Genomic DNA, 144,179 nt, shown 5'->3' with positions numbered 1-144,179 from the left:
GAAATGAGTGTATCATTAATATCCTTAGACAGATAAGATATTGCATCCATGGTATAAGGCCAAAGTGTTATACAAAAAAGAGAGTTCTGAGAAATTAGAAACTTGATGGCAGAAGTGAAAAATAAAATGCATTGAAAGTACTGTTGAGGAAATCTCCAGAAAATAGTGCAAAAATACAGAGATATAAAATAGAAAAAAAGTCAGAAAATTAGAGGACAAATCAGGAGATCTAATATATAAATGACAGGAGTTCCAGAGGGAACAGAGAAAAAATAGACATTACAATAATACAATTCAAGAAAAAGTCTCTAAAATGAAGGACATGAGTTTCTAGATTGAAATGATCTGCTGAGTGCCCAGCAAAATGGTTGAAAATTTACCCACATCAAGGGGTATCACCATGAAATTTCAGAACAATGAAGACAAAGAGAAGATCCTCCATGTTTCTAGAAAGAAAGAACAGGTCCTATCCAAGAGGTCAGGAATAGAATGGCAGTAGAATTATCTGTGGCAGCAGTAGATGCCAAAAGACAATGGTGCAATGACTTTAAAATTCTGAAGAAAAATTATATCCAAATTAGAGTTCTTTATCCAGCTAGACCCTCACTTTAGTAGAGAATAAAATAAAGATACTTTTAAACCTGTAAAAACTTGGACATTTTATCTCCCATACACAATTTCTGAAAAAGCTCCTGGAGATATGCTCCACCAAATAAGTAAGGAAACCAAGAAAGAGAAGAATATGGACTCTACAAATCAGGGATTCAAGGCAAGAGAGAGGCATGATGGTGAAGGGAGATCCTTATACAACAGCTGTGCAACCACAGGTCTGGAGAGCGACCAGTGCAGACCGGGGCAGATCAGAAGTCTCTCTGGAAGGGACTTTTTCAAAAGGATGAAATTGATGGAATTCCTCATGTGTTTGAACATATTAAGAGATTTACACAAGGAGAGTTTAGGAATTAATTAGTGATAAGGACATTAAAAATCAAGCAAATTGGGGTTTCCCTGGTGGTGCAGTGGTTGAGAATCTGCCTGCTAATGCAGGGGACACGGGTTCGAGCCCTGGTCTGGGAAGATCCCACATGCCGCGGAGCAACTAGGCCCGTGAGCCACAACCACTGAGCCTGCGCGTCTGGAGCCTGTGCTCCACAACAAGAGAGGCCGCGATAGTGAGAGGCCCGCACACCACGATGAAGAGTGGCCCCCGCTTGCCACAACTAGAGAAAGCCCTTGCACAGAAAAGAAGACCCAACACAGCCAAAAATAAATAAATAAATTAAGAATATATATATATATATTTTAAAAAAAAAAGAAAAATGTTGAGTGGCCTTAGACTTGCCAAATATAAATTAAAAAAAAAAATCAAGCAAATTAAAGAGCAAGGCACCTAGAGAGTCTCATATTAAGTGAAGTCAGAAAGAGAAAGACAAATACCATATGATATCACTTGTATGTGGAATCTAAAAGAATGACACAAATGAACTTATTCACAAAACAGAAACAGACTCACAGAAAACAAACAAACTTTTGATTACCAAAGGGGATGGGGGGGAGATAAATTGGGAGTTTGGGATTAACAGATACACACTACTATATGTAAAACAGATAAACAACAAGGACCTACTGTGTAGCTATACTGTGTAACTATACTCAGTATCTTGCAATTATCTATAATGGAAAAGAATCTGAAAAAGAATATATATATATAACCGAATCACCTTGCTGTGCACCTGAAACTATCACAACATTGTAAATTAACTATACGTCAATAAAAAAAGGAAAAAGAAGCAAAAAAAAACAACGAAAAAAAGAGCAAGGCAACTATCAACTCCAGGTAATTAAAATGTTGTACAGAAAGAAAAAGTGACCCTAAGATATTGTGCAGTGGATAAACTCAGCTGCGACTAGAGTTTACATAGCCATAGTAAATGAAAACCCTCTAGGCAAAATTTCAATTTATCTACATTGGGAGTTTGAAGGTGCAGTTAAGTACATGTGAGGTGGGAAGCATGGAAGAGAGCTAAATCTTCACTCTCCCATAGCAGGAAATCAAGACATGATACCTGAAACTAAAAAATCTAAAGAGCAGCAAAATAAGCAGTTGGTTATGGTTGTAAACGCTAATTTATCAGCCAGAAGAGGTGAAAAGTGGAGTAAAATGGAGGTAAAATGGAGGCAGATGGGGTCCCCTGTATTTGGCTACAAACCTTGTAGAACCATTTAATTCTGCACGTTTAGCTTTCATAAAATTAACACCACAACATATTTTTAAATGACTGCGAAAACAGAACAAAAGCAACTTCTTGCTCCAAATAAAACTCTAGATTTTCCCATTTGCTATTCAAATTAAACTTTTCTGAGTTTGATTTCTTCATCTGTAAAATTTAGTTTTTATATGGATTCAAATAGATTGTGAATACAAAAGTGCTTGGACACTACAAGAGTTGTTTATTAATAATAACAACAACAACAACTTACAATCCAAAAGTTGGGAATCCTCAACATTGATTTATTTGATCATGTGTGTGTAGCAGGGAGCGGGACACGACAAGCAAAGCACTGCGTGAAACCAGAGACCTTTCCTTGAACTCACTGCCCAGTCCCTCCTCCCGCCCCTACTTGTTCCAGGTGGTGATTTATTCTTTAGCCTTTGGGGCCAAACTTTTCTGAATTCGGATTCCGGCTGTGCCACTTCTAGTTGTGTAACCTCAGACAATATCCTTAGCTTTTCTGAACCTCAGTTTCCCTACCAGGGAATAGTGAACCCTCTCTCGCCAAACTGGTGTCACAAACAAACGAGAGATTAATGGAAAGAAAGTCCTTTGCTTTGGTCGGTAAGTAATTGCAGCTCCCCAACTCCAGCGCCTTCCTGGGCGCGCGGGACACCTGCAGACTCCCGCTGGGAGCGGCTGGGGCGGGGGGAGGATCCACAGTCACCATGGCAACCGGAGACGCCTCGCGTTCCCCAGCCGCTTGCGGCGGAGCAGAGAAGGCCAGCCGGCCGCGCGCCGCGAAGAAGACCCCCGCGGCATGACGGGGGAGGAGGCGGTGACCGCGGTGGCGATGCCCGAGGCGGGCCGCGACGGCGAGCAGTCTCGGCCGCCCGCAGGCCTGGGGTGCGGGGCGCGCGGGGAGACCGGAGGCCGCGGCCCCCAAGAGTCCCGGAAGCAATGTGAGTTCCCTTTCAGCCTCGGACCCCGCGGGGGGACGTGGGCGAGGAGAAGCGGTGAAAGATGAACTGGGGGAAACCGGAGGGAGTAAGACTAGCTGAAGCCGCAAAGGTTTTTTGTTTTTTGTTTTTTTTTAACATCTTTATTGAAGTATAATTGCCTTACAATGGTGTGTTAGCTTCTGCTTTATAACAAAGTGAATCAGTTATACATATACAATATGTTCCCATATCGCTTCCCTCTTGCATCTCCCTCCCTCCCACCCTCCCCATCCCACCCCTCTAGGTGGTCACAAAGCACCGAGCTGATCTCCCTGTGCTATGCGGCTGCTTCCCACTAGCTATCTTTTTTACATTTGGTAGTGTATATATGTCCATGACACTCTCTCACCCTGTCACATCTCACCCCACCCCCTCGCCATATCCTCAAGTCCATTCTCTAGTAGGTCTGTGTCTTTACTGCCGCAAAGGTTTTGTAGGGAGGGGGCGAAGCTGCTGTTTTGGCAAAGGCAGGGGTGATGGTTTTGTGGCCGAAGGCATCTGGTCCATTTCCCCAAGTCTTCCTTCATAAAAGGCTACCTGAGTCCAGGTAGCCTCCAACTTAATTGGTCGTGGCATTGGCCTGGAAGGTATTGAAAAAAATTGTGTGTGTGTATATATACATACATATGATATTAAAAATATTAAATTATAAAATATATCTTAATTATAAAAATGTGTAAAATATAATATATAAGTTTTAAATATATTTAAAAATATGTTTAAATTATAAAAATGTGTAAAATGTAATATATAAATTTAAATTTTACACATAAGAAAACTATGAAATTTATTTTTTAAATACATAAATGATATACACACATGGAAATATGCAGATCATTTTTGTCAATTCCTTCATTTTACAGGCCAGGAAACTGAGGTCTACACTAGAGGAAAGGAAGTGACTTGCCTACCATCACTCAGTGCTGGAGAAATCCTTCAAACACTTAAACCCCCATCTCTTGGATTATCAGTTCATAAATTATGATTACCTGATCCTTTTAGAATCTCACAATCATGGGCCACATTTTAACACACTGCTGTTGTTTCCTCCCTGCCCTGCCGAACACACAAACAACATTCAAATAAGTAAAAGCAGTTCTGGTTCACAGTCACAGCCAACATGGTTGAGTCCGCGCTAGGTCGAAGTGCTCTTCCATACTGTTCCATAAATTTACAGATATTTCACAGCCCTTTGTGCCCCACAGGTCTTCAGTAGGTGGTAAGGAATGATGAAGATGAAAATAATAGGCCAAAGAGGAAGGCAAGCGTTCCCAGCCCTTTTGCAGCGCCTCCCTGATTGCCTCTCTAGAGCAGCGTGGCTCCCTTTGCACCAGGACAACAGAGGAGCGAGGGTTGGGCTGAAGCGGCTCAGCTTCCGCTCCTCGAGGGACCACGCACCCTCCTCTTGGGAGACGGAGACCCCCCGAGGAGCCACAGAACTGCTGCTGCCTGGTGAAGGGACCTCTTCCCTCAGCATCAGCCACAATGTGCCTGATTATGATACCTCATTCCTGTTACTGTCAACAGCAAGCAGAGACCTTATTTAGAGCAACTAAATTCAGTATATATAAGTATTCAGTACACTTAAGTAATTCCTTACTCCGACTTAAAATTCTATCTATCTGGGAATTTTCCTGTTAAAGATGCTATAATTTAAAAGTTCTGTATTCCCCGTGACTGCAGGAGTAAAAGGTGGAATTAACCATTCACTCATCAATTTGACAACTATTGAGTCCTTTCTGCATGCCAGGCATTGGGCTGGTTGCTGGGAAATGAGTAATGGATTAAGGCAGGTGTCCAGACTTTCAGGAGCTCACAAAGTCAGGGTGGGGGGCATATGAAGAGTTCCTGCCTCAGCCTTCCTGAGCTCCTGGCCTCAGCTGAAGTAGAGACAGAATATTTGCACCTGCACAAAGTACCCATTCATTTTTCAATTTTTTTTTTTGAAAGGTCTTCAATCTCTATTTTTTGGAAAGGTCCCCAGTCTCTGTACAGCTTCTACTCCCTAATCACACATCTGCTCCCAAATATACACAGATAAAATGTGGTGCTTTCCCACTGAAACATTTTTGAATTATATAGTGGTGGCTATTTGAGCACCCACCAAATCTTTCATAGACTCAGTGTTACCTTTCTTTCTTTCTTTTTTCAGTGTTACCTTTAAAATAATTTGTAGTGCTTTCACCACGCTGTCTGAACTATCCCAGTATTCTCCATTTTATTAAATCACTGAATCCAGTACAATCAGGTTAGTGTAGTGTGGTGGGGCTATAACCTCCCTTGCTCTGAAAATTATACTTCTATTAAGTGGATCTAAAATTACATGAGCTGTTTTGACAGACACATTATATTATTAACACACATAACAAACGCAGTCTATGACATCCTTAGTTTCTCTTTCCCCCCCTGTCCAATTGAAAACATTTGACCCAGGCCTTTTCTGTCCTATGCTTATGCAATTCCTTTGTTTGGTCCTAAATACAGGTCGTTATATGTATCCCCAACCATATCGTCCTATGAATTTTAGCACTTCATTCTAGGTGTAAAAGGCCCTTTGAGTCCTGAGTTTGCCATTCAGCACATAAACCGTTCACCAGGTTTGTGCCAGTCTCACATTTGGTGAGTTTGCTGAAAGTTCCTATATTCAAATTAACAAATTAAATGGTGACCCCAACAGTTCCAAGTAGAGTCTCTAGAAGCCCCTGATCTGTCAATCAGCATCTTTGGCGTGGACGCTCTCTGCCAAAGAGAAATGCACTTTATCAAATGCCTTGCTGAAATGCACATACTACACTGTGGCTACAGCATCTCCCTAGTCTATCTAGTTTAGTAACTTGATTTGAGAGAGTTAGGTAGGCATGACTTTTAATTTTTATGACTTCTGGAAGTTACTTTTTTGTCTATAAAATAGGAATAATTATACCTGCCCATAGGTTGTCAGGAAGAGAGATAATATATGTAAGATGCCTAGGGCACGGTAGCATTCAATAAATTGTAGCAATTGTTATTAGCCAGCTTGTTTGCTTTCTTTCTTTCTTTCTTTCTTTCTGTCTTTCTTGGAGCTGGGAATATTTGTCTATACTAGCTCTTTACTACTATCTCATTTTTCTTAGTTCCTCAAAACCTTTGGTGATTTCCTCTGTAAATTCTCATAACAGAAGGGCTGAAATTTGTCAAGAGACTTGAAATTAGAGCAAGTGATCTCTTCCTCTCTTCTGAACTATTACAGGCTTTTCTTCTTTCTTGGCCACATTTCTTATACTCTTTTTCTGCCTGAAGATCATGATTTAACCAAAAAATTTTAAACCAAAGTTAAGCTAGAGTAATTCTGACCTTCATTCATCTCTCATTCATATGACTCCTAATTTGGGGGAAACAAGATTTAGAAAGTATCTAACTCTGCCTTGTTCATGTCTGAGGGTGTGTTTGGGTCTCATGACCAGGAATGAACCAGATGCACAGCCATATGCAGCAGGTCTTTTGCCCTATGTGGGTCAGTCTGCACACAAGTCAAATTTATTTACTTGTCTTCCCTATCGGTTAGTCAGGAAAAGATGACACCTGCCATAGCTTTGTGTTGGTTAGTTAGATTTTCCATGGCTCCATGGGTTGAGCTTTTGGGCACTAAGACTAGAGCTACTGGTTCCCTGATGTTCACAAGGCTGCGTGCGCAGACATGCATATAGAAGAATCTTTCACTAATTGAACAATGCTTAGTTCCACTTGAACACACATTTGTTGAGCATCTATTATTATGTCAAACTCTGTTCTAGGACTCTAATGAACTGAACAGACAACATCCCTGCTCTTATGGTATTTATGGCCTGGTAAGGGAGACATATGGTAAACTAATAGTTACACAAATAATTGTATATACAGTAAATGAGGCTGCACACACATTGCAATAAATCAAATGAAAGAACAGAGGAGAGTACTATGAGAAAAAGTAACCAGGGGCATTTCAAGATTGTGGAGCCAAGGAAAGTTTCCTTAAAGAACTGACATTTCAGCATAGACCTGAAATTCAGGTAGAAGTTACCCAGGGAAAAAAAAAATTAGGAGAAAGGCAGTTCAGGCAGAGAAAATAGAATGTTCAAAGGCTTCCATGTGGGGATGGACAGAAGGGCCATGTGGCCGGAGCTCAGAGAGCAAGAGAGAGAAGCTGACAGGAGAGATTAGAGAGATGGAAGGGCTCAAATGACGCAGCCCTCCCTGGGGTGAGCAGAAGAAATGTAGCTAAAGTACTTAGAACAAATAACCCATCCTCAACTATAGCAGTGTTTTCTTGTGGGGGCAGGTTTAGAGGACAGGAAAAAGTCCTATGTCCATTAGTGGCTCACTACTACAATTCAGGTTTATTCTTTAAAAGATGATGAGGGACTTCCCTGGTGGCGCAGTGGTTGAGAGTCTGCCTGCCAATGCAGGGGACATGGGTTTGATCCTTGGTCCGGGAAGATCTCACATGCCATGGAACAACTAAGCCCGTGCGCCACAACTACTGAAGCCAGCGCGCCTAGAGCCTGTGCTCCGCAACAAGAGAAGCCACCGCAATGAGAAGCCTGTGCACAGCAACGAAGACCCAATATAAATAAATAAATAATAAATTTATTTTTTTAAAAAGATAATGAAATACTGCTAGACTCTTCTGTATTATGTATCTGGATTGTAGGCTCCAAGCATACATCTTTCTTATTCATTGCTGTGTCCTCTGCCCCAAATACCTGGCAGAGTATGTCTTTAATAAGAATTTGTTGAATAAATGAAAGTTTTCTTCAAGCTAATGAAGAAAACTTCATATATTACTTCATAATACCTAAAAGAGGTATCTGAAACTTAACCCCCAAATGTAAAGTTCCCCCCAAAACTAAAAGTTACAATGGAAGAGATCTTTCCAAAATAGAGTCTGCAGGGTGAATCGTCTGCTATTTGTATGGAAGGATTTGTCTCTTTAAAAAGTAGTTATTCATGTAGGTAGTGGCTAGAAGGTTGGGCAGGATTTATGATAAGTAACCAGTTTTGTTAATGTCTTTCTAGGGAAGAAATTTTTATATTGTGAGCCACATAAGAGAATTAAGGAAGTACTGGAAGAAGAACTTTATATTAAGAGAGATGAATGCCACCTTAAACATCCACCTGCAGGTAATCTCAGTAACAAATGAGGTATATTTGCAAAATGGATATAAAATTGTCTGTCTGATGGCAGAGCGATTATTTTATTTATTGCAAAACCATGACTATTAAAAGAAAAATGGGTCCCTGGGAAATTCTTGGCTAATTTTATAATTATTTTGCCTATTCCAAATAAACTGTTGTATTTAGAAAAAAAAAATGAGCTAGATATCAGAATCTACATTGCCGTCCCACATTTTTGGTGGAGTTATTTCTATTTAATGATAAGTAGAATTTTTTTCCAAGTGCCTGAAAAGCACAATAACATATTCTATCTTTGTCAATATAAGTATGATCAATAACAGTGGTTCTCAAAGTTTAGACTGCATCAGTATTACCTGGGAATTACCTGTTAAAAGCAAATAACTGGGCCTCATCCATCAGTTACTTCTGAGTAACTGGCTCAGAACGTCTTTGGTGGGACTTCCCTGGTGGCACAGTGGTTAAGAATCCGCCTGCCAATGCAGAGGATATGGGTTCGAGCTCTGGTCTGGGAAGATCCCACATGCCGCGGAGCAACTAAGCCCGTGCGCCACAACTACTGAGCCTGCGCTCTAGAGCCCATGAGCCACAACTACTGAGCCCTCGTGCCACAACTACTGAAGCCCATGCACCTCGAGCTCATGCTTCTTAACAAGAGAAGCCACCGCAATGAGAAGTCTGCGCACCACAATGAACAGTAGCCCCCACTCGCCACAACTAGAGAAAAGTCTGTGCACAGCAGCAAAGACCCAATGCAGCCAAAAATAAATAAATAAATAAATAAATTTTAAAAAAGAAAAAAAAAAAAGGTCTGGGGTGGGGTCCAAGAATTTGCATTTCTACCAGGTTTCCAGGTGACGTTGATGATGCTGGTCCAGGGACCCCACTTTGCAAGTCACTGACCCAGAAGAATCTAAGTCATTTAAATCGGTCAAAGCAGCCAAGGATTTTATCCCACATACACATGGTATATGAGTTACATGGCCTGGGCATTGAGAGCTTGCACTGATGCTTCATTTGAAAAAAGATATGCTCTCAAGAATCCCTCATAGATGTTATTTTGAAACTGCTGGATCCCCTCATTTTCATAGTTCCTTCTCAATGATTGCTAGGTGCATATTTCATGCTTTTCAAACCATAAGGTTTTTATTGCAACCCTGTTGGGTACCAGCAGTTGCTTGAAGATATAAAAGAGCTGTAAGGCACGACTCCTATACTCAGAGAAGTTGACATTTTCTGAGGAGGATTGTTGAACAACAGTCTGGTGGGACCCACATTCACTAAGGATTCCTAAGAGAAGATGCTGCAGGCCCAGAGGTACATCTTTTCAGACTCCATGGTGTATTTTCCCACCTTTTTTTTTTTTTTTCTTATTTGTTCACTCTTTATTTGGTCCTCTTGATCTATTTATTGATCTCAATACCAGTGCCACATTGTCTTTGTTACTATAGCTTTATAATGTCTTTTTTATTTCTTTTTTTTTAAACTGTTTTCCCACTTTATGTTTTAAAACCAGCATAGAAACACCTTTTAAGGCTTCTTGTGTTACCCATTCTTACGGAAAGAGAGATCAACAAAACGGCTCATTTTGTTCATGTAGTGTCTTGAAGGAAAGTTTAAAGTCTTAGAGTTTGAACTCTATGGATGGATGCAAAATGACCTACTAAATTACTTCTCTGAACCTCAATCTACATATACTACTTCCGTGGTGATTAAAAAAAAATAGTTAAGTCCATACTATTATATTTTGGGTCACCTTCATTGTTTTCAGTGATTACATAAAAGCTGATTTATACACTAGTTGGATGTTGTATTATTCTTAATGGATACATTTGATTATGAGACAGTCTAAATGATTAGGAAAAATCATTCGGTTTATAAAAAGTCATTTTTCTAGGCAGTGTTTTCAAATATTCTTCATATAAAATGGAAAATGCTTGGGCTGCATGGGGGGGGCTGCATTTTTAATAACATCCACCAGAGGTCGCACGAAGGTGCTATTTTAGCTTAGAAAAATCTTTCAAAGCTGAGGATTGATTCTGTAAGGTTAAGTCTTAAAGGGCTGTATTGATGAAAAACAAAAACCTACTATATCTTTTCTTTTCCTTTTCTTCTTCTTTTTTTTAATGGCTGGGAGCCTCACGTCCTTGGCCAGAATAGGAAACTAGCACCCAGGGAGAATGCCACACTCTTCCAGCCTAGCACAGAGGGCTGGCAGCTCAGGTCAGCCACTGGACCTTCTAGAAGGAGGTTTTCAGTGACACACTCTTTTAAATATCAGAAGAAAGCTATGGCTTCTCTTGCTAGAAAACACACCTTGTCACGTACACCCATGATTCTGCATAAAATTCTGAGGGGCTTGTATGACTTATATCGTAGCTATTCCCAGATGTTAGGAGTAAGTATGCTTGACCCATTCATTGTCTTCATTTCTTTACTTATCGTTTGCTCCTTCACCCATCCCAAATAGGCTTTTGCTTCCATGAGTGCAGGTAAATTGTTCTCTTCCAGATTGCAAATGACCTTTTTCTTGAAGGTCAAATTCAATCTCCTGGTTTCAATCGTACCATCTATTGAGGGGCATTTGTTCTGAAGTTAAGCAACTTAAAAGAGAGCATGTTTTACTTCTGATTGAGCTAATGATGGCAATAATGGAAGTACCCCAAATCAGTGGACTTAAGTTATTTCTGTCCTTTTTTCTTCTCCTTTGGTTGAATGAAATTGGTAAAAGATCAAAACTTTCTTCTCTTTGGGTTGCACAAAATCAACCAAAGGTCAAAAGATCCAGAAGTTAGGTTTTAAGGATGTTTAACAGAGTGAACATTACATTTATTTTAGAATATTGTTATTTGGGTAGCAAGAAGGGACTCAGGAAAAAGCCGTTCAGTGAGGGACCCTCAGGTGATTGAGCTATCCCACCTGTTCTTGTGGTCATGTATGACAACAGTTAATAAGAGCTGTGAAGACCTTGCAATGGCCAACATGTCCCAGGTGATTATTACTGTGCACCCCATACTTGGGTCTGGGGAATGGCATCAGTGACAACAAGAAAAATGGACTGCCAGGCCTCTAAGCCTTCCCTTCTCTGGGTTTTTGAGTCCTTCTAGGTTCCTGATGTAGAGCTATATGGGTTCAGTGAGAAGGGGAGGGGTAGGTGGGTGAAGGGAGTCTCTCTAATGATGATGATGATGATGATGGTGGTAATCATTCATAATTTTTTTAATTTATTTATTATATTGGCCATCATTCACAGTGTGTCTCCTGGACATGAAAGTTTTTACAAATTACCTCTCTTAATCTTTGCAACAACCCTATGCTCTTATTGAAACTGCAGAATGTGTTTTGGGACTTAGTAGAGCGTAGAGCTTGGTAGAGCTTCTGTCTCCATGCAGAAAGAATTCAGTGAGAGACAGAGTGACAGGTAAGCAAAGAGTTTTTTAGTATAGGACACTTGTGAGATTTACAAGTGGGTGGGCAAGAGGGTGGCACGCCAAGAACTTAGTGGGCTTCAGCTTTATAATCAAAGGAAAAGTGGGGAGGGTAGACATCAATCTTCCATCATCAGTTTCTCCTCCACATTGGGCAGGAGTATTCTTGTCCCTACATGGTCAAACTGGGACTATCACGGAGCAATGGAAATAAGTGAAAAGGCGGTTACATATACTAAAATATGGTAAATCATCTCAGGTTTCAGTTTAATTCACCTTTTCCTTGTATTTTTGTTTTTAGTGTGCGCAGAGAAGCATGTCCTAGGAATCATTAACTTACTGGCCTCACTGGACAGGATGTGGGTCTCATTCCACCATTGTTTTATTGTTTTGGGACATGTCTCATGCTTCTGGTGCATGGTTTTGTTGCTAAGCAAGCCCACTTGGTTTTGTTGTTAAGCAAGCCTGCTTTCTTGAGTGATCATTAACTTATAGGGGTCTCCCATACTTTTTCCTTTACTTATGATCCCATCATGGGATTAACTATTTAATCACCTACTTTGTCCCTGTACTCTGTCTCTATCATTATTATTCCCATTTTGCAGCTCTGGAAGCTGAGGCTTGGGGGAGGTACAATGACTTGCCTATTGTCACACAGTGGAATAACTGATACTTGAATGTAGGCTCATCAGAAGCTGATGTCTTTGCTCTTAGCCATTGGGATATACTTTAAAATATAAGATTATGTTTTCTTAGAGGAAAAAAGATTTGAAACTGTACTGGTAGCAAATAGTATTCTCTTCAGTAACAACAAAGTTGTCACAATCTTCTCCAGGTTTAAGTTCAAACTTGAGGTAGAAGAGGTTTCAGAGGCTTTACACATTCGTGCCCCAAGCACAGGGGCCTGGATCTACAGGGTCTCATCATCCTGAAATGATGAAAGGAAGAAATGCAATTTTCTGATCAGATCTGCTGTCAGGTGTAAATGGAATTTGGGCAACCTATGGAACCTTCTGGATAAGTAAGAATTTAACTAACATCACAATTCATATATTCTTAGTGGTTCCCTGAAGATTTCCCCCCCCTTACAACTTTTTTAAAAAGAAGAGGTAGGTTTATGAGACATGCATTATGGGACTATTGCATTCATTTTGCCATTTATTTTAAAGCTATTTCTACATTTTGAAAATTTTCTATAGAGGACCATGTGGAAATACATTAATGTACTACTTTAATGTTTTCAAATTGCAAGGGCTTTTGTATTTTTCTGGCTAAAACCTGCAGAGTTTATGGTAGTCATGAAAAATTTGATTAATGAAGCTCACTAGTGTTCTCTTATACATTTCCTTTCCCAATGAATTTCAAGAGTGTACTGTCAGATGCATTCATTTGTGTCTATATATGCCTGACTGCATGCAAACTTAACGTTGAGTCTGGTTTGTTTATTATGTTTAGTACAAATTTAAGAAATGTGAAATATTACCCAGCAAGTGTGGATATTTTTGCTATTCATTAATTCATTCAACAAAAATGTTTTTGTACCTATAATATACAAGTAACTTACTAGACACCAAAGGCATGTCAAGATAATTACAAAAAAAAATAATAATAATTAGGGAGCTTAGAAGTCACCAAATATAAATTTAAATTACTTAAAATTTTCTTCCTCTGAACATGTTTACATAAAGGAAGAATAGACAATATATTTCTCAACTGGCTTTTAAAGCTCCAGGGTTCCTTATTCACAGTCCTGAGACAGCTGGGGAAACAAAAATATTTTTAAAGGGCGACCTTCTGATAGACCAGGTCAGATCCCATTGGGATCTAAAATTTTACGCTAAAATTTTCAGCGTAAAGACTTGGTTTTGTAACTTTAAAATTCAGGATAAAAACACACCTAAAAAGGTTTTTGAGTAGAAGAGGTTTGGGGGCATGAGAAGAGGAGAGAGAAGAAGAATCTCTAAGATTCCGAACTTCAAGAAAGGATTTGATTCCTTTCTCTTAGCGTCTCTCTTATGCCTGCTGCCCTTTTCCTTTTCAGGTTAAGCTGCCAACATTGAGGTCTCTCTGGCCCCATTATTCTGCATAACCCCCCTTTGTCTTCCTTCTTCCTCCTGGAAAACATTTGCCCAGAGCTGAGAGAGTTGAATTTCCCTTTAAAGAAGCCGCTGCTTCAAAGGATATTCACACTTCTTTTTGGTCCTCTTTTCCTCCAGTTGAATATATCACTTTCCATAATGTCTTCATGCAAATATCCTATCAAATCAAAGTCATGCTATTTTTCCCAGCACCCTCTATCCCCAAGTACAGTAAACACTTAGGTATAACAACATTTTGCTTTGAGGGTTTTTTTCCCATGCATTTCTAGGCATATGCATTTACATTTCAGGTATTTTCTCTATTAAGCCATAAATGTGATTGCATCTGAAAGAGCCACCTAGATTAGACCAGTACAATTCTTCTATCTAATTTGATGTGGGTTTTCTACAGAGTTCTACCTCTGGATTTTTAACCGTTTTCCATTTACCAGACCTTCCCACAATGTGGAACAAATCTAAATCTATTTTCTTGGTTTCTCACAGGGTGTCACGGGGGTTATTGAATAAATGTTTGTGGACTCCTACGTCTGAGAGTTTGTTACCCTTTTGTATCTCTAGACGGGGCAGGAAAGGAAACTGGCTTGATGAGTAAGGGAAGATTTGGGTTAGGTATAAGGAACAGCTTGAACTTTGTAAGGTCTTGGCAGAAGGAGACTGTGGAGTCTTCCTTGAAGGTCTTTGAAGAAGAGGGAGGAAACGAATCTTGACAGATAGCTCCAGCCACTCCATTCAGGAGCCGGAAAGGAGGGGAAAGGACTGACATTCAGCCTGGTGGGTCAGCTCAGTGACTGTGCCTCTGGAAATAGAATCTGAGTCCATGCTTGTACAGGAAAATCATTGTCCCTGTTAAAAAAAAAAAAAAAAAAAAAAAGCTACTATTTATTGAGTACAAAGCACTTATGTCCATTTCATCCAAATACTATAATAATCCTTCAAGGTAGATATTATTGTCATCCCCATGAAGGAACTGAGACATCATAGATTAAATAACTTGCCCGAAGTCATAGAATTGGTAGGTGGTAGAGCAGAGATTGAAACCCAGATCTCCTCTGAACTCAAAGGCTGTGCCCCTACTCATTGCATGGTACAGACTCCTTTAGGGAGAGATCATGTCAGTGGGTATGCCAGTGGGCAGCCTTGGATCTGTGGAGAATATTGGGCATTGACATTTGCAGCTTCAGAAATGGGAAAAACAGCTTACGGCATTTACCTGAATTCACTTCTTTGTTTGACTTGGGTCACAGTTTTCTACACAGTAGATTGTCACTAAATGCTTGTTAACTGATTCCCAGAATCTAAACATGTGATTTTAGGATATGGAGAAAAGCCCAGTGCAAATCATTACTAAACCAATACTTATTGGTGGTATCAGGATTAAGGACTATAATTTGCCTTGCACAGTGCATAGACATCACATTACAAATATTCTGTTATGATGTTTTCCAGTGAGTTTACTGTTTCTTTCAAGGAGGAGATTAAACAACAACTAGTTTAGAAGATTGTTGGATCTATTGGATGAATTACTCTGGTAATTTTGGGTTATGTTATCTTTGGAAATACTTGTGCTTCTAGGAGTTAAAGCAGAATCAGATAAGATTGCCTGATGAAGCCCATATATTAATGATTATTTATTCCTGATTTCTCTGTGTCTTGCTATTTGTATTTCTTAATTGACTTCTCATCTATTTCTTTAGGGGCAGGTTAAATTCATAACACTGTAGAGGTTTAATTGCATAGGGAATAATTCAATGAATGAACTAGAATTACAGATTAAACAAAGGCTAAAGACCTTGGGTGGTTTGATAATCAAACCAAATAAACCTCCACCCAAATGGCTAAAGAAAATAATCACCAAGTAAATACTTTACGAACATTTTGTGCTGAAAAGAGAAGAAGCTAATAATCATTATCTTGCTTTTGAAAATATTGACAGTGGCCCTGGAAGGGATTTGGAGCATTAAAAGGAATCTCCCTGTGGGAGGCTTGAAGCCAGGACTGCGGAGCAGAAATAGTTTACTGCCACAAGCCAAGTACTATTCGAGGCACGGAGGGCTACAAAGTAAGACCTGGATACCCTTGACTTTCACCCCAAGTATGGAAGATACTGAGCTGTTTATAAACCAGTGGTGTATGCTTTATTTACAGCTCCCAGTCAAAATCCAATCTTCTTTTGACTTGCTTCTCTCAGGTTACTTGTAGTTTAGCTACATTGCCTTATTGTGGAACTTAAATAGTAATAGTTTAAGTAACCAATTTACCCCACGGATACAATAGAAGTTCACACTCTTGAGTTATACTCCTGACTCTTTCCTTTCCTTTTTATCCACGGAAGACCTTCCAGCACACAGGCTCAGTGGGGAGGAATCTTGCACTGTCCTTTCTTCTAGACAGAAGATCTGCGTTTACTAGTGGAAATGAGGAAAGGGAGAAGAGGGAATTCAGGAAGAATAAGGCAACTGCTTTGCTAGGTTCCATTAGTTTTACCCTATTTTAGGTAGGAGGCCACCAGGCTGGCCCCAGTAGACTCTTCCTCACAGACATTATGTTTGGGGAAAGAACTGTTACTCATTCCTCACTGCCCCAACCAGCGTCTGCCAGCGATATTTGTGGCAGGATGTGGAGAAGGCAGGGGTTCTGACATGGAAGCACAAGCAGTGTCCAGATAGTGTACGGACATACAATTGGGTCTATAAGTCCTGAAAACAGCTCTACAATTGGAAGGGAACCCTGGGCTGAGAGGAAAGAAGTGTGTAAGTGCCAAGCTTGGGTCCTCTTAACCAAGATATGAGTCATACTGGCAAATGCTATATAGCACTTCATATTCTAGATTCTTCATATATAATTATCTATTAAATCTTTACAACAATCACATGAAACAAGTACAGTTCATTTCACAGATGAGGAAACTGAGGCACAGAAAGGTTTGAATAATTTACCCAAGTCACTCAGCTAGTGAGTGGAAGTCACGAGGCACCACCAACTCTGTGAGCCAACGATGCACAGGAACTGGGCTGTCTGGTGAATCTGGAATGGGGTGAGGGCTCAGCCCAAGTGCCACAAAGGAGGGGCGTCCCCAGGGAGGAAGCCTCCAGAATATGGATTCAGTAGGAGGAAAATACAGCCACTAAAGACTGAGACACAAGGTGAAAAAATAAACAAACAAAAAACTTGTTACTTAAGGGGATTCATGTAGCAAAAAGGAACCAGTAATAGAGACCTGGGTTTAATAATAATAAATTAGTAGTAGCCACCATTTATCATGTGCCAGGCATGGCAGTCTTTTATAGTTATGTAATCCAAAGGGTCACGTGAGATGAGTGAGGGTTTCAATCTTCATTTTTCATGTGAGAAAACTGAGGCTTGGAGACATTACATTACCCAAGATACTATGTCTAGGGGGTAGTGAGGCCAGAACTACAAACCTGTTTCCATCTGACTCCAAGACTATGCTTCAACCTTTGGGCCATCATGGCAGAGAATTCGCTCATCAGAAAACAAGAGGTACAAATGCCAGGGCCATGGGAAAGCAGGGTTAGGAACCTGGAAGTCAACTACATGCAAAATCCACAGAGATGTAAGTGACCTGAAGTAATGGTTGTTGCACCCAAGTCTGGGACACTTGCCCAGTGGGGGCTATTTATTTCAGCTTTCCACCCAATTTGTCAGGTCCCAACTCTAGTGGGCAAATCCATCATTCCAAGAAAACTCACAAAGCAATTTATTTTAAGGATGATTTTCTAAATGCCATATTATAAGACTGGTTTGAAGAACAAATTACCTTCATTTGAAGACACAGAAGTGCAACAGATTACCCGATTTATCAATTGGAGGCATATAATAAAAAATATATGTTTGATTTTGACCATAATTACATTACTTTCATCCATACGGTTTAGGAGAAACTTATTCACAGCTCCCGCTCATTGATACTCATCCACACTACCTTCCTAGCGTCCCCCAGCCCTCTATCTCCAGCCTACATCAAGCCCTTACAGTGGTCATGTTATAGTATGTAACTGACATTGTTGTATGTTTTAGCTTCATCTCTGTAAGTTACCAGCTGCATTTTGCCATATAAACTGCTACTATCTGCTCTACAAATCACAACTGATGAATCCATAAGAATTAGCTGATAACTGATAACTGAGAATTAGATATTTCTCATTATCAATTAGAAAAGTTAGATGCAAGACAGAAATATCACAGATGAACAAAACCCACAGATAACTCTCAAAAATTGGTCAGTATTAATTCAAACACTGTCAGAAACCCAATGAAGGCGGGACCCATGTCTCTCTCACTCACCACTGTTTGTCTGGCACTTAGCACGGTACCTGGCACGGTAGGTGCTCAATCGCTATCGTCACAAGAATGACCGCGCAAATGATGAAACAGGAAATACATACGTGTTGAATGTCTCCTGTATGTTCGGAACCTTCTTGCTGCTACCCCACACGTCTCCCCCTCCACAAAAGTATATGGTTTTCCCTCTTTGAAGTACTAAATTAAACAATGTAAACAATAGAAGGAAAAGCAAGGGAACCCATTGACTTTAGTGTGTGCGTCATGAAAAGTTGTGCATATCTTATATACACACTGATGCTTTCAAAGAGAGGTTTTCCTTGGAATACAATATTTCCAGAAACCTCTCCTATAAAGTGTACTTTAGGTAGATAATCTGGGCAATCCTCACTGCCATCTTTTTCCTATTCACTTGTGCTTCTTTTCCTTTTTCTCAGGAACAACACGATCATTGTAGTTGTAACTCCTCCAACATTTAATACACGTCATTTAAAATTTAAATTTAGAATCATGATCATCTAATTGTAGTTCTAAATTCTAAAAGAGTTTTTGGTTAGAGACTATGAAGCATCTCCTGCTTTCATTATACTAACAAGATTGAGTCAATTACCTTGATCGTTTTCTTCTTATTCTGTGGCATGTAACAACAACAATAAAATAATAATATTAAAGTTGTCCAGCCCAGCACTTCTCAGGCTTTAATGTGCCTACAAATCACATAGGTATCTTATCAAAAAGCAGTTTCTGATACCGTCGATCTGGAGTGGGATGAGATTTTGCATTTCTAACCAGCTCCCTGGTGGTGCTGATGTTCAGACACTATACTCTGAGTAATGAGGGTCTAGAAGACCGAGGTTTCTCCAGTTACTTGAATCACATGGGTATGGCTTTTACATTCTGCTCTACCAAATGAAGCACTGTTAAGAAAATTAAATCAATTTTAGATTAAAACAGGGTTGGAATTAAAGAACATTTCCCCAAAGTAAAAACTTACTTATTTGTTCACTTATTGCTTTACTCTAGGATAAGATGAACAATTTTTCCATTGAGAAGAAACCTCTTTCTCCTGATGTCTGAAAAAACGGAAGAAACCCAGGCTTGTTTCACGGTTTAGATGTGTTTAAAAAAATGTATATTAGCCTGTAATTCCTATTATTGATATTAATTCCTATCTATAAATTAATCCAAAGCAATGAAAGACGATTGGTAAAGTTTTGCTAAGCACCTGAAAACAATGGAGGAAAATATATTTATTTTTAGTTATCACAGTTGGGATACACGGGCTTCTATTTCAGCTTATTTTATTAAGTATGTCAAATATGATAAAACAAAGGCATGTTTATTGAGTCTACTTCAAGGAAAACATTATAAATGTTAACCTTTCACTGTAATATAATTATGGTCATCCATTAAAAAAAAATTACAGGTATAGGTAAAGGTTAGTAAATGAATGGCAGAGATGAAAAGTCTCTGACTCAGAGACAACCATTTTAATGCTAGCCTTGGTAGAGCTCATCCTTTCTCTAGAATTTGTCACTAAATAGTAAGGAGCCAGGAAATTTATGGAGAGATTTTAAAAGGAGGGGGGCATTTTACAAATACTGTAATACTGCTGGGCTAAAAAGAGGTTAGTTAAAAAGGAGAAAAAAACCTTAACCTTCCTTTCCCCCCAGTTGTCAAAAGTAACATATGTACTGTGTAGAAAAATTGGAAAATAAAAAAAAATAAAGGAAAAAAACCCATCTGTAATTCAATTCCCAGAAAAAGCCACTGATAACATACTGATATATTTTTATTCTTTTTTCCTATGCATGTTTTACTTTATATGCATAGGAAATATTTGAAATCACATTGTATGGTATATATAACACAACATATAATTTCCCACTCATTAAAATATAAATGAATAATTATATTAAAAATCTTTATATGTTTGTACTATTTTTTTTTTGCATTTATTACTCTATGTTTTGGACCTTTGGATTTTTCAGATTTTTCATTTTATACATAACTGCTGTGATTTACTTACACCCCCTCACCCACTTAAAAAGTTCTTTTTCCTAGTATTCTGGTTATACACGTTTCATTCTCCTTCTTCACTTAAGCTCATCTTAAAACTTTCTCCAGTTCATGGTTCTCAAGTTTATTTCTCAGATTAATGAAATAAATCAAGTCAGCTCAACAAAGATTTGTTGACTGGGTATGTCTCTTCCCTACTTAAAAATATTTACACTGTGAAACAGTCAATAATCTCTTGAGTCAAAATCCAAACTTTTCCAGATTTAATACAGAAATTTCCATTTAGTTAATACACACTAAGAGATCCTACATGTAAGCCACTTCCAGCCATCACCATGTTAATGGAACTCTCTAATCATTGGCTACTTAAAAAACAGTGTTGTGAGCCAGTGGCTAAAATTGGAGAGATTACATCTTCAATTAGTCAAGAAATATAACACCCCAAACTACCTGAAAATGGGGTAAAGCATTTACTATGCTTACGAATCTAAACTCTTAACCTCCCCCAAATTCTTACCATCAACCTTTCTGCATGTATATTAGGATGCCACACAAAAGGAGCAGTGGCTGGGGAGTATTGACTTTTACTCACCATTAGAAATGATGCCCTGTTTGCACTTGGGCTTTCAGGGTTACTTTACAAACACGTGCTAAAGGATTTCCTCCCTCATTTCCACTCTACTTCTGCCCAATACACAAGCTCCCCCCAGTTTATTCTTAGCCTTGCCACTCGGGCTGGGGCCTCTGCGTCAGCCTCTCTATTCCTGGTCAACCGATAACACACACTGCACCCTCCCCACTGCAGGACGGACTTCATGGCACGGTTTCCTTGCTAGGGCTTCTCTCCTTTCTCCACTTTGGGGCCCTGGTCCTTTTGGGGTTAAGTTCTGTTCTTTATTGCCCCACTGCACATCTTCCAAACTGGCTTCATGTACAGGGTTTTTCATCCCAGGATTATTTATAATAATGAATAATGTAGAGGATGATTTTTTAAATTGCTACATAATAGGATGCATCTGTTTTGTTTCTTTTAATTTAAAAAGCATCTTTAAATGAAAACTTTTTGAAAGCCAGGGTCACAAGGACACTTCTTTAAAGTGATAAAAATCTAGAGCAATCTTAAACCAATGGCTATTTTCATTATTGATGAAATACGACAGAAGCATTCTTTCTGAGATCAGAAAAAAAATAAAAATGCTTTTTTTCTAAAGATGTTTGCAACTTGCTCACTTTCCTCCTTCATTTTATGTGCTCCTGGCTCTGGAATCTTTGAACTTCCTGGGTTCAGGCCAGGGACAGTTGCCATGGGTTGCTGGGTCACTTGTGTCATAGGGCTTGCACCCCACTTCCTAATTTGGCCAAATAGTCATGGCAAAAGTATCTGTGAGCCACACAGACTAAAAGATTAGAAGTAAAAAAAAAAAAGCCAAATTGATTGGGAACACTCTTTAGTTGCATGAGATGGTGAAACAGAGCAGGACCCTATGGTCCTTGAGCCCCATGTCCTCAGCCTGCCTTTTGTCTGTGGAAAAACTTTAGCCAAAGAATAAGTTTAATCTGAGAAGTGAGAAAATGCAGAAAAAAAAGGAAAACAGTCCAACAAGACTAAATAATAATAGTGTAGTCATTAAGCAAAGTCAAAGGAACATTTAGTTCCTTCGCAAGAGCTATAGATAATATTCTGAACCATAACTTTTGAGCTGTTTTATAGATACTGAAACCCTCACCAGGTGGAAGAAGTTAACTACCTGATGACCAGACTGGAGCCATGACATAAGCTGCCACAATTCCGAGAACTGGCCTCAAAGAAATGGTGACAAACCGACCCTGGAACTGAAGGTTAACTGTACTTAAAACAATCAAGATGACGATGATCAAACAAATGCATGACCAGTTTCAAGATGACTGTCAGAGCTGACTGTGCTGTTTCTGCATGTAGCTCTCTCCCCTCACCTATGAAAGCTCTTGCCCACTGATTGTCTGTGGGGGGGAGTTGGCCTTTGGACAGGAGTCTGCCCTTCCCCCCAGGCTGCTGGCCTCTGAAATACAGCAAACTTTCCTTTCCACCCATTTGCCTCTTTACTGGCTTTAGACCTGCGAGCAGCCAGACCTCCACTTTCAATGGGACAAAATTTTTTTGAAAAGACAATGTTTTAGTCTTACTTTTAAAGAAATGTATCCTCTGGTTTATCTTATTAAGATATCCTTTGTTTACAACCAAAATATTTATAGAGATAGAAATCATACAATGAGGATTTTTTTAAAATAAAAATACTATCATGTTACACCTATTTTATAGCCTGCATTTTTTTCACTTAGTCAGACATTATGACCATTTTCCTATATCATATATGTTTGTCTAAATCATGATTTTACAGTCCATATAGTATGTCCTGATATGACAGTACCACAATTTACTTACCTTCATGTTGCATCTGATTTTTCTAAACTTGGCATTTTAAGAAATATTTCTACCTCCTCCCACTGATACAACAAACAGGAAATGCTTTATATTTTCCTCATAGCCGAGATGACTCCCTAATCCTGATAGAAATCTGCACGTTTACACTCTAGGTGGAATAAGCTAGAAGGTGTTTGGATGAAATAGGGTGATCAAGTTGGGAGTCAACATTGTCCATTTCAAGAGCCCAAATCCCCTTAGTTCCCAGAATGTTTCAGCCAGAGTCACACTCCTGCCTACACAACACACACACGCGCACGTGCATGCACACACACACACACACACACACACTACAGGAGATTGGAAATTAACAGGGATGGACCTGGAGGACTTTATGCTAAGTGAAATCAGCCAGTCACAGAAGAATAAATACTGCATGATTCTACTTACACGAGGAATCTAAACTAGTCAAACTCACAGAAGCAAAGAATAGAATGGTGGCTGCCAGGGGCCAGGGTGAGAGAGAATGGGGGGTTTGCTAATCAACGGCTATAAAATTTCAATTGTAGAAAGTGAATAAATTCTAGAGATCTGCTATACATCACTGTGCCTCTAGATAACAAGACTGTATTGTACACTTAAAAATCTGTTCAGAGGATACTTCTCATGTAAAGTATTCTTACTACGGTAAAATTAAAAAAAAATTTTTTAAGTAAGTAAGGGACTAAATGCTGATTAAAACTGTGTGCATAGACAGGGCTTTTGACTCATGGTTTTCCCTTTACCTGGTGTGGTCCATCCAGCACCTGTACCATCAGTAACTACAGATCCTTTTTCTTGGTCATATGATAAAACTATTAAAGTCATGTTTTCAAAGTGCATTTAAAGACATGGGACAAAGCTGATGTTAAAGGAGGAAAGATGACTACAAATAGTATCACAATATATAAACTATATATATATAAACTATATTATACTGGATATTCGTTAAATACCCAAATACAAACAGTGGTTATCTGGGGATGGAGTTGGGGGAGGAGCAATATTTTCTTTATCTTCTTCTGTATATTTTCTATATTAAAAAAATTTTATATAGTAAATATGTGCTGTATATATGAGACAAACACAATAAATGCTATGAAATAATCTTCCCTGACCGCACCAAGGTAATTTTATATATTTTATTTCTTGCCATGTCTCAGTTACTTTTAGTCTTGTTTTCTTACTTTTTAGATGCTCTTTTGATGGTAAATGGTAATGATATCTCTTAAATACAAACCCATATTTTTTTATGGTGCCTGTACAATAGATGATGCCACCTAAAAGGACAGTAAAAAAATGTTTATGATGGCTTTATTCAAAATAGCCTAAAAATGGAAACAACCCAAATGTCTATCAACAGGAAGCTAGATAAATTGTAATATATTTATACAGTGGAAAGATACAAGAAAACAAAAAAGAATAAACCATATGAGACCAATGACTCTCACAGTCATTATGATGACAAAAAGAAGCCAGACACAAAGAGAACATACTGGAGGAATCCATGTATAGATTTTGAAAAACAGGTAAAACTAACCTAGAGAGACAGAAGTCAAAATAGTAGCTTCTGAAGAACCTGAAAAAGAATACATAAATGTATATATATATAAATATATATTAATATATATATATATACATATATATACACATATCTGTATAACTGAATCACTTTGCTATACAACTGAAACATTGTAAATCAACTATACTTCAATTTAAAAATAAATAAAATAAAACAATAAAAAGTAACAAGACAATATGGGCAGATTTTAAAGAAAATATTGGGGTGGAGAAGTATGATTTTCTAAGTATGATATGAAAGTCAGAAACAATAAAAATGATAAATTTAACTATGAAAAATAGTAGTTTCCTTTGGGAACTATTGACTAGAAACAAGCATGAAGGATCCTGTTGTGTTTTATATCTTTATCTGGGTAGTTGTTACACAAGTAAGAGTATGTGTGTGCTGCATGTAAAAAGCATTGAGCTGTGTGCTTAAGTTTTGTGTTCTTTACGTATATCTTCAAAACAAAACAAAGCAAAACATAACATAGGAAAATTATCTTGGGAAAGAAAGGACTGCTTCTCAGAATGCTAAAAAGCAAAGAGATTAGGATTTCCCCTGCAGCTGGGATTGTGTTGAAACTCTAATTAGGCTTTCTATATTCTGATTTAATAGTATTAACTATTTCCTAAGAAATAATATTACAATATGTAAAGAGAAAACGAAAAAGAAAAATATACCCAAACTAATTATCCAGGGACATGGGGGTAGGGTGCAGTGTCATTGGGCCTAAGATTTAGTTGTGTCCCAACAATGTAGATTTGGATTAGCTCCTAATCTCTCTCTTTCTCTGTCTCTGTCTCTGTCTCTGTTTCTCTCTCTCTTCTCCACCACTCTCTTGCTCCCTCTCATTTTCCTCCCTTCCTTCTCATCTTTCCTTCCTTCCTTTATTCTTTTCTTTCTGACTGCCTGTCTGCCTTACTTTCTTCCTTCCCCATCAACCCTTTATTTCTTTATACTCTGCGGAGTTTCAAAAAAGATTTACAGCTTCAGATTGTTTAACAATGAGATTTTTGGTCCTTCTATTGTAAGTGTGCCTAGATCATTAAGCTATGTCTTTTTCCCCTGATCCTGATCTTTAGTTCACTATATTCTTTCATTTAAATTCTAATTTAAAGTTTATCAAGTTTGATTCTGGTAGCCAATATTGAAAGGAAAACCTGGTAAGTTAAACAATTCATATTGTTCATAACATTTTAAAAAATTCCCCATGTTGAATATAGGTTGAATTATGTCTCCCCAAAATTCTTATATGGAAATCCTAACCCCTAGTACCTCAATAAAGTTGATTTTTAAGAACACTTAGATTAAAAAAGAAGCCATGGCTCCTTGGAGGAATGTCTGATTCCAGATCTGAGGCAGGAAATCTCCAGGATGAATTTGGAGCATCTTGTACAGAAAACAGGGAAGTTTCCAAAATTAATAGGTCATATCCAAAGGACTCAGGAGCCACCGTGAAGTAATCCTCTGGCCAAAGATGGGGAAATTTTAGCATAAAAAATTTGGCACTCACTGAATATATAAAAAGCCATGAGTTCATAAGTGTATTTTTTAAATGAGAGAAAATAAGGCAAACAGCAACAACAAAAACAAAACCCAGCTTCACTAAACACTAATCGAAATTGCAAAGGCATTAATTCTTACTTACAAAGGCAGCGACTGAAAAGAAAGAATTATCTATTATCTTACCTTTTCTGAACAATTTGGTAATTTAGGTACCAAATAGCCCTAGTAGATTAAGGGAAGTCCTCTTTACAGAATTTCAGTTAATAAATGTGGAAAGAATGATAGATTAGTGAAACTACCATTTTATAATCCCCAAAGCATTAACTGACTCTGCTCATCAATGGGTGAAACCATTGGACGAATGTGGTTTTTTGTTTTTTTTAATTTATTTGTTTTTATTTTTGGCTGTGCTGGGTCTTTGTTGCTGCGCGCGGGCTTTTCTGTAGCTGCGGCACGCGGGCTTCTCATTGCGGTGGCTCGCAGGCTCAGTAGTTGTGGCGCACGGGCTTAGTTGCTCCGCGGCATGTGAGATCTTCCCGGACCAGGGCTCGAACCCGTGTCCCGTGCATTGGCAGGCAGATTCTTAACCACTGTGCCACCAGGGAAGCCCTAGACAAATGTTGATGGGAGATTCCTCATTGGGAGAGAAGGCTAGGCACCACAAGAACCTGTGATTAATCTTAACATCACACAAGTGCAACAATTGGACACCAAGTGCCACCTGGTGTGAAGTTACCTGTGGCTTGATTGGATTCAGGTTCAGCTCTTTTGGTAAGTAGACTTTGTAGGTGACATACGTAATCATGAAGGAATGAAAGATGATATATGGGATTTAATTGAAAACATAGAAATAAAAGAAAAATGGTTAGGTGGAGCTTATGTGAGCAATCTTAATAATCGCTGACTCTTGATGAAGGGAACTGGGGGTTCATCACCTTTTTCTTTCTACTTTTGTATGCGTTTATAGTTTTTCATAATAAGTTGTTTGCAGGTATTTATTTTAGACATAAGGAAGCATTTGTTTATGGAAATAATAGAAAGACTGAGAAAGTTCCTTCCTTGGTCATCTGTTCGAAATCAGAACAAACACAAGAGGCAGACACCTCTCCAGAACTGTTCAGCTCACAAAGGTGTTCATTTCTCTGAGAACTAGTACCCTCACTCCCTGCCCAAACCCACCTACTGACCACCACTGCTCTGGACCCAGTGCCAGACCATAGCTAATTTCACTAGAGGGACACCAGGCCCAAGGAAGTCCAGTCAGATTTTTGCTGCCAAAGACTTAAAACTGAGATTCAAAATCTGCTTGTCACACTCTGCTGTTGGAGAACTATGGAGCTAGGGAGAACTATATTCTGCCCAGTGAACTGGAGAAACACAGAAAGCTGATGGGGATGGCGGGGTGGAGGGAAGGAAGGAGATGTAGCATTCTGACAGCATTCTCTGTCCTGTAGTCCTCCTCTTGGGCTTTGTAAGAACCCCTTCTCACAAGATAGTAAATTTTGTTCAAGGGAGCTCTCTGTCACAGACTAGCCTTGGGTGCAGGACACCAAAGCCTTAGCTACCAGTGAGTTTGTCAGATGAGAGCCTGGGAACCAGTGAACATGCAGGGCATCACTGGAGACTGTCCCTCGGTGGAGGGGCCTTTGGACTCACGGAAAGGTTAAATCTCTCATCATTTAAGGAAATTTCTGCCTAATGACTCTTTAACTTAATTACATTAGCTTTTTTTTTTCTTACTATTTTTAATAAAACTCTTCAACTATTAAAAAAAAAAAAAGGTGGGTCTCTATGAGACACACTTCTTACATGACAGTAAATTTTGTCCCCCACCCTGCCCTTTTTTTTTTTTGGTCTAAAGCTGGGACTTCCCTGGCAGTCCAGTGGTTAAGACTCTGCACTTCCACTGCAGGGGGCATGGGTTTGATCCCTGGTCAGGGAACTAAGATCCCGCACGCTGCACGGTGTGGCCAAAAAAAAAGAAACAGTCACCATAAAGCTGTCTCTAGTAAGTCACTGTAATGGCAACGAAAAGAATCCTTAGTAGTACAACTGCCTTTAGTTTTATCTGGCTTAATTATAATACCTGCTTGGAGCACGTGTGTGGGCTAAATAGCTTCCTTCCGGTTCATAATTCCAGGTCTCTATAACTAAAGGGGATAGAGTGGAAACTTTTGGGTGGAGAGACCCAGGTGTATGCCCCACCCCTCAAAAAACATTGCTTCCCTTTAACTTGAAAAACGTCTTTGATAATATGAACAAACCTTGCTTAACTATTTACAAACGGATATGAGAAAGTTGCAAAGATAGGTGTCTGAAAGAACTTTCCACTCTGATAATGACACTTGATCAGTTCAGAAGTGACAAATGACAAAGTGACAAGGCAATCAAGGAAATGTTGCCTCAAGAAGCAAATAGGCAGGGTTACTAAAGGCCTGACACATCATAACTTCTGAAGTCTACCTTTGGATTCTTCAGATCTGGAATTTCTCTAAAGCTATAATTTACATGGGTGGGTTGAGTGTGATAGCTAGCATGTTCCACAAGGGCAGACATTTTTGTCTGTTTGTTCAGATATACCTCATGTGTCTGGCACATAACTGACATCCAGTAAGTGTTACTGCATGAAGTTACAGCCTTTGCAAGTTTTTAAGCCCAAACAAGGTCTGACCCTAATGTAGCCCTCCAAAAATCAATATAGAACAATTCTCAGTCCTGTATTGCTTGGAAAACACTTGAGAAATAGCTCTGCAAGCTGATAATGACAAAGGAGTCGTCATAATATATCAAAATAAAGAAAAACTGCAGTATTTTACCTTTTAAAGGAACACAGCCAATCCTGGGGTCATCATATCAAAATCTTCTAACAACAATCCCCAAAGTTCTTTCTCAAACTGTGGACAGGGAAATGGGCCCTTGAGAGTTTCAAGGGAATGAAAGAGGCACAGCAGATTTTCAGTGACGAACAGTGAGAATGTGCGAATGGTGGTCAGGCAGCATGTACGGCTTTTATTCACATCTAATTTCTCTTCTCTGACTTCAAGAGGGGCTGTTACTCCCCTGCTGTCTTGGATGATCCTGGAAATTAAGTCTTTGAGCAGTGAGCTCACTCAAAGAAGTTCCCTTTTTTTGCAGAGTCCAGTGGTGCTTCCAGGACAGAAGTAGTTCCTGCAGTGCCGTCAGACAGTGGGGCAGTGTTTATTCACCTGTCTTTCTCTTTCTCCCAAGATCAAATACTTGCTGAATTGGCTTAAACATTGCTAAGGGTAAATACAGACAAAAGGTTCTTTTTGGAGTGGTTGAAAATAACATAACCAGCACTTTTATTGTGATTTCACCCTGGTGAATCTTGCAAGATTTCTGGGCTGTGGTTTATTTGGCCACGGTATGCTGGTCGTGGAACTATAAAAAGTGGCTGTCCCACTTATTCAAGAATGGTTTTTCCTTGCCTTGCATAAGCAACATGCATTTACCCTTCCATTCTCACACTCTTCCAAAATCATTTGTATGTCACTAATTTTGTTGACTTTAATCCAACAAGTATTTCTTAATATTTCAAGTGCCTCAGAGCCCTTTTAGAAGAATCACAGGAACTAGTGTGATGGAACCTGGTCTGACCACTTTTGTGCTCTCAGTGGCTGCTTGGAGGTAAGTTGCTGGTCAAGACAGAATTCCCTGACTTCTATGGAAAATGCATCTTCTCTCCATTTTCTTTAGTGAGGAGTGCCCTGGGTCTGTGTGAGAAGTGGGGTCAGGGCAGGGGGAGGGGAGGGGAGTCACGATCCCTTCCTCCAATTGTAGAGATTTGGGCTGCCTGCCTGAGTTAGGGTCTTGTCTTGAGTTAGGGTCCGATTGCCTTGAGTAAGGCCACACATAAGTTCCGATGTGGAGTCAGTACCATAGTAAATCCAGATCAGATGTGTTTGAGTTCCTGAGACTGTACGGAATTTGAGCTAACTCATTTGACTGAGGACCCAAGTAGACTTCAGGTGAGGTACAGAGATAATGCTGGTGAACCTGAAGAGGATTTGGGGAGGCCAGTATGATACTTACCATTTTCACCCTACACTTGTGCTATATTATTTATCTTAGTCATTACTTTTTAGCCCAAAGTCTTTTGCATACTCTCCGTGAATGAAGAAAGTGAACTGTTTCATAAGTGCCTCATGAAAAGTAAAATTAACAGTGGCGTTCATTGATTCACTCATCTATTCATTTATTTAACAAACATTTATTAAACACCTCGTATGTGCCAGGCATTGCACTGTGTGATATTAACATGCTTATTGCAATGTCAAAATAATTTCCTTTTGTGTGTCTTGTATTCCATAACTTCTACATGTGACTGCAAATAAACTCTCTTTTAGGAAAGAGTAGTTTAACAAGAAGAATGCAGAAGTAAGCCCTATAAATATTTTAAATATGGTGCAAATATTTCTGACTTTAACCAGAATTTCACAATGTACCGCTTTCTGAACATCCAAAATTCTTGCACTACCTGTTCAGTCAAGTAAGAATACAGGAAGAACTTGAGTGCATAAGAGTAAAACCCTAAAATAAATGTAATAAATTCTCATATTAACTATTCATAACAGTATCTTTTAGGGGCAGTAAATTTTTGCACTTAGATAAAAAGAAATGACCTTAAAAGTTGGTGTTAGTTTTCTTTTTTCTATCGAGGAATTAATAGGGCAATGAACAATAACTTGTGGATTGTTGTGGAATTTACACAAGTCCTAACACTTTTTAACTAACAGTCATTCCATAATCATCTGCCCAATTATACACAGTTAAAAACTTGTATCTGACAAAAGAAATAATCTCCACCTTTTTTTGCATACGGGTTAGCTTTTCCAGTTGAACCTGCTCACTGGCTGCACCCCATTTCCTGGTAAGTACGTAACACTGGGAGGAACTTTCCCCTTTTATCTCTTCAAGAGAAAAATTTGAAGTATACTTGGCAGGTCAATGTTCAGTCACAGAAGTCTCAACCAAAAAAAGCCACCCATCTGAGGGCAGCCTGGTTCTCATGCACCTGCAGCTGACCGAGCTAGGTGCTGGTGGGCAGACTCAAGGCAGTCGGAACATGTTCTGAGGCATCCCTGGAAAACAGCAACTGTCTCTGGTGAGGAGCAGGAGGAGAGACTTAAAATGAATTCTTTCCCTGGGGAAGAACAAAGCACAAGTTAGATTTTTAGGAACCACAGTTGGCCTGGTTCTTGCCCCCAGAGAATCCTGTCCTATATTAAATTTTGGAACTGAATAGGCCATTCTTGGCCCCATTGTGCGTGGAAACCTCATCTATCTTGATTAAATGAGCCTTGAGTGCTCGCTCTGGCAGCACATAGACTAAAACTGGAACGATACAGAGAAGATTAGCATGGCCCCTGCACAAGGACGACATGCAAATTTGTGAAGTGTTCCATATTTTTAAAAAAGAAAAAAAAAATGAGCCTTGAATTTTGGAGCTCCCCTCTACACACCTTTAGCAAATTCAGGGGCCAAAAGCCCTTCTTGATACCTGACCTTGTCATCATGCTTGTGACTGAAATCCAGTTCTTCCTGTGTAATATTTTGTGGAAACTGGGAGGCCTTTAAATACACGAAAGAAGCGTTTGTTTATTATAACCAAATTAAAATGAATCATAGAATGTTTAACGTTCTAAATTGATTTAGAATTCATTTAGAATAATAATAATTCCTTGCACAAGGCTGGTAGACACGTTGTTTTGGCCTCTGCCCACCATCCCTTCCCTCTTCTTCAGGGAACAGCACTTCACTTTTTCTTTTGGGCAACTACCTTCACCCCACTATTAGTCCACGAGGTTTATATGGGACTGATTCTACCCCCTAGATCCAGAAGAGGGTCCACATCCCCTGACCACAGTGATTGCTTCCAGAATGAGCGCCCTGCCCAGGTTGGGCCGATGAGACGCAGCCTAATTTGATGGAGTTTCCGAAGCTTGTCCCCAGGGTCCTGATTAATACATGTGTAGCATTTTACACGGAAAGCTTAAGGAGCTTCTTAAGGTCACAGCAAGCCATTCACATAGCCAGCTTCTCCTGATACTGGCCCACTTTCTAGTTGGGGAACAATGATACCAACAGATCATTTCAATAATACATTAAGAGCATTCATTCATTCATTCAAGTATTCATTGAGATGATGAATACTACTAGATGCCTGGTTCTGTGCAAAAGATGGAGTTTGACTGAAACAGCCATGATTGCTGCCCAATGATGTTCTGAAAGATGTGTATATGGGCACACACAGGAGGGGCATGTAACCTACCCTGGATGTGTGCGTATGGGTGTCCAGGAAGGCTTCCTGGAGAAAGAGACTGGCTTCCTAAGTACCTCTGAATCTATTCTCCTTTAATTTTAATTTAATCTCATTCTCACAGCTACTGTCTTAGTTCAGCCTTTTTTGTTTCACATCTGAATTATAGCAAGAGCTTTCTAACTGGACTAGATACTTCTACTCTTATCCTGGTCCCTAATATCCAACTCATTCTTTAGTGATGACAGAATGATTTGTTTCTTAGCAACATTTTACTGACATATTATATACATACATAAAATTACATATGTAAGCATACAGCTTGATGAATTTCCTCAACCAAGCACACCCATTAACCAGTGCCCACATCAATAAACATGGCCACCACACCAGAAGCCCATCTCACGTCCTCTTCTGTATACTCACCTCCTCCCACAAATGAGTGTTTAAAAATACTAATCTCGGGGCTTCCCTGGCGGCACAGTGGTTAAGACTCCGCCTGCCAATGCAGGGGACACAGGTTCGAGCCCTGGGCCGGGAAGACCCCACATGCCGCGGAGCAATTAAGCTCGTGTGCCACAGTGACTGAGTCTGCGCTCTAGAAGCTGCGAGCCACAACTACTGAAGCCTGTGCAACTAGAGCCCGTGCTCCGCAACAAGAGAAGCCACCGCAATGAGAAACCCGCGCACCGCAATGAAGGGTAGCCCCCGCTCACAACTAGAGAAAGCCCGCGCACAGCAACGAAGACCCAACGTAGCCAAAACTAAAATAAATAAATTTAAAAAAGAATACTAATCTCATTATATTGCTCCCTTGCTTTGTTACAGCTTTTCAAGGACTCTCCACAGGCTTCAGGATAAAACCTCATCTCCTTAGCCAAACTAAACTCTTGTAATTCCTAACCTACTATCCTGGTTCTCACAGCCTGGCCTTTGCATATGCTGCTTATTCTGTTTAGACTAATGTCTCAGCCCTCTTCCGCCCCCATTTTAATCATTCCTAATTATTCCAGGAACCACCTTCTCAAAACCTTCCAAGATCCCTTCCTCTCCATTGTCTGCACTTCTCATAGATTCTGAAAGGTAGAAATAGTGTTTTTCATCCCAGTTTCCCAGTTGGCTAAATGAATAAATGAGAACACCTGGCTTTATTACTTTCCCTTAAAGCCTTTCCTCCTCTTGCCTCCTCCCCTCCATTCCTTTTAAGTAAGAACAAACCACTGCCCGGTGAATAAATGCATATAGTTTGTAGGTAAGTCATGACTTTTTTCACTGATCCAGCCACAAACTTCTGCTTGGTATCCCCTCGCATACACCAAGATATGACTGAAGTAGGGACAGTTTGTGGTCCTGCACCCTACCAAGATAAGTGGACACAATGGAAATTGATATTCATGAGATCTGAGCCATTCTGCCAGTAAAAAGTTGCTTTAATTGGAATATCTGAAGGATCTAAGGGAAAATTGGGAGTGGAGGGAGGATACAGGCAAGCAGGCTAACATTTACCAAATGCCAAACACAATGTTAGGCTCTATCTATGATGTCTTATTTAACTGAAGTGGGGGAGGAATGGGCATAAACGTATAGGTTTTTGAATTGCATAAAAAGAAAAGCCAATATGTCCTTTCCTTCCTTTGGATGAAAAAAGTTATTCATGCATTTATAGCCTTTTCTTTCTAATTAAAAATAACAGAGTGGAGAATCACTGAAATTTCTAATTTCAAAGACAATTTGTTTAACTAGCTTGAAAAATGATTCTATAAAAACATTATTATAAAAGCTTTTGGTGTGTAAGAGAAAGTATCACTAGGCTGATGGGTACAGCCAGAGCACCTAACGCTGTCCATTCAGCTCCCAAATTGTCACTGTGGGTGGGCAGGTAATGCCACTTGAAACTACCTAAATGAAACCATTTTTATAGAAGCTTTTACAATCTGTACTTGGTTTTCAATGAAAAAGTTCTTCATAATAAATCCAAATGGCATAACATCAAAAATACCTGACAGGTTGGCCCCATTCCCAGCAAGTCTACTTCTTCCCTAACATCTTGTAACTTACATGGCACTGGGCTGGGGCACCACCAATGCACCGCTGTGATCTAAAAATTCTCTCAAACCGCCTCCTCTCCTTAGGTCAACAGCCCACCCATGCCCTATTTAGAACTTTGCTGAATAAAAGTTTAATTACATAAATGAAGGCCAAAATCCAGAAATTCAAATTCAAGCCATCGGGAAAAAAAACTCCTTAAGTCACGGTAGAAGTAGATGCCTCAGTTGCTTCATTGATAAACCTGAAGAGGCCACTGTGATACCCTTTATACCCTAAACTTGGATGCTATAATATTTATCTTAGTCATCGTTTTATAGTCCACAGTGCTTTGCTGGATCTTCATGAGCCCAGATATTAAGCTGCTTCTTAAGTGCTTAGTAAAATTAATGGTGTTGTTCATTCATTCATCTCACTGAATAGGCAGGAAGTTCATAGCTCTGGTCCAAAGAAAGCTATGAGCCAGCAGGCAGAAGCGTTCATTCAGTGGGGGAGCGAAGAAAAAGAACGTGTTTTCACTGCTCAGAAAACTTTCGATTCTTCTGTTTCCTCTGCTGGGGCTGTAGGCAAAGCGAATGTTCTGACAGTAGGGTTTCCTTGAAAACTTGGTTTCACAAAATGCACCACCTCTGTGGGCCGCGCCTCGGGAGCTGACTGCGCTACCTGCCTGCGTCGGCGGCAGGTCACGAGGTTACGGTCCGCTCCGCGTAGGCTGAGCCTCTGTCAGCACGTTTCCGCGGCCTCGCGGGCTCCCTCCCTCCGGCAGGCGTCGCTGGCCATTGATGGGGCGAGAGGAAGGAAGAGGATCTTCGATCCCGCCCGCAGGCTCGGTACCCCTGGGCCGCCTTCCTCCCGCGCCCGCGCCGCCGCGGCTTCTGGAGGGTCTCGCACCAGCTGCCGGCGCCCAGGGATGAACCGGGCCCTCACTCTGGAAGGCAAGAATCTGGGCGGCCGCGATTGAGGGCTCGGGCGCAGCTGGGAAGGAGTCCCCGGCAGGCGAGAGCGCCAGCGCCAGGCCAAGGCGTGGGGTGCGCGGAGAGGTCCGGGATCACGGCGACGGCATCCGGAGTCGCGGGCGGGGCGCTGCCGGGGAGTCCGGGAACCCTGGAGGGGCCGGGGAGTGGGCGGAGGTGCAGCAGGAGGCGCCCGGGGCTTGGCCGGGCTGGTCTGGTCGGGCGCGCGGTGGAGGGGAGGGACGGGGCTGCGCTGGGCTGGGCCGCCGGGTCCGCTTCCCTCGCCCTGGACTCTCGCCGGGCGGCGAGGGGTGGGGAAGAGAGCAAGACCTGCGGGCCTTTAGATCCTGGGACCGCCCTTTCCCGCTCCAGGTCGGGCGGCGAGCAGCAACGAAGGCTGAACCCTCAGTGGCAGCATGAGAGCGGGCACCGCCGCTCCGGGCTTGCGGCCGCGCGGCGGGCGGCGGCGTCTCTGCCGGCACTCGCCATGGGCGCGCGGTGGGGCCGGCGGCGCACTCGGCGTGGAGGCCTGAGGCTGTCCGAGGCCCATTTGGCGCTGATGGCCGCCAGCCTGGTGTGCAGCGCCGTGGTCGTCTATGTTTGCTGGAAGCAGCTGCCGCCGCTGCCCTGGGCCTCCTCCGTCCCGCCGCGGCGGGTGAGCGTGCTGCTGTGGTGGGAGCCCTTCGGGGGCCGGCACCGAGCCAAAAGGCCGCCCCCTGATTGCCGGCTGCGCTTCAACATCAGCGGCTGCCGCCTGCTCACTGATCGCGCGGCCTACGGGGAGGCCCAGGCGGTGCTTTTCCACCACCGAGACTTGGTGAAGGGACCCCCGGACTGGCCCCCGCCCTGGGGCGTCCACGTGCGCCCGGCGGAGGAGCAGCAAGTGCTGATCGACGACGAGGAGGAAGCCGCGGAGGCCTTAGCCCTGGCTGCCTCGGGCCCCAGGCCCCCGGGCCAGCGCTGGGTGTGGATGAACTTCGAGTCACCCACCCACTCCCCGGGGCTGCAGAGCCTGGCACGTAACCTCTTCAACTGGACGCTCTCCTACCGGGCCGACTCGGACATCTTCGTGCCTTACGGCTACCTCTACCCTAGGACCCATCCTAGCGAGCAGCCGGCGGGTCTGGTCCCGCCACTGGCCCGGAAACAAGGGCTGGTGGCCTGGGTGGTGAGCAACTGGGACGAGCGCCAGGCGCGGGTCCGCTACTACCGCCAGCTGAGCCAGTACGTGACTGTGGACCTCTTCGGTAAGGGCGGGCCCGGGCAGCCGCTGCCTGACGTCGGGCTCCTGCACACGGTGGCCCGCTACAAGTTCTACCTGGCCTTCGAGAACTCGCAGCACCTGGATTATATCACGGAGAAGCTGTGGCGCAACGCCTTCCTGGCTGGGGCGGTGCCGGTGGTGCTGGGCCCAGACCGTGCCAATTACGAGCGCTTCGTGCCCCGCCGTGCCTTCATCCACGTGGACGACTTCCCTGATGCCGCCTCCCTGGCGGCCCACCTGCAGTTCCTCGATCGAAACCCAGCTGCCTACCGCGGATACTTTAGCTGGCGTCGGAGCTATGCCGTGCACGTCACCTCCTTCTGGGATGAGCCTTGGTGCCGGACCTGCCAGGCTGTGCGGATGGCTGGGGACCAGCCCAAGAGCGTCCCTAACTTGGCTGGCTGGTTTCAGCGGTGAAGCCACCTTCCCCTGGCTGTAACCCAGGGAGGCCAAGTCGTCGGCTTTTGGATCCTCCGGATCCTCCGCTGTGCATCTCCTTAACTGCCGAATCACGGGACTGTATTTTCCAAACACCCGTTTTTAATCTATTCCCATAGACTAAAGTTGATTTACCAAGTAATATTATTCAGCACAAAGACTGGGAGGGAAGGGTCCTGGGTGCTCATGGTTTTTGGACAACTAGCAGTTGGGCTTCCTCTGCTGTCCAAGGACATCTGAGCTCTGGGGTGAAGATGGGGGCCCTTCCTCCCCTTGTAACCAGTGCAGAGGTGAAGAAACAGCTTACCTACAAGAAACAATTGTCAGTGGCTCTGAATTTCCTCATCTGCCACAGGCCATATTTGTGGCCTGTGCTGAGTCCAAATCTCACACAGTGCTCCTTCACTCATGTGACTGGGCCAAATGCGGCAAACCCCTGGTTTCAGATAGAGTCTTGTTGCGGGATAGTGAAAGGACTGTGGCCACAAGTGGGTCTTTCTCTTTGTGCCTGGATTTCTCAAAGCGTCATCTCCTAAGAAGGGTGAGGAGGGTGGTCCAAGAATCCATTGACTTCCTTAACAGGTGCTGTTGTTTGTTCCCTTGCTCTATGAATGGAAACAAGATGCTGGATTGTCCGTGGAGAAGAGTTAGGATGAATATTTGGTGTACCTCACTTTACACAAATGTATTCTTGAAAAGCCGCTTTTAAATCAAATTCACTGTTTTAGAAGAGCGCAATATTTAATGGAACCCTATGGAGAATCCCTTTATAATGTGAATAATCATCTCCTAACTGATTTTTTCTGTGTCTATGTTTTTCTATAACCTGGATCTTTTAAAAAAGCATATTAAAATTACAGATGTGAAAATAAAGCAGAAGCGACCTTCCTCTCCCTTCCTCCCAGAAAACCAGCCTGTGTTTACAAACAGAAGAGAAGGAAGCCATAGTGTCACTTTCCACAAAATTATTTATTTTGTGTCTTTACTGGAGCTGAAATTTAAAACTGGAAAGTCAGTCCTCCATGGGGTCCTGGCATTACCTGTCTGCAGAACAATGAAAGGGATTGCTCTGTATTATGGAATCATGCAAAAGGAAAAAAGTTTCCTGGTGTCTGTTAATGGCAGTTTTTGATTCTGTCAGTTTTAAGTTAAATGTTTGGTTGCTAGGGAATAGAACTAAATCAGTGCCTGCAGTAAAAACTATCTTTTGTTACAGAAATCTGCACTTCTCCCTGGGGCCACCAGGTTCCCCTCCTGGTCTGCCCAGTAGTACAGTGGGTACATCCTCACATTTCTACTGCCCCTGAGACTGTGCTATGGGACCAACTTTGAAAATATATGCATTGACTTTGAAAGTTGTTGAATGAGCAGCATATTCGGTGTCACAATGTACCTGCGCCACGTGAAACACTGAGCTTGGGAAAAACAAAAATGTATAAGGCAAGGTTCCTCTCTTTAAGGCTCTTACAGTCTACCACTGTCAAAAAGTAAATAGTGGACTTTGATAAATCAATTGGCAGAACTTATTTGTTTAAAGTAATGTTCTTTTTTTTAAAATTAATTAATTTATTTTTGGCTGTGTTGGGTCTTCGTTACAGTGCATGGGCTTATTATTGCGGTGGCTTCTCATTGCGGAGCACAGGCTTTAGGCACCCAGGCTTCAGTAGTTGTGGCACACGGGCTCAGTAGTTGTGGCACATGGGCTCTAGAGCACAGGCTCAGTAGCTGTGGTGCATGGGCTTAGTTGCTCCGCGTCATGTGGGATCTTCCTGGATCAGGGCTCGAACCCATGTCCCCTGCATTGGCAGGCGAATTCTCAACCACTGTGCCACCAGGGAAGCCCCAGGCTACTCTTTGTTGAGGTGCACGGGCTTCTCAATGTGGTGGCTTCTCTTGTTGCGGAGCACGGGCTCTAGGTGTGTGGGCTTCAGTAGTTGTGGCACGCGGGTTCAGTAGTTGTGGCTCGCGGGCTCTAGAGTGCAGGCTCACTAGTTATGGCGCACGGGCTTAGTTGCTCTGCCCGTGTCCCCTGAATTGGCAGGCGGATTCTTAACCACTTCGCTACCAGGGAAGCCCCCTTTTTTTTTTTTGATTTACATATAGTTGACTTACAGTGTTGTGTTAGTTTCAGGTGTACAGCAAAGTGATTCAGTTAATATATATATTATATATGTAGTATATATATATAATATATATTCTATATAACATATATATTATAGATAATATATATTCTTTTTCGGATTCTTTTCCATTATAGGTTATTACAAGATATTGAATATAGTTCCCTGTGCTATACAGTGGATCCTTGTTGTTTATCTGTTTTATATATAGTATTGTGTATCTGTTAATCCCAAACTCCTAATTTGGGGGGAGGGATAAATTAGGAGTAAAGTGACATTCTTAATAATACCATAAATCAATTATTAGAAAGCTAGTTGATTTAAAGCCTGAAATAATGTGTTTTTTTTTCTCCTTGATTTATTATAATAAGCACCCTCAGTGACCGTTGTGGGTAAGGTCCAAGATTAATTAGGTTTATACAGAATTCTGCTGTAAATAGTAATTTTGCATTTGATTAGTACAATTAGCTGAATCATAAAGTAACTTTTATCTCTATGCATTTGTTCGAAAAGCTCACCAAAGTCTAGGTGCTTCAATTCTCCCTTTTTCTTAAAAGGAGAAATTGAAATCTCTGGATAAAATTTCCTCATTAAAATATTATAGTATGGGCAGAATTACAATATCAAAAGAGAACCTCCAATAAAGAAGGAAAGATTCTATTCTTAAAATAAGTATTTATGATTTATTGGTCAATGGTCTTGGTCTTATTGGGAATCTACATGGGACAGTGGGGGATAGTTTGGAGTTTGAAGGTAATCTGGCTTAACTCTGAATTCCAGCCATGTGACCTTGGGCAAATTAGTAATAACCCTGAGCCTCAGCTTTCTTAACTGTAAAATGGGGCAAGAAATGACTTCACAGCTCCTTATGAGCTGTTCAGGAAATAAAGTAATAAGGTGCCTAACACAGAGTGGTGACTCAATTGGTGACAGATAGGTTTATTTCCCTTCTTGCAGTGATTTCAGGGTGCCTCCATATCCATTTATATGGACTGCAGAATTAAATCTCAGGGTATGTTACAGAATATATCTAAAATAAAAAGGAAGTGGCCTCATATCATGTATTTCAAATGAATCCCTAAAGCTCAGCCATACTACTTCAAGAGTCATTACTGCCATTTAGATTGAGCTTGAATTTGCAGACTAGGAAGAAGCACTACGCTTTCTTTGAAATTTTTTTTAAAAAACTTGTTTTTGTTTTGGTTAATTTATATTGTTAAATAAGTATTATTTTACTAATGCTCTCCTTGGTATTAACTCTATTTAAAACTAGCCATGTATTTATTGAATAGTTAGCATGAGGAAGGTATAATTGCAGTTTTATGTGCAAATTTGGGGTAAGGAACAAACAATATATTTTTAGGCTAATTTCATCAAAGAGCAAGAGAAATGCAGCAATTGCTCATTTTATGTGATTTCATTTTTCAAGTCATTCTAAATTGAGTAGGTTAAAATTTCACATACGCTAATATAAAAATACATAGAGATGCATCACATGTATTTCAAAATGGCTTTCATAAACTTTTCTTTCAAATGTATTACAAATTTAATTTAATATTTTTAGTGCTCGATGACTTTAATTACACGAGTACGCCTGAAATATTTGCATCAAGAAGACAGTCTGACTTGCTTTCAGTATTCACAGGTCCTTTCCAGTTTCCAAACCCTTCCTCAGCAGTAATTTAGAGGAGACAGGGTAGCTGCATGGAAAGAGCTCGCAATTTGGAGTCAAAACCTGGGTATGTGGTTTTGCCACTTTCTGTCCCTGTGGCCCTGATTAGGCGAGTTACTTAAATTAGCGTCCTCCTTTATATGCATGAATGCCCCTGCAAAACGAAGATTAAATGTGTTTGCCAGGGTGCTTTGTACATTGTAAAGTGCTATACAGTTACAGGATGCTCCAAATTTTCAAAGCTCTAGAGCAGGGATCAGCACACTTTTTCTGTAAAGGGCCAGAGAGTAGATATTTCAGGCCTTGCTGGCCATACAGTCTCTGCGGCCACTACTCACCTCTGCTGTTGGTAGTACAAAAGCAGCCACTGACAATCTGTAAACAAAGGCAGTACCTGGATTTGGCCTGTGGGCTATAGTTTGTTAACTCTGCTCTAGACTTTTAGAGATAGGAGGAATTTGAGAACCTACCTGCTGGGGTTTTCTTATAAGGGATTTACAAATTGGAAGTCGAGAATTTTGGAGGCAGTTATTCCTGGGTTACTAGACCAGCTTTGCAACGTTTCCTAATTGTCTCATCTTGGGTAAATTATTTAAGCTTTCTGTGTATTGATATTCTCATCTCTAATTGAAGGTAACCATATATAATTTATGGAGGTGTTGGGAGAATTAGAAAAGACCCTTAAAGTACTCAGGACAATGTCGGGCACACAGGAAGCACCTGGAAGATGTTAGCTGTGATGATCACCAGTCCATTTTATAGAAGAAGGGACCTGGTTAAGGACTTACCTAAGGTTACAGCAATAGCGGCAGAACCAGCCGTGCTTGTGCAAGTCACAACTCCTTTGAGCCTCTGTCACTTGAACTGCAAAAGGAAGGGGTGGGACAACATCTTCTCTTGGGACCTTCTAGTTCCATTGCCCTCATTCTACTAACTGGCACCCTAGGGCTTAAAGAACTAATTTACCTCCCTAAGTGTCTTCCTTACAGTCTGGAAATGACTTAACTACACAGCATCAGTAAACTGGCAGAAAATCCAGGCACCAGAGAGGGAGACTCTGATGTAGCATTAATAAAATATATATCTATTTATATATAATATGTAATTATTATATTTTATAGATGTGTGTATATATGATATATATCTTTTTTTAATAACATGCCTTAAATATCAGGGAAGGGAGCCAAGTTCTTGGTAATTAGTATGGTGAATAATTGCACTGAATACAGTTCAAGTCATTCTTGGATATGTCTCAGGGACTCTTATGCTACACATTCTTATAACAAATCAAGTATTTATGTACCCATGTTCAGATTGTTTTGACAAAATGATTAAAGATGGAAAATGACTCCTTGTTTATAATGTATATTTCCCAGGCACTAATGTATTCAGCAATGATACATGGGATGTTTCTTGGTCAAGGGGTTTCTGTAAGTTCTTTGGTTCTAGAATGGTGACTGAAATGTGATGGCTTTGCCTTTTCTGAATTACACAAGGTCTCATGCAGCTCGTCCTCTGCTCTTTCTCGCCCGGCTTCTTCACTTTAACCTAGTGACTCATCTCCAAGGGTGTAAGTAGTGTACTCCTTTCTCTCATTCCAGTTTACTTCACTGAGTGCTCTGATGCCCTCTGTACTGTCTCTAGCTCCTGTGCGCTAAATTAAATAATGCCATTTTTAAAAGAGGTAGAATAATGGGAATTCCCTGGCGGTCCAGTGGTAAGGACTCCTCGCTCTCACTGCTGAGAGCCCAGGTTCGATCCCTGGTCGGGGAACTAAGATCTCACAAGATGCACGGCACGGCCAAAAAATTAAAAAAATTTTTAAAAAAAGAGGTAGAATAAAGACTAGGAATGTGATGGTGGGCAGAGGCATCTTTTTTCTTAACAGCTTATGCTCAAATTATTAAAAGGGGAAAATATGAACTTGGAAAAACACTATTTTCTCTACTTTCCCTTCTCCAATAGATACACACTGATGTGCTCATTTAAGTATAGAGTTTGAAAAATGATGATAGCCAGCTGAGGGTAGAAGCAGGTGTGACAAGAAAAGAGGACTCAATAATGAAAGAGTTTTAAAAAAATGCGTTATAAAGCAGAATGGGTGGTGAATATATGTGGGGAGTGAAGAGGAAAAAGGAAAGACGTTGGGGTAAATGAGTAAGAAGTGCTTGAAGAGAAGGTGAGAAGATTCGATGGAAAAAGAAGAGAGGGAAGATGAGGGTGAAATGACAAAGAAGTACGATAAAGGAGGAACATGTGCCCGGAGAATGAGAGAAGAGAGTAAAATCTACCATTCGATGCCACTTTCCTCAAAAGAAACCTTTGTTCCAACTTGAAATGCAGCATCTGTTGGCAAATGGGGAGTGAAGTGACAAGGAGTCGGGAACTTAACAAGGAATAAAGTGACATTTCCGCAGAAATATAAAACTGTCCCGTGGTTGGTTACAACAGATTCTTCTGACTGCTTCTTTTTCATCTTGGAAAAATCACTTTCATTGCAGGTTTTTTTTGGTTTGGGGTTTTTTTTTTTTTTCTTTAGATTTCCAGTCAGCATACTTGAACTGTCCTCAATATCTACTTTTAGAGAAATTTATTATTTTTTAAGATAGCCGTAATCAATTGACTCCTTTGAAGAAGAGTCGGAGGGAAAGATGGAGAGGATTCAGAACATTTGATACCTTATTAGTGTCATGGGGAACCCTACTATAAAACTATTTCAAGTAAGTTGTAAAGAATTGGATTTTTTGAGATCGTCAAATGAATGTTTCTGAAAATTACTGAATCTTCCCTAAATATACTAAAAAATGATGCCCTATTAGATCGAGTGCTAAAATCTTAATCTGAATTATTTTGCAAAGAGGGTGAAATGGACTATTCAGCAACATTTTACAAATATTTCTTGGTTGTCTTCTCTGTAGGCACTATGCTAGGACTTGGGGATGTAAATAAAACTAAGGCAAGGACTCTGCAGTCAAGAAGTGTATGTTCTAGTGGGAGAAACAGACATTTTGACAAACAATTCTAACACATAAGTGCTGGCATAAGAAAGACGTCACAGAAGGACGTATTAGATCATGTGCAGAATCACAGCATTTAAGGGGACAGAAAGCAAACTCTCAGTAGTAGCCTCAGAGGGGTCGGAGGATCACGTGTCAGGAATGAACTTCCTTCATCACAGACTAAGTCTTCGTAATGTTCTTTATGAAAAATACAACTGCTACAGCCTCTAGTCTCAACATTTATCTACCTGATTATTTTCACTAACACTACAGTTAAAAATGAATGTCATTATTAAGCATCACCTTCAAAATGACTAATCTCTAAAGGGATTTTGCTCTCCTACCAACTAGGCACACCTACCCTGACCCTATGATTTTCTCCTTATAATGTCAGATAAACGTTTTAGAAATCTGTTCCACTTCCTGAAACTTATTCTGAAATACGATGAAGCACAACCATCTTACTGATCAAACAGAGACACCTTCTGATAAAAATGAGTCTCATCTAAGGATTTATCAAGCCTCCTTCTTTGGGAGGTATACATTTGTGGTTTTAAACAAGGATTCTTTGCTAGAAATTGTAGTTCACCAATATGTGTTGTTTATTAAGCTCTTACTGTACACGGGATACTTTACATATTTTTTTTCGATTTTTTAAGTCTTTACATTAAAGGCATTGTAGTAGTCAGTCCCTAAGATAGGAATCTAAGATTCATCCCTAAGATGACCCCCATTGGCTCCTCCTCCTGGTGTCCACACCCTTATCTCCTTTTGGGTTTGGTCTGGATTTAGTGACTCATTTCTAAAGAAGAGAAGAATATGGCAGAAGTGAAAGACTGACACTTTAGAGGTTAGGAGATAAAAAGCCTGGTTTTCCATTCTGGGGCCCTTTCCTGCTTTCTAGCTTGCTTGCTCTAACCAGCTGTGAGCTACCCTGGGGCAGGAAACAGAGGGAGGCCCTCTGGCCAACCCAGTGAGGAACTGAAACCCTCAGTCCAACAGCTCAAGAGGAACTGAGTCCGGCCTCCCAGATGCGTGAGCCTCCAGATGAGACTCCAATCCTGGCTGACATCTTAACTGCAACCTCCTGAGAGACCCTGAGTCAGAGGCAGCAAGGTGAGGCAGGCCCAGATTCCTGACCCACAGGATCTATGAGGTAATAAATGTTTGTTGTTTTAGGGTTTGTTTGGGGTATTAGATAACTAATGCAGGTATTATCCCCATTTTAGAGATAAGAAAACAGAAACAAACAGGTTAGGCATGTACAATACTGCAGATAGTACCTGAGCCAGGATTCTAATATATGTCCATTCAATTTCAAATCTTTTGTTATAGTACTCTTTCATTAAGTCCAACATTTGCAGTAACTGTGATGTGTGCCCCTCTGTCCTAATTTACGTAAGTTTTGCTAATCTTCCACTGCTTATATGGGTAATCTTCTCAACTACTCTGAATCTGGATTTTCTCATCTGTAAAATATGGGGGCACATATTTAGCACTGGCTTACCAGGAAGTTTGCTGGGACTCCAGTGTCTGGACACTTGGAAAGAAGCAGGAGCCAGAACTGGGAAGGGCTTAGACCAGGTCAACAGACTCACTAGAGGCAACGCCTTTGGGTGGTTGCCAGCAGCTCTTACCCTGGTATTGACAAGAGCCTGGAGACCTCATGGTGAGGGCCAGTATCAAGTTAATAGCAGTTGTGATCTTGTGGATTGAGTACAAGAGTCTCCAGGTGGACATAACTTGGGGCCAGATGGGTAGCAGCAACCTTGCTGTTTCAGGTGGTCAGTCCATGAGGTTTAAAGCAGGATCACAGCTGGGAGTGCAGAAATGGGGTCCAGTCCCTAGGTGGATAAGGTTGGCAAAAGCTAGAGAAGATTCTAAGTCTTCTGAGTAGGGCTGGGGAAGGAGACTAGAAAACATAACTGCTCTTTTTGATGGGTCCCTCTGGTGCCAGGTTCCCCATTATGTCACTAGCTTTCTAGTTCTCTGCGTTCTCAGTGAAGGAACAACAGGGAATGCTGGTAATGTGAAGAAACAGTGCTGACTCCAGAGCAATATGGAGCGCTGGCCATTGATTTCAGCTCTCGCCTTATTGCAGCCATGGCCCTGGATTTTCTTAGATGCCTCAGTTCATAGCATTTTTGTAATGTACGCATATTTATCCCTGTTTCTCAATTTTGCATTTAAAAATGTGGTTCCATAACTTTGGCAGTCAGCCTTCCTGCTCATGGTGATTGAGGGTTTCTGACGTCTGTGGTGGATGCTGCAATCCAACCTGGACAAACTCCTTTTGACTGTGAGTGAACGGGGAGGGGAGGTGTGTGCATGATGGGGGGCTAGGAAGATGCTGCTGAGCTGCCCACTGGGGGCTTCTGATTAGTTCTTTGCTTTTAGAGAATCAGAAGTTTAGGGATTAAAAAAGAGTTTATTCAAGAGATGCTCTCTTGGATTGAAGCTGAAGAATTCCAACACTAAAAAAAAAAAAGCGCTTTGCAAAGGAATTTAGTAGCTCGCTAAAGCAGTTTGATCTAAGTGTTATTGACATAATGTGGATTTGTAGATTTCTCCTTATAAGGGTTTCTCTAAAACTGGAACACTAGAACTATCTATCCCCTCTTAAATATGAGCTGTTTCCTGTCTTGTTATGGTGTCATTACTCTGGAATTATGTTCATATCAAAGGCATCGTTGTTCTAGAATTATGTTTCTGTTATTAATAGATTTATATTACTTAAACTACAGACAAACAGAAATAACTAGAAGCTATAATAAAATTTAAGCAATAGGGGACTTCCCTGGTGGTCCAGTGGTAAAGAATCCGCCTTCCAATGCAGGGGACGCGGGTTCGATCCCTGGTCGGGGAACTAAGATCCCACATGCCATGGGGCAGCTAAGCCTGCATGCCGCAACTACTGAGCTCACACATCTCAACCAGAGAGCCCGCGTGTTGCAAACTACAGAGCCCATGCGCCCTGGAGCCCACACGCCACAACTAGAGAGAGAAAACTCACACACCACAACTAGAGAGAAGCCCATGCACCGCAAGAAAGAGCCCACGCACCACAACGAAAAAGATCCAGCATGCCGCAACCAAGACCCAACACAGCCAAAAAAAAAAAAAACAATTAAAAAAAATTTGAGCATAGTTATTCCAGTTACCACAACTCAGAATTATTATATTGACTTTCAATACTATTTTAATAATACCAGCCTGATAATTGGTTGCTTTTCTTTTCATACCACGTTATGTGCCTATTTATAGCTATCATTTACATTACTTGAATTCTATATTGTAGCCAACTTATTAAATTTAAAAGATATTTGGAAGGAACCATTGTTATGCCAAAATTACAAATGAAAAGTACTTTTGAATTTTTAGGTTTTCCCTCATGTGTAGTTAATTATTTTTTCATTTTTGTCTCATTCATCTAAACCTAGCTCCATCCCCAATAATTATCTAAGTAAAGTATATTGTCTTCTTCTCCCCATCCCTGTCACTTCTCCTTTTCCTCAATGCAGAGCAGGAAGTTTTATAGTTATGTTTCAGTTATTTGACATTATACTTGAGATTAAATCTGGGCCTATAGAACCATGATCAAATTGGAACAGTATGTAGTAACTTTGGCTAGTCTATTTGTCTGGTCATCTTGATACTGTGTAAGCCATGAGACTAGTATTTCCTGAATGGTGCTGCCATATAGGTGATCAGTGCTAAAACATGAGCCCCCTCCAACCTGGTATGCATTATCTTCTACCGCTATTATAGTCTAACTTAATCTGTATAAATTTCGTATCTGGAAACAGAGAGTGGTGGTGTGAAAACTAGAAATCCAAAGTCAGTCAGTCAGTCAGATTTGTTAATGCACAAGAAATACAGGCATACGTTTACAATTCCCAGAGCAGATAGCAGTCTTAGGTGTTCAGTTCACCATGTTCATTTGCATGCCTTAAGCCTAATGAAATTTAGTTAGTTCAGTTAATTCAGTTCAGTGATTCTGGTGGTACAGCCCTGCCAATGCCACTCCAGGATCTAGAAACCAGGTCTTGTGGTCAAGTTCCATCTTTCCCAAAATTTTCCTCATGCCTCTTTGGACACAGCTTCTCCTACCGGTCCCAGCTCTTGACAACCACTGATCTGTTTTCTATTGCTATAGTTTGCTCTTCTGAAATGTCATAAATAAAACTGAGTAGTAGGTAGCCTTTCAATATGGCTCCTTTTCCTTAACGTAATGCATTTGAGACTCTTCAGTATTATTGCCTGTGTCAGTAGTTCCTTCCTTTTTATTGCTCAGTAGTAGTCCATTAAATCTTTGTACATTCTGTAAACAAGTTGTCTATTTTTTTAAAATAGATTTTATATTTTAGAGCCGTTTTAGGTTCATGGCAAAATTGAGAGGAAGGTACAGAGATTTTCTGTATTTCCCCTGCCCTCACACATACATAGCCTCCCCCATTATCAGTATCCTCCGTCAGAGTGGTACATTTGTTACAACTGATGAACCTACATTGACACATCATAATCACCCAGAGTCCATGGTTTACATTAGGGTTCACTCTTAGTGTTGTACCATTTGTGGGTTTGGACAAATGTATAATGATGTGTATCCACCATTGTAGTTTCATACAGAGTAGGGTCACTGCCATAAAAATTCTCTGTGATCCACCTAGTCATCCCTTCCACCCCACCCCTCCACGCCCACTTCCAACCTCTGGCAATCACTGATCTTTGTATTGTCCCTATAGTTTTGCCTTTTCCAGAATGTCACATAGTTGGAATCATACAGTATGTAGCCTTTTCAGATTGGCTTCTTTCACTTAGTAATATGCATTTAAGATTCCTCCATGTTGGGACTTCCCTGGTGGCGCAGTGGTTAAGAATCCACCTGCCAATGCAGGAGACACGGGTTCGAGCCCTGGTCCAGGAAGAGCCCACATGCCGCGGAGCAACTAAGCCTGTGTGCCACAACTACTGAGCCTGCGCTCTAGAGCCTGTGAGCCACGACTACTGAGCCTGCGTGCCTAGAGCCCATGCTCCACAACAAGAGAAGCCACTGCCATGAGAAGCCCGTGCACCGCAACAAAGTCATCCCCGCTCACCGCAACTAGAGAAAGCCCGCACGCGGCAACAAAGACCCAACACCACCAAAAATAAATATAAAATAATAAATAAATTTATAAATAAAAAGAAAGAGAGACTACTATGAACAAACAGATGCCAACAAATTGGATGACCTAGGAAAAAATGGATAAATTCCTAAAAACATACAACCTACAAATACTGAATCAGGAAGAAAAAAAAAAAAGATTCCTCCATGTCTTTTCGTGGCTTGATTTCTTTTTAGCATAGAATAATATTCCACTGTCTGGATGTAGCACAGTTCATTTATCCATTCACCTACTGAAGGGTATCTTTGTTGGTTCTAAGTTTTGGCAATTATGAATATGAGTAAAGCTTCCAAAAATATGAGCAAAGCTTCCAAAAATATGAGTAAAGCTTCCAAAAATATTTGGAAGTAAAGCTTCCAAAAAACGTGCAGGTTTTTATGTGGATGTAAGTTTTCAACTCTTTAGGTAAATACTATGGAGCTTGATTGCTGGATCATATGGTAAGAGTTTGCTTATTTAATTTTATCCCTTGAACTACCACTCATCCACATTCTCTCAGGTTTTTATGTCCTAAGAAATAAGAAGAAATTATTATTTTTTTGTTGCCATACTTGCTACCACAACATTCTTCTTCATTGTTGTTTAAAGGCCTGACAATACTGTCCATTTACTTGAGTACTGGAAAGGAAATGGTTCGAGATATTCTTACCCAGGAGACTAAAATGGCAAATGTGCCAACTCTATGTGGCACCATCTTTGGTTTTAAGTCAGTACTACTGTTTGGGTCAGAACACAGGAAACCTCGAGTAGACCACCCCATACAAATAAACAGGCAAGTCCTGCTATTCATTTATTGAGAAGGATTCATGTGATATTAAGGTGATTAATTCATAGTAAAACAGGCAGCTTTGTTCTCTAATTCTCAATCTGTAAAGCAAATCAGTAAGACTGACTACAAAGTTCCTTTTTATTTCCACTTAGCCATGTATCTCTGAGTTTTCAGGGTATAGATACTTTGCAATAAATTCTGAGTTACAGTTTTCTTAATTTATTTATTTAATTTATTTATTTTTGGCTGCGTTGGGTCTTTGTTGCTGCGTGTGGGCTTTCTCTAGTTGCGGCGAGCAGGGGCTACTCTTCGTTGCGGTGTGTGGGCTTCTCATTACGGTGGCTTCTCTTGTTGCAGAGCACAGGCTCTGGGTGTGTGGGCTTCAGTAGTTGTGGCATGCGGGTTCAGTAGTTGTGGGTCACGGGCTCTAGAGCGCAGGCTTAGTAGTTGTGGTGCACGGGTTTAGTTGCTCCGCGGCATGTGGAATCTTCCTGGACCAGGGCTCGAACCTGTGTCCCCTGCATTGGCAGGCAGATTCTCAACCACTGCGCCACCAGGGAAACCCAAGATTCAAGTTTATTCCTGTGTGTTATAATGCATGAGAATAAATGATTTTGTCTTATGTTAGTATTCTGCTTTCATAATTGCCAAAATTGCTGAGTCATTTGGAAAACACAATTAAAGAGCTGGAATAAAAGTTCTTTATGGAAAACTGTGAAGTGATGGGACAATATAAACCAGAGAAGAAAAAGCTAAGGGGATTTTTCTCATACTCTTCAAGCATCTTCAGACATCCAACAAATATTTTGCCAAGTGCTAGGCCCTGATTAGTTGCTGGGGATAAAGAAGCCAACGTACAAAGTTTAATTCCTCATGGTGGAACCATATGGAGGGAACAGAAAATAAATAAGTAACCAAATAGATAAAGTAACTCTCTATAATACATGAGGGCTCATTGTTCAGAATGATATACGGCATTTTTTTGTCTTTGTTGGAGCTCAAATAAGAGTTTTGCACCATAGGGTGGGAAAGAAGTTCCTTTCACAGGGAGAGTTCATACACAGGGTTGCCCTAAGGAGAAGGGGAGCACAGAGAAGGTGAGCTTTATTGACACTGCTGTGTGCCACCTAAGCTGGCCCACATACGTTTCCCACATGCATTATCCCATTTTACAATCACAACACTCCCTGAGGGTTAACTTTTATGATCCTCATTATATAGATAACTGAGAGGCTGAGTTGCTTGCTGAAGATCACTGCAGAGCTGGGGTTGATTCTCTTGAACTTCAAGGCCACTTGTTTCTACTAAGCACTACCTTGAGTGCAGGTGGATGGAATATTGCCATTCTAAATCTTTAAGCTTCTCTAAAGGATTGTTTAGGTAGTTTCTTGCCCAATAGTAAGGAAAAAGACTGTATGGGTGGCTTTCATACCTCTTTTTTTAGGAGCTGAATCTGATTTTCAAACAAAATTTTATGTCATTTTTGTTTTCATATATTTGGTGCTCGGTTATTAGGTGCATATGTTTATAATTGCTTTATCTTTTTGATCATTATCATTTGTTTTATCTTGTATCATTATAAAATTTTTCTGTTTATCTCTACTAGTATTTTTTTAAAGTTTCTTTTGTCCAGTATTAGTGTGGCCACCCCAACTTTCTTATGGTTGCCCTTTGCCTGAGGTATCTTTTTCCATCCCTTTAATTTTATTTTTAATTGAATCTCAAGTGTGTCTACTGTAGACAGGATAGTTGAATCTTGTTTTGTTTTCAGTCAACCTTCTGCACTTTGATTGACTTATTTAAGCATTTACATTTAATGTTTATACTGATACAGTTGGATTTATGATGCCATTTCACTTTTTGTTTTCTGTTTCTCATGTATTTCCTCCAATTTTCTTTTACTGATTCTTTTTATTAAGTAGATATATTCTACTATAAATTTTAAGTTATTTATGTAATGATTTTTCACTATATGTTTGAGTTAGTTTCTTAGCAGTTGCTCTTGCTTTTATCCTTTTTTTTCCTGCAGGCATTTTCAATTTTGTGATGTTTTTTCTTATATCATGTATAATATATACTTACATTATACAATATATTTATATATTTATTTAAAATCCTGGTTATGCTATGTTCTATGTTTCCTAATTCCAATACTGAAGTTTTATTAGCTTCTTTTTACTACCTATTCTTTCTACTTATCAATGAAAATTCAATTAACTGTCAAGTTAAGAAGAAAAAGGGAATTTTATTTGAGCCAAAATGAATATTATAACCTGGGAAGCAGATTCTCAGAAAGCTCTGAGAACTGTTCTTCCTGTTAGAAGTCGAAGATACAGTCATATACATTTTTGAGACAAAGGATCATACATCAAAATGACATACTGATATTTTACATAAAGTTCACCAAGGATACATAGTTCAGGTAAACATGTACAAAGCAAACAGCAAGTCACCATGATCCCCTACAGAGCTGGGAAAGAACACTATTCTTTTAAGAAGTTACATTGCTAGCGTCAGAAAAAAAAAATCGATCTTTACCCCCGAGCAGACACTCCCAACTTTGAGGTGCTCTGGTTAATGTGTAACGCAGATGCACACTGTATATTAGGGAGGGAGAAGGCCCAAACAAACACATAGAGAGAATTTTATGTTTAATTTTTTCTTGTCCTGCCTTAAATTATAAATTTTATTTCATCATACTGGTTCTCATAGTCTTTTTCTCCATTTGTTCTCCATACATTTCTTGCTATGAGTTGCTCTTTCTCCTGGTGCAATTATTTGTGTAAATTCTTTGACACTTAGGTTAAATATAGATTTCTCTAGAGATTTTTGTTTCTTCCTTCCAATCTTGGGGTCATCACAAATCCAGGGCCATTATAATGTAAAATCAAGGTTTGAGGTTATTTGGCCCAAAATAGTAAAGCAAATTTAGACTGCAAATCATAGGAGGGCTTGCTCATGGTTGGAATTCTCAAAAACAGTTGTTTTCTCCTTTTTTTTTGCTGGCTCAAAGGCAAATTTCCTTAAGAATACTCTTATATTAGAGGATAGAGCAGATTTTGTTTTGTTTCACCCTTACTCTGAGGATATGAATCTTGGATCCCCCGATTTTCAGGGAGAGGTGTCTCATATGTTCCCCATGTGATTAAGCTCTGGGCATCATTTTCCTGTCTGTTACAGCTCATGAGCCTGAGAAAATCAAAGCTAAGATTTTTCCAGATTTGGAAAATGCTCTAAGGATAAAAACAACTTTTCTCTCTGGATTATTGCCACATTGATATTTTTGGCCTAAATGATTATTCTCTTGATTGTTTTAGTATTCTTTTGGATGCTTTTATATTTTATCTATTACTTTTAGTCACTTTTAGTGGAAGAGACAACTTTAAAACCTATCATGTAATTGGAAATGGAACCCCATTAACTTTTTTTTTTTTTTTTCATTTCTGCTATTTATCTGGCACCAGGATAGGTGCTGGAATACAAGTCCACCTAAACCAATGCTACTCTCTGTGTTCTCTGAGCCAGTGCTGGTTTGTGAACTGTTTATTATCTGCCCACAATAAGATACATACAGGAATTGAAAGTGAGTGTAAGCAAGTAAACCTCTACCTTATTTGTCCCAGATTGATAACTGCCAAGAAAAAGATGAGCATTTATATCATGTCGTTGGATCTGCTAAAAAGGTTGTTTGTTAGCTCTTCATGGACCATTGATTGAGCAGCATGGTGTCTAAACTAGGGTGGTGTTATATACTTTTACTGGGGTCACATAAAAGTTGATAAATGTTATAGATATTCTCCCCAGAAATATGTTCATGTAAAAAGAAATAGAAAATTTTATATAAAATGTCAGTAGATAGGTAGGTAGGTAGGTAGATAGATAGATAGATAGATAGACAGATAGATAGATAGATAGATCTTCTGAAGTCTTATAGATCTTAGTTTTTTAATCCTAGCAAGAGACAAAGTGCAGGAGAAGATTTTGAGTAATCATTTCATCATTCAACAGTGCCTTTCCACTTATTTGTGAGAAGCCAAAGGGGGACCCCCATAACAGACCATCAAGGGAATAAGTTGAAAGGTGCCGTTTATCAGTCACTCATTCATCCAACCAAACCTGAGTAACTACAGCATACCAGATCAAGTTCTAGTCTCAGACCACTGATCCAAAAATTGAAATTTGTCATTCTTTTTCCATCTCTCACCCCCAGAACCCGTACCCTTTTCCCACATTAGAATTCCATACTTAAAGAGTCTTGGTAGGAGGCAGACTACCTCCTACCAGGTACCCCCCTCCGTAAGAGAGGAAAGCTCACTTTCCCAAACATTCTCGCAGATGGACAGGACATGAAGCTCTACCGGTCAGGTGACCACATGCCAGTCTCTGACTCGGGACTTGGTGACCGATAGATTGGGACAGTGCAGAATGCGTTTGGCATAGACGGCATGAGTGGCAGTAGCGTCATCCAGTTGCTGGGAGCAGCAGAGAAAGCAGTCCTCGCACCAGGGTCCAGTGTTCAGCATCACGGGAGTCAGTGGTGTGAACAGTGGCATCTGGGCCTAACAGCAGGGGCAGTGGTGCCTTTGTGGGACCTGACCTAGGGTGGGATTTTGGATCCTCTTCTTAGCTGTATAGCCTCAAGCCTGTTCTATGGCTTTCCCTGAAATAAAACAAGGACAGGCTCAAATTCATATACATATATTCATATATATTCATTTATGTTTCAGTTAGAACAATTTGGAATCCGTTGTTCACACCAAGAAGTGAGAAATCCATGTAGGGAATAGTCTCAGAGAGCAAGGATTCAGAGACTTTTTTCCCCAGCTTTACTGAGATATAACATTGTGTGCATTTAAGGTGTATAACCTGTTGCTTTGATACACTTACATTTTGCAAAATGATTACCACCATAGCACTAGCTAACACCTGCATCACGTTACATTATTACCATTTCGTTTTTGTGGTGAGCACATTTTAGATCTAAGCTCTTAGCAACTCAAGAGATTTTCTTTATGCTGAGCTGATAACCATGTCCTAAATCTTCCACCTGCCTCTACGCCCTGGTAGAGCAAACAACATGTATCGCCTATCATATGTCTTGCCTTTTTTTTCCTTCCCAGGAAAAAACATTGAAATGTAGATTTAAGACCCCTCCCCTGCCCTGAGTGCTCTCTGATCTCTGACCTCAGTGGTTCCAATCTGGCTGGATTGCTTGTGGGTTTATTACAAAATACTCAGGCCTCTCCCCAGACGCATGAGCTTAGAATGTAGGGCATGGCGTCAGGATCACTTAACAAGCCCTATGTGCGAGGCTGATGCGGGAATCCAGCCCAGATGCCACTGTTCACACCACTGACTCCCGAGATGCTAACACTGGACCCTGGTGCTAGGACTGCTTTCTCTGCTGCTCCCAGCAACTGGATGACGTTACTGCCTCTCTTGCTACTAAAGACAACTAGCAGCATGAGCACCAACCTTATTATAAATTCAGAATCTCATGCTCTGCTCCAGACTGTCTTGATCTTAATGAGATGTGCAGGTGATTCTCGTGCACAATAAAGTTTGAGACTCCCTGGTCATCATGCCCTCTAGATGCCATGTCAGAACTGTGTAGTCTGTTCTTGGTGTGTGGTCTGATCAGATCACTTGGGAGGTTGGGGGGGGGGGGGCGTGTGGAGGGGAAGAGTTCCAGGGTTCAGGTCTGTTTCTTTCTCTTCTATAGTCATCACTCCCTTGGCAACCTCATCTGTTCTCCAGGCTTTAAATGTCATTTATATGGCATCACCTCCCATTTCTCCAGCCAGGATATCTGCCTAAACTCTAGATTCATATATCCAACTGCTAACCTCGCTTGTTTTTTCTAATAGATATCTCAGTTTCAACTTTCCTAAATTAGATGCCTATGATGTCACCTCCTGAAACGTGCTACTTCCGGAGTCATCCCCATTTCCACCAAAGGCCCTCCGTATTTCTACTTGCACTGTCTAAAGTTTTGTGTGTCCTCCTTGATTCTTCTTTCTCATAACCCAGATTTAATCCAGTAGGAAATGCTGTAGAGTCCATCTTTAAATATATCCAGCGTCCAGTCACTTTCTATTATTTTCCCTGCTCACATCCCAGACAGGCAACTGACACCTCCAGCCTAGACACTGCATTAGTTTCCTACAGTTTCCTCTGGCCACTCGCCCTTTACCTGTCAATTCTGCACAGCCGCCGGACTAATGCTTTTAAAGAGAAGTCGTACCAGGTCTGTCTTCTGTTCAAAACTATCTTAAAACTTCACATCTTACTCAGAGAAAAGTCAAAATCTTTCCAGTATCCTTGAGGCCTTACATGATCTATTCAGGTCTGACATGATCAGACCTCATGTCAGTTCCTCTCTGCTCTGGCCACACCGACCTCCTCACACTTCCTTGAACACACAGGCAGACTCCTGCCTAGTGCATTTGCACTGGAGGCTTTTCTTGTCTGGAAAGAACTTCCCCAAGATATCCTCTTAGACGATTCTCATGTCCTTCAAATCTCTTCTCAAAGGTCACCTTCTCAATGAGGCCCGCATTGACCATACCAGTAAAATAGCCATCTGCCCTCCCCCTCACATGTACACTCTGAATTACTTTCCTCAAAGCTCTAACCAGCCCCTAACATAAACACTTCCCTCATTTACTATGCTTATACTATACAGTCTCCCTCTTACCAACAGAACATATACTCCACAGGGCCAGCAATGTTTGCTTGTTTTCAGTTCACCGAGGTTAGATGTAGAATTACTGTGTCATATACCTGACACACACAAATATCAGTTGAGTGAATGATCAGTGTAGAGCACCTCCCGATTCTAGAGACAGTATCTTTATTAATGGAACCTTAGGCCACATGCTGTTGCGTGACAGCTTCAACACAGCAGCCTGTCACACTGACATCAGTGCCACCTGTACTTGCCTCACAAGCACTGCCTTCCCTTGCCTCCACCAAGCTCCCCCCTCCCACACCAACCCTCCTGCACACTACAGCACACAGTTAAGTTTCTCTCTTCAGAAACGATGAGCCTAGGCTTGTAGGTCCCATTTTCTAAGCAACTGTGAGTTGAATTAGACTCTGTAAATCCATGAGTTTGCATTGGGGCCAGCACTCAGGTTACGAGAGCTAAGGGCAGAGAGAGGGGGCAGGTTGCAGAGAAGCTAGAAACCCAGCAGGAATTTAATTGAGATGAGAAGCTACCAGATCCCTCTTCTCTGCTCATTCCAGGATCTGGTTCTTTAAAAAAAATATTGGTAAAGTATGGGAAGAATAATCCAGGAAACACCCCTAGAAAAAGGGCAAGGGCTGGATGAGTCTGAAAATTCATCTCAATACCACAGAGAATCCTGTGTGCAGGGGCTTCCCTGAGACTTGTGGGGACACTGACAGGCAAAATGACTCCTGCTGTCAGAAAGCGGGGACACGCCGAGGAGAATGAGACCAGAACTCCGAACACGAGAAAGAACAGGCATAATCCAAAAAAACACCACAGAGGCCAAACATAAACACACAGAAGATGGGAGCTGAGGGGCTGGACCCAGGCCTGAACCTAGGCTGACCCGGCTACACGAAGCCCTCACTGCCCGTGGTCCTAGAAACAGGACGGGAACAAGGTGATGTCCGAGTCCCTGTGATCACAGGTGCTGGTGGGACAAGGCTCTACCAAAGGGACAAGGACAAAGGAGCAGAGAAGATGACCCAGTTGAGGAGGGACCACACCCAAGCCCAGGATGCACTGAGCACTGATTGGGCACACGCCCCATCCACGCTCAGGCTCCTCAGTCCTCCCCGTCCCACCCCTGCCCCCAACAGCAAACACGTGCATGCTGGAAGGTTCTCAGTGCTTCCGTTTATTTCCTGTCTCAAACTTTAGGAATCTTCTCCTTTATTAACCCATCAACCCCACAGGACACAAGTTAGAAACAAGAAATTCATATCCGTTTTTTTGTTTTCCATAAGGAAGTAAAACATTATTACTCAGTACAACATGGGGTCAAGTCAGGGATGGAGATGGCCCAGCCCTGCCTCTGATGGAACAGGAAAGCTGATCAGGGAAGAGAACACAGGTCATGTGGAGAGGGGGTCCTGGTGGGCAGGGGTGGGCCAGTCTCCCAACCTCCTCACGTTATGCTAATAGGAACACAGACACATTCAGATACCAGCTGCGAAAAAAGAGGTCAGGGGACCTTGACATCACATGGCAAGAGAGTGAACAAATTTTGCATCACTTGTCTCACACAGAGGCAGCTGTCTCACACCACAGAAGAAAAAAATCGCGAACAAATTCAGGCCAGTCACTAACTGTTGACATTCTCAACAGTCCACGCATGCTCAAAATGTCCCACTCAAAGAATCTCCGAAACCCTGTTATGTCCCCTCTGCTCCAACCCCTCCCTCACTCCAGGCCCCCAGGGTCTCACCTTTAGGATCCGTGAAAGACACATCAGAGCACTGACCATTTTCACTGCCTGGGGTAGAACAAAAAGAGGATGTGGTCAAAGCCCAGAGGTGTGACTAAGGGAGAAATTATGGGCTGGGTGAGGTCCCGGCCATGGGCTCCTGCCTACACTCTCCCAAGGTTCTCAGGGATCAACCCTCATCCCCACCCAAACTTAGGTGCAGCCTGAGCAGAGCTCCCTCCTTTTTTTGGCTGTGGGAAGGAAACATCACATGAGAGGCCAGGGAGAAGACTGGACCGTGAGTTCCTAGACAAACCCCCTAGTCCTGGACTACAGAGAAGTTCCTAGAACTGTGACTGAAGACTCAGGGCAGGACGGGGAAACATGAAGAAAGGGGATGTAGAAGAATTGGACCAAATGCCCTCCTGGACGTCTGTCCTCAGCAGGGACCTTCCCCTCCGATCTTTGTCAGGAATCAGGTCCGCACACCAGAATTATCAAGGCGAAAATGTTCTTTCATTCTCACTTTACAAAAAAGTAAGGGTTAGCAGTTAGCTCCAGACTGGGCAAGTACCTGTGTGTGGATGATATTCCCCATTAATGAGGCAGGGCCAACTTCTACCTAAGGCTTAAAACCCTCCAATGGGTTAAGAAAACTCGGATCCCCTCCCTCCCTCCCTTCCCTACCTGACCTGCTTCTTCCTTTACATCACAGTTCTAGTCACCACAGCAGGGACCATGAACAGAACCAGGCCAGCAAAGATGCCCACGGTGGGGATGGTGAGCTGAGGGGCCCAGACCTCAGGCTTGAGCCCTGACCTTGCTGAAGGTGTCCAGAAGGGCTTCTGCTTTCTCTGAGAAGCTCCACCTCTTAGCCCCCTCCTTATACCATCTCAGGGTGATGGGCTTGTTGCAGTAAGCAGATGTATCTCAGCTCCTCTCCTGAAGGCATGCTCATGGCCACCCTCTTCTGGAAAGCCCTTGTCTCCGCAAGTTCCATGTCCTGGATCTGGACACACTGCCAGATCAGAGCGATATCTGCAGGGTAGAAGCCCAGGGCCCAGCACCTCAGGGTGACCTCATGGGCAGAGATGAGGTGGTGGGCTACGTGCATCTTTGGGGATACTGAGGAGGAAGACTCAGAAAATTCCCACTTTGGGTGACCTTCACAGGCCACTGAAGCAGCACTCGTGCCCATCCTGAGAATGGACAGGACAATTGGTTTAGAAGGAGGAAGCAGAAAGCCCAGACATCAGCCTGGACTGGGGAATCTGGGATAATCTTCTACTCCTTGGAAAGTTCTAAAATCAGGGTGACAGCCTGTGGTAGGAGGCTCCAAGTCTCTAAGAAGGAGAACACAGACTGCTGTTCCTGACCCGGGTAGAGGGTGAATGACTTAGAAATACCGGAATCAGGCCTCCAAGGATGTTCTCATGCAAAGAACAAGGGCTTGAGAGAGAAAGTCGTGGTGCACAAGACAGCTGCCGGGGTCAAAGGGAACCGCTGATCAGTCGTTTCAGGGATCGTCTCCCCCTCCATTACGAGAGACTGTGTTCCTTAACAGTCCTTTAAGGAAACCAACGTTAAAAATTATATTGTATTATTTGGTTTACGTAGCAGTCTCAAAAAGAGAGAACCGTAGTGGTGGAGAACACATTAGTGGTTGCCAGGAGTTGGAGTGGGGGGAGGATGTGAATACAAAAGGGAAGCCTGAGAGAGTGTTTTGGGGGTGACTAAACTGCTCTGTTTATATATTGGATTATGGTGATGGCTGCACGAATCTATACATGTGTTAAAATTTATGAAATTGTACATCAAAAAGCCAATTTTAATGTATGATAATTAAAAATAAAAACAAAAATAGAGAAAAAAAAGAAAGAAATAAAGAAAGAAAGGCGGGTCCTCTGGGCCAGTCACTCTGTAGTACAGATGAAAATCTAGGTGGACTTTTCCTTCTACAGAGCAGCAGGAGGGGCGGTATTCTGACGCTGATTCCACTTTTCCCGCTTGTGGGAAACTAGCCCCAGCCCAAGGGGAGGGGTCGGGGAGATCCGCTTCAGCGTCCCCGTCCTGTCAGGTTCCCTGGATGTCTAGGGTACCACTCCACGCACTCCCGCTCCAAGTAGTTCCTGTGGCGCTCCGCCTCACCGGCTGCCTCCCGCTCGCGCGGGTGATGTGAGCCGCCCTGCCCTCCGCTAGCCCAGACTGCGCCGTCGTTCAGGGCGAGGTAACCGGCGCCGTCAGGGGCATCCTATTCACTGTACCCAGAGGAGGAGGCACGCAACACGGGGCGGGCCGCACCCACCAAACCACTTAAGTGTCTGAGACCCTGGCCCCGCCCCCTGCCAACCCCGCCCACGTTGAGCCCTGCCCACTTAGCCCCGCCCCAAAGCCAGCCTCTCCCGGACCTCCGGGCGTTGATTATAGCCTAAGCCAGGGGTCCGCAACCCCTGGGCCGCTGGCCGGTCCCGCTCCCCGGCTTGTTAGGAACAGGGCCGCTCAGCAGGAGGTGAGCAGCGGGCTAGCGAAGCTTCATCTGCTGCTCCCCATCGCTCGTATTACCACCGGAACCATCCGCGCTCCCCCGCCCCCCCACCGAAAATTTGTCTTACACAAAACCGGTTCCTGGTGCAAAAAAGTTGGGGACTGCTGGCCTAAACTGAAAATGAAACCGGGTGAAAGAAGCCCAGGGCTCCTTCCGGGTGGAAGGGGCGGGGCGGGCGGGTGCCGCAGCCTCCCCGGCGAAGCTCGGGGCGACCGCGGCCCATCTGTGGGAATGGGGATCATGACCTGGAACCAGGCACGGGTCGCTCACAGGCTTCGCTCTGGTTGTAGCAGCCGCGCAGGTGTTCGGGCTCCTGGTGAAATACCAGGGCTCCCCGCCACCGGCTGGGACGCAGTGTTGGAACACTGCAGAGAGTGGGAGCATGGCGGTGGGGACGCGCTGAGAGCCCCCATCTCCCCACCCCCGCGCTGGTGCCGGGGCCGAGGTCTACGCGACCGGGAGGGGAGGAGAGGGTGAGGGGGGTCGAGAAGAGGGGAAAGGGACAGCGGGACAGAGAGAGGCCGCGACTTTAGGGGTAGGCGAGAGGAGGGGGCGGGACACAAGGGAGGGCCGGGCCCGGGTCCAGGTGGCGGAAGGGTCGGGACAGAAGAGGCTTTCCCCGGGTCCTCAGCTCCGGCCAGGCGGTGCCTTAGCTCTTCCTCCACAAATGCCGTTTCCCTCTTGATCCCGCACTCCAGGGTCCGTCCACCCCCTCCCCGTCCCCGAGAGCAGCAAGAGGAAGGGTTAGGGCGCCGTGATCTGGCTCCAGGGAGTCTGAGAAGAATCAGTCCCGGCTCGTGCGAACTCTTAACCGAGAATCTCGGTGACCCTGATTGACTTCCCCAGGAATCGGACCCGCTATGGGAGTGCGAACTGGGGCAAGATTGCGTACTCTAGCAGGAGGGTCTGACACAGATTGTGAGAGGAAGAAGTGAGCCTCCTGGGAGATGCGGATGCCCCAACACTGAGCTTTCTGTATCCGAAACACTGCTCTCGGGTCCTGAGACCCTGAGAGCCGCACCCAGGACCTGGTGCTTTGCCCCGGCCCCTCTCCTCCTGCCTTGAGCATTCTTTGTCACACTGTCTCCCTTAGTCCTGCCCCAGGAGCTGACTCATCCATTCTCAAAACATTTTGATTCAATATTATATGTACATAGTCTTAGAATTAGTGAGGACCCTAAGGATAATTTTTAAAAAATTTTTATTGGATTATAGTTGATTTAAAATGTTGTGTTACAGACCTACTAGAGAATGAACTTGAGGATACGGGGAGGGGGAAGGGTAAGCTGGGACAAAGTGAGAGACTGGCATGGACATATATACACTACCAAACGTAAAATAGATAGCTAGTGGGCAGCAGCTGCATAGCACAGGGAGATCAGCTCGGTGCTTTGTGACCACCTAGAGGGGTGGGATAGGGAGGGTGGGAGGGAAGCAGACGCAAGAGGGAAGAGATATGGGGATATATGTATATGTATAACTGATTCACTATGTTATAAAGCAGAAACTAACACACCATTGTAAAGCAATTATACTCCAATAAAGATGTTAAAAAAATAAATAAAATATAAAAAAAAATAAAATGTTGTGTTAGTTTCAGGTGTACAGCAAAGTGATCCAGTTATACATATACATATATTAATTCTTTTTCAGATTCTTTTCTCATATAGATTATCACAGACTATTGAGTAGAGTTCCCTGAGCTACACAGTAGGTCCTTGTTGGTGATCTATCTTATATATAGCAGTGTGTGTATGTTAATCCCAAACTCCGGATTTAGCCCTCCCCACCCACGTTTCCCCTTTGGTAACCATAAGTTTGTTTTCAATATCTGTAAGTATGTTTCTGTTTTGTAAGTAAGTTCATTTGTATCATTCTTAAAAATTAGATTCCACATGAGTGATATCATATGATATTTGTCTTTCTCTGACTTACTTCACTCAGTATGATAATCTCTAGGTCCATCCATGTTGCTGCTAATGGCATTATTTCATTCTTTTTTATGGCTGAGTAATATTTCATTGTATATATGTACCACATCTTTTTTGTTGTTGTTGTTGCAGCGTGCAACTTGTGGGATTTAGTTCCCTGACCAGGGATTGACCCGTGCCCCCTGCAGTGGAAGTGCAGAGCCCTAACCACTGGACTGCCAGGGAATTCCCAGTACCACATCTTTGTTTTTTTATCCATTCCTCTGCTGATGGACATTTAGGTTGCTTCCATGTCTTGGCTATTGTAAACAGTGCTGCAGTGAACGTTGGGGTGCAGGTACCTTTTCTAATTATGGTTTTCTCTGGATATATGTCCAGGAGTGGGATTGCTGGATCATATGGTAGTACCATAAGGATAAGTTTGTTTATGTAGGTTTTATCAAGCAGTATTTACCATACTAGGAATAAAACAGTTTTTTAAATTTTTGTTAATTTATTTAGAATGGTATTAATAACCTATTACATGATTTTTTTGAGAGATCTATCCTTTATTGTAATATTTGTAATAAAACATAATTGCAGGGACTTCCCTGGTGGTCCAGTGGTTAAGACTCCACGCTTCCATTGCAGGGGGCATGGATTTGATCTCAGGTTGGGGAACTAAGATCCCATATGCCACACGGTGCAGCCAAAAAATAAAATAAAGGTGTATTTTAAAAATAATTGCATTTAACACGGAAATGTGACTTAACTGCCTTTTGTAATATTAACTAATGGTGTAATTGTAATGACTTAGTTGAACTGCTGTTTATGCTTCTCCCTTATGAATGCCAGGCAAAAAGAGTAGAGAACATTTGCCATAAACATATTTATTCTGAAGGAAAAGCAAAGGTATGCTAATTAGGCATCTGGCGTCAGCTGTCCACTTTGATACCTGCTGCCCTGTTGATCCAAAAAGTGGTATTTCTGCACATATTTTTCCGACTACTTTAAGCATGTCCCAGGTAGTACAGTGGGAACCAGTTACAAAACCATCAGTAAATATTCATCTTTAGTCCTTTGACACTGATTTTTTTTTTTTTTTTTTTTTTTGCAGTAACCTCCTATTTCTTTTAAGATTTTCATCTCCTCTCCATAGCTAGTTGCCTTCTGACTTTGCCTGTGGGTGGTGAACACTGTTCCAGATTTTTGTAAAATACCTTTATTTTTTGGCTGAACGGTTGTCAATTCTTTGGACTTATTCAGTGATTGATTCACAGATTCAGGAGAGTTAATGGAACTATACTTTACTCTCTCCATTTACCATTCCCTCCTTCAAATAGGAGTTTTAATTTGAAGATGACAATTAAATGTGACTCAGCTTCTCTAACTGAGCCCAAGACAGAGATTTCTCACTGACCCTGGGCCATGGATCTTGAGTCAAATCACAAACAACTCATACTGTTCTCATGACAGTGTACCAGAAAGCCACAATCAATCATTAAAAATCATTTTGCCATTTTTGCTTTGAAGTGAATGATAAACATTTTGTGTTTCTATTGTATGTTAAATAGTCTGCTTGGAGTTTTGTGTATATTATCTCTAATCCTCACAAGGTAGATTGTAATTTTCCATCATTCAGTTTTGGAAATTGAAGCTCTAAAGTTTAAGTAACTTAAGTTCAGATTGTTCTTTATGAACTCTAAAACAGCTCTACCTGACCCTGAAGTCCCTTTTGTTCCACTAAGCGAGCCAGTTTGTCTTAAAGGGCTGGGTCGGGGGCAGCTGTGGGCCCAGGGGGTCTTAAGGCAGCAAGCCTGCTGATGGGTGGGGCTGCATCCCTGCCTGGCCAGCTGCTTGGCTGGAGGGATCCTAGTACTGGTGCCAACAGGCTGGTGAGGGTTGCGGGGTAGATCCCAGTGCTAATAAGCTAGGGAGAGGATTCCAAAATGGCACCTGCCGGCACCAGTGTCCATGTGGTAGAACAAGCTCCCCAAAATGGCTGCTGCCAGTGTCTATGTCCCCAGGGTGAGCTCCAGTTGCCTCTTGCCTCTCTGAGAGGCCTTCCAAGATCAGCAGGTGGGTCTGATCCAGGTTCGTTTCAAATTACTGCTTCTGCACTGGGTCCAGGAGCTGTGAGATTTGGTGTGTGCTCTCTAAGAGTAGGTTCTCTATTTCCCACAGCCCTACAGATCTCCTAAAATAAGCCCTGCTGGCCTTAAAGCCAAACATCATTGGGGCTCCTCTTCCTAGTTCAGGACCCCCAGACTGGGGAGCCTGATGTCGGGCCCGGACCTGTCGCTGCTTGGGGAGAACCTCTGGAGGTTCTGCAGGCTGGAATGAGACAGAGGGAGAGCACAAAGATGGCACCAAGCAGCCTGTCCCTGAAGAACCCTTCGGTATCCCCCAGGTGTGTGCCAAACCAGAATCCTGCCCCTCAGGCCAAAGCTCCAGGATGAGCAAATAGGCCTCTTTCACAGAAAGACTGAGGCTGTGTTTCAGTAAGCTGTCTGTGCTATGCCCTGCTCGTGGTAGCTGGCTAAGAACTGCCCCTCTGTGGTACCAGTCTCATGGGACCCACAAACGGAAGCCCCACTGGCCACCAGAGCCAGGCCATCAAAGAGCCACAGCCACAGAAACCCAGGCAACAGACAAGGGTACAGGCTCCTTTCTGGGAGGTACCGTGAGCTGGAGCAGGGCAGAGGGAGAGCGCAAAGATGGCACCCACCAATCTCTGTCTTTGGAGACTGTTTCAGTAGGCCCCTAGACGTATGTTAAATTAGATAACTGTCCCTCAGGCTAACGGTGTAAGTTAAGCAAATAAGTGTCTTTCACAGAAAGTCTGGGCACTTTTCAGTCAGCTGCCTCTGTGCTGGGCCCTGGGGTGGGTGAATCTGCATAGGCAAGTCCTGTAGACTGTTTCTCAGTTCACCATTGCCTTGTAGGTCTCATGGTATTCAAAGCTAGCTGTTTTAGGGGCTTGTCTTTCAAGTCTAGCTCTTAAAAATTGGGGTACCAGATGTGGGGTTGAAACCCTTTACGCCTCAGGGAGAGACTTGGGTTTGTGAGAGTTCCCTCCCAACTGTGGGTAGCCGTGCCAGGGGTGCGGTAACATCAAGGTTGTGTCTCAGCCTCTCCTGACTCCTTTAGTGTGGGAATTTCCTAGTTTGCCCAATGCGTAGAAGTCACTCAGCAGCTAGTTTGGGCTTTGGTGGTTGTTTTTTCAGAGTTAATTGTTCCATATATAGCTGTAGATTTGGTGTGTCCATACGAGGAGGTGAGCTCAGGATCCACCTACATGGTCATTTTGAACCAGAACCTATAGTCTTGATAATATCTCTCTGTTGTTTTTGTTGAGAACAGAAGGATAATTATTTGTGTTCCATGAGGGCAAGTTGTTTTTCTGTTTCTGCTTGTTACGCCCTTTGTCACCTATTGCCATTTTTTGCAGACTGTGTTTTCTTTATTTTATATTTCTGCTTTCTTCTGTAACAAATCTTCAAAGTTTTAAAAGCCACACTCCAATTCAAGTATTTCAACAAATATTTATTGATCATTTACTGTGTTCAAGGAATTGTGTTAAGTTCAGGGTGGGATTAGAGGCCAGGCTGGTTCCTGTGCTGAGGGAACTCATGATTTAATAACTTTGAGGGACTCCCCTGGTGGCGCAGTGGTTGAGTCCACCTGCCAGTGCAGGGGACACGGGTTCGAGCCCTGATCCGGGAAGGTCCCACATGCCGCGGAGCAACTAAGCCCGTGCGCCACAACTACTGAGCCTGCGCTCTAGAGCCTGCAAGCCACTACTGAGTCCGTGTGCCACAACTACTGAAGCCTGCGAGCCTAGAGCCCATGCTCCGCAACAAGAGAAGCCACCGCAATGAGAAGCCCGGGCACCACAACCAAGAGTAGCCCCTGCTCGCCTCAACTAGAGAAAGCCCACACGCAGCAATGAAGACCCAACACAACCAAAAATAAATAAATAAATACATACATACATATATACATAATAACTTTGAAAAGACAAGCTTACCAATAACTATTGTCGTCAGTGCTGAAAGAAAGGTACAGAATGCTAAAGAAGTCAAAGAATGAAAAATGTTTTCTTGGAGAGGCAGGAAGCTTTCAAAAAGTAAGAGATATTGAGTTGGGTTTGAAAAAATAAGGTACCACTATTCGTATTTTAATTAGGAAGGGATTTATCTTTTGTGTGTGTGTGTGTGTGTGTGTGTGTGTGTATTTATTTCTTCTTTTTAATTAGAAAGGGATTTAATTCAGGAATGTTGGACATGCTGAAACAGTATGTTCTATATCCTTCTGGCATGAGTCCTGGAATGATGCAGAACTGGCCCAGTAAGACACTTACTGCCTCTGGGCCACCACTGGGGTTGTGCTTTCTTGACTCTGGAACCCACTGCCATACAGCAGCCCTAGATACCAGGAAACCAGGGAAAAGGGCAACAGATAAAGTAGCCCTAACTACCCTGACAAAGTCTAGGGTATGGTTGGAAAAAAGAGCCCATGCCAGGGAAACTAATTACAATAGTCTTTGAAGAACCCATGTCAAAACCAGATGCTATGGCTGTATTATATGGGCATAGTGACTCAGGTGAGCAGGGCCTACTCCCCTGGGCTGTTGTTTGTGGGCAGATCTGATATGATTATGTCATAACTCTTGGCTCCTTTCCTCATGTGCCTGTTCTTAGCTGGCCCGGGAGAGCTAACTCAAGGGAAGAAGGGATACCACCTCTACAGTTGTCATGTGCCTCTTTTAAATTCTCATTTCTAGCCACAAGGTAACGAGTATTTCTCCAGTGGTCAATGCTTCTAAAGGAAAGATGGGTCTGTCATGGTCAGAGTATGGAAGACAAACAGCTGGTTCCAATTAGTCATGGTTTTTATGACCCCTTCCAGTGTGGCTAGGCCAATCTAGGATCTCAATTGGTGCCTGGGACTTGTTTTCCAATACTGCGAATGATATAACCTTGTCTAGTTCATACTTATCTTTAAAATATCTCTGGTAAAAAGGATAAGAAAACAAATGATCACAGAGATACCTGTTTGGTTGTTAAAACCCTATTAAAGCATAGGGAGGGGAGCGACATCGGCATCACATGGTCTGAGTTGTTTCCTTCTTCTCTCCCCTTTGATTTACAACTAATGGGGCATATATAACTGAACAAAAGTGTGTCTGCACGGTAAAACAGGACACCTGGGAGATCTCAACCCACCTGCACATCCAAAAGTGGGTGGATAGGACCTCAGAGGGGGCTGCGAATCCAAGAGAGTCGGTAAGCCTGCCCCACCCCACTTACCACGATTAGGAAAATGGGAGCCTGGAGAGTACAAAGCTGGGCAGACACCACAGGAGACAGAGAATTTGTGGAGGTCCAGCCTGCCTGATGGGAGAAACTGGCATGCTATCAGAGTGGGATAGGGATGAGTTTGGAGGCAGAGGAGAGGGAGGACATGGCCATGGCAGCCCCCTTCCTGAGGGTGACACTGCAAAACACTGGACAACTGAGCAGTTGCAGCAGCTACCTCTCCAGCAGAGGAGGTGGAAAGCAAAAGTGGTGAGTGACAGACTGCTCTGCTACCCTGGTTGCAGCTGGAGGGACCCATTTCTCTCCAGCAGCACCCAGATTTCTGAGGAGGGACCTCTGTGACTTGGGGGAGAGAGAGGAAAGAGGAAGGAGGCAGACAAGAATATCAAAGGGCATTGAAGGAACACATTTCCTGCTGTATGCTTGGGGCCTTCAGCTGGATGTCCACTATGGACCTCTGGGAGTCCTCCACTCAAGGATCCCCCTGTGAGGGCTATGGACACCCCCAAAGCCCCAGATGCTAAGCCCACACCTCTCCCCAGTCTGCTCCCAGCTCCTTGTGTGTGCCCTTGACTGCAGCCCTGAGAAACAGCTCCAGTAGGGGAAATCAAAAACTTGAGCAACTTCGCCACCTTCTGGAATACAAGAGAAAGGTTTCTAATAGTCAGCCTATTGAACTGTAAAAACCAAAGTAAATAAATACTTAACTAAGGACGGAGTCAGCTACTTCAAGTGTGAAAGCAGAAGTGCATATTATCAAACACTATGAAAAATAAAGGAAATATGATTTCACAAAAAGAAAATGATAATTCTCTAGCAACCAAATTCAAAGGCACAGAATATTGCTTTCTAAATGATAAAGAAATTATGAATAAATTCATAATTTATGAAGAAATTCAACCAGCTACAAGAAAACTCAGGCAATTCAGGGAACTCAGGAATAAAATCATTGAACAGGAATTCTTTACCTAAGAGATTGAAATTATTAAAAAGAACCAAACAGAGATCTTGGGGCTGAAGAATTCAATGCATGAGATAAAGGATGCATTAGAGAGCATAAGTAACAGGGCAGATCAGATGGAAGAAAGAATAAGTGACTTGGAGGATAGGAATTTAGAAATAATTCAGTCAGGAGAAGAAAGAGGCTAGGACTTTTAAAAAGTGAAGAAGCTCTACAAGTTATAAAATTTAATTAGAAAGACAAATATAAGAATAATTAGTATAACAGAAGGAGAAGAGAGGAAGAAGGGTGCAGAAAGTTTATTTAGAGATGAGAATTTTCCAAACCTGGGGAAGGAAATGGAAATACAAGTCCATGAAGTTCATAGAACACCCTATTATCTCAATGTAAAAAGACCTTTTCCAAGACACGTTATAATGAAACTGTCAAAAATTAATGATAAAGAATGAATCTTAAAGGCAGCCTTGGAAGAAAAGAAGGCAACCTACAAAGGATCCCCTATTAGACTATCAGTGGATTTCTCAGAAGAAACTCTCCTGAGGCCAGGAGAGAGTGGAATGACATGTTCATAGTGTTGAAAGAGAAAAGATGCCAACCAAGAATACTTTATCTGGCAAAGCTGTCCTTCATATATGGAGAAGAAAGAAAGGTTTTCCCAGACAAACAAAAGCTGAGGGAGCTCACCACCACTAGACCTGCCTCACAAGAAATGCTGAAAAGTGTCCTTCAGGATGAAATGAAAGGATGATAATTAGTGACATAAAAACATAGGAAAGCACACAATACTCTGATAAAGGTGAATAATAAAAAGTCAAAATTAGAAAATTGTAACTATATTAGAATGGTGTTTTCATCACTTTATTATAGTAAAAGGTTAAAGGAGAAGAGCATTAAAAATAACTATAGTTACCATAATTTGTTAAATACATCACAGTATAAAAAGAGGTAAATTGTGGCATCAAAAATATAAAGGGAGAGAAATAAAAGGGTGGAATTTTATAGGAGAATGAAGATAAGTTACCGTCAGCATAAAATGGACTACTTCTTTTTCTGTAATGATTAGATCAACCCGTCAACGGAGCATTGCGCCTAGAACCCGTTTCTTCAAGGCAGGGTCTCTGGGCAGCAGAAAACTGGAACCCAATCAATTCTTCTCGGGTTAAGCTGGCTGGCCCGCCCTCCTTCTATACAATCACGACGGGTGATCCCGACAGACTTATAAGAGGGGCCTGGGTGGTTCAAGAGCAGCGAGTTTCCTGTAGGGCCCCTGAGAGGACAGGCCTGCTCTACGGGAGATACTGCTGAAGGCTGCCCTCAGGACCAGGACGACGGTCGTGACTGCGGACACCCCTGGACTCCAGCGCCTCAGGCCCAGGCCCCTCTTCCCGGAAGGGTCTCCTGGAAGCCGCTCCGCGTCTCCAGACCCCCAGAGCCAGCCGCAGAGTCACGGCAGGGAGAATAGGTTCCTCATGCAGGAGCAGAGACCCTCCAAGCGCTTTCGCTCAATGGCCACTAATCAAGGTGTTCATCCCCAGGAGACAGGCTGCTCTGGTGCAGAAGGCGGAGACCCTGGGGGGACAGCCGGACCCCCGCAGCCAGGCCAGCCCTCGAGACCCTTTGCTTATGTGAACCCCATGAGATGTGAGACCCCCGCTTTCGTGGACTCGGCTCGCCTTGCACAGAGAGGGCGAGGCCGCCGCAGGGGAGATAGCCAGAGGGCTGAAAGAGGCCGGCGCAGGGACCCCCAACTGCAGGAGGGGCCGGGACGCCTGCTGGGGCCAGATCTGCATTTGGAGCTGGACAGCGGAGAGGTGCCCGAACAGCCCGCGGAGCCAGAAGCCAGGGAGACCCCTTTCGCCAGAGCGGCCATGGCGGCCGCCGCACACGGACACATGCTGCAGGACCCCGGCCCCGGCAGTGATGCACCTGGGATGAGACCCCAGGGGCTGCCCAATGCCTATGGGTTCCGGGGTCTCAGGGAGGTCCAGCCTTCCGCCTGTTCCTACGTTGGGTTCATACCCTCGGGCTCGGCTTTGATAGTCATGCAGACACCCTCCGGCACCTACCTGTATTCGGTCGCAGCACCCTATGCCCACCACAGCCAGCCCGTCTCTTTCTGACCTGGGCATTTGCTAAATACTCCAGGAGACCCTCCCCCAACTGGAGCCCCATTCCTGTCCCCACTGTCTCCCCCGCTACCTGCATTGCCCGGACTGAGCCTGCAAGCTCCCCCAGGATCCCGGCAGGCCCAGGTCTGCTTCCCACAGGACAGGCAGTGCCAAGGGACAGAGCAGTGCACGGGGTGTCTAGGCAGAGGGAGCCCCAGGATGCTCACGAGACGGAGAAGCTGTGATCAGAGCTTCCCAGCGAGTGGCTGCAGGGTCAGGATACTGACGGCGGTCCCCCAGCAGCCTGTGAAACGTGGCCAGTGGTTCCCCTCTGAAGAAGAACACGGATCCTGACTGGGTGTGAGAGTGACACACGTGGATGAGGCTTGGTTAAAGAGGAAATTCCAAGAGCTGCCTGTGAGGTGAGACCTACAGGGAAAGCAGAACTGGCCTGACATCAACACTCCCTCAAAAGCATCGGTGATTCCGAGAAGGCCATGAGGAGACCCCCTCGGATCCTGGAGAGCATACGACCCTGAGTCTCGAATTCCATAACCTGGACCAGGTGGTACGCGGACAGGAGGGGCTGGGGCGCCGTCGAGGCACAGGAAAGGGGCCTGAATCCTAGTCAGAGCGGCCCAAAGTGGGAGCTTCCTCTGAGCTCGAGAGCTCCCAGGCTGATAACAAAGCCCCTTCCTGTGAAAGCCGGCTCCAGGCGAGTTGTTTTGCTGCCTGCCCTGAAAGCACAGATAATGCTTTTCAGCCGGGAAAAAAAAAAAGAAGTGGGAAGAAAAGAGGAAGAAGTGGGATGCAAGAAGGACCAGAAAGCAAGGAAATGGGTAAACTGTATTATTAAGTCTGAATAAGTATGATCCTCGAAGAAAGATGAATAATCTGGAATTGAAATTCCAGAAGGGGACTTCCCTGGTGGCGTAGTGGATAAGAATCCGCCTGTCTGTAGGGGCTTCCCTGGTGGCACAGTGGTTGGGAATCTGCCTGCCAATGCAGGGGACACGGGTTCGAGCCCTGGTCTGGGAGGATCCCACATGCCACGGAGCGACTAGGCCCGTGAGCCACAATTGCTGAGCCTGCGTGTCTGGAGCCTGTGCTCCGCAACAGGAGAGGCCACGATAGTGAGAGGCCCGCACACCACGATGAAGAGTGGCCCCCACTTGCCGCAACTAGAGAAAGCCCTCGCACAGAAACGAGGACCCAACACAGCCATAAATAAACAAATAAATAGAAGTAAAAAAACAAACAAACAAAAGAATCCGCCTGCCAATGCAGGGGACATGGGTTCGTTCCCTGGCCCGGGAAGATCCCACATGCCGCGGAGCAACTAAGCCCATGCCCCACAACTACTGAAGCCCGCGTGCCTAGAGCCCGTGCTCTGCAACAAGAGAAGCCACCGCAATGAGAAGCCCGCGCACCACAACGAAGAGTAGCCCCTGCTCGACGCAACTAAAGAAAGCCCGTGTGCAGCAATGAAGACCCAATGCAGCCAAATAAATAAATAAATAAATAAATAAATAAATAAATAAAAAATTAGAAATAGTGCCATTAATTTAAAAAAAAGCAACATGATTTGGGCGATTGGGATTGACATGTATACACTGATCTGTATAAAATTGATGACCAATAAGAACCTGCAGTATTAAAAAACAAACAAACAAAAAAAACAGCTAATACTAAACTTTCTTTGGGTTATTTGTATGGAAATATGTTAATATAAATGTTTCAGACATTACATGAAATTTCTATAAATCTTATATGTTCTGGTATAATGTTATAAGTCATAATTCTAGTTATTATTTAAAATGTATATCTCAGAAATAACTAAATTTCCTTGTCAATTGCATTATTATGAACTTTCATCAGATCTTTAACCATGGTCATTTTTAAGTCTTTTGTCATTTACAGAGAGTTCTGGGTGTACTCTGATGCTTTTGCAAAAATATTCCTATAAAAGGGTTTCATCTTCAAGGAATTCAGAGAAAAGACTCTGACAAGTACAGGTTTCTGGTAACTAACTATACTGCTGAACTGAATGAATAAGCATTTTCAGAACTCTAATGGAAAACTGATGAATTCATAAAAGTGCTAACAAAAGATCAAGATGAAAAAAAAAAATTAATTACATGGGACTGAGTGAACTGATGAGGATGATTATAATTTTTGTGACTTTCTGTTTGAATAAAAAAAAGAAAAGCAACAAACAAAAGATCAGAACAATAATGAAGAATAAAAAATAAAATAAAATAAAATTAGAAAAATAAATAATATATTAGAAAAAATAACGATTAAAATGAAACAGCAACAACAAAACAAAACAAAACAATAAGGAAAATAAAATAAAGAAAATTTAAAAATAAAAATAAATAAATAAAATTTAAAAATAAAAGAAAAAAAAATTTTTTTAATTAAAAAAATAAAAAATTCCCTGGTGCTCCTCTATCAGTGTGCTTGACCCCATGGTGAGCTGCCGCCTCCCCCCGCCTCCCCAGTAGGCCTCCAAGACCTCTAGGTAGGTCTCTGGACCCGCCTGTCAGCCCCACCTCTGCCTGTGTTCCTCTTGCCAGTGTCTGTCCCTGGAGCTGGCCCAGAGCACACGTGTCTGAGTAGGCCAGCTGGGGTGCAGGCTTCCACAGGTGCACCCACAGGGGCCAGCACAGCCAGAGGAGGCCTTGGAGGTGGGGGTGGAACTCAGAGGCTTTGGCAGAGGTGGGTCTCAGGCCTGGGACCACACAGCTGGAAGAGGCTTTGATGGGGGTGGGGGTGGGGCTCAGGCCTGGAACCCGCTTGGCTGGAAGAGGCTTTGTTGGGGTGGCACTCAGGCTGTTGGGAACCCTGCGGCCCATGGAGGCTTTGTGAGGGGCGGTACTCAGTTCCACTGGGATCCATGTGGCTGGAAGAGACCCCGGCTGGGGCAGGGTTCAGGCCTGGGAGCTGTGTGGCTGGAAGGGGCCCTGGGGGTGGGGTTTCAGGCCCAGGACAGCAGATGGCTTGCCAGGGCCAAAGTGGGTGGCCGAGATGCTGGCCGCACGTCCCTCAGATCCCCTGATGGTCCCTCCCCATCCCTGCTGATCCCCTCGCTGTGGAATTCCCTCCAAGCGTGGGAACCTCTGCCCTCCTCCAGCCCCCCTCAAGGGTGCCGGTCCCACCCCGCCTACACTTTTCTTCCTCCCCACGTACTATCTGGTCATGAGGGGATCCCTCCTGTCCCCTTAGTGTCCAAGGTCCCCCACCACTGCCTAGTAGGTGCCCTAGTTGTGAGGAGATGTAAACTCTGCGTCCTCCTACCCTGCCATCTTTCGGAAGATATTCTTATTCTTAACAAATGCACACTAAAACATTAGGGGGTCAAAGGGTATTATGTGTACAACATTTTTGTAAATGGGTCATGTATATATGTGTGTGTGTGTGTGTGTGTACATGAAGAGAAAATAATAAAACACATATGTCAAAATATTAACCTGTGAACCTTGGTGAAAAGTTCTTTATGTTGGTCTTGCAAATTTCTGTAAATGTGATATATTTCAAAATAAAAAGTTAAAAAATGAGACTGTTCAAAATTAATCCAGTAAGTGTTGTTGAAATAAGGTCCAAAGAAGACAACACACTGATGCACTAATTTCACAGGTTCAACCATCTACACCTGTGCCTGGGAAATTAGTTTTGTACTAGCAGGAACCACAGATACTGAAAAATAAATTAGCTGATTTGAACATGTCTGCACTCATAAGTTGTCATTATTTAGAGTGTTTTCCTAATAAAAATCATTAAAAAAAATTAAGGTACAACCACAGGACTGAATAACGGAAAAACTGATTTTACAGCTGACTTGGAGGATGAGTTTAGGTAAATATTTTAATTTATTTTTCGTCATTGATAAAATTCAAATACCCATGCTTAGGTCCACAGTGGGCATGAAATATGTTTTAAGTGAGTGAATACTATATTCTCTTACTGAACTAGGCTAGCCTAGCTTCTCTCCAAACAGAACCTGAGATAAGGGCTTGCATGCAGGTAGTTTATTTTGGGAAGTGATTGCAAGAAATAGTAGAGAGGGAGTGGGAAGAGTGAATGAGAGAAGGATGATGTCAACTCAAGAATGCATTACCGGGCTTCCCTGGTGGCGCAGTGGTTGAGAATCTGCCTGCCAATGCAGGGGACACGGGTTCGAGCCCTGGTCTGGGAGGATCCCACATGCTGCGGAGCAACTGGGCCCGTGAGCCACAACTACTGAGCCTGCGTGTCTGGAGCCTGTGCTCCGCAACAAGAGAGGCCGCGATAGTGAGAGGCCCGCGCACCGCGATGAAGAGTGGCCCCCGCTTGCCACAACTAGAGAAAGCCCTCGCACAGAAACGAAGACTCACACAGCCATAAATAAAAAAAAAAAAAAAAAAAAGAATGCATTACCGAGGTGATCACCACTGTGACATCTGATACTTGATCCCACTCAGACCCTCTGTGAGTCCATAGAATGCACCACAAAACAGTTTGCCCAATGGATGGAGGAGGGAGTATTTATCCATCATGTTCCACATCACCTTGGCTAAGCATTGCCCCATGAGATGTTAACTCCTTCACACTTCTAGGTTTGCTCATGTGTCGGAATGGCTAAGTGGGTTCCTCTGGGCATGTATCCTGCAGCAGCAGAGATGCCTCAGGACAGAAGTGAGAGAGGTATGGTGCAGCTGAGGTTACGCTGTGTGCAGATGATCACCACAGCAACAGCTGGAGTTAAAAGGTGGGCAGAGGAGAATGTGAAGGGTGGCACAAGACAAGAGTTGTCTGTGCCTAGAACATCATGGCCAGTATGTGCACGTGAAGAGATTTGACACAAATACGAAACGTGGCAAAAATTGTAGTGAGTGAATTTTTGTAAAATGTGTCCATCACACATTCTTAAGATAAAAATGTCAAAGCAGGCAGTTAGCTAGATATGAGCAAAGAAAGGGGATATGGGCCAAATGGCAGGAACCCACACATCTTGTAAATAACAGGGGTGCTTGGGCAGACAAAGAAGAGCAGGAATCTCCAGACTGACAGGGAACCACACATTTTGGGGTGATAAATGTCTGGGAGGCAGACAAAGAAAGATGAGAAAAGGTGGGAATCTCTGGCTTCCAAATGTAACCTTTTGCTCATTATGCTCTCATTACAATAAAATTAGCCTTGCAGATAAGAAGTACCCATCGAGCACCTCCACCATGACACTTCCGATCAAGACTAAATAAGGACAAAAATCCCTCCCCGTCTCAGGAAGGTGGAGCTGAGATGAAAATCAGGGAACATGACTCCCAAAACCTTCCCTCCCCAATGAATATTTCACCTCTTCTTTTCTACACCCCACATAACCAGCTTGCCAAAGAAACTCAGGTCAGCTACTTACCTGAGTCTGCCTGCTCTCCCCTTGAGAGCATACTATCACTTAAATAAATCCTCACTTTGCTTTCTTGACCTCCCTGTCTCATCTCTGAATTCTTTCTGCCATGAGACAAGAATGTACCCTCTGGTATTGATAATAGCTAATTATCCAATTTTTATTACATGCCAAACACTACACTAAGTGTCATTATTATTATTTCATTTAACCCTCGAAACAAGCCTGAGAGGTAGCCATATCAAAGTGGTTCTTAATCTGGGGCAATTTGCCCTCCAGGAGACATTTGGCAGTATATACAGACATTTTTGGTTCTCACAGCGAAAAGAGATACTGGTGTCTAGTGAGTAGAGGCCAAGATTACTGCTAAACATCCTATAATGTATAGGACAGACTCCCTCAAATAGCAAATTATCAGGCCCAAAATGTGAATAGTGCCAAGGCTGAGAAATCCTGGCATAACTTTATCCCCATTTTACAGTTGAAGAAACTGAGGCTAAATGAAATTAAGTACATTTTCTTGAGTCAGAAAGCTAGTAGGCAATGGAGTTGGGATGTAAATTCTAATCTGTCTGACCCTAAAGCCCATGTATGCTTGTAACCATGCCGTACATTCCCTATTACAGGGAATACATAAGTGCCTTTAAAAATCATATGTGGAGGGCACAGTGTGGATGATTTTTATGTCACATATAGTAATTATAACAGGGAGTTGAAAATGCAGATAATGATTGGAAATAATTGATATTTATGATTTCATAATGAGTTAGTATTTGGAAAATTGAAAGGATTTGACTGTTTGAAGTTGCCTGCATGTGTTCTCAGCATTTCTCATCACTCTTAGTGTTCTCACATCAATACAAGTCAAATTTACCAGGAGGTGGTCAATTTGGAAAACGTGAGGTAAAGACTATTTTTATATTCAGAAACAAAGCACAGATTTTCAAAAGTAGATTCCTTGTCCAGATTCTATTTTCCACCTGCCCTACTTTTTAACATGCAGTTTTTGATCATTCAGAACTGTCAGACTCATTCATTTTCAAAGAAATGTGTTATTCATTAGAGTGGCTTCACTGAGCCAAGTCTAAGACTGGCCATCTCTGTCCAAGGCCATCATACCTCTTGCACTTGCCAGCCCTCAGCGATAATGATTTCCCAAGACAACTGAATAAAAGAGTATTCTGATGGGAAATAAATAGAAAGAAGAGCATGGCATTTTAGGACTGGGGCTTTTTTCTATAGTACGGGCTGTATCTAAAGTCAGGCAGATCACCTTTTTGGAGGGAGATGAATAAGAGATGAGGGGATATGATGTGGGCTTTAAGGTAGATAGACCAAAGTTGGAATCCCAGCTCTGCCACACAAACTGTAGTACCTTGGGTGAGTCACTTAAGTGACTCAAGAATATCAGCTATCACAGTCACTTTCAACATTGTACAGGAAAACTTGACCAACATGATAAGACAAGAATAATAATAAGAAGGGATGAGATAAAATTACTATTATTTGTAGATGATATAATCATCTACATGCAAACTCAATGAAATCAAAGGACAAGCTATATGAACTAAGGAGTTCAGCAAATTTGATAAAAAATATCAACTTAACAAAAATCAATATCATGTATCTATATTAATAATAACCAATTAGAAAATATAATGAAAGCAAGATATACTTCAAAATACTAATAAAACTATAAATTTCCATCAATTAAACAATACATAAGACTTTTATGAAAAAATTAAACTCTATTAAAGGATATAAAGAGAAACTTGAATAAATGAAGAACTATAACACTGTAAGAGGGGCAGTTCTTCCCAAACTAATTTATATATTCCATACAATGCCGACTAGAAATTAAATGGGAGTTTTAAAGAAATTTGACAAACTTATTTTAAAATTTATATGGAAGAATAAAGTTTGCAAAAAATAAATGAATTGAAAAACTCAAAGAATAAAGACTTGCCCCACCAGATTTTAGGAGTAATATAAAGAAATAGCAATTACAAGTGGTAAAGTACTGGTACAGGGCAGATATAGATAAGTAGAATAGAAATAGAAAGCACAAAATTAGATCTAGGTATATATGAGAATTGATTTGCTGGTTGTGGGTCCACAAACACATAAATTTTAATAGATGACATTAGGGGAAAATGGCTCACTATAGGGAGATAAAGTTAGATCCCTACCTCACATCCTACATATCATATAAATATATATGTATATAAATATAAATAAACTCGAAGGATACAAGATAGCTAATGTGAACAGTAAACTTATAAAGTTAATAAAAGAATATGTCATATACATCCTTGTAAATTTAGGGCAGGGAAAATTTTCTTTCAAGAAAACCCCAAAAAGCATAAACCATATAATTAAAAATTAGTAGATGTGACTCCATCAAAGTTAAGACTTTTGATTAGATAAAGAACTTCAAAGTTAAAATTAATAATTGGTAAATCGGGGGTAGATATTTGCTGTTAAGAAAAAAAATTCTTCCAAATCACAAGAAAAACGTGAGAAATCCAACTTAAAAGAGCAACGGATATAAACAGACAATTCACAGAACAACAACAACAACAACAAAAACTCCACAGCTATCACATATTTGAAGAGGTGGTTACCCTTTTGTGTTTTCTTTGGCATTCATGCACATTTTAAAATAAATTCTCCCAATCCCCCAGTAGGTGAGTCAGATATTTCCCAGAAACAACATTTACATGACATATTCAAAGACATCTAGAAGCCAGGAGTAGAAGTGAGCAGATAATACAGACCACAGGTAACAGTGTGGGATGCGACCTTATATACACATATGATGGGCAAACACTGGAAAGCTGGATAATGCCAAATATGGCGGGGGGCGTGGATGAAAAGAGAAGTCTGGCCGCAGTCCTCCGGCGGCCTCCCGCCCACGTGCTCGCCCCGCCCCGCCCCGCCCCTACCACGGGACGCTGGTGGGCTGTGCGCGCGGCTCCACCCACTCGTGAGCCTCGGCTGCGAATCCAGCCCCGGAGCCAGAGCTCCACTACCTCCACGGCTTCCGTCGCAGCCTTGTCATCTGAGTACCGGTGACAAAATACCCTTGTTGAGACTTGGCTGCCTTTGAAGTCACTCTGGGCGCATCTGGAACATGAGCGGCCGGGCCCGCGTGAGGGCGCGAGGCATGGCCCGCAGCCCCAGCGCCGCGGAGGTGGGGCGCATGCAGGCGTCGCCGTCGGTGGGTAAAAAGCTTAGCAGCTGGCATCGTCTCGCTCACTCCTACCTCTGTTTCCTTCGTGGACACCGCCTTCCTTGGCAGATATCTCTTCCTCTCTGCTACGAAGTAGTGGCTTATCTTCTCTTTCAACTTTGAGTCCTTCCAGCGTTTCTCACATTTTTTTTTTTTCCCTGTTGGGGAGCTTATCTGAGTAAGATATTAATATAGATATTTTGGTCAGTGAAAAGGGCTGAAAATGGGAGGCAAGTGTATCATTAAGTTTTAATTACTTTATTTGTTTGTAAGTCTCGTGAAAATGGCTGTCCCTTCAAAGGTACCATTACGTGGTATATAATCTAATATGATCTGTCTCGCTAATTTATATATAAAAAGAAATAATCTCAGACACAAATGAAGTTTAGAATCAACCACTGTTTCTTGAGCAACCACTGTGCATAGGGCTCCTTATTAGACTCAGGCAACTAGGTTGAATTGAGTGGCAAACCAGCAATTTTTGAGTGATGTTACAACTACATGTAGTATTTGGAGCAATACTTAGTAAAAACTCAGTATTTGGAGCAATATCTTAGACCAGAAGTGTTCAAGTGAGTAGTCTGTGGTCATTATGCCTTTACTCTCATAGAGAGGTTTTCTCTTGGTATCACCCATTTTTTTTTAGCAGGCTGGTTTATACCTTCTTGAACAGAGAAGTAATTACCCTGAAGAGAAAATATGAATGGTTCCCTTCACCTGTTTTGTGAACTTTTGGACCAGTTTATTCAGGAGAGTCATCATCTGAGCTGGTGGCCCAGATCCTCTGGGCTCAGTTTATTTTCTTGCTACAAATATGTTCATATCAGAGGCCCCATGTCTGAAGGCTACAGAAGCATGAAGTCTGCGATCACCTGTACCACCTTCCATCTGATGAGCTCCTCGGGTGCAAGGATCACACTTCTGCCTCTTTCCACCTCCAGGGGCTAAGGGCTGTATCTGGCTCACAGTTGGCACTGAAATCAAAGATTGATGAATGGGGAAAACTGGAGCTTGTCCTTATCTTTTTTCTGAAATGGGCAATCTTTTCTCCTCTCTCAAGTATCTTGCCTGCCAACATTTTCTTTTCCTAGCTCATGGTAATCTAATGACATACCACGTGATACCATTCTCATCTTGTGATAAAGTTTTAGTTTATGACTTAACATCTTAAATCTGACCAAACATTTTTTTCCCCGTTTTAGCCTCTGTCTGTTGCTCTTAGTGACAGTGAAGCATCTTCTAGCAGTGACCACGTGGGAACAAGCAGGATTTCACAGAAATGTAAGTGCAGCTCTGTCTGTTCCATCCAGTTCCGTCCCATCTGAATGGAATAGGAGTGACTCTACTAAGCCTTTCAGCAGCAGACTCACTTCTTGAGCATCTTATCTTCCTTTTCGGAAGGAGGCCCCTGTGTTTGTTGTGTTTCTTTGGGACTTTCAAACACAGAATCTGCCACTGAATTTCCTGATGGTGCTTAGCAGTTGGGAACCCCTAGATACTAGGAAACCAGTTTTTCTGATTCTGTTTACTGAATAATTTTGAAAATGTATTTTTAAATTCTTTATGACATATAAATGCCAATACCATTGCCTTGCAGGGATGGTAGTAACCTCGCATGCCTGTTGCCCCTTCTCTCTTCTTCCTTCCCCACCCACGGTAGACCTCACCATTTGATGGTGGCTCTCTTCCCTGCAAATCCAGGTTTGGCCTCAAGATACTTGTCAACGTGCTAGTCCAAGTAGCCCCTGCCACACAGTATAAGTTGGCATGCCCAATGCACTAATTTGCTAGGGCTGCCGTGACAAAGTACCACAGACTGGGTGGCTTAAACAGTAGAAATGTATTGTCCCATGATTCCAGCCCTACTGCCACCATTCAAGTGTTATTCCAACTTTTCTTTGGGAATTTCCTTCACATCTGCTGTGCCTTCTTGTGACTAGCAAGTGATGGAAACTCTTTATCCTTTGAGGGTAGACTGATTTTTTTTTATTTTTAAAAATTGTGGTAAACTAGGTATAATATAAAGTTGACCATTTTAACAGTGTTTAAGTGTACAGTCCAGTGGCATTGAGGACATTCACATTGTTGTGCAACCATCACCACCATCTGTCTCTAGAACAGTTTTTCATCTTACAAAACTGAAACTCTGTACCCATTAAACAATAACTCCTCATTTGCCCCTCTCCCCCCAGACTCTGGGAACTACCGTTCTATGGCAGATTGAATTTTTAGAAACCACCAAACATCTTTTGAAACCAAGAGCGGTAAATGATACAGATAATCTAGTGAGAATAATTGAATTTTTTAAAAATTAAATAAATTTTGTGATTTTCCTGGGAGACTCCAACTCCACTGAGAAGGGTATGGGCAGCAGTTTTGGGCAAGTGGGCAGCACCATTTGGGGTAGTTGCATACAGTGACTGTATCAAAGGACAGTGGCCAAGCCAGTGTCCTAGAGGTTTGTCATACTATTAGTCACATTACCTTGTAGTAATAATTCTGTAATATAAAATTTATATTTTCACATTTCGAAGTGCCAAAGTTGTATCCAAAAAAATTAGCATCTTTTTGTACTCATTTAAAAAAGAAAATATTCATCAGGAAACAGATTTTAATTTTCCATTTTCTAGAACCTAACAGTAAGTGACACGTCCCAAGGTGACGTGCTGACTTTCATTCTCAGGGGAATGATCTAGCATAAACACTGATGGCAGCGTATGGGCATTTCTCTTCTTGTGATTGAGAAAGGGGAAAGGTTCAGCCCCAATCTGTACAGAAGTTGATGTGGCCAATCTTAGTCTGTAATTCTTTGGGTGTTAACACAAGAGCTACAGGAGGGAGACCAGCCCTCCATGAATGGGTGTGGAGTGGGATATAGGGAGATAGAGCTTTCTCCTTAGCCAAGAGGAGAATCAGGTCAGCCCCGAATGTTATGAGGTAGAACTAACTCAGAGTCTGTTATTTCTAACAAAACATGCCATGCTTCCTTCACAGTTTTCAATTTTCAGGCTGCAGACTTCTGTATAGTCATGACTGTTTTCAGCAATGTAGGCCAGTTTTATTAAAAGCCACAAAAATCTGAGCTTTGGTTCTAGATGCATCTTTTTTCCCGGCTGTGCCGAGCGGCATGCGGGATCTTAGTTCCCTGACCAGGCATTGAACCTGGTGCCCTTGACAGTGAGAGCTCGGAGTCCTAACCACTGGACTGCCAGGGAATTCCCTCTAGATGCATTTTTTTTTTTTTTTTTAAAGAGCTCCTGACTTATTTATTTTATTTTATTTTATTTTTTGGCTGTGTTGGGTCTTCGTTTCTATGTGAGGGCTTTCTCCAGTTGCGGCAAGCGGGGGCCACTCTTCATCGCGCTGTGCGGGCCTTTCACTGTCGCGGCCTCTCTTGTTGCGGGGCACAGGCTCCAGACGCGCAGGCTCAGTAGTTGTGGCTCACAGGCCTAGTTGCTCCGCGGCATGTGGGATCTTCCCAGACCAGGGCTCGAACCCGTGTCCCCTGCATTGGCAGGCAGATTCTCAACCACTGCGCCACTAGGGTGCCCTAGATGCACTTTTGATATGATAGTTGTAAACGATATCACTAGCATGAAATGTTATTGATGTATATAATATTAATAATATATAACATTTTGGTGTTCTCTTCATATTTTAGATGAGGGTGGTCTATCTTCTGGTGATGCTGGATGTACCGTCAAGGAAAGAGGTGGGAAAATCAGACGAGAGGTGATGGATTTGAGTGTCTGTACCAGAGAGAAATTGGCCCATGTGAGAGATTGCAAAAGAGGTACCCAGTCTTCATGTTACTTACTTTTTTAGACCTTTTTTTTTTTTTTAAGAAATTCACGTTCTTTTATTTATTTATTTATGACTGTGTTGAGTCTTCGTTTCTGTGCGAGGGCTTTCCCCAGTTGCGGCAAGCGGGGACCACTCTTCATCGCGGTGCGCAGGCCTCTCATTATCGCAGCCTCTCTTGTTGCGGAGCACAGGCTCCAGACGCGCAGGCTCAGTAATTGTGGCTCACGGGCCCAGTTGCTCCGTGGCATGTGGGATCTTCCCAGACCAGGGCTCGAACCCGTGTCCCCTGCATTGGCAGGCAGATTCTCAACCACTGCGCCACCAGGGAAGCCCGATCATGTTACTTACTTTTAAATTTTTATTTATTTATTTTTTTGGCCATGCCATGCTGCTTGTGGGATCTTAGTTCCCCGACCAGGGATTGAACCCAGTCCCCCTACAGTGGAAGCACGGAGTCCTAACCACTGGACCGCCAGGGAATTTCTTACTTTTTTTTTTAATGTTACCAAATTTTGCTTAAGAAATTTTAATTTAAATTTAATAAAATAAACAAGTTCATATATTGACTTAAAAGATATGTATTGAACATCTGCTATATTCAAGCATTATCTAGACACTAGTTGTTTTAGCCTTAATTCTCTCTTTCATTAATAGGAAGAGTAACATTTTCTCCAAAACTACATTTCACTTGTTGAAAACCTTTTCTCCTTACACCTGAGGTAGGGGTCAGCAAAGATGCTTGGTCTCTTTCCCAATCTTTTTCCTATATGGGTAATAACCTTTCTGGACTTCAGGTCTAAAAAGAAAAATGTAGCCTATTTGGGGAATTCTTTATGCAGATTCTGGGCTTACCCCTGAAATTGCACCTAGGATTGCATGTGTATTTTCAGGAAAAGTAGACCTGTTGTTTTCATAGGATTCTCAAAAGGCTTTGTAACTCTCTGTAAAAGTTAAGACTCACTGATGCAGATCAGTCTTTTTCAAACTCTTTCAAACCATGCAGCAAAAATAAGTACATAAATTGTTCTCCAGCATGCACACACTACACAAACACAACTGAAACAAAGTTTCATGAAACAATGCTTGCCCTTCCTATGGGCAGGGCACTCGGATCCATTCTATCCTATTCTAGTTTTTCTGTGAAACATGATGGTTCACCTCACTTTCATAACTGCAGCACTAATGGGTCATGATTACAGTTTGAACACACTGGTGTAAGTGGTCTTAAAGGGTATTGCCAGCTCTGATATTCTAGATGACTTCTCTTTGTCCATTAATATGAGCAGCTAAAATATGTTGCCATGTCCTCTGGGAGAACAAAAAAAAAAAAAACCCTTTTCTTTAATTAAAATAGCACAAAGATTCCTTGTTCCTACTGGATATTTACACATCAATGAAAAAAATATGGCCCGCCACATCAGTACGCAAAAGATGTTGCAGCCGTGAAGCCACTGGAGCTGCTCCCACGGTGAGCCCGGAGGGAACTCAGGATGGAGACAAACGGGGCGCCGGCTGCCAAGTCTTCAGTCACTGCAGCCACCCTCCAATGATGCACCCTAAGGAGACTCAGGGTGGGAAAGAACAGGATACTGGCCCCAGATAGCTGAGGTGCACATCAAAGGAATGATTGCAGTGAGCCCTGACTTTTGCATCTTCCCGAACATAGAAGAGCGCTAAATTCATTAACTCGAGACATACGGTTTTCCTTAATTAAAAGTAATCTTATGATGTTCCGACTATCTGGTCTTTGTTGCAAAAACTCCTCTATATCCTGGCTCCCCCCCTTACCTCTTCCGAGCGGTCCCTCAGAACTGAGATGCTGTGTCCTGGGCTTAAGCCCTCAGTTTTGTCCACTGAATAAAACATAATTCATAACCTTTTAGGTTGTGCATTATTTCTCAGTAGACACACAGGTCAAAACTGAGGGAATACTACGTAAGGTATACATGATACTTTTTCTTCCTCACCACCTCAGAGCTCACGTTTCCACTTCCTCCACCAGAAAGGCAAATAGTGACTATTTGATAATTCTTTCCTATAAGATGAACACTGGATGATTCCCTCCAAGGAGAGGTGAGAAGTACTTCCTTTGTGCCCTCCTAGAGTCTGTCCTGGATGGAGTTTAACGCCATCCTGGGCACTGATCAGCTACATCGTGGCCATCTCTGAATTTGTCCTGTAGATTTTGAAGAGGTGAATAAAAATTCTGTAGGGGATGGAATTCCTGGAAGCCCACATGGCCTCCCTGTGCCTGCAAAAAACCAGAAGCCCAGAGCCCTGTCTGTTCTCACACAGGGAAGATGTAAAATCTCTTCTTCCATCCCCAGTCGCCCCCTTATCTCTGGGGGGCCTTCGCTGGGACCTACAGAGCCATCTAATCACTGAATGAAGTGATTTCAGAATTTTCCGAAGTATGGTGAACTTTTGATTATCTGGATTTCCAAGGGGATGGGGGTTGTATTCGTGATAAAAACTGGAGAGTTTCTTTATAATCTGAGAGCACCATAATTCCAGAGCAGCATCTGAAACTGTTACCAAACTAAACTTGGGTCCCTTCCCCCATGCTCAGTAAAGCCAATCTACTGACATTGGGCTGTGGTGAAGGAAAGTGCAGCGGTTTATTGTGAGGCACCGTGCAAGGAGTCTAGGACAACTAGTGCTCAGGAAGCCCAAACTTCCCCAAGGGTTTCAGCAAAGCATGTTTAAAGGCAAAGTGAAAGAGGGGCGCCCCAGGGTCTGTGATCAGCTCCTGCACAATTCTCTGGTTGGTTGATGGTGAGGTAACCGGTTAACATTATCAATCCTTTGGTGCCAGTAGGTCTGGAGGGAGCTAATGGTCATCAAGTAGTTAATTTCTTCCATTTGGTAGGGGTTTTAGCATCTGTAAAACAATTCAGGAAATGTGCACTAGATGCTATTACCAAGGTACTTCAGAGAGGAGCTAAAGCAGAGGAAATGGGGGAGGCCCCATGGGGTCCTGCTTGGTTACAAAACGCTTACTTGATCAATTTGAGAATCAGCTGGAAGGCAAGCTTTGGAAGGAGTCCTAGGGTAGTTGAATTCAGATGTTTCTTTTCTCCCCAAAACAAGAATGTCAGTCTCTGCCCTCAGGTTCTTATGAGGCCTGCCTTACACAGGATCCTTTTGCTTGCCGGGCTGCATAAGGTTATCAGGCAGCTGGTTACTAGAGCTTACCTTGTGTCACTGAACAAGAATCCTTGCTTTCTAGCAACAATTATGCATATGCAAATAAATTTTTTGAATGCTGAGATTAATATGAACACGACGTGATTTTTTTTTTTTTTTGGTTAAAACATGCTTTTTGTTTTCTTCAGGTTCCAGTGGAATACCTGTGAAACTGGTCACAAATCTTTTTAATCTGGACTTGCCCCAGGACTGGCGGCTATACCAGTATCATGTGACATATAGTCCAGATATAGAATCTAGAAGGCTGAGAACTGCTCTGCTTTATAGTCGCAGGGAACTTTCCAACAAGGCCAAAGCATTTGATGGTGTCATCCTTTTTCTCTCCCAAAAGCTAGAAGAAAAGGTATAGTACGGTTAAGTTTTTAATACACACATGTGTGCGTATATTTATACTCCTTCATGTAGATTTTAGAGGTTAGCTGATTTCCACGACAGTTGGAATGAGGATATCACTCACTCCTTTTCTCTTTTCTATTCCCGTGCCTGAGAGCGAAAGGCTTCTTAATTAAGACCTCATCAGAATTGATTTCCTAAGTAAGAAGCTGATGGTCTGGCATTTAAAAAAGAAGAGCTGTTAATGCAAACACTGCTTTTTCAACTACTTTTTTAAAGGCAAAGTGTCCTTGAAATAGGAATCCTTTTAAACTTTTCCCAAAATAGGCAAGAGTTTAAGTAACAGGGACTTCCCTGGTGGTCCAGTGGTTAAGACTTCCAGCTCCCAATGCAGGGGGCACGGGTTTGATCCCTGGTTGGGGAATCCTACATGCTGCACAGGGGCAGCCAAAAAAAAAAAAAAAAAAAGTTTAAAAAACACCATTTAGCCTATGGCCTAAGAGCTTTAAATTTACTCTACATTTTTTTGCTTCTGCACATTGTGTCCACGTGTCCAAAGAACTTTACATCAATCCTGATTCTAAAACTGTCATTTCTTTCATGACTTGTTCCATCATATGAAATAGGAGTTATTTATGTCAATCTTAAGGATATTTTTTAATGGTTATGACCATTGGATATGACAATTGCAAGATTCATAGCCCTTTATTCTTTTTTTTATTTTTATTTTTTTACGCCTTCCACATTTTTAGCCCTAAAATCAAGATATTGGTATTGAGGTTTTTATCATATGCTTTGTTCTAAAGCAGTATTAAAATTATGAGAAAGAACTGATTTCTGTATGAAAAATTAAAACAGAGTATTGAATTAAAACTTGACGCTTCTATCCCTTGGAAAGCTTAATCTTTTTTTTTTTTAGTTCAGCATTTTGAACACCAAGAGCATAAATGTAAATTTCTAGATTCCATGTGTATCTTTGTTAATTTCCTCAAGAAGTGTGTTTCTGAGCACTCTTGGAATCTTTTTCCTTTTATGAGACTGTGAGATTTATAGGAGCTACTTGAGTGTTTATTTCATCTGAATATGGAGTTTAAAAATTATGCCATATGATTAAATTTAAGGACTTGGAAAATCTGGATCTGTAAATTTAGAAACATTTTTATTCGTCATGAGTCCTTATTGATCCCTCAATATTTTGTCATATGACTAGATGTTGATAGCATGCTGATATGGCCTCTCATACTTAAATGATATATTTCAAGGGTATTACTATCATTAAAGATCTTGTTCTTCTAAATACATTTGTAGTAACAGTTCGGAAATTTGGATATATTAAAATCATATAGCCCCCTTGAATGGTCCAGCTTTCTTCAATTTTACCTAATGAACGTGGAGGAATTTTACTCTACAGATGCTAGGAATAAGTTGATATTACTCATTTCTTATTCAAAGTGAGCGTGTAGTATGTGCCACACATCTTCTTATCGTTGGGCATGGAGTCTAATGAGGAGGCAGGGAGTAAATAGATGGTGAAAACGTGGTGTGACAGATCAGACCTGTTGCTTCTATTTTCCAGACACAGGGGATACTAGATTTAGACAGAAGAGTGTTGTCTTATTACCTATCAACATATGACCTGCCACCTAATGACAGTAAAAATGAGATAGTAAAAAGAAACTGTGTCCTAACAAAGGTTGCTAGTCTCACCTTTTTCTTCTGGTCTTAATACTGAGTCAGGCTTAATCCTGTACTCTCATCCATCCCCTACGCACTTTATAGGATGCTTATTTTCATGGAAAGAGCCCCTCCACTGATTCACTCATTGCACCCCCAAATAGTGCAGTTCTAGAAGTCCTGTTCTGCTGCCTCCTGGCCTTCCACTGTCTTTCAGACCCCATCTGTGCATCTGTGGCCACGACCCGGGTTGCTGTCACCGGTCACATCTATTTGCCACTCTCATGCATTCCTTCTGCATTTGTAAAGAACCTACGGTGTACCAGGCAGGGTGCTGGCACCTTGGAGGAAACCAGGATAAATAAAACAAGGTTCTTGTTGTCAAAAACATTTCCATTTAGTACTGAAGTTACTTACAAATAAATGCAGTGCAAGGTAGAATGACATAAGCGGCATAATAATAATTAGTGGTTTTGTTGTGCTAGCATTTATCGAGCATTTACGAGGTGTTAGGTGCTCTGCTTGGTTGTTCTCTGGACTAGCCCCAGCACAGCTCTCTTGAGATGAGCAGATCTGTATTTTATGTCCCACCTACCACTGGATTACATTTGATGAGCACTTACTCTGCCAAGGCTACTTGTACGCATGAACTCATTTAATCCTCTCATCACCCCTGGAACCTTAGAGAGGTTAAGTGTCTTACCCGAGGTCTTCAAAAAGAGCTGATGAAAGGAAAGTTTATTCCCAGCGGGACACTTCAGTGGGAATGGTCATTAATTTATCTCCTGGGCAGGATTTGAATTAATGAAGGGGGAGATGGGGAGGCCCAGAAGGAGCAAAGACACAAAGATAGGAAGTGAAGGGCATAGTTTAGAAACTTCTGGTTGTTCAGGCTTAGCTGGGAAGGATTGCAAGTTGTGGCTCCAGAGGTAGGGAGAACTTTGAATGTCCTGCTGAGGAACAGGAACTGTCCTCCGTGGACCACTGAAGCCTTCGAGAGAGAGTTTCCATAGAGCTGTGTTAAATTTCAGTGACTCTGATCACATCCTACTGAATGGCTGACAGAACAAAGTGGGAAGATTAATAAAGTGCCACTGGAATAATCTGGGAAGGCTGTCGAAAGAACTTGAACAAAGGTACAAAACACTGCAAAGGATAGGGATAAGATCCATGAATTACCCCATTTAATCTTCATTATCCTGGTCTCACTCCCACGTTAGAGATGGGAAAAGGTCTTAAAGAGTTGCAGTAACTTGCTCCGCATCATACAGGCTGCAAGAGGCAGAGAACCAGGGTCTGTGCAACTCCACGTCACGTGCTCTTGGGCTCGGTGGTAAATATTGGTATTGGAAAAGCTGAAATGGAGTAGAGAAATTGCTGGTGTAGAAGGGCTAAGACTTGCCAACCCGTTAGATAAGTGGATGGAGAGGAGGAAGTGAAAGCACACTCTGAGAGTGAGGGTGTGGGATTCACAACAGGCAGGAAGCAAGGAGGAGTGGTGTTTGGTGGGGGAGGTGCAGGGGGTGCTGATGATTTTGCTCTTTGGTGGCTGTTAGGAACGCGGTTCCTGAATACAGCTCAGAGTGGGGACCGGCTGCTGCCAGCCACTCATCCCAACATACTTTGTCGGCTTAACGCCTTTGTCCTGAGATCCTGGCAGCAGTCTGAGGGCCGCTCCCCCATCTCCTGCCCATTAGACTTCTGGATGTTGATAAGCTCTTCCTGCAGCTCGCCACCTCTGACTTCTGTACAGTTTTATCTGAAGCAAGAAACGCCTCAATGAAATATTTCATCCCCTGTGAAAGGACGCATTTCTCTTTGTTTCCCTGAAGTGAACTATCCCTGCCCTACATTCTTGGTTCAACCTAAAAGCCATTAAAACTACACTTTCACCATGGAAAGTAGGGGTAAAATACATAAATGCCTGCTAATAAACTGACCTCTTCTAATTCCTTACCCTTCTGCAAAACCCTTGATCATAGATTTTTACTGACTGATTTGTCGTTTTTTATTGCCGAAATCTATACTGAGCTCTCCCTGATCTGAAGAGCTTTAAATTTAGTTAGGCATCTGGTATAAAGACCTATTCATGCATTCATTATAATTGTTAGAACGTTGTTCCAGATTATAAGAACCCTAGCGATTTCTCTAGACCTTTCAAAAGTTAATAAAATCAGATTTCATATCTGTTTAAACTTTCACCATTTTTTTCCTCTTTCCACATTTACGTTTCCCTCTCGTCTGTTCCCTATCCTTTACTTTCTTCTTCTCTGTTCCTCTGTTTTTTTGAATGAACTTTTGAGAGGCTTCCCTCTGAAATCCATGAACCCAGGATGGGCAGGAAAGTTCATTAGTAGGCTTCTGAGCATCCATGAACGTCTGGAAATGGGTACATTATATACATTGTTGCTGTATATAAATATGTGACATTTTCTTTGGAGAATGTCTGTAACTTTTATCAGACTCTCAAAGTAGGTTGTGACCTATCTTCCCACCCCCACTCCCCAAAAAGGTCAAGAACCGCTGCTCTGGATTCTCTTTGGATTGAATCTTTGAACCCGAGGCTGGTTTTGATTCTCTATTAAGAAGTTCGAGAGGAAAGAGATGTGTTGCTTTTCTGGTATTAGCAAAATACAGCCAAAGAAACCTTCCAAACGTAATCATTAGATTATTACATTACTGACACCTGCAGTTTTGTTTTTGTTAATGCCTATTAAGTTGTGACGGCTCTAGCATATCCGCGTTCTGTGCACTTGAGGATAATCCGTAGAGTGCATTTTAAGTACTTCTTTTTCCAGGTCATGGAATTGTCAAGTGAAACTCAAAGAGGCGAGACTGTAAAGATGACTATCAGTCTGACGAGGGAGCTGCCGGCAAGTTCTCCCGTGTGCATCCAGGTCTTCAGTATCATCTTCAAGAAGTAAAGTGCCTTAAGTGTGAATTTAATTTAGGCTAAGGATGCCTGTCATCGTAGAGCCTGGGTACTAAAAGTATTAACCACTTTGTAGGCAGTGTGCCAGCAGCAATGTCATGTTTAGGGAAATTTTCCATATCCTTTCACGTACTTGTGCAATAATACACACCGCAGTCCATCACGGCCTCAAACTGGCGCCTCTGTCACTACCCAGTATCATCTGTGTTGAGACAAAGGACTCAAGGGTTGTGATGTCTCAGTGGCCTCAGGGTAGGTGCCTCTTCCCTTTTCTTCTTTTTCTGTACCCACACCCAGCCTCCACCGCCAGACTTAAAAGATGGCGTGTGTCTGGGTCAGTAAAGTGAAGGATTGGTTTTTCTCCTGGCTGATTTATTTTAGGTGTGAAAGGCCATCACCATCTGCTTTCTGCTCTCACTTGCCTCTCAGCCCCCTTTCCTTCCCCATGTGTCCCTGGGGGCCGAAGGAAGGTTGTCACCAAGCTTTTCAGTGTTCTTCAAACTGACCTGAGAATCACTTGCTTCCGTGTCATCTTGGATTTTGGGTGGGACTCGACAAAATGCAGATTCCCTAGCCCCTCCCTGGACCTAGTGAATAGAATTTCGTGAGTGGGGCCTAAAAATCCACATTTTTAGCAAGCTTCCGAGATGACACGTGGGAGCATGAAAACTTGAGAACCACTGTTTTCCCTGCTATTGGTGTGGATCACTAGGATGATGTGTTAAAAACCTAAGATTTGAGCCCTCCACTCAACAGTGGCCTCTGGACAGGACGAGGACAGGGGAGTTTGGGATTTTGCTGAGTAGGGCACGTAAAGGAACTTTCATCACACAGATAACATTGTTTCCTAATTCTAGTCAGACATCTTGCCGAGCATCTTTAGATCATATCTGGGCCTCAGCTCAGCACTGTAAAATGCTCTTCAGCAGCCAGTCTTGCATGTGCCCACCTGAGAGGGGACTATTTTAAGTCAGCTGATGTTTGGAAGGTACTTTGCAGTGACAAAGCTCTCTGTGTGGTGTTAGAGCTTCCTTGATCCTTACTCGAGAGCCCTGAGGCAGGTGTGATTAAAATCCCCGTTTTACAGATAAGGGGACTGAGGCTCAGATAACATTGGATAGCCAAAAATCGTGCAGTTGGAACCCCTGTTTTCGAACTTGAAACTCTCCCGCTTCCCCCATGCATGGGGCAGCCTCAGATCAGTGATGTGTCACGTTACAAAGGTGACCAGGATTAGTTGCTGAAGAGGCAACCTTGTCATTTGGTAGCACTGGGAAGCCTGAATAGCCTCATTAGAAACAGCCTCCCCGGGAATGTAAATTGGTGCAGCCGCTATGGAGAACAGTATGGAGGTTCCTTAAAAAACTAAAAATAGAATTACCATATGACCCAGCAGTCCCACTCCTGGGTATATATACGTGGAGAAAACTCTAATTCGAAAAGAGACATGCACCCCAATGTTCATAGCAGCACTATTTATAATAGCCAAGACATGGAAGCAACCTAAATGTCCATCGAGAGATGAATGGATAAAGATGTGGTATATATATACAATGGAGTACTACTCAGCCATAAAAAAGAATGAAATAATGCCATCTGCGGCAATATGGATGGACCTAGAGATGATCATACTCAGTGAAGTAAGCCAGGCAGAGAGAGACAAATATCGTACGATATTGCTTTTATGTGGAATCTAAAGAAATGATACAAATGAACTTATTTACAAAACAGAAATAGACCCACAGACATAGGAAACAAATTTATGGTTACCAAAGGGGATGCGGGGGGGAGAGATAAATTAAGAGTTTGGGATTAACATATACACACTACTATATGTAAAATAAACAACAAGGACCTACTGTATGGCACAGGGAACTCTATTCAATATCTTGTAATAACCTATAATAGAAAAGAATCTGAAAAAGAATAGATATAACTGAATCACTTTGTTGTACACCTGAAACTAACACAACATTGTAAATTAACTCTACAAAAAATAAAAAAGAAAGAAAAAGAAGAGAAACAGCCTCTTCATCTCAGAATAAGAAAGAGGCCAGAAGAGCCTGTGGACATGGCTTTTCTCACCTCATCCCCACCAACCAGAATGTTAACAATCACAGTCATAACTGGAAAGTGACCACCTACTTATTGCAGTTAAGCCCAGAAAGACAGAACTAATTTCAACTGTGTCATTCCCAAATATGAAGTGATATTCTTGTATATACACTCATATGTATATTTAGCAGCTAAACCTTCCAGTATTATAACAATAAGAGTTCTGGACTTTTCTACTATTTTTCTTTCAGCATGCGTACAAACTTTGAAGTATACTGTTATCCACGGTTGTTTAACAGATTTTAAAAATATATACTTGCAGGATCTTAAAAAAGTTGTCCATGTACCAAATTGGACGGAACTTCTATAAGCCTTCGGAGCCAGTGGAAATTCCCCGGCACAAGTAGGTTTATTTATGTTTTCTGTTACTCTGAAATTGTTATAATGTGAACAGCATAATTTATGATGCAATATTATACCATTATGCCTCCTATGAGAGATTCTGTGGTATGAAAAGTAATGAATTTTTAAAAATTTCAAGTTCTTTATAGAATGGTGAATGCCAAAAGCTAGCAGCCTGTTTTCTTATATTAGTGTGCTAGGTCATTATCATAAATCCTAGAAGGAATTCAGAAACTGAGTTTTCTGTGTATGACAAGTCGTCATGAGAGCAGAATAAGCTCTATTACGTTATACCACGTAGCTGGGGCTCTGTTTTCTTGCTGATAGAATGTTAACACAGCCAGGGTGGTTGATTGGAAATTATTGGGTAAGCAGATGTCAGACACACACGCTGGCTAAGCTGCCCTAGTGAACTGTTAGGAACACTGGCAGGATTTTTACCCTACCCTGGGAGGTAGATGCTGCAGGGAATGTGATCGGCTGTGTCTTGAACTGGTTGTTACTCAGCTCTCCAAGATAAGTAGCTGTGCCAAAGACGGAGGCAGCCAGTAACCCAAAGACAGACACGAAGCAAACGGAGAAGTTCGGACGGTCCCTGCCTTACAGTGTTTCGATTTACAATATTTCGACTTTATGATGATGATGTGCAAGCCATGCACATTCAGTAGAAACCATACCTCAAATCGTGAACTTTGACCTCTTCCCGGGCTAGCGGATGTGGAGATGATACTCGCTGGTGAGGCCGGGCGGCGGCAGCCACGGCTCCCAGGGACCCACCCGATCACGAGGGTAAACGACCGACACGCTTACAACCATGCTGGACCCGCACGATCATTCTCTTTTTCACTTTCAGTACAGTATCCAATAAATGACACGAGATATTCAACACTTTCTTATAAAATAGGCTTTGTGTTTGATAATTTTGCCCAACTGTCAGCTAAAGGAAGTGTTCTGAGCACGTTTAAGGTTGGCTAGGCTATGGTGTTCGGTAGGTTAGGTGTATTAAATGCATTTTCGACTGAGGATATTTTCAATTTACGATGGGTTTATCAAGATGAAAACCCATCATAAGTTGAGGGAGATCTGTACAGAAAAGATAGAAAGTGGAGGCAGGGTGTTTGGCTTCTGCTGCGTAGAGGAGAAGGGCGGGGTTTCTGTATGTTAATTCAGTGTGTCAGAGTGGTCTGTCTAAAGCATCCTATTCATTCACCCCTGTCACTTATCTCTCCCCCTGGATTAGAAATCCTCGTGGGCCCAGTGTTGTGCTGAGCTAGAGCTGGTCCTCGTGCATATGCTTGGCCTGAAAGCTGGCATGAATATCAACAGCGAATGAAGTCCACAAAATATAAACTGAAATGATTTTTTACAAATATTTGTCTATTCTTTCATGCCATTTCCATAACGTTTTCTTATTCAAGACTTCAGACGATGATATTCATAAATGTGGAAAGGGGATGTAGCCACTGCTACAGTTTCCCTTGTATGTCTGTACGTGGTATCACTTAGATTATTTCTTAATCTCATTATTAAGTGTAGTCATTGTCTTCACCATTGAGTCAGTGTGCTTTTCTGAACCTAGATGTTTTCATGCTGGGATGGATCCCCCCATAAACATTTTAATCCTACAGCTGTACTCTCAGCCAGAGGCGATTTTGCTCCCCAGGGGACTTTTGGCAATGTCTGGAGATATTTTTGGTGGTTACAGTTTGGGGGCTGATATTGGCATCTAGTGGGTGGAGGCCAGGGGTATTGCTAAACATCCTGCAATGCACACGACAGCCCCTGACAAAGAATTATCCAGTCCAAATCTCAGTAGTATCAAGGTCAAAGAATGCAGCTCTACAGGAATGTATTTTATCCTAAATATATGTTTAAAGACACTCCAGCTGGAAATAACTGAAGTGTTAAGTCAGCCACTGAAAGAAATCAGATTAAAGAAAAACTGTTTCATAAAATCTAGAGAATTGGAATGTAAAGTCACCATTTTAAAATGTTTATTGTTTTCCTGATACAACATTTAAAACATTTTAAAAAAATTTTTATTTATTAAAAATTTTTTATTTATTTATTTTTTTTGAAGATTGTCCCTTTGGCCTGGGTTTGCCATTTCTGTGTCACATTTTGAAAGCAAGCTCCTGTTTGGTGCTGACGTGAGTTATAAAATACTCAGGAATGAGACTGTTCTAGAATTCATGACGGATCTCTGCCACAAAACTGGCATGTCCTGCTGTACCCAGATGTGTGAGAAACAGCTGATTGGGCTCATTGTCCTTACCAGGTAAAAGCCTGCATTTAAATTGACTTTTCTCTAGAGAAGGCATTATGTGTGCCACGTGGGAACAGGGCACTGGCCTGAGCCCAGATCTGATCAGTCCACTCACCTGTTATAGACCTGAGCGTTCTCAAATGTCTAGAGTGCAGGCTTCCTCTAGGGGCGTGCTTGGTGGTCCAGAGTCTGACCTGGTCCTTCTTTACCTCCTGCTGTACCCTCTCCCCTAACCTCCTGTGGTCTGCATTTTGCTGCTCCAGCCCCTCTGCCTGGTTCCCCCACCCCTATTTCTGCCTTTTAGATTTCTGCTCCCACAAAGTCCAGCTCAAACATTACTGCTTTTCTGAACCTTCCACCTTCCGTCCATTCAGTTGGAATTATTCAGTTCCCGCCCCTGTGCTGCTCCCAAAACCCAGTGCTTTTTCTTTCTTTTTTTCTTTCTTTCTTTCTTGTTTTGGCCACACCACGCGGCTTGTAGGATTTTAGTTCCCTGACCAGGGATTTGAACCCGCGCCCTCGGCAATGCAGGCTCGGAGTCCTAACCACTGGACCGCCAGGCAATTCCCAAAGTCCAGTGTTTGTAAGCCACCTCTTTAGAGCCATTTTATTTCATTTTATTACATCACAGTGTAAACAAGCAGGACCCTATGGGGCCTTCCCAGGCAGACCTCTGCCCCATATCCTCTTTTTTAGCTCCTCTCTGAAGTACCCAAATAACAGTATCTGATGCACATTTCCTTCACCACGACCCGATGTGTCAGTAGACTGGCTTTACTGCGCGTGGGCGAGCAGACCCAAGTTTGATTCAGTAACAACAGGACAGAACGTCAGGTCCGTGTCTCATCTCTGCTATAAGATCATGAGGCCGTTAAGGCTGAGACCTTTCAAGTCTCTAGGTTTGTCTGTGTATACATTTGTCATCAATGCACATTTAAACTGAATGAGCCATGGGCAGTTAGGTGACTTCGTGAGGACCAGAAAGCCCCGCCTATGCTGTTGCTAGTCCGTGGACACTTCATTTAGAGGACCCACTAGTCTCCTCCTAGTCTGGCTTGGCATTTCCACTTGAAGTTGTTTTTCTGGGTTACAGAGTAGAGAGGTGGTGCAGGTTGAATTCCACACCGCCCCCTTATCCTCCTGTCATGATCTTCATGGATTAAGTTATCACACTATTTCAAAGTCACCTTGCAAGGTACCCAGAGCCCAGAAGAAACCTGACAAGGAGGTTTCTGTCCCAAGTCTGCGGTGGCATGAGAGAATGTTCCAGGCCACACGGTACCTGATGAAGAAGAGAAAGAGCTTAGAAAGATCTTAGCCGACCTGCTTTGCAGTTTTGCCCAGGGCCAGCCCTAGATGGGAGATGAAGCAGGCTTCCAGAATTGGGTGGTCCATCAGCCTGCTTGGGGTACTTTTTATCAGAAACACTAGTTGGGAGTTCCAAAAATCTGAGTGGCACCAGAAGCTGATGGGAAAGTTTTGAGCCATGCTTCAGCCTTTGAACATGTAAGAATGATTTACCTGAAGTGGCAGTGTATCTCAGTGAGAAAAGCACGTGGTGGTCTAATGACTCTCCCACTGGTAGAGGTCCTCCTGTGAACGGAAGAGTTAATTAATGCTTTTCTCAGATAAGAGCTGTTCTTTTTTTTTTTTTTTTTTGTAAAGTGGCTCTTCTTGAGTTATTATCTTTCATAATTTCTGAAATTCTTGAGAATAATACTTTGGATTAAAAGCATAGTGAAAGAGCCACTTACCTTGTAGGATTTGGGAAAAGAACTTAAAGATTTCTTGCCTTTACCAGATACAATAACAAAACCTATCGCATCGATGACATTGACTGGTCAGTGAAGCCCACGCACACCTTCCAGAAGCGGGATGGCACTGAGATCACCTATGTGGATTACTACAAGCAGGTGGGACTTGTCTTCCTTCATCCTCATCTCCCTTCTGCTTAGCTCAGAGGAGGGTCCCTGTTCCTTTCCAATCCAACACGTCCCCCAGTCTGTCGGGCTGAGTCTGCCTCTGACATAATTTTCTGACCTGTCCCTTCCGCTCCATCTCCGCCGTTCCTGGATTGGCTCAGACCCTCATCCTGTCTCCTGTGGTCCTTCCTGTAGTCTGAGTTACCTCCTTTAAAGCATATCTGATAATGTCACTTCCCCGCTTAAAATACCCCCATGGCTCTCTGTTGCTCTAGAAGTCAGATCTAAGATCCTGGGCAGAATTCCCCAAGTCCTTTATGATCTGGCCACTCCCTGCCTCTTGAGCCTCAACACTTACCATCCCCTGTTTCCTTCTTGGGATCTGCTGTGCCCACCATTCATGGCTCCTCGAGTCAGTTACCCCCCTATGCATTTTCACACGTGTTGCTTCCTCTTCCTTGATGCCCACTCATAGCCAGCTGGTCACCGAACACCCTTCAGTACTCAGCTCAGCAGTCAACTCTTAAGGGAGCCCTAGGACGCTCTCCCCCGGGTCCCCTCCCTGCACTTACCTGCAGCCGACTATCACAGGCAGGACATGAATGGTCTGACTCCCCTCCTCAACGCCCAGCTCTTGATTTCTGGATGCCCAGGGTAGCATTTAGTAGGTACTCAAACATTTATTGATGGAATCTCCTGCTGACTCTGGGAGCTTGATTCACAGTGATGACAACTTCCGCATCCCCACCATCCAACTTCAGTTCCTTTCAGAGGTGCCTTCTCTTTAATGTGCAGTCGTATTTCAGTCTCCGAAATCTCACTGTTTTAAAAACAGAAACAAACAGAAAGCAAAAACCCTGCCTTGACCTTTCTACACCTTCAGGAAAAGCGACCTCTTTTTCCCCCTTAGCTCATTTCTTTAGAAGGTTGTCTAAGCTAGCTCCAAGTGCCTCTTCAGTTCTTCCTTCCTGAAGCCTCAGCAGTCTGGTACCCGGTTCTGCCGCTATGGAAATAGCTCTCCAAGGTGAAATTCAGCTACTGTTCTTATTCGGAGGGGCTTTTGGTGGCTTTGGACACTAGTAACCACTCCCCCTGAGCTGAACTCCTCTTCCTTGGCCCCTCCGCACATCCCTGGTGGTTCTCTGCTAGGTTTCAGGTGATTCTTTCTCAGCCTCTTTTGACATCTTCCTTCTTCATTTCCCCCAGACATTAAATGCTGTTATTCACCATGGTCCCCTTGCAGAGGATCTTCTCTTCATATTTTGAGATTGCTCAAATATGGTATTTTTGCCTTGCCCTCATTCCTAAATTATATCCTCATCTCCGTTTCAGACTGTATTTGCATGAATATCCTGCAGGCATCTCACACTAACATAATTCAAGCTGAATTCATTGTCTTTCCCACTCCCCTCTCTCCTTGGGAATTCTGCCTCTCAGGAAGACATTTTGCGTCCTTCCTCATCTTTACCGTCACCTCCTCGTTCAGTTGTCACCAAGATGAGTTCTGCCTCCGTTATCCTTGAATTCTCCCTGGACCCCGTCCCTTCCTCAGCCCTGTTACCACTGCATTAGCGCAGAACCTCTCACGGATTTCCATCTGGGGGATTTCTGTCCCCTTTTATGATCTCCTTGCCCCAGCCCTCTCTTCACTGGGATCCATCACCCTCATGGCCTCCAGAGAGAGCTTTCTGAAATGCTGCCGGGAAATGTGGTGAAGAGCGTAAGCTCTGGAGTAAGGTGTCCCGGTACTGGCTGTGTAACCTTCGGCGAATCATGAAACGTGGAGTGTTGTCTCTAAAGGGAGTCACCTGCCTGCCTTCATGGTGCTGTGTAAGCGCTGAATAGTCCACGCAGAGCTTTTAGTCCGGTCCCTGCAGGTGATGAGCGCTGGGTAGTAGCCTTCCCTTCTTCAACTGTAGCATCACACAGTTTGACCTCATCTCCCACGGCACTCCCAGCATGCACCCCATGCTACCATCACCGCAGTCTACTTGCTGTCACTCAGCCTTCGCTCATGTTCAAGAGACATTGGCATAAAGCCTCACTGTACCTTTCCTCTTCAAGGTCAAATGTCATCTCGTTAGTGAAGTCCTCTCTGACTTTGCTCCCTGTCACACTCACAGAAGAGCTAGCTGTTCTCTTCCCTGAGCACTTGTAGATCATTCCACATTGCTTCTAGAACACGTCTTCCTTTTAGAACACGGATGGCATTTGACATTTGGCAAAGCATCTTGTGCAGAAAATGTGCTCCCTAAGTGTTCGTTTATCAAACACAAAGTTTGTTAAACATTTGTGTTTTTTTTTTCCTGCACAGTTAAATTCATTTTTCTTTGATGTATTTTAGGACCCGTGACATTTTGAAAAGGGAATCATGATAAAAATCCCACTCACTTTCCTGTGTAATGAGTTGTGGTTCACTGCATATATATTGTAATTAGGGAGAAAAAGAAAGAAAATGGTGCCAATTTCTAGAATGTCCTCTTCTCTGTCCTAGGAAAGGCATGCTAAATTATTATGCAGTCAGCTTTCAAAGTGGAAGACATCTTGATATTGACCTTTACACTTCTCTATTTTATCTTATCATGAAAAGATATTTTCAAACGCTAAGAAAATTGGGGCACGGGAGAGAGTAAAGTTCAGCTGATGACACAGCTTAGGGGGTAGAATTCCTGGCCATGCTCCAGGTAAATGGAATATCCTCTTCCTGGAACATGTCCCAGTTTTGCTTGAGCTGTTCCTGGAACTTGTAATACTCCCACGTTTTCTTCAAAGTTCTCTCTTGGATTCTGCCTCCTTCACGAAGCCTTCCCTGATTTACCAGCCATAAATTGTTTTCACTATCACCCTGTTCCCTACTCCTTGCGAGGGACCCAGTCCTGAGCGGTGTAACAAGCAGAGGTTCTCAAGTCTTAAGGGATGAATCCTGGCTGTGCTAATGTACAGTTATGAGACCTTGGGAAAGTTATTTAATTTCTGATGCTGTTTCCTCATCAGTGAAGGGGGTGATGATAGTATTTGACTCATAGTGGTTAAGATTAAAGGAGGAAATGAATTAATTTACCAAAAAGAAATAGACTCACAACATAGAAAACAAACTTACAGTCACCAAAGGGGAAAGGGTGGGGGATAAATGAGGAGTTTCGGATTAACATATACACACTACTATATATAAAATAGATAAACAACAGGGACCTATTATATAGCACAGGGAACTATACTCAATATCTTGTAGCAACCTATAATGGAAAAGAATCTGAAAGAGAATACATACGTGTGTGTGTGTGTGTGTGTGTGTGTGTGTGTGTGTATGTATAACTATCACTTTGCTGTACACCAGAAACTAACACAACATTGTAAATCAACTACACTTCAATTAAAAAAAAAACATAGTACACATCTATTAAAAAAAGACTAAATGAGGAAAAATATAAGTGCTTAGCCTATATTATTTGTGCTACTGGTCTACCTTGGTTTGTAGATAATGTAGTTATGTGTAAACGTAGGAGCTGTGCCTCTTTTATCTTTGTATCCCCCGCTGTTCCTGGAATATAGCAAGCACGAGATGTGAATTAATGAAGTCACGTCTAAAAACTCTCTGCGAAGGCTTCTCCAAGCTTTTCAGCCATAGCACTGTTGCAATGATCACGTTTCCTGAATTGTTTTTAATGACTTAAAGTCCTTACTGAATAGAGAAGCACTCACTGCTGGCTTCCTTAATTATAATTATTGATGTCAGCGCCATATAGTCCCCAGGCAGTTGGTAAATTATAATTCCAGTTGTTCTGTCATCAGTATTGAGTAAATTATACTGGGAATGAGTGTTCATTGGAAACTTGGCCGTTGGAAGGTAAAGGAACTCGTGGCAAGGTGAGAATGTTGAAATTCAAGTTTACAAAGGGAAAGGGGGTGGGGTAGGAACTAATGATTGCTGAGGACTCATTATAAAGCAGACACCATGCTAGTGGTTGACATGGGACACCTCTGAGCTACCGTTCTCCTCGTGTCATAGATGAGGAAAGGTAAGTAACTTCCCCAGTGTCACAGTCCACGTAAGTATTGATAGAAGAGCTGGGGATCAGATTTACATTTGTCAGAGTTCAGAGCTGTTTCCCTATAACATCATACTATCCTGGGAATGAAGGACAGTTGTGCCCTTTTGGGAAATCTGAGATTGACTCAATATAACCCTTGCCTCCAACTTGTGTATAGGTATTTTCAAAATGAACACAGGTGCTTAGAGCCAGTTAGTTACGCATGGGGCAGTCTGCCTCAGTCTCCAACGGTGGACATGCTGCAGTGGGGTCGTGGCATTATGGATGGAGCCAGCTGAAGGCTATTCTGTCTCTGGATGAAACTCAGAAGAGAGCAAGGAACTGAATGAAAAAAAGCAAACAAACAGTATTGCCTTATAAAAGATAATAAAATCATGAAACTGACCCTGAGGTATAAGAGATAGGTCCTAGGAAGGAAGTAGAAATGAGTAGGTAACCATAGGGATTAGTAGGAACTTTTTTTCCCTCTATTGAAAAGATTTGCTTATCTATTCATTTGGGGATTACCTTGTTGCTCATAAGCAAGGATGCTCGTTTTACAGTGTTGCCATGTTCACTTTTCCCTCATTAATCTTGCACCCTACAGCAATATGATATTACCTTATCTGACCTAAACCAGCCCGTGCTTGTTAGTCTGTTGAAAAGCAAGAGAAATGATGACGCTGACGTTCGGATGGCCCACCTGATCCCCGAGCTCTGCTATCTAACAGGTGATGTTTATGTTCTATCCTCCGTCAGGCTCTCAATCACAGATTCCTGATACTTTGCAGTGGGTAGAACCTCCTTAAGTTAGCTGAGTGCCAGAGCACTAATTTAACCCATGGAGGATGACCCTTAAGTTATTTGTTTGATCATAGAGGAAGTGGAAGGGTAGAGTGCTCTTTGGAAATTGCTCAGCACAGTGAAAGCTATCTATTTCCTTTATCTCGCATATTCTATTTGTTAGTTTGATGTTAAAATGGTCCCCAGATATTTTCCTAAAACCAAGCTGTTCTTCCCCATTTTTTGAACTTCACTAGGCTAAGAAACCACATGATTTAATTTTCTTCAGGTATAGTCTTTGAGTGGTGCCAAAATGCTCCTTATTTGCTTTTTGCATAAGCTTCCAGAAGGTAATCTTTGCTCTATAGTAGGATCTGAATAACTGTCTCAGGTACTTTTAATCATGTTCATCTGATTACCAAGGTGAGACTAAGGGTGGACTTTCTACTTTTTACACTTTGTATTGCTCGAATCAGTTATGATGTGTATGTATTTCTTTTGTGATTAGAAAAGTTAATAAGGACATCATCCTTGCAGGGAGGGATGCCCATTCTTAGTGGTACTATGACATCCCAGGTCTGCACAGTCCCCATGGTGGCCTCCAGCCACACGTGGTCACTGAGCACTTGACACATGACTAATGCGACTGAGGGGCTGGATGGGGAAGTGCTGTAAGTGTCAAGTACAGACTGGATGCCTAAGACGTAGTATGAAAAGAAAAGGGAAGCCACCTCACTGACAAATTTTTCATATTGGCTGCATGTTGAAATGATAATATTTTGGATATATTGAGTTAAATAATACCTACTATTTGAATAATTGCATCTGTTTCCTTTTGGCTTTTTTGTAATGTGGCTACTAGACAATTTTAAATGACATGTGGCTTGCATTGCTGTCAGATGGTGCTATCCAGACGGTGAATCTGATTCAGTTTAAGTGAAAACTTTTATTACCCTGTGCCTGAGATGGGCTGGGGTTACATCAAGGACTGTTCATTTTTCGCTTTGTTTTCATTCACATTGAATAGGGCTGCCTGGCCAGGCAACATCTGATTTCCAGCTGATGAAGGCTGTGGCCGAAGAAACGCGTCTCAGTCCTTTGGGAAGGCAGCAGCGCCTGGCCAGGCTCGCAGATGATATCCAGAGGTACAGGGACAGCTCCACATCCAGACGCTTCACAATATCTCTTTAGTGATAAGTTTGTTATCAGGAATAATATCGCACCTTGACTGAGCACTTAACATGTGCCAGGCAGTGTGGTAGCACTGTCCGTGTATTGTCGTGTTTAATTTTTACATCAGCCCTATGAAGTAGTTAATTAGTCCTACCTTTTGCCAATAAGGAAACCATGGCTTTAAAAGATTTCAGAGTTTGCTCAAGGTCACATGTTATTAAATGTCAGCACTCGGAGTTAAAGTCTGCTCTGTCTGGCTCAAAGTCCCATTTTGCTAACCAGTGAGCCACACTGCGAGCCTTTCCATCCCTGCGTGTCCCCCATGGGTGCAGTCTTCCTATAATTCTCTTGAGCAGGGAAAAAAATGGTGGGTAGAAATAGAAGTCAGGAACCCTAAAAAAATCAGTCTGAATAATTAAGTTGTAATTTTGTCTCTAATGATTAAAATTCTTTAGAAAGTAAGCCCTTTAATGATTTAAAACTCAACTCTATCAACAGAAACAAGGATGCTCGTTTTGAGCTGGAGACCTGGGGCCTGCATTTTGGATGCCAGATGTCTCTGACTGGCCGGGTTGTGCCTTCAGAAAAAATAATAATACAAGACCACATAGTAAGTGCAGTGATTTTATTTTCATTTAAAAGTGTTTTCTTGAATGTGTGTCAGTTTGATCATATGCCAGAATGACTAGTGGGCTTATAATAGAATATTCATTTGGTTTCTCCATGGCCATGTCCCTCCCCTTCCTTTGTTCTAAACCTCCAGGTCCCTCTGTTTTCCTTTTTAATCCGAGTGTACTTTTGAAAGGCTTAGCGGCACCCAGCGGACATAATTTAGGTCAGTCAGTGTGATGTGGTGTCACATTTAAAGATGCGTTAGAAAATGGTATTTCAAGCCATTGCAATCAAAACATGCCAACCTATTATTGCGTGTTGTAGTACTCTTACATCACTTACTTAAAAAAAAAACTATGGTACCTGAGAAAATTCTTTTAACTGCTGAAGATTAATTCCAATAGATTATATTTCCTGGTACCTGAGTTCTTTTTTTTTTTCCCCAAAGTAAAATGCTGCTCAGTTGGCATAAACATGAAGAAATTTGCACAGAGCCCATCCCAGCCACGGCATTTAGGCAGAGAGGCATTCTGAAACCTGGAGAGACAAATCATTGCTTCTTTGGGGCTTCCATTTAAAAATGAACCTATTTTATGCAAAAATTGCACATTCTCCTTCTACTTTTCCCCTCTGTTTTGCCCATTTTTAAAGCCAATTACATTTCATTTTTAAAGGCACTCTTCTTGCCTTTATTTGATGTAATAAGTAAGCCAACATGTCAAAACTAATGACTGAGCAAACGAATGTTTTTTTGTTGGCAGAATGGAGATGTTTCTCATCATTTCTTTTTGATAATCTATCCAAACAACCGAAACCCTTATTAGAGAAACTGAAGAAAAACTGCTTTAAAAGCAGAACAAAACAAAACTTTGTCAAGTCCTAAAATGTAAACCCCCATTAAGATCTTGTTCAGGAGTCAGTAAAGAGAAGCTCAGTTTCAGTTCCACACGTGAAGTGAGATGGGAAATATTTAAAATGGTCTGTCTCATCATCTCTAGGTAAAGTCATATTTGTCAGAGCTTTGTTCGCATTTTTTGGCCTGGAAACAGGTCTCCATAGGAGAAGGGGCACTAAAGTGGAGAACCTGCCCCCTAGAGGCGATGGTGGGTGGGCTAGAGGTGGCTGTGTCCTCAACTTCTCAGCTGATCCTGCTTTCTGGAAATTGGGTTCAAGGAACTGAGTACACTAAAGGTTCACAGGCTTCAGAGTGGGCCGTGGCCATTTGTCCTGGGCCCCCTGCCAGCCCACAACAGGTAGGAGTGTAGGCGAGAGAGCTGTGGCTCTCCTCACGCTGGCTGTAAAGGGAAGGAACAAATCCTAGCTCCAGACAGAAGCCTTTATGAAGACCTAGCCCTTCCCCTTCGTTCTCAGGCTAAGGTCGCTTCCCGAAGCTGAGCCCCTGCCTGGCCACCGTGAGATTGGCTGGGGCCCGGAAGTCAGAGTGCTTGGTGGAAAGGGCCCTGGTTGCAAAGACAAGAGCAGTATTCTAAACCTTCAGTGCCACCAGCTGGCTCCGTAACCCTTTTCAGCCATATCTTTGGAACCTGTAAAACAAGGGGATTGCAGTGCTTCTTAAACGGTGATGTGCAGATGAATCACTGGGGAACTTGTTAACATGCAGATTCTGATTCAGTGGGTCTGGGGTGGGGCCCAGGACTCTGCATTTCTAACGAGCTCTCAGGAGATAGCCATGCTGCTACAAGACAACACTTTTAAGTAGCAAGAGATTAGATTGCAGTGTTTTTTAAAATTCTAACAGTGACTCTTCCTGGTTTACCACACCAAGGACATTTCCATTTGATTCCAGTCCGTGGATATAAACAGAAGGCTAGGGACCAGTCTAAAGTCTCCCCTCTTCAAGGCAGGGAGCTTGTTTTTCCTGGTCACCTGGAGAACCTTCCAAAGAATGAGAAATGAGCTTGTGTCCTGGCCTCATCTTTGCTCCTAGACGTATCTACTCTTGGCATAACGTATAGTCTTTAATTGTAGGGTTTGTTAGTTTCAGTATGATGACCTGCATTGTGTCAGTCATCAGCATTTTCTATTTGAGATATCTAGGTACCTAAAGCAAAGAGACCAAACTGGACAGCCACTAGCCTGAGCCATTCATGGTAAAAGGTCGCAGACTTTTAGAGCTGGAAGGGAACCTAGAGATTTGAACCAGACACCTTTCTTTGCCCACAGCAGATCCCCGTGAAGTAAAGGGACTTGCCAAGGATCTGCAGGCAAGGAACGGCTAACCTGGGATGATGCTGAGATACCTCAACTCCCAGGAAGCCCATGTGTTGTGTTCAGATGTGCAGTGCTTGTATCTGTGTTTTAAGTCTGAGAATAGCAAACTGTACTAAATAGTTCTGTTATGACAAATATGAACTATTTCCACACTGTCTTTTTTATTTAATTGTTCTCTGAGTAAATTTGTTCAACCCTTTCACAATCATTATTTTTCTCAGTGTGAACCTGTGTCTGCGGCTGACTGGTCCAAGGATATGCGAACTTGCAAGATTTTAAGTGCGCAGTCTTTGAATAAATGGTTGGTTATATGTAGCAACAGAGCTGAAAGTGTGACGGAGAGCTTTTTGAACTGCTTGAGAAGAGTTGGAAGGCCCTTAGGATTTAATGTGGACCAACCCAAAATGTGAGAAAATGCAGAAAATCATCCCAACTTTTTTCAGATATTAATTTGGTTTGGTTAAAAGATAGGAGATGATGGCTGATATAGCTACAAAAGTTTTTTTTTTTTTATGTCAGTAAAGTTTCCTAACATAGAGTGCCAAGCAGTTATAAGTAGATAGATTTGGCAATAATTAAATTTTTATCCAGTTGAAATGTATTTTATGTTGGTCTTTATAAAGCTTTATTTTCATAGTTCTTCCTAGGCAGTATTCTCATTATCTCAACGTCTTTCCAGTACTAGTTGGGGTATAAATCCTTAATAAATCCATATATTGCCTCCTCAGTTTCTTTTCTTAATTCTTCCATATCACTTATTTATAAAACTGAACAGAAAACAGGATATTAACAAATAAATGTTGCATTTCCTGACTTACTTGATAGATTTTATGTTTTAAAATTTAATGTAAGAATAGATCTGAAATAAGCTTTTCTTATTCTGTTCCTGTAGCATAAGATTAGTCATCTAGGTAGTTTCTGATAGAACCAGGTCATTCATTTAGCCTTTGAACATTTATTGAGTATCTGCTACTACATACTAAATGCTATGCTATTTGCATGGGATGAGATAAATATGATGCTTTCAGTTTAATAAGGGATCCATTCATACACAGCCACGCTCAAAGTCGAATATTGTTTTGCTTTAGAAAAGCCATAAAGTTGGTCATACCTTACTTCACTGAGCTCGCTATGCATAAAAAAGAGCAACAGATACTTCTTTTTCTTTGCTGTAATGGAGGTGCAGATGTCCTAAATTGGCAGGGTGGGAAGTTATTCTTTAAACACATGGTTACTAATTAATTACATCAGCAGCATAAGCATTGTTGAAAACCATAGCTGTTCCCAAAGTCTCATTTTACACAGTAGTGTAGAATTCTTCTCTTATCAAATCTGTTAACAAATCGCCTGGTTTGAGTTTCACCTGCTCTAATTTCTCTTAACCCATGAGGTAATAAGGCAGGAAAAGATTCATGAAAGAAGCCACAGTCCCAGAGCCTGGGCTGGCATCACAGGCTCTTTCTCACCCAAATTCCAACAAGCCCATGCCCGTGTTCGGTTCTTGGCCTGTTTTATTTGAAAGCTCGCATTTCAGTCCATCCTTTTTTTTTCCTCTATGAAGTATCCATTTACTTACTAGATTTATATGTGTAGTTTTCTTCCATCTGAAACAACGTTGCTGGCCACTCCTGTTAGAAGCAGCAAGCGGCAGACAGTGGTCCTGCCACCTGCTGGTCAACTTTCAAAAGGCCACTGGGTATTGGGAAAGTCCAATTATGTATACATATGAGAGGCTGAACCTATGTCAAGAAAACAGATCTAAAAATTCTTCTGCGTGGCAATTTTTTTCTGTAGCATCTGGCCCCTAATATAATGTAACCACAGAACTGATAATTGATAAGTATTGATACTTGTCCACTGATTGATTATGGCTAAATATTCCAGGCTCCACACAATGTGCCATTAAGGAAAAAAAAATGTTTTAGTATGAATCATACAGATTAGCTGAATATCTTGATCTCATTAACCTAATGATTTTTATTTTAAAGTTCCCAGGGAGATTCAGAATTAGAGAATTGTTAATCCCAGTTTAACTTGAACTCTGTTTCAGATATTTGATATTGAGACTTGTGGTTTCAGAAGTTCACTTTCAACTCTATTTTGAACAACAGAATTGTTGTTCAAATAGAATCTGTAGGGACTCTATACAATGGAGAAAATTTCATTTTTCACCAAACTATTTTTTAAGTTAATAAAAATAGTAATGAACTGTTTCTGGTGTATCATGTGTGGGAGAAACAATTTTAGACTCAAAGGGTTTCACTTTAATGATTTTTTCCTCAAATTATAGTCTGTTATAAAAATCGACTAATATTATTTTTAGTTCTATATGATTATGTGCTACTAAGAAGGGAACTATGCATTTTTAAAATTAATCTTTTTTGTAGCATGAAAGTACAAGAAAATCCAGCTGCATTTCTTCACGCTATACAGAAATATGTTGATCCTGAGGTTCAGTTGGTAAGTATAGGATAATTTTTGAGGTATAATTTAATTTTTTCTTCATATCTAATAGCCTTGAAAGAAGGAATTTGAACATGTTCTCCCATGATATGTTTGCAAATTGCTGTGCATTTCCCCAAGCACCCAAGAAAGTATTAATCTTGATATTTTAATCAATATTTTGTTTTCCTGTCATGTTTCTAATATTAATTTTCAAATACTTGTTGTTACTCCTGTATCGGCCTCTTGGATGTCTACATATTTTCCAACTTACTGGGAGGATCATCTTTTACTCACGATTTAAGATAAACTGACTCCCATCTTATCCCATAAGTGTTGGGGCACCCTGTGTTCTCCCCATTGTTTCAGGGGATTCTTGGAAGGTTTAAGTGTTTCCATGTCACCTATGGCCCCATGTCCCTGCTTGCTCTGAATTCTTGCCCCCTTTCATGGGTGCCTTTTCCTCCTGCATTGCATCACCCTGAGGGACACCCACAATTGCTTCATTTCCCAAAGTATCGTGTGTGTGTGTGTGCATGTGGTATGTGTGTATGTGTTTGTGTATGTGTGTGTGTGTTATGTATCTGACTTTGCTGAGGGTTTGGCGCCAAGGCATGGTTATATCACATGTCAACATTCCAGACAAGTTAAAATTGACATCCCTTTCTTAAAAAATCTCTCAATCATTCCTATTTCTTGGAAATGTTCTCTCAGTCTCCCACAGTACTGCAGTGCTTCTCTGTCCCATCTCCTGTCTGACCCCCCCCCAGCTTATTCATCCCAACTCCCAACTTTTCTATTCATAGCGCATGCAAAGCAGCTTAGCTATCTCTTTGTTTCCAGAAAAAAATGGCCCATAAGGATGTTATAATACAGGAAATTATCATCCTAAGAGCATTTATTTTTCACTTTAAAAAGTAAAATCAAACTAACAGAAAAGTTGCAGGAATAGTACAAAGAACTGTAATATACCATTCACCCAGATTCCCCAATTTTTGACATTTTATTATATTTACGATTTTCTATCATTTTCCACCTCCCTCCCTCCCTCCCTCCCTTCCTATCTATCTTATCTATATTTTTCCTGAACCATTTGAGAGTAAGTTACAGGCGTGATGCCCATTACCTTTTTAAAAATACATTTGCACACAGTTCGTACAAACAAGGTCACTCTCCTACGGAAACAGAACAACCATCAAAATCAGGGAGCAGTACAACTAGCTAATCCACGGACTCCACTCACATTTCTCCATTTGTCCCCAAAATATCTTCTCTGTTAAAAGGATCTAATATGTTGCACTTAGTTTCCCTGTCTCTTTAATCTCTCCTTCAGTCTGTAACAGTTCCATAGTTTTCCCTTGACTTTGATGACCTTCCGATTTTGAAGAGCATAAACCAGTTAGTTTATATAATGTCCCTCAATTTGGGTTTGTCTAATGTTTCCTTACGATTAAATTCAGGTTATGCACTTTTGGCAGGAGTATCACAGCAATGATTCTGTGTTCTTACTGCATCTTACCAGGGGGTACTCCATTGATTAAGGTGGTTTCTGTCAATTTTCTCCATTGTAAAGTTACACTTTTTCTCTTTGTAATTAATCAGGTTTTTTTTTTTGGTAGGGAGATACTTTGAGACTATGTAAATATCCTGTTCCTCATCAAACTTTTCCTACTAGTTTTAGAATCCATTGATAATTCTTGTCTGAATCCATTACTACTGTGATGGTTGCCAAATGGTGGCTTTCTAATTTTGTGCTTCCTTCTATAATTATTAGTTGGCATTATAAGGAAGAGCTTTCTCTTCTTCCCATTTGTTTGTTTGTTCACTTATTTACATCAGTATGGATTCATGGATTCCTATTTTATTTACCAGCTTATAGTCTATCACTACTGTTGTTTATTTCGATATCCAAATTGTCCTTGGTTTTGCCAGTGGGAGCCCCATTCCAGCTGACTTCTGTGTCTTTTTGACACGTTCCCATCTTTCTTGGAACACTTCCTTACTGTCTGGCACAATAAGACATTCCAGGTTCATCTAAGTTTTGCTGTCTAACTCTAGAATCATATGTTTTCCCAAAGAGCCCTGATTCCCTTTTGTAGAGAACAGTATTTAGAAACCAAGATCTGGGCACTGGGTGTGTTTATTTGCTACTGGGGTGTCACTGCCCCTAGGCTTTCCCAATGGGCAAAGCTAAGAAATACGTATATGTATGAGTGTGCATATATATACATACACACTTGCATCTATTTTATTACTATATGTAGTTATGTATATATTAAAATATTTTATTAAAATTTTAAATATTAAAAACGTGTTCACGCCTCCAGTTGCGACCTAGTGCCACAGGAAAGTGTTCCCCCTTTCCATATTTGTACCTCATCTCTCTAATAGTGAGAAACATGGCCCTTATTATTCTCCACATACTTGCTTACTTCTTTATCCCTGGTGTGCAACCAGTCTCACTTGACTCCCACCTTCTTTTGGTCCTGGTCCCCATTGGGCTATTCCTTGTTCTGCCACCTACCTTGCTTAGCCCCAGACTCATGGGATGGAAGGCAGGAAGCCCCCCTAAGAGAATTTTGCTGATAATTTAAAAATATCTTTCCCAACTTCATATAATTAAGTGTAAATAATTTTAGCCCTTGACATTATGATAATGAACAGTCCTATAGGTGAAAAAAATCACTTTGTTTTCTGTTAATTATGACAGTGCCTCTCTTTTCTGTAATTTGGGTGTTTTGAAAGTAGAGAATAAAGCATAGGAAGGAGATGGAGTTAGGCCAGGAGAGGTCCTTCTGTGAGGGAAGTACCTGATGGAAAGTAGGGGCAGTGAGAGAGAAGGGTGGAATTTAAAAATACCAGAGCACCTGAAGCTTCTTCTTCCTTATTTTCCCTCCCCTCATACCTTACACTCAAGTCCAAGTTAACAAATACTGTGTCGTTGCTTCTTCCTTTTATTTTGCCTGTCCAGTGCCTAATGGGAAAAAGACCACAATTTAAGCTAACTCTCCACTTTGCTTATCTGTGGATGAAGTTGCGGAGGAGGCAGTGGGGATGACAGCGGGAGAGCTACAGGGAAGGATCACTGCAGTAAGGGAGGCAGCTGGAGAAAGAGCTAGGATGGAAGGGAATTTGAGGAGACTGGCGGAATCAAATTGGCAGAGAAGCAAGGAGGAAGGAAGAGCCAAGGGAAGTGGTAGGGTTGGAGGGGGGCTTTGCAGAGTGGACGGCTGATGAGAAGGCATTTCAAATGGCTTAGATTCATTGCTCTTTAAAGGCCATTTAAGAGAAGGAACTGTAGGGGCAATTCCCTGGTGGTCCAGTGGTTAGGACTTGGTGCTTTCACTGCCGTGGCCCATGTTCAATCCCTGGTCAGGGAACTAAGATACTGCAAGCTGTGTGGTGTGGCCAAAAAAAAAAAAAAAAAAAAAAGAACTGTGGGTATGTTAATACTTGCTTCTTGGGAGCTTAAGGGCAAAAGATGTTTGCATCCATATATTGGTTTTTTTTTAAAGCTTCCTCTGAACATAAGTAAATCGACTTTCTTTTCTCCTGTTTTTTTTTGCTTTCAGGTAATGTGTATTCTGCCTTCTAATCAGAAGAGCTATTATGATTCCATTAAAAAATATTTGAGCTCCGACTGCCCGGTCCCCAGCCAGTGTGTGCTTGCTCAGACGTTGAATAAACAGGGGATGATGATGAGTATCGCCACCAAGATTGCCTTGCAAATGACCTGTAAACTCGGAGGCGAGCTGTGGGCTGTGGAGATCCCTGTGAGGAACCGTCACTCTTTTCCTTTTAGTCATCAATCTATCTATTAATGAATTTTAAAAATTAAATCAAAGTAGGAGGAGATATTTTCACGTGATCCTAGAAATATTTGCTTTGTTTGTTTGTTGGGTTGGTTGGTTGTCTGTTTGTCTGCTCTGGGTTCCTTTACACCAGCCACTGGGAGTGTATCCAGAAGGTGAGGCGTGGCCCCTGTTCTCATGGCGCTTCAGTGAAGCTAATAACAGAATCTTTCGTGAAAGAGAATCTAGTTTGGCATCGACTTGGAGGCACTTGATTTGGAGCCTCCCAGCTGTGGTTTAAAATCTGTGCTGCATGGCCTCCGCCTTTACCTGCTCTCAGCAGGGTGATACTTTGCAGAGTAACCTTGCACCCTGGATGGGACGCCCCCCCCCCCCAGAGCTTGGGGAACCGGCAGAGCCTGTGATACAAACCTCCAAGTTGTGTTGGGAACTGAGAAAATCTTCTCCTCTTTTCTGAACTATGGCCACCATGGGAGGAAGTGAGGAGGGTGAGGAATGAGGGAATGTTGCCTACTCCCTTAACCAGGATGTACAAGGTTACCCCCAGCTGCCCCTCCTGGAGGGCATAGACAAGTGAGGATTCCTTAGAGAGCTGAAGAACGGGGAATGGAATTTCCCTTCAGATTCCTTCAGCCTAGAGACAGGGGATAAATGGACGGACCACTTTACCAGAATCTCCTGAGCCACTGATGGCCCTTGCCCACCCCCATAGAGGATGGTGGCCATTTTTGATTACAGTGAGTCTCTTAAGCAAAGTATGTACTGTGTTCTTCCCTCCATCTTTTTTGTTTGTTTGTTTGTTTGTTTGAAGCAGATTCTTATTATTCCCTCCATCTTTTAAGTTTCTCTGGTTTCTGGTTTAATAATCTGCCTCATCTCGACCTTGATTTCCCTGGCACATAGCTTAACTTAAATAATTCAATAACTAGGGACAGTCTTTTGAAAACTTCATATTACATCATTGCGTGAGAAAATACCTCATTCCATTAAATCATGAAAAATTTTAATTTTACAGTTAAAGTCCCTGATGGTGGTTGGTATTGATGTCTGTAAAGATGCATTCAGCCAGGGAATGGTGGTGGTTGGATTTGTGGCCAGTATTAACCCCGGAATCACCAGGTACTTTTAAAATTACCCTAACATATTCTTCAGTTATTTAGACTATTACTTGTGGTTTAACTAAAGACTTTACAGCAAGGAATAGTTTGTATTCTTCACTCATTTTTAAAATATGGACACTTATGGTCATAAATTATACTTACATATATAAATGTGATGGATAATATTGGGGTAAAATGTAGCTTCATTAAAAAACTATTTTTATACATACATTAGGACAAGCTGTTGCTCGTATGCAAATCATATTCCCCAAATGATGGCCGTGTAGAAATTCTTGTGCATTTGTTTTCTGAACACCTGCACTGTATTGGGCTCCATACTAGGAAGTTTACATACACGATGTCAAGCAGTTGAGAATCAGATTGCCTGGATTTATATCCTTATCTGCCACTTACCTATTACGGTAAATGCTCAAGACATGCTTGCTGTTATTACTGTTATTTTTAATGCTTGCAGAAACTCGATGTGGTGGTTGTTTACACAGCTATTAAAAACATAGGCAAGGATGAGGGATAACACATTAAACATTGACTCATAGTACATGTTAAATTGTAGTTCTTAGAAGTGTTTCAATATTCGTAACTAAACAATGTGTTTTGAGGCTGTTTTGAACCATGTTTTCTTCCTAGAATTAAACTATGTGATTTACTCCACTAAATTGTGATCAGGTATATATTTGGGATTGTGAGAAACAGGAAAAGCAGCATTGTAACTGCGCGCCTCTGACTTCAGGTTGTATGAGATCCCTGTTCTGTGTCACTTCCTTAATCAAGCACATAAGGAACTTCCGGCTAGTTAGCAGCATTTCTAATTGCATCATTATTATTGCACAGATTGAGAGAACTGGAATAATGTGGACACATATATACCACTAAGTCATGATCTTCATTTTCCAAGTGCTTTTAATGAATAATTTTAGCAAGAGAACTTGCTTCTGAAATCTAGATAAGTTAATCATGTTAAGATTTCAATTCCCAAAAACTTACCTACAGAAATGAAGTTTATGCTTGAGAAATCTTTGAATATTTTTAAAGTAGATCTGCTAAACTAATAAATTCCCCTATAATAATAATGTAGTGGCCTCTATTTATCAATGCTTATTATGTACCAAGCGCTGTGCTAAGTACTTTACATATATTATCTAGTTTAATTTTTACAACAACTCTATGAGGTACTAACTACCTTACTATCTTATAAATTTCCTTGGCACAAATGAGGAAACTGAGGCTTAGGTTCACATAGCAAAGTCACATAGCTGGTGAGTATACCAGCCAGGATTTGAACCCAGAGACGTCTGATGCTAGCGCTGTGCTTTAGTTTCTCGTATCAATAAATTTTATTTGGGGGGGGGGCGGTGAGGGAGAGCATTTTAATATAATTGTGATCATACAGTGTATATAAAATTATGAACGTTAATTTACTTATGTCTATTTCTTAATACTAATGCATGCTTAGAATAGAAATTTTGAAATTGAACTTCACTTTTGTTCTTTGCTTACTTTAGATGGTTCTCCCGCTGTGTCCTTCAGAGAACGTCGGCTGATGTTGCAGATTGCTTAAAAGTTTTCATGACCGGTACTAAAAATGTAACAATGGGGGTGGGCTCCAAGCACTGTTCTTTCAGACCCAAAATTCATAAGCCTCTAGCAGACCAGACAGGTGGAAACAGACTTCTCAAGCCTGCCTGAGTTGACTGACCCAGTTGGAGACCCTGAAATTGTGGCCTGACTCAAGCTAACAGACAGGCTCTGTAGAATTTACATTTGTGTCTGTGTGTGATAAACTAAAAGCCAGGAGGAAGAAAAGTTTGTAGCTGCTGGTGGCTCTTGCAAGCAGTTTGAAGGTCAAAAGAAACCTAACGTGGAGGAGCAAGGATTATGACAGACCAGCGTTGGGTCTAGAAATAGGAGAGAAGCTTTTGGGGCTGGGATGGGAATGCTGACAGATCAAGTGTGGCATGGCAGGAGAAGATGGGAAAGACAGCAGGTGGGGAGGGTGCCCTCCTTACGATGGGATGCAGTAGAAAGAGGGGGTCTGGGGTTCCCATGCCCTTTCCAACCCTGGTCTGGATCTGGCTTGGCCACTCCCTAGCAATGTGACCTGTGCAAGTCACTCCCTGATTTGCATCGTCCCAACTATAAACTTTGGGGGGAGTCATAAATATTTGTTTCCAAAAAAGGTGAATTTGGTGACATATTTTGGTAGTGGACTTACATATATGGTCATCTTCTATCAAACTAAAATGAATTTCCTGGACAATAAACTCTCCTAAAACAATGGTGCCGTATATGCATGAAAAGAAATATTTTATCATATTACTTTCCCCTCACTTCAAAACCTTAGTAGCAGTTATGAAAAGTTTGTGTTGGGTAGGAGTTACTGTCTGGTCTCTGCTCTTTAGGCAATTTCTTAGAGCGAGTGGAAATTTTTCAGAGTTCATATTGTCAGCGAGACTGATGGGTGAATCCATGTGAAGAGATGCTTTTAGAGGAACAGCCAAGTCTTTTCCTTATGTTTTCATATTTATGCTCATTAGAGAAGAAATTTACATAAAATTATCCAGTCTGTCCTTATTGAGAGGATTTATAGATTTAAAGAAACTAAATTAGTATTAATTTGGGTTTGGGAAATTTGTATGTCTATTGCATGAATTAAATTTTAATTTATTGCTTAAATATTAAAATTTTACTAAAGAGATATGCTAAGTTTGAGAATATATTATGCCATAAAAACCATAATGATTCCTTAAATAGCAGAGTTGCAGGAATGTTCTGGAAAGGTATCCATTTTTATATTATTGCAAATACAACCCAAATTAGGTATTACCCTATCTTATCATGGTCTGAACTAGCAAGCTATTTAAATGTTGAAATATATGGGAATGTTATTCTTTGTTGGCATCAGGCAAGTCATTCTTTTCTTACTAACACCAAATCCTGCAGGGGCACTGAACAGATGGTACAAGCATAACCACGGTTTGCCAGCACGGATAATTGTGTACCGTGACGGCGTAGGGGATGGTCAGCTAAAAACACTCATTGAATATGAAATTCCACAGCTGCTGAGCAGTGTGTCAGAAGCAAGTTCAAATACCAGGTATCAAATTAGTATCCTTTCCCCACTTGCAGTTCTAGCACATTCATCACAACTATTAAAATTACTATATGCCAGCATCTCTTTTTTTTTCCATGCAGTTAAGTTTCGCTCCGTTTCTGCATTACACGAGTACAACCAACCCTAGATTGGAGGGTAGTTGGGGTGGTATTATGTAAATAGTCTGGGTGGTGTGAGCTTTTGGGGGCCCTGGGTCGGGGCACCAGAAGAAGGCAGGAATCCTCCACAGCGCCTGACACTGAGATTCAGCAGGAAGCCTGCAGGGCTGCTGGCAGCTGAAGATGCTTCATACGTATTAACATGCTAGGGAAAAAAACAAGTCGTGGTTTCAAATTTGAGGCCTAAATCAACACACAGGGCAAAAGCCTCTGACATGCAGGCACTGATGTGCAGCTCAGGTCTGCAGAAGGTGCTGAGAATGGTGTGTGTGCTGTGAAAACTGGGCTGCATATGAAAATCAGATCATGCTAAACACCAAGTACCTTGCTCTACTGTCACATTTCTAGGTTCAATGTCTTGGTATATTTTCCTCCATGACTGTATCAAGTGGTAAGTGCAAGAAAAATGTTAGAACTAGAAAATGGAGGAGGATGACGATCTTAAGTTGGCTTCTTAAGATCCTCAGAAAACATCTTATTCCACTGTGCATAGAGCTTGGTCTGTAGGGTTACACCGTCATCACCACCGTCAACCAAAGTGTCGCAGCCACGAGCCCCAAAGGAGCTGAGCCTTGACCTCATTAGTGACCATCAGAAAGGAGGGAGAGCGTCGTAGTTTGGAGGCAGAACCACCTTTAGCTGTATCCAAAATATCAGAGCCAAAATTTCTCATTCCCCGCTGACCTTGGGTTAGTTAGATTTTGTTAAGAATCACCCCCATGCAATTTGGGGATCGCAGGAGTAAATTTAGCAGCTGACGGTGTTAAGGAGTTAGTTCTGCACTATAACATCAACTTTTAAAAAGTTTCAAGATTGAAAATAATATATTTTTAAAATAATTAAAACAAAAGTGAAATTTCAGTGACCCTTGCATCCTAGAGGTTTCTTCCATGATGGGTGAATATTTGGATTTGGATTTTACCAAATACTGACTTAACACTTGGTCATTTAGCATTTGGCCCATATGTGTATGTGGACCATCCATCGATCCTCCCAGGTGCGTGTTTTGCAGGATTCAGAAGCGTTGATTTGAGGAATAAGAGGAACTTCTGGTTCTTCCTTTGCTATTCAGAAATTGAGAAGAGTGAAGGTGAAAATAGATGATTGCTAATGGGAAGAGAATCTTGTCTCCACGGATAATTCTGGAAAATCTTTCTTTAGAAGTGCTGATTGTAGTTCATTGTCCTGTGAACCATTGTTCCCTGCCCCCCTTCAGTGATATAAGTTGGTCAAATGACTGAGCATACCACGCTTTTGCAACAAATGAAGACAGTCCTTGATTTAAAAAATTGTTTGTGTCTCTGGGGGAGGGGAGGTTGGGGGTAATTTTTCTTTTCTTTGTTTTGCAATGTTTCGCTGATCAATTAATTTATTTCATTTTAAAATTACCAAAAAAAAAATATAAATAAATAGAAAGTTGCATGGCTTGGTTTAACTCTCTCCAGATTATTTATTTATTTATTTATTTATTTATTTATTTATTTTTATTTTGCTTCTCTTATTCCAAGCCCCAAACTGTCAGTGATCGTGGTCAGGAAGAAGTGCCTGCCACGATTCTTGACGGAAACAGGCCGAACTCTGCAGAACCCACCACCTGGCACCATCGTGGATTCAGGAGCAACGCGGCCTGAATGGCAAGTCTGTTAGAAAATCCGTTTTTAACAAAGCTTTGACTGTGTGTGGTCAGGTTTGGTCCTGTTCTGCGAGCCTTCTTTCTCACAGTCCGTCTTTTCCCCTCAGGTATGACTTTTACTTGATCAGCCGGGTCACCTGTCGGGGAACCATTAGTCCCACCTACTATAATGTCATTTATGATGACAACGGCCTGAAGCCCGACCACATGCAGAGACTCACATTCAAGCTGTGCCACCTCTACTACAACTGGCCAGTGAGTGACAGCTGTTTATTTAGGTACAGAGTGGTACTCAAGGTGCCTACCAGGGAATTGTCACCCGATTCACCTTTGTGTCCCAACCCCTGGCACAATGCCTGATTTTCCACAAAGGAGGGATGAATGGATGAGTGAATGACTTCTTAAGTCCACAGTGGATGAAACCCACTCTATCATAGGCATAAAATAGCAGTAACTCTTATAATGCATTAGCATTGATAATTTCTAGAAGACTTTATTATATACATGTTCTTACGCCAGCCTGGGAGGAAATCAGGGTATTGTTATTTCCAAGTTACAGATGAGGCAATTGAAGACAACTCAGATGTTGTGTCTGGTGGGAAAGTAACAGGCTTGGCTCTGTTCTGTATTCCTATACGTTAGGCCCAGAGCTGCTCACCAAGTCCAAAGCCAAGATTTGCTCTGAGCCCCTTGGAACATCAAGTCGTAGGAAACTTAGATCAGCCCTAAGCATGTGGCTTGCAGGTCCCAGCACCGGGAAGCCAGACTGGCCCTCTCTGCTCTCCCATCTTGCTCAGTGAATTTAAGTTCCCAGGAGCGAGGGTGCCCTTTGTTGATTGAGTTTGGTTCTAATTGACTTACATTCTATCGTGTATAAAACTAGTGGATGAAAAAACTCGGGAAAATAATATCACTTTGAAGAGGAAGTTATCCTCTTAATCATTACCAATACTTTTTCCTCCTTAGGGCCTAATCAGTGTTCCAGCCCCGTGTCAGTATGCACACAAGCTGACCTTTCTGGTGGCACAAAGCATTCATAAAGAACCAAGTTTGGAATTAGCCAATTCTCTCTTCTACCTGTGATGACATGAACCACGGGCGTCCCTAGCGGAGGATTCTGAGGAGTCGTTGGTGTACTTCGTACAAATCTGCCATGAGCTCGAGGCTATGACTGGGGGAAGGAGATTGAGTTTAGTTTTTTTTGTTTTTTGGGGTTTTTTTGAGTTTAGTTTTAATTTATGGGGAAAAAAAAGAAACCCAAACAACTGAATCTGAAATGGTTCAAAAGAAATGTATGTTGTTTTATTTTAAAGAGTTATGTGCTTGGAGTGAATGCTCATTGTGGTGTATGGAATTAAAATGTACCATCACCTGGAAGTAATACCACAAAGCTAAATAGCTTCTAAGAAAATAAGTGTTTGCATGATGCTTTGATGGTAGGGGGGTCTACTTTCTACACTAAAATTTGCAGAAGTTTTCTTAAATTATGTTACAGAGCGTTTTTTGTTGTGTGGTTTAAATAGTTGTTAGAAAATAAAGAACACTCAGAGCATCACATGTGTGTTTATTGTTATCCAAATTTCAGTTGGCATTTCATGTGAATTTCATTATTTAAGGGTTTTCAGCAAAGACTCTTACCCAGTAGACCACTTCACCATCACTCTTTGAGTTATATTTCTAAAAATGAATATTTCACTTATTCTCTCTTTTTGAAAATTGAAGTATAGTTAATTTACAATGTTGTGTTAGTTTCAAGTGTACAGTAAAGTGATTCAGTGATATATATATATATGTATATATATATATATATATTCTTTTTCAGATTTCACTTGTTCTCTTAGGGGATTTTATTTCACTTAGTAGCAACTGCTCTCATTGATGACCTTGCTTCCTACCGCACAGAAAAGACAGACGCCATCAGGAGAGAACTTGCACAGGCTACCATCCCATCTACCCACCTAAGGGCATCTCTATGCATAGACCCTGCCCCTCGCCTCATTATCATAAATAAACTGTGTCTGCGCTCCTGTGGAAGGCCCTCCACTGGTGTACTAAATCCCGTTGCCTCTGCTCTATCAAGAACACTGCTTTAGCAATCCTTCCGTCTCCCTTCTGCATTATCAATTTCCCTCTCACACTGGATTATTCCCATCAGCATTGTAAATATACTCTTATTGCTTCCATATTAAAACAGAAACATTTGCCCTCCAGCTCCCACCCCATTTCTTTGCTCCTCTTTACAGAAAAATGTACCCAATTCCGTACTCCACTCAGAATTTCACCACAACCACGAGAGCAAAATTGCTTTTGTCAAGGTGGCCAGTGACCTCCGTTTTATTAAATCCGAGGTCAATTCTCAGTTCTCATCTTCCCTGACCTGTCACAGCATTCGACCCAGTTGGTCATTTCCTCCATCTTGAGACACTCCACGTGGCCTCTAGGATAACACTCTCCTGGTTTCTCTCCTGTTGCATCCATCACTCATTCTCAGTTTCTTTTGCTGGTTTCTCCTCATCATCTATCCCTTTCACATGAGACTGTCCCAGGGATGAGAATATTTCGATGCAGGAAAGTTCAGAGTTCCAGATTCTTCTCTCAGGGGAGAGGGTGTGTGAAAGGCTGCGGTGAAGCGGGGAGCAGAGAGCAAAAGGTTCTCTCTGAGGGATGAGGGGAAGCAGACACCAATGCAGAGATCATTTAAGAGAGCACAGTCTTTTCCTATTTGAGAGTTTTGTCCAGGCTGGGCAAAAATGCACCCACCATGGGTCCACTCCAGTAATAGTAACTATAACCTTTTGTGGGGGGTAAGAGTGGAGGGGGGGTTAATACGTTGCAGGCACAGTGCCAAGCCCTTTACATACACATTTACTCTTCACGACAACTATATGAATTAGGCATTATAATGACCATTTTACAGGTGGTAAAACTGAGCCATGTGGCTAACCAAAGTTTATAAAATTAATAATTAATTGTGGAGCTAGAACTTGTCCTCAGGTGTGTTTGACTCCAAAGCCTGAGAGGTGAACCACAAGACTCTACTGCCTTAATAAAAGATTAAAAAAAAAATTTCTCCCAGAGTTCTTAGATGAGAGAGTGCCTTATATGCTTTAAAGTTGGCCTTGAATAGCAAGTCTTAGAGGCAAGGCACTGTATAAATCCAGAGTGGTTGTGTTTTTGTGTTGATGATGTGGTTTTCTTCCTTCCAAGTACAAGGATGATGTAAAGTGCCACCAGCTAACAGCCGGCTTGTATAAACCTACATGCGGCACGTTGATGAGACAAGCCACAGGCCTGTAGAGTTCTTCATCCTATTACCTATTAAGTACTGTTCAAGGTAGTGGCTCTTTACCATTTTAACCCACCAGGGGGCACACAAGGACTGTCGTATAGGCTGAGCCCTCTGCCTTTGCCTGGTCCGTGTGGTACAACAGATTGTGGAAGAATAGCCAACCCCAGGTGAGCTGCCAGAGGGCAGCATAGATTAGGAAACTCTTCATTTGAGCTCTGGTTCCAACTCTTTTAGCTTTGGGATGTGATTGGGATGTGATAACTTCGCCTCTATGAGACTGTTACCCAATTTGCAATATGAGAAGGGGTTGGAGTAGACCAGTAGCACTCAACCTTGGAAACATTAGAACTTCCTATATTTAAAAGCTTTGTTGAAGAACATTGGCACCTGGGCCCACCTCCAGAAATAATGATTTTATTGGTCTGAGGTGAAGTCTGATCATCAGGTGATCCTGATGGTTAGCCAGGGTTGAGGACTACTGGTCTAGGGCAGCACTGGGTTTGAATCCCAGAACCACCACTTACCAGCTGTTTGACCTTGGGCAAGTGACTTAACGTCTCTGAGCCTCAATGTATCTACCTGTAAAGACACCTAACAATGTTCACATTGTAGAAATGTGTAGAAATGTCCAGTCTACGGTCTCTGGGTTTAGTCAAGAGTGCCATGTGATTGTACTTCATGAGACATGAAGTGACATCATTTAGTCAGCAGATACTCACAGGTCCATGTAACGTGCCAGGCACTATGCTAGCTTCTGAATTCTTCTACAATCCTGCTTAAAGGAGAGCGTAATGTTTTCTCTAGATATAAGCAGTCTACCAGTTGCTGTTTTAGGGAGTGGGTTTTTTGATTTTGCTTTTATTTGGGGTTGGAAAGCAGGCTCTGGAAGAGAGCATACTTTAAATACATTTCCATGGCAGCCGTGAAGGGCACTAATCACACCTCCTGCAGCTGGCTGACGGCCTCCAGCTGCTACGCTCAGGGTCCACTGCAGTGGTGATGTTGAGAGCAGGCTTACCCCAGGCTGCTCCTTGCCACTGACTGGGCCCAGCAGAGGTGCTAGATTTGGGCCATTTCTGCCCAACATGGGACTCTACTATTGGGCAGTCCTCTTTGACTTGACCAAGGCTTTCTCAGAACTGCCCTGTAGTCTGGGGCTCTTCCTACCAACCCATTTCCCTTCCCCCTCTCCTTTCATGGATGTCAGACTGGCATCTTGGTCTGCTCTCCCTACTTAACTACTCCCTCTCACTTTCATCCTTCACAGGCTTTTCTCTCAATAAATCTCTGAAAAGTCTAATTCTGCCTTGGTGTCTGTTTCTTGAGGGACTCAAACTGACACAACTTCCTTAACCACTAAGTCATTTTTAAGTTTTTAATAAAAATGAGCTGATTCTTAGTCTTAGGAATCCCCATTGACCACAACCTGAAATTTAAAAGAAAACTATTTATCTTGAGATGTCATATTTTTTAAATATTGGATTTCAAGTTAGCAACTTCCCATAGGACAGTTTACTCTTAAATCTTCCTAACACACTTCAACATCTCAGACATGAAATGCCTGCTTTTGAGAAGTGCTGTCAAATGCCTGAGTTTTGTTGCTCAGATTAATTTGTACTTTTCACTTTCAACTTGACCCATTACCCCCTGGCCAAGATAATCCAACAGTCCTGATGGGAAAGATGAGGAAAGGACTTGTTTTGAAGGGGGAGAGGGTGAGGATGACTGAAGAATTTAAGATGGAATCCAGTTCCTTCCAATTTATTGAGAAAGTTTAAAAAAATCCTTAATTAATTTTAAATTTATAAAAAGAATAGACTTTCATTATGGAATATTTGGGAGGTACAAAAACATATAATGAGGTGGAAAAAAGTCACCAATACACCTACTACCCAGAAGTACATACTGTCAACACTCTGATATATACTTTTCATCTAGTCCTTTAGCTATACCCTACATAAAGTTTTATATACTTAATTTTTCACATATGATTATAACATGTTTTTTGTATTTTGTTAAAAATTTGGTAAGCATAAGTTTTAATGATTGAATAATATTTTATTGTACAGATGTAACAATTTCCCCTCTTTTTAAAAATTTATTTTCTTGAAATATAGTTGATTTACAATGTTAATTTCTGCTGTACAGCAAAGTGATTTTTATATATATATAAAAATATGTATTCTTTTTCAGGATATTGAATATAGTTCCCTGTGCTGTACACTAGGACCTTGTTGTTTATCCATTCTACACATAATACTTTGCATCTGCTAACCCCAAACTCCCAACCCATCCTTCCTCCATTCCACTGTATATTTCGCTCTTTATTGTAGCTCTAGGTTGTTTCGCATTTTTCCTTGCTATAAAAAGATGGAATAATTTTTCTTCACAGTATGTTGGGTTGGTTCCTTGGGTTAGATTCTTAAAAGTGAAATTAGTAAGTCAAAAAGTTAGAACACCTTTAAGGTGCTTGGTATATATTGCAAATTTTTTTCCCAAGATGTCATATCTTAGGCTCTCACAGCTAACAAGTTTTGTATATTCTCATTAGAAGCAAAATACTTTGTTAATATGGCAGATGTCAGATAGTTTGTTTTTATTTATATATATTTGATTACTGGTAAAGGAAAACAATTTGAAAATGTGTATTAGCCATTTATATATTTTTTTTTGAATTTTATTTTATTTATTTTTTTATACAGCAGGTTCTTATTAGTCATCAGTTTTATGCACATCAGTGTATACATGTCAATCCCAATCTCCCAATTCATCACACCACCACCACCGCCCCCCCGCTGCTTTCCCTTCTTTGTGTCCATTCGTTTGTTCTGCACATCTGTGTCTCTATTTCTGCCCTGCAAACCAATTCATCTGTACCATTTTTCTAGGTTCCACATATAAGTGTTAATATACGATATTTGTTTTTCTCTTTCTGACTTACTTCACTCTGTATGACAGTCTCTAGATCCATCCACGTCTCTACAAACAACCCAATTTCGTTTCTTTTTATGGCTGACTAATATTCCATTGTATATATGTACCACCTCTTCTTTATCCATTCGTCTGTCGAAGGGCATTTAGGTTGTTTCCATGACCTGCCTATTATAAATGGTGCTGCAGTGAACATTGGGGTGCATGTGTCTTTTTGAACTATGGTTTTCTCTAGGTATATGCCCAGTAGTGGGATTGTGGGTCATATGGTAATTCTATTTTTAGTTTTTTAAGGAAACTCCGTACTGTTCTCCATAGTGGCTGTATCAATATACATTCCCACCAACACTGCAAGAGGGTTCCATTTTCTCCACACCCTCTCCAGCATTTGTTGTTTGTAGATTTTCTGATGATGCCCATTCTAACTGGTGTGAGGTGATACCTCATTGTAGTTTTGATTTGCATTTCTCTAATAATTAGTGCTGTTGAGCAGCTTTTCATGTGCTTCTTGGCCATCTCTATGTCTTCTTTGGAGAAATGTCTATTTAGGTCTTCTGCCCATTTTTGGATTGGGTTGTTTGTTTTCTTAATATTGAGCTGCATGAGCTGTTTATATATTTTGGAGATTAATGCTTTGTCCATTGATTTGTTTGCAAATATTTTCTCCCATTCTGAAGGTTGTCTTTTCGTCTTGTTTATGGTTTCCTTTGTTGTGCAAAAGCTTTGAAGTTTCATTAGGTCCCATTTGTTTATTTTTGTTTTTATTTCCATTACTCTAGGAGGTGGATCAAAAAAGATCTTGCTGTGATTTATGTCAAAGAGTGTTCTTCCTATGTTTTCCTCTAAGAGTTTTATAGTGTCCTGTCTTACAATTAGGTCTCTAATCCATTTTGAGTTTATTTCTGTGTATGGTGTTAGGGAGTGTTCTAATTTCATTCTTTTACATGTAGCTGTCCAGTTTTCCCAGCACCACTTATTGAAGAGGCTGTCTTCTCTCCATTGTATATCCTTGCCTCCTTTGTCATAGATTAGTTGACCATAGGTGCGTGGGTTTATCTCTGGGCTTTCTATATTGTTCCATTGATCTGTATTTCTGTTTTTGTGCCAGTACCAAATTGTCTTGATTACTGTAGCTTTGTAGTATAGTCTGAAGTCAGGGAGTCTGATTCCTCCAGCTCCGTTTTTTTCCCTCAAGACTGCTTTGGCTATTCGGGGTCTTTTTTGTCTCCATACAAATTTAAAAATTTTTTTGTTCTAGTTCAGTAAAAAATGCCATTGGTAATTTGGTAGGGATTGCATTGAATCTGTAGATTGCTTTGGGTAGTATAGTCATTTTCACAATATTGATTCTTCCAATCCAAGAACATGGTATAATCTCTCCATCTGTTGGTATCATCTTTAGTTTCTTTCATCAGTGTCTTATAGTTTTCTGCACACAGGCCTTTTGTCTCCCTAGGTAGGTTTATTCCTAGGTATTTTATTCTTTTTGTTGCAATGGTAAATGGGAGTGTTTCCTTAATTTCTCTTTCAGATTTTTCATCATTAGTATATAGGAATGCAAGAGATTTCTGTGCATTAATTTTGTATCCTGCAACTTTACCAAATTCATTGATAGCTCTAATAGTTTTCTGGTGGCATCTTTAGGATTCTCTATGTATGCTATCATGTCATCTGCAAACAGTGACAGTTTTACTTCTTCTTTTCCAATTTGTATTCTTTTTATTTCTTTTGCTTCTCTGATTGCCATGGCTAGGACTTCCAAAACTATGTTGAATAATAGTGGTGAGAGTGGACATCCTTGTCTTGTTCCTGATCTTTGAGGAAATGCTTTCAGTTTTTCACCGTTGTGAATGATGTTTGCTGTGGGTTTGTCATATATGACCTTTATTATGTTGAGGTAGGTTCCCTGTATGCCCACTTTCTAGATAGTTTTTATCATAAATGGGTGTTGAATTTTGTCAAAAGCTTTTTCTGCATCTATTGAGATGATCATATGGTTTTTCTTCTTTAATTTGTTAATATGGTATATCACATTGATTGATTTGCATATATTGAAGAATCCTTGCATCCCTGGGATAAATCCCACTTGATCATGGTGTATGATCCTTTTAATGTGTTGTTGGATTCTGTCTGCTAGTATTTTATTGAGGATTTTTGCATCTATATTTATCAGTGATATTGGTCTGTAACTTTCTTTTTTTGTAGTATCTTTGGTTTTGGTATCAGGGTGATGGTGGCCTCAGAATGAGTTTGAGAGTGTTCCTTCCTCCTTAATTTTTGGAAGAGTTTGAGAAGGATGGGTGTTAGCTCTTCTCTAAATGTTCTATAGAATTCACCTGTGACGCCACCTGGTCCTGGACTTTTGTTTGTTGGAAGATTTTTAATCACAGTTTCAATTTCATTACTTGTGATTGGTCTGTTCATATTTTCTATTTCTTCCTGGTTCAGTCTCGGAAGGTTATACCTTTCTAAGAATTTGTCCATTTCTTCCAGGTTGTCCATTTTATTGGCATAGAGTAGTTTGTAGTAGTCTCTTAGGATGTTTTGTATTTCTGTGGTGTCTGTTGTAACTTCTCCTTTTCCATTTCGAATTTTATTGATTTGAGTCCTCTCCCTCTTTTTCTTGATGAGTCTGGCTAATGGTTTATCAATTTTGTTTATCTTCTCAAAGAACCAGCTTTCAGTTTTATTGATCTTTGTTATTGTTTTCTTTCTTTCTATTTCATTTATTTCTGCTCTGATCTTTATGATTTCTTTCCTTCTGCTGACTTTGGGTTTTGTTTGTTCTTCTTTCTCTAGTTCCTTTAGGTTTAAGGTTAGATTGTTTATTTGAGATTTTTCTTGTTTCTTGAGGTAGGCTTGTATAGCTCTAAACTTCCCTCTTAGAACTGCTTTTGCTGAATCCCATAGGTTTAGGATCATCTTGTTTTCACTGTCATTTTTCTCTAGGTTTTTTTTTATTTCCTCTTTGATTTCTTCAGTGATCTCTTGGTTATTTAGTAACGTATTGTTTAGCCTCCATGTGTTTGTGTTTTTTACGTTTTGTTCCCTGTAATTGATTTGTAATCTCATAGCACTGTGGTCAGAAAAGATGCTTGATATGATTTCAATTTTCTTAAATTTACTGAGGCTTGATTTGTGACCCAAGATATGATCTATCCTGGAGAATGTTCCGTGTGCACATGAGAAGAAAGTGTAGTCTGCTGTTTTTGGATGGAATGTCCTATAAATATCAATTAAATGTATCTGGTCTATTGTGTCATTTTAAGCTTGAGTTTCCTTATTAATTTTCTGTTTGGAAGATCTGTCCATTGGTATAAGTGAGGTGGTAAAGTCCCCTACCATTATTGTGTTACTGTCGATTTCCTCTTTTATAGCTGTTAGCAGTTGCCTTATGTATTGAGGTGCTCCTATGTTGGGTGCATATATATTTATAATTGTTATATCTTCTTGGATTGATCACTTGATCATTATATAGTGTCCTTCCTTGTCTTTTGTAAGATTCTTTATTTTAAAGTCTATTTTATCTGATATGAGTATTGCTACTTCAGCTTTCTTTTGATTTCCATTTGCATGGAATATCTTTTTCCATCCCCTCACTTTCAGTCGGTATGTGTCCCTAGGTCTGAAGTGGGTCTCTGGTAGACAGCATATATATGGGTCTTGTTTTTGTATCCATTCAGCAAGCCTGTGTCTTTTGGTTGGATCATTTAATCCATTCAAGTTTAAAGTAATTATCAATATGTATGTTCCTATGTCCGTTTTCTTAATTGTTTTGGGTTTGTTTTTGTAGGTCCTTTTCTTCTCTTGTGTTTCCTACTTAGAGAAGTTCCTTTAGCATTTGTTGTAGTGCTGGTTTGGTGGTGCTGAATTCCCTAGCTTTTACTTGTCTGTAAAGCTTTTGATTTCTCCATCGAATCTGAATGAGATCCTTGCCAGGTAGAGTAATATTGGTTGTAGGTTCTTCCCTTTCACCACTTTAAGTATATCATGCCACTCCCTTCTGGTTTGTAGAGTTTCTGCTGAGAAATGAGTTGGTAACCTTATGGGAGTTCCCTCATATGTTATTTGTCGTTTTTCCCTTGCTGCTTTCAATAATTTTTCTTTGTCTTTAATTTTTGCCAATTTGATTATTATGTGTCTTGGCATGTTTCTCCTTGGGTTTACCCTGTATGGGACTCTCTGCAATTCCTGGACTTGGGTGGCTATTTCCTTTCCCATGTTAAGGAAGTTTTCGACTATAATCTCTTCAAATATTATCTCGGGTCTTTCTCTCTCTCTTCTCCTTCTGGGACCCCTATAATGTGAATGTTGTTGTATTTCATGTTGTCCCAGAGGTCTCTTAGGCTGTCTTCATTTCTTTTCATTCTTTTTTCTTTATTCTGTTCTATGGCAGAGAATTCCACCATTCTGTCTTCCAGGTCACTTATCTGTTCTTCTGCCTCAGTTATTCTGCTATTGATTCCTTCTAGTGTAGTTTTCATTTCAGTTATTGTATTGTTCATCTCTGTTTGTTTGTTCTTTAATTCTTCTAGGTCCTTGTTAAACATTTCTTGCATCTTCTCGATCTTTGCCTCCATTCTTTTTCGGAGGTCGTGGATCGTCTTCACTATCATTATTCTGAATTCTTTTTCTGGAAGGTTGCCTATCTCCACTTCATTTAGCTGTTTTCTGGGGTTTTATCTTGTTCCTTTATCTGGTACATAGCTCTCTGCCTTTTCGTCTTGTCTATCTTTCTGTGAATGTGGTTTTTGTTCCACAGGATTGGAAACTGCAGGACTGTAGTTCTTGTTGCTTCTGCTGTCTGTCCTCTGGTGGATGAGGCTTTCTAAGAGGCTTCTACACGTTTCCTGATGGGAGGGACTGGTGGTGGGTAGAGCAGGCTGTTGCTCTGGTGGGCAGAGCTCAGTAAAACTTTAATTCACTTGACTGCTGATGGGTGGGGCTGGGTTCCCTCCCTGTTGGTTGTTTGGCCTGAGGCAACCCAACACTGGAAACTTCCTGGGCTCTTTGGTAAGGCTAATGGCGGACTCTGGGAGGGCTCAGACCAAGGAGTACTTCCCAGAACTTCCACCACCAGTGTCCCTGTCCTCATGGTGAGACAGAGCCACTCCCCGTCTCTGCAGGAGACCCTCCAACACCAGTAGGTAGGTCTGGTTCAGTCTCCTGTGGGGTCACTGCTCCTTCCCCTCTGTCCCGATGCACACTCTACTTTGTGTGTGCCCTCCAAGAGCGGAGTCTGTTTCCCCTAGTCCTGTCGAAGTCTTGCAATCAAATCCCACTAGCCTTCAAAGTATGATTCTCTAGGAATTCCTCCTCCCATTGCCAGACCCCCAGGTTGGGAAGCCTGACGTGGGGCTCAGAACCTTCACTGCAGTGGGTGGAATTCTGTGGTATATGTGTTCTCAGTTTGTGAATCACCCACCCAGCAGTTATGGGATTTGATTTTATTGTGATTGTGCCTCTCCTACTGTCTCATTGTGGCTTCTCCTTTGTCTTTGTATCTGGGGTATCTTTTTTGGTAAGTTCCAGTGTCTTCCTGTTGATGATTGTTCAGCAGTTAGTTGTGATTCCAGTGTTCTCGCAAGAGGGAGTGAGAGCACGTCCTTCTTGCCATTTGTATTTTTTGTTTGTGTTTTTCTTGATTTCTATAAGGCTTTTGTATTTTAAAGATATTAATACATTGTCATACTTTGGTAGCTATGTCCCTAATTTACCATGTGCTTTTAAATTTTGTTTATGTTGTCTTTTCAGCTTCAGAAATTTTAAGTTTATATATTCAAATGATCACTGTTTTCTTTTAATGTTATGAAAGCAGAGTGTGATTTGAAACCTAGAAAATCTATGCCTGTCTAGATATTTGACAAATATGACCTTTTTTTGGTTTTTATGTCCTTTCCTATAGTGCTGTGCATCCATCTAGATTATATTTTAGTGTAAAGTGAGTACTGTATCTAAGCTATTTTCCCCAAATGTGGAAGAGAATTGATGGGTTTAAAAGAGAACCAGGGGCTTCCCTGGTGGCGCAGTGGTTGAGAATCCGCCTGCCAATGCAGGGGACACGGGTTCGAGCCCTGGTCTGGGAAGATCCCACATGCCGCGGAGCAACTAGGCCCGTGAGCCACAATTACTGAGCCTGCGCGTCTGGAGCCTGTGCTCCGCAACAAGAGAGGCCGCGACAGTGAGAGGCCTGCGCATCGCGATGAAGAGTGGCCCCCACTTGCCGCAACTAGAGAAAGCCCTTGCACAGAAATGAAGACACAACACAGCCATAAATAAATAAATAAATAAATAAAATTTAAAAAAAAAAAAAAAAAAAAAGAGAACCAAATATAAATCCTGAAAATGAAAAATAGAATCATTGAAATAAATACCTCAATCGATTCGTTAACTGTAGACTAAAAACAGACAAAGAGAGGATTAATAAATCAGAAAGCAGACTTTAGGAAATCAGTAGATTTAGAATGCAGTACAAAGAGCTACACGTGGAGTGTAAAATGAGACGCCTCACCACACATTTGGTAGAAGTTCCAGAAATAGGAAATACAAAAAACAGGTAGAAGGTGGAGGCAATTTTCAAGAGATAATGCCTTCAAGTGTTCCAAAATTGGAACACACATTCTTAGAGTGAAAAAAAATCACAAGGAGAATAAATAAGAAAGTTTCATACTTAATACAGTTTGATGAAATTATAGAACATCAAGTATAAGGGAAAATCTTAAAAGATTTCCAAGAAGAAGTGTAGAGTTGCAGACCACCTGCAAAGAAGCAATGACACTGCCTGTAGCGTAAATGAGAAAAAAATTGAATAATATCTTTAAAGTCTTGAGAGAAAAGAATAATGAAGCTAGAACTCTATGTGCAGCTAAATGAACTTTGAAGAATGAGTGATAAATTTAAAAATTCAAATATAATGAGGGTTTACTGCCCACAGACCCTTGCTGAAAGAGCTACTAAAGAATGTACTTCAGTATAAGAGAAAACAAACCCACTGAACAAAGCAAAGGTGAGTAAAGAAATTAGTAAAATATGTTGTAAATCTAAACTAATATTGGTTGTTTAAGCTCATACAACTCAATAACAACAACAACAAACAAAATTGAAAAATGGGCGAAGACCTAGACACTTCTCCAAAGAAGACATACAGATGGCCAATAGGTACATGAAAAGATGCTTATCATTGTTAATTATTAGAGAAATGCAAATGAAACTGCAATGAGGTACCACCTCACATGGGTCAGAATGACCATGGTTAAAAAGTCTACAAATAGCAAATGCTGGAAAAAAAAGGTGTGGAAAAATAAAGGAACCCTCCTATAATGTTGATGGGAGTGTAATTTGGTGCAGCCACTATGGAAAACAGTATGGAGTTCCTTAAAAAACTAAAAACAGAGTTGTCATGTGATTCAGCAATCTCACTTCTACACATACATCCAGACAAAACTATAAATCAAAGAAGATAAAGGCACCCCTATGTTCAGAGCAGCACTATTCACAATAGCCAAGACATGGAAACAACCTAAGTGTCCATCAACTGATGAATAGATAAAGAAGATGTGGTATATATACACAATGGAATATTACTCAGCCATAAAAAAGAATGAAATAATGCCATTTGCAGCAACATGGGTGGGCCTAGAGATTATCATACTAAGTGAAGTAAGTCAGACAGAGAAAGACAAATATCATGATATCCCTTATATGTGGAAACTAAAAGAATGATACAAAAAAAATTTATTTACAAAACAGAAACAGACTCACAGACATAGAAAACAAACTTACAGTTTCCAAAGGGAAAAGGTTGGGGGGGGAGGGTAAATTAGGAATTTGGGAGTAATATACACACAGTACTATATATTAACTAGATAAACAACAAGGACCTAGTGTATAGCAGAGAGAACTATACTCAATATTTTGTAATAACCTATATGGGAAAAGAATATATACATTCTTTTTCAGACTATATATATATATATATATATATATATATATATATATATATATTCCTTGCTGTATTATTTTAAAGCAAATCTATACATCTTACAATTAAAATCTGGCTCTTTGTGGGGAGAGACTGGTAGAAAAAAGTTTTAGCAAGACTCATGAAGAAAAAGAGAAGGCAGAAATAAAATAATGTTAGGGATAAAAAATGCACAGTAGAGATTTTAAAATATCGTGTTAATAACACCATTATGCCAATAATTTTGAACACTTGAAAGAAAGGTATAATTTTCTAGAACTATGTAAATTAAGACAATTTATCCCAAAAGAAATAGAAAAATTTACTATAGTATAGTGGTTAAGGGCATAGCTCCTACAGCCAGACTGCCTGTGTTTGATTTTGGCTCTGCTGTTACTGTGTGAGCTTCAGCAAGCTACCTAACCTTTCTTTGCCTTAGTTTCCTCATATGTAAAATGGGAATAAAAACTACACCTAGATCATAAGACTGTTGTGTTGATTAAATAAATATTTGTTGTTGAAATGCTTAGATTAGAACAAGGGCCTCGTACTGTGTGTTACCTACTGCTAATATGGTAGTGACAAAATAACAAGAGATTGCATCAGTAGTCAAAAATGTCCTTCCTAAAAAGGAAACAGGGCCAGAAAGATTTACAGCTGAGTTTTACTATAGTCAAGGAACAAATAATTCCTATCTTATACAAACTGTTCCAGAGAGTAGACAAGTAGACAAAGCCATTCTGTTTATTTTATGAGGCAATATAATTTGATTCCCAAACCAAAGACAGTATAAAAAAGAAAACCACATGCCAACCCCACTTATAAACATAGATGTAAAAAATCCAAGTAAAATATTAACAGATCCAGTTTAGCTGAATAAAAGAATACATTTAAAAAATATAACCTAGCATGATTTATCCCAGGGATGTACAGAAGTTTTAACTTAAGAAAATCTGTCACTGTAATTCACCATGTTAGCAGGGTAAAAGAGACAATCCACATGATCACTGAAAAGGTGCAGACTAAGCTTTCAAGAAAATTTAGTACTAATTTGTGACTTAAAAAGACAATTCTTAACAAAGTGTAGATAGAAGAAAACTTGAACATCCTTGACTTGAAAAAAGGCATCTAATAAAAACGTACATCATATCATAATAAATTTTATCATATTACATAAAACAAGTGCTTAGAAGCTTTCCATTAAAGTCAAAAACAAGACAAAGTTATCCACTACCACATCATCAACACTGTGTTATAATTACATCTAATATAAATTATCATTATTTATTCATGGTATGATTGTCTATTTAGAAAACCTAAGAAATTCTTCAGAACTAATAAAATCACTCAACAGGACAGATCATGTAAAACTACCTTCAAAAACAAATAGCATTTCCACAGGCTAGCATTATACAAAGAAATTGAAAAAAAATCTAATTTAGCAATAAAAGTAATTTGATGCCTAAGAGTAAATAAAACAAAAACTTTGTAAAATTTTTTGCTGAGAAAATTTCAAAAATGGTATTGAAAAACATATAAAAAGCTTTTAAAAAGTAAACAGATATACAGTACTCATGAATAGGAAGATTAAATATGGTAAAGATGGTAACGCTCCTCCAAATAAATCTAAATTTTTAATGCAATTCCAATAAAAATCCTAACATGGTTTTTCATAAAACTTGTAAAGTTATCTCAAAATTAATGTGATAGAATAAAAGCCCCAAAATATCCAACGTAATTCTGAAAAAGAATAACAAGAAAAGAATGCTTATTCCACGCATTATCAGAGTTTATTTTAAAGCTAAATAAGTAAAACAGTGTGGCTTTGGTTGAGTCATAGATAAAAGATCAGTTGTGCAGATTAGAAATTCCAAAGCAAGTACATGTATGGAAACTTATTTAATGGAGCTGGCATTACAGATCTGAAAGGAAAGGACGAATGACTTAATCAAAGGGACCAGGTAGCTGGGCTTCCTACACAAAGAAAATTAGATTTTCATCTTACATGAAAAACAAAAAGAAATTTCATGTAGATTAAAGACCTAACCATTAAAAACAAAAATTGTAACAATTAGAAGAAAACGGAATATTTTTAAGATATTAGGGTAAGGAAATGTATTTTATATATTCTTAAGCAATACATTAAAAAAGCATAAATTGAAAAAATTGTTAACTTTGACCATGTCAAAATGTAAGCTTCCAAATGACAAATGAGATAGTAGTAATGTTAAAAGACAAACAGCAGACTGAAACAATATATTTGTAACACATACAATAAGAAAAGGATTATTATCCCAAAAATGTGAAAAAAATGCTATCAAGTTAATTAAAAAAAAAAAAAACACTCAATAGAAAAGTGGGCAAAAAGATGAACAAGCAATTCACGGTAAAAGAAACCAAATGACTAATGAATACATGAGATGTTGCTCAAGTTCACTCGTAATAAGGAAAATTCAAAATAAAATACTAATGAGATTTAATTTCACTTCCTAACATTGGAAAAAATTTAAAAGTCTTCTGATACTAATTGTTGTTAAGAATGTAAGAAAACAAACTTAAACATCGTTTCTGGAGTGTGAAGTCGTACAACCATATTGGAAGGCCTATACTTTACAAACCAGCAATTCTACTTTGAGGTATGTACTTTCGAGAGTCTCCTGTACATGTGTAAAGGAAGAGAATGAATAAAATATCCTACAGTCATACTATAGAATACTATATAGAAGTTAAAAGAAAGGAGCTAGCTTGTTCTATGTAGATCTACATGAATGGTTCTCAAAAATAATGTTGGGAGACTCACAGACTTAGAGAATGAACTTATGGTTACCGGGGGTGGGGGAAGGGGGAAGGGGAGGGATAGATAGGGAGTTTGGGATTGACATGTACACACTGTTATATTTAAAATAAATAATCAACAAGGATAAAAAAGGCACAAAAAAAACCCCAAAATGGACCTCCCTTATGGTCCAGTGGTTAAGAATCCACCTGCCAACAGGTTCGATCCCTGGTCTGGGAAGATCCCACATGGCGTGGGGCAGCTAAGCCCACGTGTCACAACTACTGAAGCCCATGAGCTCTGGGACCCGTGAGCCACAACTACTGAGCCTGCGCACCACAACCACTGAAGCCCGTGTGCCCTAGAGCCCTTGCGCCACGACTACTGAGCCCGTGTGCTGTAACTACTGAAGCCCGCATGCTGCAACTACTGAAACCTGCATGCCTAGAGCCCGTGCTCCACAACAAGAGAAGCCACTGCGATGAGAAGCATGTGGACCGCAATGGAGAGGAGACCCCATTCACCTCAACTAGAGAAAGCCAGGGTGCAGCAACGAAGACCCAGCCCAGAAAAAAAAACAAAACAAAACACAAAGATAATGTTGGGTTTTTTTTCAGCTTTATTGAAGTATAATTGACAAACAAAATTGTAAGATATTCAGAGTGAACATCAAGGTAGCTTTTAAGTGTATACAGTGTGAAAGGAGTTTCACCATCTAGTTAATTATCACATTCATCCCCTCAAATATTTATCTTTTTTCAAAAACAATGGTGAGTGAAAAAAAACAAGTTATAGAATGATGTGTATATTATGCCACTAATGGAAAAATTTAAAACGCAGTGAAATACCGTATTTTCCTGGTTGTATAGGTGTGAGTGTAAACACATAAAAAGGAAAATGTGGAGATGGGAGATTAGACACTAAATTGAAGACAGTGCTTGCATCTATGAGGTAGGGATGGTTGTGAGACAGTAGATAGGCATGCTAAATGAAGGGAATCTTTTTAAAAAAATTTTATTGAAATATAGTTGATTTACAATGTTGTGTTAATTTCAGATGTACAGCAAAGTGATTCAGTTATACATATGTATATCATATATATATATATATATATATTCTTTTTTAGGTTCTTTTCCATTATAGGTTATTGCAAGATATTGAGCATAGTTCCCTGTGCTACACAGTAAGTCCTTGTTGGTTGTCTATTTTATATATAGTAGTGTGTATATTTTCATCCCAAACTCCTAATTTATCCCTCCCCAACTCGTTTCCCCTTTCATAACCGTGAGTTTGTTTTCTATGTCTGTGAGACTATTTCTGTTTTGTAAATAAGTTCATTTGTGTCATATTTTAGGTTCCACATATAAGCAATATCGTGTGGTACTTGTCTCTCTCTGTCTAACTTAATTCACTTAGTATGATAACCTCTAGGTCCATCCATGTTGCTGCAAATAGCATTATTTGAATGAAGGGAATCTAATTTCAATTCTATATGTTTTTTAAAAATGAATCAAATATCACACAATGGTAACAACTGTGAATTCTGTGTTGAGGATATGTGTGTGTTTAGACCTCAATCTAATAATGGGAAAGTCATCAGATAAATCCCAAGAAGGACATTCTACAAAATGTGTGACCAGTACTCCTCATACAGTCAAGGTCATCAAAAACAAGAAAAGTCTGAGATTCTGTAGGCGTCAAGAGGAGCCTAAGGAGACATGATAACTAAGTATAATATAGTATCTTAGATCTGATCCTGGAACAACACAAGGACATTAGGAAATAACTAAGGAAATCTGAATAAAGTATGGATTTTTGTTAACAATAATGTATCAATATTGTTACATTAATTGTGACAAATGCACAGTATTGCTATAAGATATTAGTAATTGTGGAAACAGGGTGTGGGGTATATGGGAAATCTTTGTACCACCTCCTCAACTTTGTGTGTGTGTGTGTGTGTGTGTGTGTGTGTGTGTACAGTTTATTATATGTCTCTTATGCCATAATCTTCTTTCTTTTTTTTAAGGCTTAGGGAGTACAAAATTTTAAATAATAAACACAGATTACACATTGTGGTTTTTGGTCATAAATTGTGGAGATCTATATTCATTTGCCTACATAATATCTCCACTTGGATTTTTTTTTAATTTTTGAATTTTATTTAATTCATTTTTTTATACAGCAGGTTCTTATTAGTCATCAATTTTATACACATCAGTGTATACATGTCAATCCCAATCGCCCAATTCATCACACCACTACCCCCACTCCCCGACAGCTTTCCCCCCTTGGTGTCCATACGTTTGTTCTGTACATCTGTGTCTCAATTTCTGCCCTGCAAAATGATTCATCTGTACCATTTTTCTAGGTTCCAGATATATGCGTTAATATACAATATTTGTTTTTCTCTTTCTGACTTAATTCACTCTGGATGACAGTCTTTAGATCCATCCACGTCTCAACAAATGACCCAATTTCGTTCCTTTTTATGGCTGACTAATATTCCATTGTATATATGTACCACAACTTCTTTATCCATTCGTCTGTTGATGGGCATTTAGGTTGCTTCCATGACCTGGCTATTGTAAATAGTGCTGCAATGAACATTGGCATGCATGTGTCTTTTTGAATTATGATTTCACTGGGTATATGACCAGTAGTGGGATTGATGGATCATATGGTAATTCTATTTTTAGTTTTTTAAGGAACCACCATACTGTTCTCCATAGTGGCTGTATCAATTTACATTCCCACCAACACTGCAAGAGGGTTCCATTTTCTCCACACCCTCTCCAGCATTTGTTGTTTGTAGATTTTCTGATGATGCCCATTCTAACTGGTGTGAGGTGATACCTCATTGTGGTTTTGATTTGCATTTCTCTAATAATTAGCGATGTTGAGCAGTTTTTCATGTGCTTCTTGGCCATCTGTATGTCTTCCTTGGAGAAATGTCTATTTAGGTCTTCTGCCCATTTTTGGATTGGGTTGTTTGTTTTCTTAATATTGAGCTGCATGAGCTGTTTGTGTATTTTGGAGATTAATCCTTTGTCCATTGATTCCTTTGCAAATATTTTCTCCCATTCTGAGGGTTGTCTTTTTGGCTTGTTTATGGTTTTCTTTGCTGTGCAAAAGCTTTGAAGTTTCATTAGGTCCCATTTGTGTATTTTTGTTTTTATTTCCATTACTCTAGGAGGTGGATCAAAAAAGATCTTGCTGTGATTTATGTCAAAGAGTGTTCTTCCTATGTTTTCCTCTAAGAGTTTTATAGTGTCTTGTCTTACATTTAGGTCTCTAATCCATTTTGAGTTTATTTTTGTGTATGGTGTTAGGGAGTGTTCTAATTTCATTCTTTTACATGTAGCTGTCCAGTTTTCCCAGCACCACTTATTGAAGAGACTGTCTTATCTCCATTGTATATCCTTGCCTCCTTTGTCATAGATTAGTTGGCCATAGGTGCGTGGGTTTATCTCTGTGCTTTCTATCCTGTTCCATTGATCTATATTTCTTTTTTTGTGCCAGTACCATACTGTCTTGATTACTGTAGCTTTGTAGTATAGTCTGAAGTCAGGGAGTCTGATTCCTCCAGCTCCGTTTTTTTCCCTCAAGACTGCTTTGGCTATTCGGGGTCTTTTTTGTCTCCATACAAATTTTAAGATTTTTTGTTCTAGTTCCGTAAAAAAACGCCATTGGTAATTTGGTAGGGATTGCACTGAATCTGTAGATTGCTTTGGGTAGTATAGTCATTTTCACAGTATTGATTCCTCCAATCCAAGAACATGGTATGTCTTTCCATCTGTTGTATCATCTTTAATTTCTTTCATCAGTGTCTTATAGTTTTCTGCATACAGGTCTTTTGTCTCCCTAGGTAGGTTTATTCCTAAGTATTTTATTCTTTTTGTTGCAGTGGTAAATGGGAGTGTTTCCTTAATTTCTCTGTCAGATTTTTCATCAGTAGTGTATAGGAATGCAAGAGATTTCTGTGCATTAATCTTGTATCCTGCAACTTTACCAAATTCATTGATTAGCTCTCGTAGTTTTCTGGTGGCATCTTTAGGATTTTCTATGTATAGTATCATGTCATCTGCAAACAGTGACAGTTTTACTTCTTCTTTTCCAGTTTAATTTCCTTTTATTTCTTTTTCTTCTCTGATTGCCATGGCTAGAATTTCCAAAACTATACTGAATAATAGTGGTGAGAGTGGACATCCTTGTCTTGTTCCTGATCTTAGAGGAAACCCTTTCAGTTTTTCACCACTGAGAATGATGTTTGCTGTTGGTTTGTCATATATGGCCTTTATTTTGTTGAGGTAGGTTCCCTCTATGCCCACTTTCTGCAGAGTTTTTATCATAAATGGGTGTTGAATTTTGTCAAAAGCTTTTTCTGCATCTATCGAGGTGATCATATGGTTTTTATTCTTCAATTTATTAATATGGTGCATCACATTGATTGATTTGCATATATTGAAGAATCCTTGCATCCGTGGGATAAATCCCACTTGATCATGGTGTATGATCCTTTTAATGTGTTGTTGGATTCTGTTTGCTAGTATTTTGTTGAAGATTTTTGCGTCTATATTCATCAGTGATATTGGTCAGTAACTTTCTTTTTTTATAGTGTCTTTGTCTGGTTTTGGTATCAGGGTGATGGTGGCCTCATAGAATGAGTTTGAGAGTGTTCCTTCCTCCGTAATTTTTTGGAAGAGTTTGAGAAGGATGGGTGTTAGCTCTTCTCTAAATGTTCGATAGAATTCACCTTTGAAGCCATCTGGTCCTGGACTTTTGTTTGTTGGAAGATTTTTAATCACAGTTTCAATTTCATTACTTGTGATTGGTCTGTTCATATTTTCTATTTCTTCCTAGTTCAGCCTTGGAAGGTTATACCTTTCTAAGAATTTGTCCATTTCTTCCAGGTTGTCCATTTTATTGGCATAGAGTTGCTTGTAGTAGTCTCTTAGGATGCTTTGTATTTCTGCAGTGTCTGTTGTAACTTCTCCTTTTTCATTTTTAACTTTATTGATTTGAGTCCTTTCCCTCTTTTTCTTGATGAGTCTGGCTAATGGTTTATCAATTTTGTTTATCTTCTCAAAGAACCAGCTTTCAGTTTTATTGATCTTTGTTATTGTTTTCTTTCTTTCTATTTCATTTATTTCTGCTCTGATCTTTATGATTTCTTTCCTTCTGCTAACTTTGGGTTTTGTTTGTTCTTCTTTCTCTAGTTCCTTTAGGTTTAAGGTTAGATTGTTTATTTGAGATTTTTCTTGTTTCTTGAGGTAGGCTTGTATAGCTATAAACTTCCCTCTTAGAAGTGTTTTTGCTGCATCCCATAGGTTTTGGATCATCGTGTTTTCATTGTCATTTTTCTCTAGGTATTTTTTGATTTCCTCTTTGATTACTTCAGTGATCTCTTGGTTATTTAGTAACGTATTGTTTAGCCTCCATGTGTTTGTGTTTTATACGTTTTGTTCCTTGTAATTCATTTCTAATCTCATAGCGTTTTGGTCAGAAAAGATGCTTGATATGATTTCAGTTTTCTTAAGTTTACCAAGACTTGATTTGTGACCCAAGATGTGATCTATCCTGGAGAATGTTCCGTGCACACTTGAGAAGAAAGTGTAGTCTGCTGTTTTTGGATGGAATGTCCTATATATATCAATTAAATCTATCTGGTCTACTGTGTGTTTTAAAGCTTCTGTTTCCTTATTTATTTTCATTTGGATGATCTGTCCATTGGTGTAAGTGAGGTGGTAAAGTCCCCTACCATTATTGTGTTACTGTCGATTTCCTCTTTTATAGCTGTTAGCAGTTGCCTTATGTATTGAGGTGCTCCTATGTTGGGTGCATATATATTTATAATTGTTATATCTTCTTCTTGGATTGATCCCTTGATCATTATGTAGTGTCCTTCCTTGTCTCTTGTAACATTCTTTATTTTAAAGACTATTTTATCTGATATGAGTATTGCTACTTCAGCTTTCTTTTGATTTCCATTTGCATGGAATATCTTTTTCCATCCCCTCACTTTCAGTCTGTATGAAGTGGGTTTCTTGTAGACAGCATATATATGGGTCTTGCTTTTGTATCCATTCAGCAAGCCTGTGTCTTTTGGCTGGAGCATTTAATCCATTCAAGTTTAAGGTAATTATCGATATGTATGTTCCTATGACCATTTTCTTAATTGTTTTGGGTTTGTTTTTGTAGATCCTTTTCTTCTCTTGTGTTTCCTACTTAGAGAAGTTCCTTTAGCATTTGTTGTAGAGCTGGTTTGGTGGTGCTGAATTCCCTAGCTTTTACTTGTCTGTAAAGCTTTTGATTTCTCCATCGAATCTGAATGAGATCCTTGCCAGGTAGAGTAATATTGGTTGTAGGTTCTTCCCTTTCACCACTTTAAGTATATCATGCCACTCCCTTCAGGCTTGTAGAGTTTCTGCTGAGAAATGAGCTGTTAACCTTATGGGAGTTCCCTTGTATATTATTTGTCATTTTTCCCTTGCTACATTCAATAATTTTTCTTTGTCTTTAATTTTTGCCAATTTGATTATTATGTGTCTTGGCATGTTTCTCCTTGGGTTTACCCTGTATGGGACTCTCTGCGATTCCTGGACTTGGGTGGCTATTTCCTTTCCCATGTTAAGGAAGTTTTCAACTATAATCTCTTCAAATATTTTCTCAAGTCCTTTCTCTCTGTCTTCTCCTTCCTGGGCCCCTATAATGTGAGTGTTGTTCTGTTTAATGTTGTCCCAGAGGTCTCTTAGGCTGTCTTCATTTCTTTTCATTCTTTTTTCTTTATTCTGTTCCATGGCAGTGAATTCCACCATTCTGTCTTCCAGGTCTGTCTTCCAGGTCACTTATCTGTTCTTCTGCCTCAGTTATTCTGCTACTGATTCCTTCTAGTGTAGTTTTCATTTCAGTTATTGTGTTGTTCATCTCTGTTTGTTTGTTCTTTAATTCTTCTAGGTCTTTTTTAAACATTTCTTGCATCTTCTCTTTCTTTGCCTCCATTCTTTTTCTGAGGTCCTGGATCATCTTCACTATCATTATTCTGAATTCTTTTTCTGGAAGGTTGCCTATCTCCACTTCATTTAGTTGTTTTTTTGGGTTTTATCTTGTTCCTTCATCTGGTACATAGCCCTCTGTCTTTTCATCTTGTCTATCTTTCTGTGAATGTGGTTTTTCTTCCACAGGCTGCAGGATTGTAGTTCTTGTTGCTTCTGCTGTCTGACCTCTGGTGGATGAGGCTATCTCCACCTCCTCAACTTTAAATCTGAATCTATTCTAAAATAGAAAATTTATTTAAAAGCAGAATAAGTACAGTATTATTCCAGTTTTGTGTGTATGTATGAGTATACAGAGAAAAAGACCAGCAAAATATTTATCAAAAATTCCTAGAGGGGTGGGATAGGGAGCGTGGGAGGGAGGGAGATGCAAGAGGGAAGATATATGGGAACATATGTATATGTATAACTGATTCACTTTGTTATAAAGCAGAAACTAACACACAATTAAAAAAAAAATTCAGACAATGATTAGGTCTGGATGGTAGGCTTATGTATGGGCTTTCCTTTTCTCTTTAATTCTTTTATTTTTCTTAATCTCCCACTTTTCCAATTGCTTTTGATTTCTGAGAAAAAATGCCTATTTTCAAACTCCTGCCATTTATTTTATGGCAGGTATGATATATTGATACATATCAGGTATCAGGACCATCACTAAGACCTGACATTGTTCCTATCTACACATGGGAGTTATTGGCCCCATCCTCCTAACACCTCTTTCCTAGATTTTCCAGGGGTGCTTGCTAAACGTGTGAAACTCTAAGCTCTATGCCAGGAATTTCCAGAGAAGAAGCCAGAGAATTTATTTTAAAAAAAGCCTCTAGGTGATTTTTTTTTTTTTTTTTTTTTATAGTTCAGATACGTTTAGAAAAGTGACTCACCTAGTTTTCTCCCTAACTCTAAGGCTCAGCTCAGCATCAGCTTCGCTGTCAAGCTTTCTCTATCCATGTCAGGCACTTAAGATCTCACACAGAGGACTCCATCACTGCTCTCCTTGTAATGTATTCTAGTTAGTTGTTTACACATTTGTCTCTCTGACTGTTCTGCATATTTTTTGTGATCTCAGTGAGAGCTCACGGTAGGTTCTCAATATGTGTTCCTTGAATAAATGTGCGAAAGGATAGATAGATAGATGGATGAGCTGCTTTT

At 41.2% G+C, this 144,179-nt stretch overlaps 3 protein-coding genes and 1 non-coding gene across 4 annotated transcripts; all 4 read left to right on the top strand.

Moving 5' to 3' along the window:
- The first annotated feature begins 3,033 nt into the window (after positions 1-3,033).
- Positions 3,034-18,651, top strand: C8H11orf97 (chromosome 8 C11orf97 homolog). Its single transcript, XM_059929894.1, has 4 exons — positions 3,034-3,175; positions 8,249-8,353; positions 15,826-15,951; positions 18,632-18,651. The coding sequence occupies exons 1-4, from the start codon at positions 3,034-3,036 to the stop codon at positions 18,649-18,651; spliced, it is 393 nt and encodes a 130-aa protein (XP_059785877.1).
- Positions 18,652-31,048: 12,397 nt separating this feature from the next.
- On the top strand, positions 31,049-31,155 carry LOC132371186 (U6 spliceosomal RNA). Its single transcript, XR_009504807.1, has one exon. It is a non-coding gene; the product is annotated as a U6 spliceosomal RNA (small nuclear RNA).
- Positions 31,156-35,217: 4,062 nt separating this feature from the next.
- Positions 35,218-37,577, top strand: FUT4 (fucosyltransferase 4). Its single transcript, XM_059929389.1, has one exon. It carries the CDS (start codon positions 35,490-35,492, stop codon positions 36,681-36,683), a length of 1,194 nt encoding a protein of 397 aa, XP_059785372.1. The 5' UTR covers positions 35,218-35,489; the 3' UTR covers positions 36,684-37,577.
- A 41,639-nt stretch (positions 37,578-79,216) lies between these two features.
- PIWIL4 (piwi like RNA-mediated gene silencing 4) lies at positions 79,217-120,363 on the top strand. The gene is made up of 20 exons (XM_059929388.1): positions 79,217-79,303; positions 80,518-80,596; positions 82,977-83,108; positions 86,455-86,669; positions 91,132-91,253; positions 93,643-93,723; positions 95,803-96,000; positions 97,790-97,901; positions 102,549-102,672; positions 103,752-103,869; positions 104,396-104,507; positions 106,963-107,147; positions 109,129-109,201; positions 112,756-112,956; positions 114,011-114,114; positions 115,619-115,689; positions 117,057-117,210; positions 118,895-119,020; positions 119,127-119,274; positions 119,986-120,363. Exons 1-20 carry the CDS (start codon positions 79,217-79,219, stop codon positions 120,100-120,102), a joined length of 2,559 nt encoding a protein of 852 aa, XP_059785371.1. The 3' UTR covers positions 120,103-120,363.
- Positions 120,364-144,179: the final 23,816 nt, after the last annotated feature.

This window comes from Balaenoptera ricei, chromosome 8 (assembly GCF_028023285.1).
Source record: "Balaenoptera ricei isolate mBalRic1 chromosome 8, mBalRic1.hap2, whole genome shotgun sequence".
Lineage (NCBI taxonomy): Eukaryota > Metazoa > Chordata > Mammalia > Artiodactyla > Balaenopteridae > Balaenoptera > Balaenoptera ricei.
The sequence above is the reverse complement of the archived record's forward strand: the minus strand, read 5'-3'. Positions and strand labels throughout refer to the sequence as shown.

Excerpts from the sequence above, each read along its gene's own strand:
- PIWIL4 (XM_059929388.1), top strand. The coding sequence starts at position 79,217 with ATGAGCGGCCGGGCCCGCGTGAGGGCGCGAGGCATGGCCCGCAGCCCC. Across the intron at positions 86,670-91,131 it reads CCCAAAAGCTAGAAGAAAAG|GTCATGGAATTGTCAAGTGA; the intron begins GTATAGTACGGT and ends TTCTTTTTCCAG. Across the intron at positions 93,724-95,802 it reads GTGGAAATTCCCCGGCACAA|ATTGTCCCTTTGGCCTGGGT; the intron begins GTAGGTTTATTT and ends TTTTTTTTGAAG.
- C8H11orf97 (XM_059929894.1), top strand. The coding sequence starts at position 3,034 with ATGACGGGGGAGGAGGCGGTGACCGCGGTGGCGATGCCCGAGGCGGGC. Across the intron at positions 8,354-15,825 it reads CCTTAAACATCCACCTGCAG|TGGCCCTGGAAGGGATTTGG; the intron begins GTAATCTCAGTA and ends AAATATTGACAG. Across the intron at positions 15,952-18,631 it reads GAGGCACGGAGGGCTACAAA|GAACAACACGATCATTGTAG; the intron begins GTAAGACCTGGA and ends CCTTTTTCTCAG.
- FUT4 (XM_059929389.1), top strand. The coding sequence starts at position 35,490 with ATGGGCGCGCGGTGGGGCCGGCGGCGCACTCGGCGTGGAGGCCTGAGG.